Genomic DNA, 144,179 nt, shown 5'->3' on the forward strand with positions numbered 1-144,179 from the left:
TTATAATTTAAAGTTCTTGCTCTATGTATCTGACAGGAAGCACGGTTTTCTAACATACAGTAGAATTTAACAGGTGAACAGACAGTTGCTCTTTTGTATTGAATTGTGTAGGCTACCACTAAGTAGGCCTACTTGTAGTTTTCTTATTTTTATTAGTAGACAATGTTTCAGATTTCAGCATATTTAGGTTTGGGGAAAAGTGAATGCAAGACTATTGCATTCAAAAGATCCACAACAATTGGCAATTGTTTTTCTATTTCAGAAATGGACAGATATAGCAAATGTCACTGCAAAAGAAAACATTCTGAGAACACCTCCAAAGACATTTGATCAAGTTCGCAATGCATTGTTATTTCCTTTAGATGCTGTCTTGTCTAATTCCAGTACTTCCAAAGTATACAGCAAATAAGGGCATTATAGTCACCATAAAAGGTGAATGATGGGCGTTTTTCAGGTGGAGTTATATAATGTTCGAACACACACGCATAGTTTTACGGAAGATCTGGTATATAATTTATAAGGGGAAACATGCGTATGTATGCCATGTGCCAAGTTTATAAATCTCAACATATTGGTGGGTGCGCAGTCTTTTCAGAAATGGTGTAGACATCTATTTAGTGTTACATTTACCCAACGGTTATAAATGAGGCCCCAGGCACCCCATTTTAAGCGGTTTTGCCACAGTAAAAGGCCAGCAACACTCCATATTATTCAGAGCCCCATGAAATGACACCATATAGGCTATATATTCTACAGACCCTACTGAGTACTCCCCACCCCACCTTTACATCGCCCTTAAACTATATTTTTCCTTATAAGCCAATGTATTGCGTGATTTGCATTAGGAATTTATCTGACATTGTAACATGTTTTAAAAACCGAATGAAATAGAAATGTTACTTAAATATGTACAAATATGAATCACTGTTAAAGTTTAGACAATTATTTGTTATTCATCATGATAAATACTGGTTATTTTCACGTGTCTTCCATTATGGGGACTTTTATTTAGAACGTTTCCGAAATTCCGTGACCCGGAAGTACTTATTTTTTTAGTGTTGCTGGCGAGACGTTGATAGCCTTGCTCTGTTATCAAAACATTTACATTTGTTGGATAATATAGCCGACTACATTCTTCTTTGACCTTGCCTGCTTTAACGTGTTTAAAGAGGAGTACTGTAATTCAAGAGAAGCGAGATTTAACAGCACGAAGTTCTGATACTTGCACGGTTTTGGATGTGAGCTTGCTAGCTAGCTATCTTCAGATGATGCATTAGCTAGCAAGCTCGGTGCCACCGAAATTGGGGACAACAAAGTTGATAATCGAATCCAGAAGTTAGCCCAAACAAACAATACGAATTAGTTTGGATGCAGCTTGTTTTGTGCTTTGAAATAATGGGTTTCAGTCAAACGAATTACTGTATCAACCAAGCTCAATTGAGTTTTTCATGTGAGCACTGAATAACCTTGTTTCGGTATTTTAATGGGAGGCGGGCTGCGTTGGAGTAGTACATCTAGTGGGCGACACTTGCGAAGAAGGCGAAGGTGCCGGCGACGTGCTGGGCTTGGATGGACTCGCTTGTCGGGTACGTATACAAAGCGGCTGCTGAGGGCCGAGTCCTGACGTTGGCCGCCCTGCTGCTCAACCACTCCGAGGCCGAGACACGATATTTACTGAGTTACGTGACCCACCTCGCTGGCCAACGGTCAACTCCTCTCATCATTGCATCTCGAAACGGACACGACAAAGTTGTGAGGCTGCTGCTGGATCACTACAGGGTGGATACCGAACAGACAGGCACAGTCAGATTTGACGGGTTAGTATTCATTAATGTAATCATTGGTCATTCAATTGTGTGTGATTGCATTTTATTTCTGCTGGCAATGGTGGGAAAATTAACCACCGTAATTGACTTTTATGTCAAATGCATTATTTACTGGAATTATTTGCTGGTTAATTCATTTTACCCACCTCTTCTCCCTGCTTCTTCAGGTATGTCATTGATGGGGCCACCGCCTTGTGGTGTTCGGCTGGCGCAGGACACTTTGAGGTGGTCCGCCAGTTGGTGTGCCACCAGGCGAATGTCAACCACACCACTGTCACCAACTCCACCCCCCTGAGAGCGGCCTGCTTTGACGGGCGCCTGGACATTGTGAAATACCTGGTGGAACACCAGGCCAACATCGGCATCGCCAACAAGTATGACAACACCTGTCTGATGATCGCCGCCTACAAGGGCCACACGGACGTGGTGGGCTTTCTGCTGGAGCATGGCGCTGACCCCAATGCCAAGGCCCACTGCGGGGCCACCGCCCTGCACTTTGCTGCTGAGGCAGGCCACCTGGACATTGTGAAGGAGCTGGTGCGTTGCCAGGCAGCCATGGTGGTGAACGGCCATGGCATGACGCCGCTCAAAGTGGCGGCGGAGAGCTGCAAGGCGGACGTGGTGGAGCTGCTGCTGTTGCACGCCGAGTGTGACCCACACAGCCGCATCGAGGCTCTGGAGCTGCTGGGTGCCTCGTTCGCCAACGACCGGGAGAACTATGACATCCTCAAGACTTACCACTACCTCTACCTGGCCATGCTGGAGCGCCACCGCGATCTCGGCGCGCTCATCGCCAAGGAGCTGCTGCCACCCATCGAGGCCTATGGAGGTAGGGGCGAGTGCCGCACTCCGCAGGAGCTGGAGGCCATCCGGGCGGATCGCAATGCGCTGCACATGGAGGGCCTGATGGTGCGCGAGCGCATCCTAGGCTCGGACAACATCGACGTGTCACACCCCATCATCTACCGGGGTGCCGTGTATGCCGACAACATGGAGTTCGATCAGTGCATCAAGCTGTGGCTGCACGCGCTGCTCCTGCGCCAGAAGGGCAACCGCAACACTCACAAGGACCTGCTGCGCTTTGCCCAGGTTTTCTCCCAGATGGTGCACCTGAAGGAGCCGGTGGGGGCGGAGCCAGTGAAGCAGGTGCTGCACTGCAGCGTGCTGGAGATCCAGAGGAGCATGGCCAGGGTGGAAGCAGCGCCTGAGGCCGAGCTTCACACGGCCATGGACAACTACGAGTCTAACGTGTTCACCTTCCTTTACCTGGTGTGCATCAGCACCAAGACAGTGTGTGGTGAGGAGGAGCGTGCCCGCATCAACAAGCAGATCTACAACCTGATCCAGCTGGACCCGCGCTCGCGGGAGGGCTCGTCCCTATTGCACCTGGCCATCAGCTCCAGCACTCCAGTGGATGACTTCCACACCAACGATGTGTGCACCTTTCCCAACGCGCAGGTAACCAAGCTGCTGCTGGACTGCGGCGCGCAAGTGAACGCGGTGGACCACGAGGGCAACAGTCCGTTGCACATCATTGTGCAGTACAACCGGCCCATCAGCGACTTCCTGACGCTGCACGCCATCATCATCAGCCTGGTGGAAGCGGGCGCCCACACTGACATGACCAACAAGCAAAAGAAGACGCCACTGGACAAGAGCACCACGGGAGTGTCGGAGATCCTGCTCAAGACCCAGATGAAGATGAGCCTCAAGTGCCTGGCGTCGCGGGCCGTGCGCCAGCACCAAATCACATACCGCAACCAGATCCCTAAGACTCTGGAGGAGTTTGTGGAGTTCCACTGATCCACCTGGCCATGGAGACCTTTTAAACAATTAGAATCTCTTGTTCTTTTTTTGTTTTGTTATAATCTTCTAACAAATCAGAACGGTGCTGTCTGGGGATGATTATGAACAGTTTGACACATTGTGGTTTTTAAACAATGGTTCCTTTTTTTTCTATTATAAGTATGAATTGCGAGTACCAGCAGCGGCGCCCATGTTCTCATTCTCCAGATCTCTTACTGAAGTGTGTTACTGTCTGTGGCTGTCATTCTGACTACTGGGTGTCACTAGCAGAATGAGGAAATTGACAGCCTGCTTTTGTGCTTTCACTTTCCCAGAGTGTTCCAAAGAGAATACTTGGCACAGCCAAGCATCCACACAATGGTGACAACAGCAGGACCATTTGACAGCTTGTACTGCATGGATCCAATTGTCCCAGACTTCCAGCTGGGTTCGCAACCATGAAAAGTAACATTACACTCTTGATACTTTTTGCCTTATCGTGTTGCCTGTTGCAGGGATGTTGTGTGCTATGTTGCATTGATTATGGAGGTCAGTGGTTTGTTAGTGTGTGTTTGAGGGAGCGAATGCGTGTCAGTCAGAGAAAGGCTGGGAGGTGAGACGGTAGTAGTTAGTCTTGGCAATAGAGAATAAGCAGGAAAAGCATGGATTTGCCAAGCATTCAGTCAAACTTGTGTGTTAGACAGTGACGCGAAGTCTTGTGGGACTTTCTTTTATTTCAGTCACCCATTGCTCTTTAAAGTTGTCACAGTTCCACTGATGTCTATAGTTTGACGTTGTTTTGCCTTCTGATTCTCATTTCTAGTTGGATTGTCTGCCTATTTTTGGTTCCAAACTCATGACTGGTGATTGAGGTTTGCATTATAATAACAGATCGTTTCATATTTCTCTGTAGAACAGCGAGCCAACCCACACAGTAGAGAGAGAGAGAGAGAGAACTGCTGGACAGCACTTTATACTTATAATAGGAGTATTTTATTTTTCTTTCATAACTGATATTAAAAAAAAAAAAGTTTTATTTAAGAGGGTATGTTTGAAGATATATTTTTATGGAAAAAACATCTGTGGAAGTAGATGTAAAATGAGCTTTCTTTTACACAAACACTGACTGGTAAAGATGTGCCTGTGATTCTATTTAGATTTTCTCTATCGGAGTAAGTAGGCCTAGATGTCCCCTTTTAACCAAGTCACCAACGCATGTGCGTTGTTGGCCATCCTGATGAGCTTTGCTACAGTGTGAGGGAACGAGCTTGGCGGCTGTCTGTGGAGACTCCATGGCTTTATTACCACACACTGGCCTTTAAATGGATGCTGCTGGTGTTGATGTTTGAGCATGTCTTCCATTCTACGTCTCTTGGATTTGTGTGTGGGTGCGCATGCTGAGATCGAGGGAAGGACTGTGGAATGTTCCTGGCGGGGTTGAATGTAGGCCTATAGTCTTTTCCCCTCATGCTTGCAACATGTCGTTTGTCCATATAATAACCAACGATTGTACAGTCCGTCCCTGTTCTGTTTCCTAATCGGATGGTCAGAGATTAAAGCTGAGAATGAAAGGTTATTTCTGCCGATTTGTCTTTGATTGTCATCTAAGCGATACTGTGACCATAGCGTGCCGTTAATTGTGCTTTTTACTTTAAAAGGGTGTGTGTGTTAAGACTTTAAATGCTCTCGCTATTGATTTGATCTGATTTGGCTTTTACTGTATGACACTGTTTAAAAGAAATTCTGGATTGGAAAATGTATGTACATTATCAGTCAAAAGTTTGGACACACCTACTCATTCAAGGGTTTTTCTTTATTTTTACATTTTTCTACATCGTAGAATAATAGTGAAAACAAACTATGAAATAACACATGGAATTATGTAGTAACCCAAGAAAGTGTATTGCTATTTTATTTTACCTTTAACTAGGCAAGTCAGTTAAGAACAAATTCTTATTTACAATGACGGCCTACCCCGGGCAAACCCTAACCTGGACGACACTGGGCCAATTGTGTGCCGCCCTATGGGACTCCCAATCACGGCCGGTTGTGATACAGCCTGGAATTGAACCAGGGTCTGTAGTGATGCCTCTCGCACTGAGATACACTGCTGCGCCACTCTGGAGCCCTAAACAAATCCAAATATATTTGAGATTCTTCAAAGTAGCCACCCTTTGACTTGATAACAGCTTTGCACATTCTTGGCATTCTCTCAACCAGCTTCACCTGGAATGCTTTTCCAACAGTCTTGAAGGAGTTCCCACATATGCTGAGCACTTGTTGGCTGCTTTCTCCCTTCACTGAGTTGCGGTCCAACTCATCCCAAACCATCTCAGTTTGGTTGAGTTCGGGTGATTGTGGAGGCCAGGTCATCTGATGCAGCACTCTATCACTCTCCTTGGAGAAATTTTCCGTACACAGCCAAGGAGGTGTGTTGGGTCATTGTCCTGTTAAAAAATAACTGATTGTTCCACTAAGCGCAAATCAAATGGGATGGTGTATCGCTGCAGAATGCTGTGGTAGCCATGCTGGTTAAGTGTGCCGTGAATTCTAAATATATCACTGACCGTGTCATTAGCAAAGCACCCCCACACCATCACACCTCCTCCATGCTTTACGGTGGGAACCACACATGCGGAGATCATCTGTTCGCCTACTCTGCATCTCACAAAGACACGGCGGTTGGAACCAAAAATCTCAAATTTGGACTAGTTAGACCAAATGACAGATTTCCACCTGTCTAATGTCCATTGCTCATCGTTCTTGCCCCAAGCAAGTCTCTTCTTATTGGTGTCCTTTATTAGTGGTTTCTTTGCAGCAATTTGACCATGAAGGCCTGATTTCACGTAGTCTCCTCTGAACAGTTGATGTTGAGATGTGAATGTGAACTTATACCCTGCTGCAGAGGTAACTCTGGGTTTTCCTTTCCTGTAGTGGTCCTCATGAGAGCCAGTTTAATCATAACGCTTGATGGTTTTTGTGACTACACTTGAAAATTTCAGAGTTCTTGACATTTTCCAGATTGACTCACCTTCATGTCTTAAAGTAATGATGGGCTGTCATTTCTCTGCTTATTCGAGCTGTTCTTGCCATAATATGTACTTGGTCTTTTACCAGATAGGGCTATCTTCTGTATACACCCCCCCCCACCCCCACCCCCCCAACCCCACCTTGTCACAACACAACTGATTGGCTCAAATGCATTAAGAAGGAAATAAATTAACTTTGAACAAGGCACACCTGTTAATTGAAATGCATTCCAGGTGTCTACCTCATGAAGCATGGTTGAGAGAATGCCAAGTGTGCAAAGCTGTCATCAAGACAAAGGATGGCTACTTTATAAAATATATTTTGATTTCTATAGCATGATTCAATATGTTATTTCATAGTTTTGTTGTCTTCACTATTATTCTACAGTGTAGAAAATAGTAAAAATAAAGAAAACCCATGAATGAGTAGGGGTGTGTCCAAACTTTTGACTGGTACTGTATATCAGGTATTTCTATTTTAATATTTTGTATTTGGGGTGAGTATTGGACTAATGGATGCAAATTAACCCAAATACAGTTTAACCCAGTGGGTTTTTTTTTTTTCTCAGCAGTTGACGTTTTTTGGAAAGACTAATGCGTTGGAAGACATGAAAGATATTGCATATGTACAAAGCTGGTGTCATATTAAAGCTCAGTGTTTCCCATTACCTCATTGGTTTTATCATTCCCCTTTCAAGCTAATGCAATTTATTTAATCAAAGAAAGCTATCAAAGTTGAAGTGAAACTATTTCTGTCAGAAGTTGTGGGACTATGAACGATTTCTACATCACAATGTGTAAAGTGATACGTTTTTTGCCTTGATATTAATATTTCTTATACTTTCCTACTTGCAATGAATATTTATTCAGGTATAATTATCAAAGGTGTAGTATCTCCCTTTTAATATGACACCAAAACTGTTTAGAAGTGAGTACACAACCAAATGTATTGACATTGGTCCTCCAGTCTCCATAGGGGAAATTTAATGTGGCAATTTTGTCTGAAATCCAAGAGGATAGTGCCAAAATTTGTCCAATGTCACATGCAATGACCCGCATACCAGATGGCCTCTGGATTGAGTCAGAGCAACTGTGGGCTTAAATCTTCTCTTAAAACAGATGATTCCACCGATATACCACACACGTTTCATTGCATGTGGAAGTTGACCAATTCACTCTGTGGTTACAGATATGCTCTATCGTTAGGGTTTTAAAATTTCACGTGAAAAGGATTTTGTGATATCACTGGTAAAAATATTTTCTAATGGATGTCAAGGTGCCCTTTTCTGTGTCTTTTTAGTTGCTCTGGTATTGACCAGGGAGGGTAGATGACAGAAATATAATGACATTTAATTACACATAGAAAACTCATGAACTCTTTATAAACCACTTGGCATGCTTTAATGATTTCAACATGGCCATCATTGCATCTTCCTTGAGATCCTGTCTAGCACCCCAGGTCATCTGTGTTCATATAGAAATCCACAGGTTGTACGCCACGGTGCAAAGCAGCCTCCTATTGGTGTACATACATCTGACAACGTTGTTGCACAATAGCCTTAAGTTAATATTATGTAGTTATATAGTAATGCCAATTTAACAGTCATGAAGGCACAGTTGGATATGTACACAATTCAAGTTTATCGTTATACGACAAAAGTGCATCAGCTATAGAATATGGCATTTGCAAATACAATATACAATATAATATTTAAGTTGCGTCATGTTCTCTTCCAAAATAAATGAGTAGGTCGTTGCTGTTGCATATTTGAGAAACGCCATAACAAAAGCCAAAAAATCATCAGACATTATAGGTAATCTTGTGTTCTGAACAGGCTGCCTGGTTTTCTTTGGCCTTGTGCTGTGTATTAATGATGGGCTTATTCCATTCACTCTATTATATTCAGACACTTTCTTAGAAAAATATTCTGTGGTCATTGGTCTGGTGAAAGATTGTCATTTGGCTTTGTGGTGATGATGATGATGATAGGTCATAAAGGCTGACTGATAACCAGGACCTCTGTCAGTCTTGTCCAGATGGTGTCAGTCTGCTGAAGTTTCTCAGTCATAAGAGAGACACAGGTGGGCTGGGAGCTTCTGTCGGGTTCTAAGACAGCGAGTAAGAAGGCTCGGCAGTGCAAGACGGGTGCTGTTCAGCCAAGGGGAATACGGACACCGAGATCACGCCCACAGTCTTGTCTGGGGTGTGCTGGGGGTCCCTGAGTGATGGGGCTGATGCGGGTCTGCACTGTTGCCGTGGTTACCGCTCCTCCGGCATCTTCCCGTTGGCTACTTGCTCCTCCTCTTCCTCCCTCTGTTTCTGCCTGTTGAAGAAGCCCAGCTGGGAAGGCAGATACAGAGAGGGGAAAGAGTGAAACCAAAACCCTTCACCAGGTGTCTACAGGGACCAACATACAGGTAGAAAGGCTGAGTTATCATTGATTATACACCAGGTCATTGATTATAAACCATGTAGTTTGGCACCTGGATGCTGATTGGCTGAAAGCCATGGTATGTCAGATCGTATACCACGGGTATGACCCCACAAATATTTTTACTGTTCTACGTTGGTTACCAGTTTATAATAGCAATAAGGCACCCCAGGGGTTTGTGGTATATGGCCACTATACCACTGTTAAGGGCTGTATCCAGGCACTCTGTGTTATGTTGTGCATAAGAACAGCCCTTAGCCGGTTTATTGGTCATATACCACACCCCCTCGTGACTTATTGCTTTATTATAATGAAGATTTATGCAGGATGACATTGATTCATTCCTACCTTCCATAGAGCCAGGATGAGCAAGGCTAGCAGCAGCAGACCGCCCAGCGTGCTCCCTACTATAATCCAGATGGGAATTTTGTAATCTTCCTCCTTTCTCATCTCCAGGATTATCTAGAGGGGAAATTACACTGGACTCAGGCATGTATGGGGGATCTGGTTTTGCTGGACTTTGCGGTGAGTAAACGGTCAACAAACTTACATTTAATACTGTCTAAAATGTTTTTCCATTCTCAATGACTGGTGGTCTAAAATGTGGATTTACATGTACATATAATGTGTTTAGGTCATACCAGCACACTCCATCACCAATCTCCCTGACCAGCTCCCTCGGGTCAATTCCTAAACGTTTTGAACATCTCATGACCGTCGCGCCATCATTTGGAGGATGCACTCAAAGAATTGGCCTAGCTAGAATACTCAGTACTCATGATATATTGCTTGTTCGTTTCTTGTTTTTTAAGCACTTTTAGGTTAAGGCCACGATTCAACCAGTCACATTGTGCTGTCGGCCATTACCTTTAAATGGTGCATAGCCGACAAAGCGCAATCGGATCGAATCTGGGCCTTATTTCTGTTATTCAAAGCGCTGTAGATGTTTAATAAATGTATTATTATTTGGTGTGTTTAGCATCTAATAAAAATAACAAATTGACCAGAAACCGAGTGATTGAAATAAACCTTGGAAATGACTGTGCCTGTGAACTACCTGTTCAAGTTATCAAGTTGAACCTGTGGTTTGAAGTGTAGTGAAACTGTAACATAACAAATGAAAGGCATCTACAACAGCAAAGTAATCAGTATTACTTTCTGCCAGAAGGTGGAACCACAACCATATATATCTGAGCAACTATCACCACATTCTCCTGGTCCTCCTAGGCCTCACTGCACTGGCAAGCCAACAGCGGGACTAAGTACACTTCATTAAGCACACTCAAACCAGCCCATTCCTTCAGGCTGTTATGAAGTGTTACGAAGTGTTATGAAGCATATGAAGTGTGAGTTGGACGCTGCTGGGGTCTTACGTGTCGTGTTGGCCTCTCCTCATGCAGAAACACGGGACTGGACGGACTCAGTTCTATGGAGGCTGCTGTCACCAACTCCAGAGTTTTAAACTTCACCTATCAGGAAAGGGTTTAACAAGAAAATAACTATAATTGCAATGAACAAATAACTTAGTCATCAACAAGGGATATTAAAGAACAATAAGGAATTGGAAGTTCTTTACATTAAAGGGGCTATTCAAAACTTTTTCCTCGGGACCAGATCAGGACTTAAAATGGTCCACACACACACGCACAGTTGTGAAGAAGGCGAAACACCCGAACGTTAAGCGGTACTGGAACAACAAGTCTGACACCTAAATTTGTCCTGAACAGCTTATATCCCCAAGCCATTAGACTGCTAAATAGCTAACAAAATGGCTACACGGACTATCTGAGTTGACCCTTGTATTTATAAAAAAAAATGTACTGTCTATGCACACTCACAGGACTCTACACACTCACGCACACTGACACTCCTACACACACATAACATGCATGCCCCTTTTTACTGACTATACACAAGCACACACACAATCTTAATTTACACTGTTGCTACTCTGTTTATCATACATCCTGGTGCCTAGTCACCTTACCCCTATACATACAGTTGAAGTCGGAAGTTTACATACATCTTAGCCAAATACATTTAAACTACATTTTTCACAATTCCTGACATTTAATCCAAGTAAAAATTCCCTGTCTTAGGTCAGTTAGGATCACCACTTTATTTGTAGAATGAGAAATGTCAGAATAATAGTAGAGAGAATGATTTATTTCAGTTTTATTTTCTTTCATCACATTCCAAGTTGGTCAGAAGTTTACATACACTCAACTAGTATTTGGTAGCATTGCCTTTAAATTGTTTAACTTCAGTCAAACGTTTCGGATAGCCTTCCACAAGCTTCCCACAATAAATTGGGAGAATTTTGGCCCATTCCTCCTGACAGAGCTGACACCAACCTGAGTCAGGTTTGTAGGCCTCCTTGCTCGCACATGCTTTTTCAGTTCTGCCAACAAACTTTCTATAGGATTGAAGTCAGGGCTTTGTGATGGCCACTCCAATACCTTGACTTTGTTGTCCTTAAGCCATTTTGCCACGACTTTGGAAGCATGCTTGGGGTCAGTGTACATTTGGAAGACCCATTTGCGACCAAGCTTTAACTTCCTGACTGATGTCTTGAGATATTGCTTCAATATATCCACATACCTTTCCTGCCTCATGATGCCATCTATTTTGTGAAGTGCACCAGTCCCTCCTGCAGCAAAGCACCCCCACAACATGATGCTGCCACCCCCGTGCTTCACGGTTGGGATGGTATTCTTCGACTTGCAAGCCACCCCCTTTTTCCTCCAAACATAACAATGGTCATTTTTGTTTCATCAGACCAGAGGACATTTCTCCAAAAAGTACAATCTTTGTCCCCATGTGCAGTTGCAAACCGTAGTCTGGCTTTTTTTATGGCGGTTATGGAGCAGTGGCTTCTTCCTTGCTGAGCGGCCTTTCAGGTTATGTCTATATAGGACTCGTAGAAAAACGAGTTTTAATGACTCCAACCTAAGTGCATGTAAACATCCAACTTCAACTGTATCTGCCTCTGTCACGTCTTGACCATATAGAGCATTTATTTTCTATGGTAGAGTAGGTCAGGGCGTGACTAGGCGTTGTTCTAGTTTATATTTTCTATGTGGGGTTCTAGGTTTATTTTCTATGTTGGTGATTTGTATGATTCCCAATTAGAGGCAGCTGGTAATCGTTGTCTCTAATTGAGGATCATATTGAAGTAGCATTTTTTCCACCTGTGGGTTATGGGATATTGTTCATGTTACTGTGTTTGGAGTTAGTGCACGTAGCATATTGTTAGTCACGGTTCGTTGTTTCTTTATTTGTCTTGTTCTGTATTGTTTTTGGTGAATTTCATTTATTAAACACGTGGAACTCGCACGCACGCTGCTCCTTGGTCCGACCATTATTACAACGAACGTGACAGCCTCTATCACTCCAGTATCTCTGCACAATGTAAATATGCTAATGGAATGGACCCTGTAAATAGATTCTTACTTCTCGTGTTCTTCTTCTTAGTTGTGTGTTTCTTGTGTTATTTTTATTTCTGGTTTTTGTTCTGCCTCATGTTATTTTTATTACTATATTGATGATTCCATTGTACATTAGAATGTGCAAAAAAGGCCTTTCACTGTACTTGTGCACGTGACATTAAAACTTGGAGCTTGGATGCTATTGAGCCAACAAACATCCTGTAAATGGTCAAAGTTTGAAAGAGTTATCGAGAATGAGTGGAATAGGGGTACTGAATGTCAGCTGAGTGCAGAAGTAATGTCAAACTCACAGCAAAGAGAGCTTGGAGGTGCAGCCGCCCCCTGACTGTCACTCTGACCTCCCTGTACGCAGGCAGGTTGAGTCTGCACTGCATTGGCAACGTCATGCTGTTGGAGTGATTCTGCACAACACATAACAAGGATTCTCATCAACATGATACTGTCCTAATAGCCCATATGTTGCATAGTCCATAATCAGTTGCAAAACTGGTTGAAATGACATCATAGTAATGTTATTCCAACCAGTTTCTGGTTGAAATGACATCATAGTAATGTTATTCCAACCAGTTTTTGGTTGAAATGACATCATAGTAATGTTATTCCAACCAGTTACTGGTTGAAATGACATCATAGTAATGTTATTCCAACCAGTTTCTGGTTGAAATGACGGCACCAGTTTTGCCATCTGGGTAGTACTTCAGTACATACACAACCACACTAGACACATAGGCAGATAACGAATACTTACCAGCTGTGGGACGTGTGAGAGATCTTCAGGGAAAACATGGCTTGGAGTCATGTGATGTGGGAGGACACAGTTAGAGCTAATCGTCTGGTGAGGAGAGAGCGAGAGAGAGTTTTAATCTGTCATCCTGTAGCTACACACAGACACAGGGAGTAATACATCCGGTATAGTCAGAAGAGGACTGGCCACCCCTCAGAGCCTGATTCCTCTAGGGTTCTTCCTAGGTTCCTGCTTTCTATGGAGTTTTGGCAACACTATATTTGGATAGTCCCAAGTAGATGGTTTGTGGATGTTCAATAACGGTCAACAACATTTAAACTAACTATCCCCTAACCTTAGCCCTAACATTAACTCTTATCCTAACCCTAAACTTAAACCAAGCCCTAACCTTAACCCTTACCCTAATTCTAAACCTAACCCTAACCTTAGCAAGCGGTTGCTTATCAACATATATACAAAAGTATGTGGACACCCCTTCAAATTAGTGGATTCGGCTATTTCAGCCACACCCGTTGCTGACAGGTGTAGAAAGTCGAGGCCACATCCATGCAATCTCCATAGACAAACATTAGCAGTAGAATGGCCTTACTGAAAAGCGCAGTGACTTTCAATGTGGCACTGTCATAAAATGCCACCTTTTCAACAAGTCAGTTCATAAAATTTCTACCCTGCTACAGCTGCTCCGGTCAATTGTAAGTGCTGTTATTGTGAAGTGGAAACATCTAGGAGCAACAACGGCTCAGCTGCGAAGTGGTAGGCCACACAAGCTCACAGAACGGGATAGCCGAGTGCTAAAGCGCGTAAAAGTTGTCTGTCCTCTGTTGCAACACTCACTCCCGAGTTCTAAACTGCCTTTGGAAGCCGCACACCAGCCTAATATCACTATGCGCAATGCCAAGCGTCAGCTGGAGTGGTGTAAAGCTCGCCGCCATTGAACTCTGGAGCAGTGGAAACGTGTTCTCTGGAGTGGTGACTCAAGCTTCACCATCTGCCAGTCTGACGGACGGATCTGGGTTTGGTGGATGCCAGGAGGACGCTACCTGCTCCAATGCATAGTGACAACTGTAAAGTTTGGTGGAGGAGGAATAATGGTCTGGGGCTGTTTTTTATGGTGAAATACAGCCCCAGTGGAGGGTAATCTTAACACTACAGCATACAATGACATTCTAGATAATTCTGTGCTTCCGACTTTGTGGCAACAGTTTGGGGAAGGCCCTTTCCTGTTCAGCATGACAATGGCCCTGTGCACAAAGCGAGGTCCATACAGAAATGGTTTGTCGAGATCGGTGTGGAAGAACTTTGGGATGAATTGGAATTGCCAAACATTGCGCTGCTAAAACACTCGACCACTGCTACTCCAACTTCCGGGATGCGTACAAGGCCCTCCGCCGCCCTCCGTTCTAAAAAATCTGACCACGACTCCATTTTGGAGTCCGCCCTCTTTTCTAAAAAATCTGACCACGACTCCATTTTGCTCCTCTCTTCGTACAGGTACAAACTAAATATACATATTTTTAATTTAACTAGGCAAGTCACTTCAATTTCCTATTTACAATGACGGCCTATCAGGGAACAGTGAGTTAACTGTCTTGTTCAGGGGCAGAACGACAGATTGCAGTGTATGGGAATTCGATCCAGCAACCTTTCGGTTACTAGCCCAACGCACTGACCAATAGGCTACCTGCCACCCCAAAAGGAAGTACCCATGCTAGGGACTATTCAACACTGGTCTGACCAATTGGAATCCCCGCTTCAAGATTGTTTTGATCACGTGGACTGGGATTTGTTCTGGGTAGCTTCAGAGAATAACATTGACGTATATACTGATACGGTGAGTGAGTTTATCAGGAAGTGTATAGGAGATGTTGTACCTACTGTGACTATTAAAACCTACCCTAACCAGAAACCGTTGATAGATGGCAGCATTCATGCAAACTGAAAGCGCGAACCACCACATTTAACCTTGGCAAGGTGACTGGGAATATGGCAGAATGCAAAAAGTGTAGTTTTTTCCTCTGCAAGGCGAACAAACAGGCAAAACGTCAGTATAGAGACAAAATGGAGTCACAATTCAAAGTGGAGTCACAATTCAATGGCTCAGACACGAGACGGATGTGGCACGGTCTACAGACAATCACGGACTACAAAAGGAAAACCAGCCACGTCGCAGTCACCCACGTCTTGCTTCTGGACAAGCTAAACAACTTCTTTGCCCGCTTTGAGGATAACAGTGCCACTGACGCGGCCCACTACCATTGACTGTGGGCTCTCTTTCTCCATGGCCGATGTGAATAAGACATTTAAGCGTGTTAACCCTCGCAAAGCTGCCTGCCCAAACGGAATCCCTAGCCGCGTCCTCAGAGTATGCACAGACCAGCTGGCTGGTGTGTTTACGGACATATTCAATCTCTCCCTATCCCAGTCTGCTGCCCACACATGCTTCAAGATGGCCACCATTGTTCCTGTACCCAAGAATCCAAAGGTAACTGAACTAAATGACTATCGCCCCGTAGCACTCACTTCTGTCATCATGAAGTGCTTTAAGAGAATAGTCAAGGATCATATCACCTCTACCTTACCTGTCACCCTAGACCCACTTCAATTTGCTTACCGCCCCAACAGATCCACAGACGATGCAATCGCCATCACACTGCACACTTCCCTATCACATCTGGACATTAGGAATACCTATGTAAGAATGCTGTTCATTGACTATAGCTCAGCATTCAACAGCTCATCATGAAGCTTGAGGCCCTGCAACTGGGTCCTGGACTTCTTGACGGGCCACCCCAAGGTGGTGAAGGTAGAAAACAACACCTCCACTCCGCTGATTCTCAACACTGGGGCCCCACAAGGGTGCGTGCTCAGCCCCCTCCTGTACTCCCTGTTAACCCATGACTGCGTGGCAAAGCATGCCTCCAACTCAATCATCAAGTTTGCAGACGACATAACAGTAGTGGGCTTGATTACCAACATTGACGAGACAGCCTACAGGGAGTAGGTGAGTGCTCTGGGAGTGTGGTGCCAGAAAATAACCTCTCACTCAACATCAACAAAACAAAGGAGATGATCGTGGACTTCAGGAAACAACAGAGGGAGCACCCCCCTATACACATCGATGGGACCGCAGTGGAGAAGGTAGAAAGCTTAAAGTTCCTCGGCGTAAACATCGCTGACAAACTGAAATTATCCACCCACACAGATAGTGTGGTGATGGATGCGCAATCATGCCTATTCAACCTCAGGAGGCTGAAGAAATTTGGCTTTGCACAAACCCTCACAAACTTTAAACAGATGCACAGAGCACCCTGTCGGGCTGTATCACTGCCTGGTATGGCAACTGCACGCCCGCAACCATAGGGCTCTCCAGAGGGTGGTGCGGTCTGCCCAATGCATCAGCAGGGGCAAACTACCTGGCCTCCAGGACACCTACTGCCCCCGATGTCACCGGAAGGATAGATCATCAAGGACAACAACAGTTGTAGTGGATGCTGTTATAGCACTAAAGGAGGGACCAACTCCATATTAATGCCCATGATTTTGGAATGTGATGTTCGACGAGCAGGTGTCCACATACCTTTGGTCATGTCGTTTAGTTTGTTGATAGTATGACCATCTGTAGATAATCTATTTTGGATTATCCAAATAGTGTGACTAGAGTTTTTCCTAGCCACTGTGATTCTGCCTCTGCATTCCTTCGGGTTTTAGGCTGGGTAAAGCACTATGTGACCACTGCTGATTTAAAACGTTTTTTTTAAATTTTATTTATTGATTTAAATTTGAGTAGTCAAACAGTCCAGCGTTTTTTCTAGAACCATTCCAGGGTGCTTTTTTTTATGTGTGTTTGTGGTCATTTTCTTGAATGCTTAATTTGGTCATTGGTAAACATAGGAAGACCCCACTATTTTAGGAAACACAAGAAGCCCTGAATAAACTTCTCATGAACCCACTTAAATAAGCCTACATCCTGAAAGGTGCAAGGGTGCCAATATATTTGGCTGCAACTGTATACAGTAGATTAATGTATATTGACAATGCAACATTATAACGTTGAATAATAACTGATCCTCTCACCTGGTCAATGTCGATATTGGCAATCTGGAAGAGATGGTTACCACTCTTTGTAACAGCAAACATGTCAACAGCGAACTGCAAGTCTGTCACTGGGAAGAAGCCCAGATTCTGGATCTGTACATGGAGAAGAGAATAAATATAAAGATACTGAAGAGAATTATAGTCAGTATTTAGTATTTATACTATAATGTGGATCGGCCATATGTATAACTTGGACAAAAGGTTACAGGTCGGGTCTTGTTAAGGTAGGATTGAGAGAAACTCACGTGATAAGTAAGGTTAAACATTGGACCACTGCTGCCGGGTTTGTTCCGGTAGTGGTCTGAGTTGATCTCAAAACGAGGTGGCTTGGAGTCCCTGAGGTGGAGAGAAAAGGGATGGGTGATACAAAATAACCCCCCCTCCACACACTTTAAATTACTCCTTATGTGTGGAATCATCTGAATTCAGCAGCTCATAGAAACCCACCTTGTGAACAGGAGGTCTGCCTCGTACTTCAGAGGATGAAATATGTTGTTGATGTTGTCCTCTGGGCTTATCTCCTCCCCATCGCTGTAGAGCACAAATCAACATGAAATAATTGACCTGCACCCTGTTTGTGTTTGACACCAGGGTTAGGCTCAAGTTAATTTATTTCAGTTTACTTCCTGAATTGACTGGATTGAAATGGAATTGACCTCAACCCTGTTGGGTACTGTACATACATGAATTGTTTAGGAGGAGGTGATTGTGGAAACATAGCAGATCCGGTTCCATTAGTCCGTAACGGATGGTTACCTGGTGGTAATAGCTACCCAATGGGCAAAAAATGGCTGAATCAACGTTGTTTCCACGACATTCAAAAAATGTCTACGTGATGACATTGAATCAACATGGAACGTTGATGATTTTTTCAAATCCAATCAATTTAAGGGAATTTCATAATTTATTCATCCAACTTTTAAGCTAAATCAAATAACATGGTGACAATTTTTGTTGATTTCACAACTCAACCAAATGTACATCAAAACTAGATGTTGAAATGATGTCTCTGCCTAGTGGGTAGGGGCTGAAATGGAATGTGGTGATTGGCAGGACAAGTTGAAAAGTGTGGTATCTGAGCATACAAGGCCCTCACCAATGGTTAATATGAACATTTACAGGTGACTGCCAACATGAAGGAAACACTTGCGTAAATGAGAGATACAAAGTATATTGAAAGCAGGTGCTTCCACACAGGTGTGGTTCCTGAGTTAATTAAGCAATTAACATCCCATCATGCTTAGTGTCATATAAAAATGCAGTTGCCATTATTTTGGCTACCATGGCTTGAAGAAGACTTTGAAAGAGGGGTCTCAAAGCAAAGGAGCATAGGGGAGTTTAAAGTGTGTGTGTGTCACCAGATCTCAACCCAATTGAACACTTATGGGAGATTCTGGAGTGGCGTCTGAGACAGCGTTTTCCACTTGTAGACACTTGTAGAATCTATGCCAAGGTGCATTGATGCTGTTCTGGCAGCTTGTGGTGGCCCAACGCCCTACTAAGACTCTTCATGTTGGTGTTTCCTTTATTTTGGCAGTTACCTGTATGTCTATGAATATATTCATATATGCACTGTATGTCTATCACCTGGCAGCCTGCAGGACAACCCTCACATGGTCCAGGAAGACAGAGTGACTCAACTCAAACTCCAGCCGGAAAGACACCTGGGACATGGGCAGAAAAGACATATACTGTGAGTCACATACCATCCAAATGCAAAAGATTTTATGTTGGAAACTTAGGAACTGAGAGACTTACAGAGGCTCATATAGGCTAAGAAATGTTAAGGTATCTGGCAACAAGCTGTGTTTTACATTTCGTTTTTACTTCCAGTCAAATTATACCTGATATGGTACAGAGGTTTTCCAAAGGAGAGCCAGTAGAAATCTGCACCATTGTATTTCAGACATCCGTCTCTGAAGTGGTGCCTCAAGGTCAGGGCCTATACTGGGGCCACCACAGTCTCTACTGCTTTACTGTGGGGTTTAATATATAATCTTATTTAGAGTTTAGAAAAAAAAAAATTCCTAGTCCAATGTAATCTAATCTAAATAAATTAACTGAAAATGAACAAAAACGAGATTTCTTTAAGACACTGCAGGACCTGCCCACCTATTAGTATAATAAGGTTTTGGGTATGTTACTATCAAAAATATTCTTTTGCAAAAGAGCTATAACGATCAATATTACACCATAAACACTAAGTCTGTTATCACCTGAAGCATCTGCCCTGTGATAGACAACATCTGTCAATTCATTGTCCTTCTACAAAAACATTTCTTCCTTCATTGCTCATAACTTCTGCACGCTATTTTTTTCCCCGTCCTGATTCATCTGACCACCTCAGTTACGACTGACAACATATTCCGTTTAGCCCTGGTGCAGTAGGACATTCTGAGGTCTTGAGCCAAGGAGATGAGCGGAGCATTAAGGGTTTCTATTAAGGGAAGGAAAACCCTGCAGTACATAGGGAGTGTGGTTTCTGCTCACAGCCAGAACACATAATGGACCTGTAACTCACTGACTGACCATGGTATATCAGGACAATACAACCAGGGACAGACAGAGAAATCTCCAAAATGGCGCTCGGTGGTCTTTAAGGCACCGGGTGACTGCATTTCTCTGACTACAAAACTATATGACCACGTGTTGAGTGGAGAATGCAAGCTTTCGTACAGCTTCTTTTTGCAGGTTTAGGTTTCGGTTTATTACCCTCACCTGGTAAGCTGTACATACGGAATTTATGTCTTTGGTAATGTTAAAGGGACAGTTCACGCAAATTACAAAATTGCATATTGGTTTCCATACACTGCAAGCAGTTTTTGGACAAGATATGACAGCAATCCATGCTTTGATTTAGTTTCCCTGGCACTGATTCCAAATGCTAACGTTTTAGCATTTGTGGCACAAATCCCATATTCTGACGACTCACACTAAATTCTTCCGCTGCTGTTGTTCGCTGCATACTTTAGTCTGAGACTGCCATCATTGAAATCGTTTGTGGTGACGAGGGGCACGAGTGGCCTTGTACAAAACAAACTAATCAGCGTTTGGATCGTCTTTAACCAATCAGAGCATCAAAGCCAATTACAGATTTTTAAACAGCCGATTTACCCACGTATGTTCTGGATCTGGCCCAACCCATCGGTTTCTGGACCAATCAGACAGATGAATGTGTTCACATTCGATGAAGGGTCGGGGAGGTACTCAGATCCAGACTCATTGCGGAGAAGAAACTGATGTCTGTGGGCGTGACATAGCGTTTGGCCAGAGCATGGAGTCTGGGTTGCCAGGCAACAAATCCCATTCAAGTCAAGGGACCGATATTAGCCTTTTTCACACATAATGCTCAAATCTTTCAAAAGTATCTAAAACGGATTGTGAAGTTCAACAAAAGCACTTATAACTGATTTGAACATGATGTGCGAAAAATGCTAATATCGGTCCCATGACTTGAATGGGCTTCGTGCCACAAATGCTCAAAACGTTAGCATTTGGAAACAGTGCCAGTCACTGCCAGGGAAACTAAACCAAAGCATGGATTGCTGTTACACCTTGTACATAGACTGCTTACAGAGTAAGCAAACTAATGTGTAATTTTGTAATTATGGTGAACTATCCCTTTAAGGGCCAGGAGTTCTTCCAAACCTTGTGGCCTGACAAGGCAAAAATCTAGTAAGTCCCTCAGTTTTTCCTGGTCAGATGCTTTGGTAAGCAAAAATGCTGGCCCTAGTAATGTTAACTAAATGTGTCCAATTGAAAACCTCTAGTATTGGCAAGGAGATGTAGTGAGGGTGATGATCTGACGAGGCAGGAGCCAGCAACAGAGCTGATCAGATACAGTACCTGGGTCAGTGACCTCATAAAGGGTGAGCTGACATTGCAGGTCCTATCGTTCCTCTCCCTGTCCTCAGCACGACATTCAATCTGGATGTCTGAGTGGTCCTGCAGGGTGACAGAGATACGCTGAGTCAAGTGCTGAATAAGACCTAATGTATTAATTTGATCACAAACAGTCATATGTTATTTATGCTGTAATCTTAACATAGTAAGAGATGTCATGACGTGGTCTATCTAACTCATGTCTGAGAAACATTTAAGGGTTAGTGTATGACCTCTCCCCTCACTGATATGATGTGAACTTACTATGCAGCGACAGTTTGCACAACCATACCATGGTTATCCTCCGTTTTGCTCCTACCTTGACTATGAGACTGGAGAAGAGCAGGTTGTGGGAGTGGGAGATGTTGAGCGTGGTGCCATAGGCGTTCTCTCCTTGGTTCTCCAGACGAGCTTCTACCACCAGCCTCCTGCGTGACGCCTCCACCACTCGCTCCGAGCCCACCGAGGCCCCCTGGTGGTGACACAGCGCCCATGCGGCCCGCTCCCTTGGCCTACAGAACTGCCTTTGTCCATAGACAGACATGAACATTAGCGCCACGTTTTTACCCCCTTTTCTCCCCAATTGCGTGGTATCCAATTGGTAGTTACAGTCTCTGGAGAGGCATACGGACTCAGGAGAGGCGAAGGTTGAGAGCCGCGCGTCCTCCAAAACACAAACCAGTCAAGCCGTACTGCTTCTTGACACAACGCCCGCTAACCTGTTTGGGCTGCACGCTGAATATTGAAAAAACTGGAAAATGTGTGCACATTTTCAAACGGCCTCCTAAGAAACTTTTTATTTTCCAATATGCATATATTTACTACTGTTGGATAGATAACAGTCTGTAGTTTCTAAAAAGGTTTGAATTGTTTCTCTAAGTCGAACAGAAATATTTTTACAGCCATTTTCCCAGCCGAATTGAGTTTCCCAAAATGCGATGTGTCTCTTTAAGACCTTCTCTATAAAAGGCCATTTGACTTGGGACCATAGGGACACGTCAGAGGCGTACGTCAGACTGTAATGCGGAAGTGAGAATTGAAAGGAGTCGAATATCTCGTCCCTGGACTGAATAACAGAACTTCTTGTGAGAGCTGCGCAGTTAAAATAAAAATCCGGGCGCGAAGGATAATTTGATCTCGGCTTCTGGAACAAGGTAGGTAACGTTGAATATGATGCCTGACTACGATATTATTTGCTACATGTCACAAAATCATCCTAAAGTAGGTTTTTTCAATATACTTTAATTATATTATTGCAATTTATTCTGGACTTTAGATGTGAAACGACGGAAGAATTTTTTGAAGAAACGCTTTCTGGCGCAGCAATGCTACCGTGCTAGCTAACCAAAGAGGGAAATAATTCGTTCTGGAACCCAACTAAAGACTCTACTGGACATTGGACCCCGTTACAACATTCTGATGGAGTACCAAGAAAGATAAGACCCAATTTGGGATGCTTTTTCATATATATGTCGAACTGTTGAATGCTAACGCTGCTAACTATGCTAGGCTAGCGCTTGACTAGAATCAATGCTGCCTTATGCTAGCTTATGATGTTAGCTAATATAACGATATATTGTGTTTTCGCTGTAAAACACTTCAAAAATCGGAAATGTTGTCTGTATTCACAAGATATCTGTCTTTCATTAGTTATCCACCATATGTTTTTCTGAAATGTTTTATGAGGTGTAATTAGTAGCCGACGTTGGTGTATGTATTTTCTCTGGCTACTCCCGGCTGGATTCAGACTGTAGCTATGTATTAGCATTTTTGGGTAGCATCAATGTAAAACAGATTTATAGCTAAAATATGCACTTTTTATGAACAAAACATAGATTTATTGTGTAACATGTTATATGACTGTCATCTGAGGTCGTTTTTTCTGGGCTCTTTAGGTTGGTTTTAGTTTATTTCGGTTGGTTGTGCATGCTACTTCAATCATAATTCATACTTCATAATCATAATTCATACGTGTCTGTCCACTTTTGTATTTGGTGGTGAGCTAACATAAATATATGTGGTGTTTTCTCTGTAAAACATTTAAAAAATCGGACATGTTGGCTGGATTGACAAGATGTTTATCTTTCAAATGCTGTATTGGACTTGTTAATGTGTAAAAGTTAAATATTTTTAAAAAATAGATTTTGAATTTCGCGCTCTGCAGCTGTTGTCATTTTCGGTCCGAGGTCGGGCTTGCACCCCAAACAGGTTAACCCGGAAGCCAGCCACACCAATGTGTCGGAGGAAACACCGTACACCTGGTGTCATTGTGCATTGCGCCCGGCCCACCACAGGAGTCGCTAATGCGCGATGGGACAAGAACATCCCTGCCGGCCAAACCCTCCCCTAACCCAGACGACGCTAGGCCAATTGTGTGCCGCCCCATTGGTCTCCCGGTCGCGGCCGGCTGCAATAGAGCCTGGACTTTAACCAGGATCTCTGGTGGCATGGCTAGTACTGCAATGCAGTGCCTTAGACCACTATGCCAACCTTTTTTAAGGTGAATTCAATGATTCAATGATTGGTGGGTTCCCAGAGGAATTTTTTCTATTTCCAGATGGGTGGAAACAGTATAGGGGAAACTCCACCTTGTCTATTAGAGTGAATTGTAAAGGGGAGTGGCTAAAGGGATGACTTGGGATTGGACATACAGACACCATCTCAGAAAAGTGTGCGTGTATTGTGTGTGTTTCTGAGGGCTAAAAAGTCACCTGCGGTCTAGAAGGTCTGTGCGACTGTGCAGGATGAGGTCAGAGACACAGCTGTCATCCCCCTCGCAGCCATTCCAGAAGGGGATCTACAGAGAGATATCAAATCAAAAAATCAAATACATTTTTTTGGGGGCACATGCTTCATCAACAACTGGTGTGGACTAACAGTGAAATGCTTACTTATGGTCCCTTCCTAACAATGCAGAGAGAAACAAAATAGAGAAATAATAGAAAAGTAAAACACGTAATAATAAAAGTAATAATTGATACACAATGAGTAACAATAACTTGGCTATATACAAGGGTACCAGTACTGAGTCGATGTGCAGGGGTACGGGGTAATTTCAGGACCCTGTCTTTCAAAGATAATTCATAAAAATCCAAATAATTTTACAGATCTTCATTGTAAAGGGTTTAAAAACTTCTTAGGGATAGAGTCTAGTTTCCTGAATTTCTGCCTGACTGACGTGCCCAATATTTTGATACGGCAGGCGAAAATCCGAAGAAAAACCAACCAACCTTTCCCAGGATCTTTTAATGGAAACCTATCGTTCCTATGTAATTCCGGCTCCCAGATTGCAATTCCTATGGCTTCCACTAGAAGTCTTCATTCAAGGTTTCAGGCTTGTTTTTTGAAAAACAAGCAAGAATTTTGAGTTTTTGTAAGGAGAGCACCGGAACAATATCCGTCTTTCGGCAAGCGAGGGAGAGGGCGCGGGCATACTAATTTCGCTTTCCTATTGAACATACTACTTTCCGTATGAAATATTTTAGTTTATTTACATTTTAGGGTACCTGAGGATTATATAGAAACGTCGTTTGACTTGTTTGGACGAAGTTTAACGGTAACTTTTTAGACGTCCTCAGATCGGATGGTATGCTTTCGCCGTAAAGCCTATTGTAAATTGGACAACGCAGTTAGATCAACAAGAATTTAAGCTTTTAAATGATATAAGATACTTGTATGTTTATGAATGTTTAATATTACAATTATTTATTTGAATTGCGCGCCCTCCAATTTCAACGGATGTTGTCGGCTGGTGTCCCGCTAGCAGGAAGCTTATCCCTAAGAAGTTTCCCATGCTTGTTCAATGAACCATAAACAATTAATGAACATGCACATATGGAACGGTTGTTAAGACACTAACAGCTTACAGACGGTAGGCAATTAAGGTCACAGTTATGAAAACCTAGGACACTAAAGAGGCCTTTCTACTGACTCTGAAAAACACCAAAGAAAGATGCCCAGGGTCCCTGCTCATCTGCGTGAACGTGCCTTAGGCATGCTGCAAGGAGGCATGAGGACTGCAGATGTGACCAGGGCAATAAATTGCAATGTCCGTACTTTGAGATGCATAAGACAGCACTACAGGGAGACAGGACGGACAGCTGAGCGTCCTCGCAGTGGCAGACCACGTGTAACAACACCTGCACAGGATCTGTACATCCGAACATCACACCTGCGGGACAGGTACAGGATGGCAACAACAACTGCACGAGTTACACCAGGAACGAACAATCCCTCCAACAGTGCTCAGACTGCCCACAATAGGCTGAGAGAGGCTGAACTGAAGGCTTGTAAGCCTGTTGTAAGGCAGGTCCTCATGAGACATCACCTGCAACATTGTCGCCTATGGGCACAAACCCAACGTCGCTGGACCAGACGGGGCTGGAAAAAAGTGCTCTTCACTGACGAGTTGCGGTTTTGTCTCACCAGGGGTGAAGGTCAGATTTGCGTTTATCGTCGAAGGAATGAGCGTTACACTGAGGCCTGTACTCTGGAGCGGGATCGATTTGGAGGTGGAAGGTCCGTCATGGTCTGGGGCAGTGTGTCACAGCATCATCGGACTCGGCTTGTTGTCATTGCAGGCAATCTCAACGCTGTGCGTTACAGGGAAGACATCCTCCTCCCTTATGTGTTACCCTTCCTGCAGGCTGATCCTGACATGACCCTCCAGCATGACAATGGCACCAGCCATACTGCTCATTCTGTGAGTGATTTCCTGCAATACAGGAATGTCAGTGTTCTGCCATGGCCAGCGAAGAGCCCAGATCTCAATCCCATTGAGCACGTCTGGGACCTGTTGGATCGGAGGGCTAGGGCCATTCCCCCCAGAAATGTCTGGGAACTTGCAGGTGCCTTGGTGGAAGGTGCAGTCCATCTGGTGCAGTCCATGAGGAGTAAATGCACTGCAGTACTTAATGCAGCTGGTGGCCACACCAGATACTGACTTTTCTTTTAATTTTGATCCCCCCTTTGTTCAGGGACACATTATTCCATTTCTATTAGTCACATGTCTGTGGAACTTGTTCAGTTTATGTCTCAGTTGTTGAATCTTGTTATGTTCATACTAATATTTACACATCTTAAGTTTGCTGTAAATAAACGCATTTGACAGTGAGAGGATGTTTCTTTTTTTGCTGAGTTTACTAATAAAGTGACAGATGGTTAACAGTAGCAGCAGCATAAGTGATGAGTCAAAAGGTTTGTGCAATAAGGGTCAAGCTGTCACGCCCTGACCTTAGAGATCCTTTTTATGTCTCTATTTGGTTTGATCAGGGTGTGACTTGGGGTGGGTATTCTATGTTCTTTAGTTCTATTATTTGTATTTCTATGTTTTGGCCGGGTAGGGTTCTCAATCAGGGACAGCTGTCTATCGTTGTCTCTGATTGAGAACCATACTTAGCTACCCCTTTTTCCCACCTGTCTTTGTGGGAGGTTAACTTTGTTTGTGGCACATAGCCCTTTAGCTTCACGGTTGTTTTGGATTGTTTATTGTTTTTGTCGGCGTCATATAAATAAAGGAATAGGTATGCTCACAACACTGCGCTTTGGTCTACTTCTGTTAACGGCCGTGACACAAGCGCCAATAGCCCGAGTAGCTATTTGGTTAATTATTTAACTAACTATTTAGCAGTCTTATGGCTTGGGTGTAGAAGCTGTTCAGGGTCCTGCATAGATAGTAGGAAATATAGTATAATAAATTGGTGTAAAGCCAAATAACAGGTCCCCTCTAAAGCAAAAGTATGTATCAGAACCAGGACACAGGTACAAAAGTTACAACGGCGCCGGCAGAGCGGGCTGCCTCGCTTCTAGTCCTTAGGAACCTTTGCAGCATTTTCCTTTCACAATCAAATGTCGACCGTATTTTCTCCCAAAAGACATCTCTTCGGTTATTGTCACAGCCATGTATATCCCCCCTCAAGCCGATACCACGACGGCCCTCAAGGAACTTCACTGAACTTTATGCAAACTGGAAACCATGTATCCTGAGGATTTATTTATTGTAGCTGGGGATTTTAGCAAAGCACATCTGAGAAAAAGGTTACCTAAATTCTATCATCATATCGACTGTAGCACTTGCGCTGGAAAAACACTGGATCATTGTTACTCTAACTTCCATACATGCATACTCTCCCGCCCTCCTTTCGGCAAATCTGACCACGACTCCATTTTGCTATAGGCAGAAACTCAATCAGGAAGTACCCGTGCTAAGGATTATTCAACGCTGGTCTGACCAATCGGAATCCACGCTTCAAGATTGTCTTGATCACATGGACTGGGATATGTTCCGGGTAGCCTCAGAGAATAATATTGACGTATACACCGATTCGGGGAGTGAGTTTATAAGGAAGTGTATAGGAGATGTTGTACCCACTGTGACTATTAAAACCTACGTATGTGGCAGGGTCTACAGACTGGGTCTACCACAGAGGGTCTACCACAGACTACAAAAGGAAAACCAGCCACGTCGCGGACACCAACGTCTTGCTTCCAGACAAACTAAACACCTTCTTTGCCCACTTCGAGGATAATACAGTGCCACCGATGCGGCCCGCTACCAAGGACTGTGGGCTCTCCTTCTCCGTGGCCGACGTGAGTAAGAATTATTTTTTTATTTTACCCCCTTTTCTCCCCAATTTTCGTGGTATCCAATCGCTAGTAATTACTATTTTGTCTCATCGCTACAACTCCCGTACGGGCTCGGGAGAGACGAAGGTCGAAAGCCATGCGTCCTCCGAAGCACAACCCAACCAAGCCGCACTGCTTCTTTAACACAGCGCGCCTCCAACCCGGAAGCCAGCCGCACCAATGTGTTTGAGGAAACACCGTGCACCCGGCCCCCTTGGTTAGTGCGCACTGCGCCCAGCCCGCCACAGGAGTCGCTGGAGCGCGATGAGACAAGGATATCCCTACCGGCCAAACCCTCCCTAACCCGGACAATTGTGCGTCGCCCCACGGACCTCCCGGCTGCGACAGAGCCTGGGCGCGAACCCAAAGACTCTGGTGGCACAGCTAGCGCTGCGATGCAGTGTCCTAGACCACTGCGCCACCCGGGAGGCCCTTGTGAGTAAGACATTTAAACATGTTAACCCTTGCAAGGCTGCCGGCCCAGACGGCATTCCTAGCCGCGTCTTCAGAGCATGCGCAGACCAGCTGGCTGGTGTGTTTACGGACATATTCAATCTTTCCCTATCCCAGTCTGCTGTCCCAGCATGCTTCAAGATGGCCATGATTGTTCCTGTACCCAAGAATGCAAAGGTAACTGAACTAAATTACTCACCTCAGTCCTATAGGTAGTGGGCCAGCCGTGGTCCAGCACCGGGCCTTGGTCTGGACTCTGCAGACCTGTCTTCACCACAAACACTATGGGATGGCCGTAGTCTGCAGTTTCCTGTTGGAGCAAGGTGGAAAGTCAACTATAGAAATGTAATTCCCCATTGCCTTAGTTTGAGGGTTCTTTTCCATTTTAGAATTTCTAGGGTAGCCTAGTGGTTAGAGCGTTGGGCTAGTAACCGAAAGGTTGCAAGTTCAAATCCCCGAGCTGACAAGGTACAAATCTGTCGTTCTGCCCCTGAACAAGGCAGTTAACCCACTGTTCCTAGGCCGTCATTGAAAATAAGAGTTTGTTCTTAACTGACTTGCCTAGTTAAAATAAAGGTTAAATGTAAGTCGCTCTGGATAAGAGCGTCTGCTAAATGACTTAAATGTAAATGTAAATGTATTTCTAGAATGGAAAAAGTCTACTCCCTGCCACAACTAGTTTCAATACAGAACATGTATGTACAATAAAATGTGTACAGTAATAATGAAGATTATGCAGAATTAAAACATGAACTGCTTTTACTTGCAGGTGCTTAGCCTGAGACTGTGCTCACTGACCTGAACATAGAAGTGGACATGTTCACAGGACTCCTCCCCGTTTTGTAGTGTCAGATTCCTTGACAGCTGCTGTCTGTCATTGTCATCCAGCGATGCTCTGGGAGAGTGCCTCCTCTCGTCTATCAGCACCCTGTACCACACACCTAACCACACGCAGAGAGAGAGAGAGAGAGAGAGAGATAAAGAGTGTGTGTGAGTGTAACAGTGGTGTAACAGTGGTGGTTCTGTCACTTCGATGACCACACTCACGTGTAGAGAAACCTTGTCTGAGACCTCAACAGTTTTATTGGCTCCTCAGCCTGAGCCAATGCTTTGGCTTAGCAGGCTAATATGATGTTCTGCACACAGAAGACCCAGGTTCAAATGCCATCAGTCACACGAGAAGACAACTGTCTGATGTTCATGTCCACTAAACTGTCTTGACAGGCAGTAAATGTTGGCACCTGCTGCTTTTAGATGACTTTAGGCTTGAATTATATGTCAGTGAGGGCTAGCTGTATGTAGCAGGCAATAAATATTTCCTCTCATTCTGTCCAACTGTGGGCATGAACGAGATGAGGACACAGACTAGACTTTTTTTCATATTTTTCATTCCGGCTTCTCCTCTCGCCATGGGCGGTCGTGGTAACAGGAGAATGCTGAGTGGAAAAAGTGGAAGCACAGTATGTTGTGTCTGTCAGGTTCTGCTTTCATCTTAAAGTGGGTTTGAAAGTAGGCAACTCTATAACCCTGAGGTAAATCAGGAGATACGCTGCTCCACTTCTATGCGTGTAGAGATAGTGTGTGTTTGTGTGTGTGTGTGTGTGTGTGTGTGTGTATGCCTGCGTGCATACACACTTCTGTCTAATATAAACCAGACTAGGGGAAGGAGGGGAAAGGGAGGGAGGACTGAAAGGGAAGACAGAGACCGACACACTTTAAGCCCCTCTCCGTGGCTCTGAGTGACGCACTTTAAAGAGTTCCCCCGAGCCCCTGGGCTTAGGACATTAGGAAAAAAGTTTTCATGATAAAACGGACTGACCCCAGCCACACATCTGACAGGAATTACACACAGACACAACAACGACCACTAACCCTGGGGAGGTAAAAAAAAAAAATGTCACATGACCCTCCCTTTGTACTGTAAAAAAATGCGCACACCCTCCCCCTCATAAAATTAACTCGAAAATAATGATTACCACCACAAATAAAAAATAACTGTAGTGACCCTGTGTTTCTAAACATGGATATCGACTTGACCACTTCAGCATTGTTTTATGGCACAGTCGATCCCACGCAGGTCTACGGGCCAGAAGGTTGATGGTCCGACCTCCACTGACAAGCGCACTCTCCCTGCCTGTCATCATCATCTCATTACACTAAGATCAGAGCTGGCTGCAGACAATGATCGGCTGGGGGAAATCAGATTTAAAATAAATAAATAAATAAATATTTTAAAAAATATATATATTTATGCTATATTTATAACTATAAACTAGGTGGTTCGAGCCCTGGATGCTGATTGGCTGACAGCCGAGGTATACCACGGGTATGACAAAACATGTATTTTTAGAGTTCTAGTTACATTTGTAACCAGTTTATAATAGCAATAAGGCACATCAGGGGTTTGTGGTATATGGCCAATATACCACGGCTGAGGGCTGTATCCAGGCACTCCGCATTGTGTCGTGCAAAGAACAGCCTTTAGCCGTGGTATATTGGCCATATACCACACCCGTTCGAGCATTATTGCTTAATTATATGCAATATTGGCAACAAAGTTTCCAGCAAAAGGATTCTGTGCCAATGCACCAAAAAACAACAAATAAGCAATGCAAAACTGCATACCGATTACTGACTTTGAGTGCTTCACCATGGTTTGTGTTTTCAACATCACAATCAAGTGGAATATGTCAATCTCGACAAACAGAAAATACACCCCTCCCTACTCAGTATCGAAGGCTTGGCTTGACAATCTCCGAACGTCATTAAACTTTTTGGTGTTTTGTAATGGATGTCTCGTTCCATTCCTCAAATGAACGGTGCGCAGTTCGGATGCTGGAATTATATTAGAGTGGAGTGGATGAATGTGTGCAGGTATCCTACGGGAGACTTTTGAAGTAGCCTAATCAGATTGAAACATTGTGACTGGTTGTGTTTATGCCACACATAAAAGGTAATACATTAAAAAAGTTAAATGACAAACATTTTGGCTATATTGAAGCTTTAGGTTTGATGTCAAGGTTTGCGTCACTGAAGTGTACAGCCTAGAGTAGAATTGTACTCAATTGTACTCACTTGAAAACAATAATGCAAATATTCATTGCATTGTGGTGTTGTAGGCTAGTCTAGATAGCATAACTGTATTGTCCCCAAGGCCATACTGTAAGGGCTGTCGTTCTCCTCTTCCTCGGATGAGGAGAGGAGAGAAGGATCATCAGACCAAAATGCAGCATTAGGGAAATAAGCCATCTCTTTATTTGACACGATGATGGCAACACGAAAAACAAAACACTTTCAAAAATACAAAACAAGAAAACGATGTAGACGAAAAAACCTGAACATGAACTTACTTAACTAAAACGTAAAACTCACGGACAGGAACAGACTACATCGAAACGAAACGAACAACCGAACAGTCCCGTATGGTGCAAGACATAACACAGATACGGAAGACAATCACCCACAAACAAACAGTGAGAACACCCTACCTAAATATGACTCTTAATTAGAGGAAAACGCAAAACACCTGCCTCTAATTAAGAGCCATACCAGGCAACCAAAACCAACATAGAAACAGATAACATAGACTGCCCACCCAAAACACACGCCCTGACCATAAACACAATACAAAAACAACATAAAACAGGTCAGGACCGTTACAGAACCCCCCCCTCAAGGTGCGAACGCCGGGCGCACCAGCACAAAGTCCAGGGGAGGGTCTGGGTGGGCAGTTGACCACGGTGGTGGCTCAGGCTCTGGACGCTGTCCCCACACCACCATAGTCACTCCCCGCTTCTGTCTTCCCCTCCCAATGACCACACTAAAACTAACATCCCCTAAATGAACAGCCAGCACCGGGACAAGGGGCAGCACCGGGACAAGGGGCAGCACCGGGACAAGGGGTAGCACCGGGACAAGGGGTAGCACCGGGACAAGGGGCAGCACCGGGACAAGGGGCAGCACCGGGACAAGGGGCAGGTCCCGGCTGATATACTCAGGCAGATCCTGACTGAACGGCTCTCGACGCTCATGGCTGGCTGACGGCTCTCGACGCTCATGGCAGGCTGACGGCTCTCGACGCTCATGGCAGGCTGACGGCTCTCGACGCTCATGGCAGGCTGACGGCTCTCGACGCTCATGGCAGGCTGACGGCTCTCGACGCTCATGGCAGGCTGACGGCTCTCGACGCTCATGGCAGGCTGACGGCTCTCGACGCTCATGGCTCGCTGGCGGCTCTGGCTGCTCATGGCTCGCTGGCGGCTCTGGCAGATCCTGTCTGGTTGGCGGCTCTGGCAGATCCTGTCTGGTTGGCGGCTCTGGCAGATCCTGTCTGGTTGGCGGCTCTGGCAGATCCTGTCTGGTTGGCGGCTCTGGCAGATCCTGTCTGGTTGGCGGCTCTGGCAGATCCTGTCTGGTTGGCGGCTCTGGCAGATCCTGCCTGGTTGGCGGCTCTGGCAGATCCTGTCTGGTTGGCGGCTCTGGCAGATCCTGTCTGGTTGGCGGCTCTGGCAGATCCTGTCTGGTTGGCGGCTCTGGCAGATCCTGTCTGGCGTGCGGCTCTAGCGGCTCCTGTCTGGCAGACGGCTCTGTAGGCTCATGGCAGACGGGCGGCTTAGCAGGCTCATGGCAGACGGGCGGCTTTGCAGGCTCATTGCAGACGGATGGCTCAGACGGCGCTGGGGAGACGGATGGCTCAGACGGCGCTGGGGAGACGGATGGCTCAGATGGCGCTGGGGAGACGGATGGCTCAGATGGCGCTGGGGAGACGGATGGCTCAGATGGCGCTGGTGAGACGGATGGCTCTGGCCGGATACGGCGCACTGTAGACCTGGTGCGTGGTGCCGGAACTGGAGGCACCGGGCTAAGGATAAGCACCTTCCTACTAGTGCGGGGAGCAGGGACAGGGCACACTGTACTCTCAAAGCCCACTCTATACCTGATGCGAGGTACCGGCACTGGTGACACCGGGCTGAGGACAAGCACATCAGGATTAGTAGGGGGAGAAGATACAGTGTGTACAGGGCTCTGGAGACGCACAGGAGGCTTAGTGCGTGATGCCGGAACTGGAGGCACCGGGCTAGATACACGCACTACAGGGAGAGTGCGTGGAGGAGGAACAGGGCTCGGGAGACGCACTGGTAGCCTAGTACGTAGTGTAGACACTGTAGGTACTAGGCTGGGGCGGGGAGGTGGCGCCGGAAATACCGGACCGTGGAGGCGTACTGGCACTCTTGAGCATTGAGCCTGCCCAACCTTACCTGGTTGAATGTTCCCGGTCTCCCGACCAGTGCGGGGAGGTGGAATAACCCGCACCGGCCTATGTAGGCGAACCGGGGAAACCATGCGTAAAGCAGGTGCCATGTATGCCGGCCCGAGGAGACGCACTGGAGACCAGACGCGTTGAGCCGGCCTCATGACACCTGGCTCAATACCCAATCTAGCCCTGCCAGTGCGGGGAGGTGGAATAACCCGCACTGACCTATGCACTCGTACAGGAGACACCGTGCGCTCTACTGCGTAACACGGCGCCTGCCCGTACTCCCGCTCTCCACGGTAAGCCTGGGAAGTGGGCGCAGGTCTCCTACCTGCCCTTGGCCCACTACCTCTTAGCCCCCCCCCCCCAAGAAATTTTTGGGTGTTACTTACGGGCTTTTTGGGCTTCCGTGCCAGACGCGTTCCCTCATAATCTCCGGTAGCCTCTGCTCTCCTCAGTGCCTCCAGCTGTTCCCATGGGAGGCGATCCCTACCAGCCAGGATCTCCTCCCATGTGTAGACACCTTTTCCGTCCAATATATCGTCCCAAGTCCATTGCTCCTTCTTTTCCTGTCCCTTACTCCGTTGAGTTTTCCCTTGCCGCTTGGTCCTAGCGTGGTGGGTGATTCTGTAAGGGCTGTCGTTCTCCTCTTCCTCGGATGAGGAGAGGAGAGAAGGATCATCAGACCAAAATGCAGCATTAGGGAAATAAGCCATCTCTTTATTTGACACGATGATGGCAACACGAAAAACAAAACACTTTCAAAAATACAAAACAAGAAAACGATGTAGACGAAAAAACCTGAACATGAACTTACTTAACTAAAACGTAAAACTCACGGACAGGAACAGACTACATCGAAACGAAACGAACAACCGAACAGTCCCGTATGGTGCAAGACATAACACAGATACGGAAGACAATCACCCACAAACAAACAGTGAGAACACCCTACCTAAATATGACTCTTAATTAGAGGAAAACGCAAAACACCTGCCTCTAATTAAGAGCCATACCAGGCAACCAAAACCAACATAGAAACAGATAACATAGACTGCCCACCCAAAACACACGCCCTGACCATAAACACAATACAAAAACAACATAAAACAGGTCAGGACCGTTACACATACAAATTTTATGAACTGTATATTGAAGGATATTTTTTTTTTTAAGTGAGGCGAGCCAGCGATAAAACATATCATAAGAAAAAAAGAAAAAAAAGTTGTACCCCTTGAAAATAACACTAAACAACTTTTGTACAACACCTAACAACCTCACCAAGAGATTTTAGCCTTTTGGTATTCCCACTTCTGACACCAGTGTAACAAACAGCAGGACTAGGAAGTGAAAACGGGTCACTGGCGTGAAAGGCAAACAGCCTATGCGTCGTGCCAATAGGGTTAACCCATTAGATAGGAATTGTATCATGGCTCATATTGCGAGGATTGTGACAGTTTAAAGGTTTTGGAATGACAGTCACAGGGACCAGGGTTTGAATCCAAGTCAGGGTACCCCACTTCACTATATTGATGTCAGGTGTTGGAGAGCACCATTGAAAGCACGTCCCAGCTAAGTTTTAGTCACAGTACATTTGTGATGGCAGAGTACAGAGGCGTCATGCCCATAGGGGGCACAGATTTGTCCATTTCTTTATTTTATTATTTATTTATTTATTTACATTTTGTTGTTGTTGTTCCTCTGTAATTCTACTAGTCACCTAGGAATTTTATGAAGTTGGCCTTAGCCAATTTGAGGTTCCCAATCTCATAACTCATAACTAGCTACCAAGAAGCAATTGCAGGCTATTGTCACGTTCCTGACCTGTTTCGGTTAGTTTTGTATGTGTTAGTTGGTCAGGACGTGAGTTTGGGTGGGCAGTCTATGTTTTCTGTTTCTATGTTTGTTTAAGGGTTGCCTGGTATGGCTCTCAATTAGAGGCAGGTGTTTGGCGTTTCCTCTAATTGAGAGTCATATTAAGGTAGGTTGTTTCACATTGTTTGTTGTGGGTGGTTGTCTCCTGTGTCTGTGTATGTCGTTGCGCCACACAGGACTGTTTTCGGTTTGTTTGTATGTTCGTTCTTTTATGTAGTCAGTTTTCCCTGTTCATGCGTTCTTCGTGTTTCATGTAAGTTCGTCGTCCAGGTCTGTCTACATCGTTTATTTGTTTTGTAATTATCCAAGTGTATTTCGTTTCGTCTTCGTCTTGTAAAATAAATCATCATGTCATATCAAAACGCTGCGTTTTGGTCAAATCCCTGCTCCTCCTCTTCGGATGAAGAGCCGTTACAGAACCACCCACAAAACCCGGACCAAGCAGCGTGGCAACGGGCAGCAGCAACAGCAGCAGCGGTACCAGGACTCGTGGACATGGGAGGAGATATTGGATGGTAAGGGACCCTGGGCTCAACCAGGAGAATATCGCCGCCCCAAAGCTGAGCTGGAGGCAGCGAAAGCAGAGAGGCGGCGATATGAGGAGCTAGCTCGGAGGCAGGAAAAGGATCTGGGGTACACTACGTGGGAGGAGATCGACAGGTGGGCGATCAACCCAGGTCGAGTGCCGGAGCCCGCCTGGGATTCTCTGGCGCAGTGCGAGGAGGGATACCGGCGTATGGAGGCAGCACGACGAAGCGGTAGGAAGCCTGTGAGAAAACCCCAAAAATGTATTGGGGGGGGCTTAAAGGGAGAGTGGCGAAGTCAGGTAGGAAACCTGCGCCTACTCCCTGTACTTACCGTGGAGAGCGAGAGTACGGGCAGACACCGTGTTACGCAGTAGAGCGCACGGTGTCTCCTGTACGTGTGCATAGCCCGGTGCGGGTTATTCCACCTCCCCGCACTGGCAGGGCTAGATTGAGTATTGAGCCGGATGTCATGAAGCCGGCCCTATATATCTGGCCACCAGTGCGTCTCCTCGGGCCGGCTTACATGGCACCAGCCTTACGCATGGTGTCCCCGGTTCGCCTACATAGCCCGGTGCGGGTTATTCCACCTCGCCTCAACCAGGTAAGGTTGGGCAGGCTCAATGCTCAAGGGAGCCAGTACGCCTCCACGGTCCGGTATTTCCGGCGCCACCTTCCTGTTCCAGCCCAGTACCACCAATGCCTACACCACGCACCAGGCTTCCAGTGCGTTTCCAGAGCCCTGTTCCTCCTCCACGCACTCTCCCTATGGTGCGTGTCTCCAGCCCAGTGCCTCCAGTTCCGGCACCACGCACTAAGCCACCTGTGCGTCTCCAGAGCCCTGTACGCACTGTTCCTTCTCCCCGCACTCGCCCTGATGTGCGTGCCCTCAGCCCGGTACCTCCAGTTCCGGTACCACGCACCAGGCCTATAGTGCGCATTGAGAGTCCAGTGTGCCCTGTTGTTGTTCCCCGCACTAGCCTGAAGGTGCGTGTCCTTAGCCTGGTGCCTCCAGTTCCGGCACCATGCACCAGGGCTACAGTGCGCCTCATCCGGCCAGAGCCATCCGTCTCCCCAGCGCCATCTGAGCCATCCGTCTCCCCAGCGCCGTCTGAGCCATCCGTCTCCCCAGTGCCGTCTGAGCCATCCGTCTGCCCAGTGCCGTCTGAGCCATCCGTCTGCCCAGTGCCGTCTGAGCCATCAGTCTGTCCCGAGCCATTAGAGCCGCCCGTCTGTCCCGAGCCGTTAGAGCCGTTAGTCAGTCAGGAGCCGCTAGAGCCATTTGTCAGTCAGGATCTGCCGGAGCCGCCAACCAGACAGGATCTGCCAGAGCCGTCAGCCAGCCATGAGCGTCCAGAGCCGTCAGCCAGCATTGAGCGTCCAGAGCCGTCAGCCAGCCATGAGCGTCCAGAGCCGTCAGCCAGCCATGAGCGTCCAGAGCCGTCAGCCAGCCATGAGCGTCCAGAGCCGTCAGCCAGCCATGAGCGTCCAGAGCCGTCAGCCAGCCATGAGCGTCCAGAGCCGTCAGCCAGCCATGAGCATCCAGAGCCGTCAGCCAGTCATGAGCTGTCCCTCAGCCCAGAGCGGCTATTTATCCAGAACTGCCCCTCAGTCCAGAGCTGTCTCTCTGTCCGGAGCTGCCCTTCAGTCCGGAGTTGCCCCTCTATCCTGAGCTACCTCTCTATCCTGAGCTACCTCTCTATCCTGAGCTATCCCTCTGTCCTGAGCTATCCCTCTGTCCTGAGCTACCTCTCTGTCCTGGTGCTTCCCCTTGTATAGATGTTACCCAAAGAATTAAGTGGGTGGAATAGGAGGGTGGTCAGTCGTAGGGGGAAACGTAAGCTGGGATTGACTATGGTGGGGTGGGGACCTCGCCCAGAGCCTGAGCCACCACCGTGGTCAGATGCCCACCCAGACCCTCCCCTAAACTTTGTGCTGGTGCGCCCGGAGTTCGCACCTTAAGTGCGCCCGGAGTTCGCACCTTAAGGGGGGGGGGGGTTATGTCACATTCCAGACAGCTCAATAGATATGCTTGGATATGCAAAAAAATATACTTATTTTTTTACATAGAATCAACTATCATTATGACTCTAAATTGCAGGAAAAAACTGTTTCAGGGGTTTGAAAAATGCAAAGATTCCCTCTAGACCACCCCGCAAACATTCTCCATACTTTATGTCCCTTCAGATTTTTGTGGTGAATGACGGAGTATGCAAAACAAAGGTGCACCCGATTGATAACAATCCTCATGATATCATTCTGCCAGGTAGGCCTATTTTGCAGTCAACGTTTAGTTGGGGAAGGTTTTTGGGAAAAAACATTGAAAATGACTGTTTCAATATGCATCGCAGATTTTGTAGCGCTAGGGGAGCTTTTTGAGCTGCGTGTCTCATGTCTTGACTGTTATTTCATGTGCAATGAGACACCTGGCCTCTCCGCTGCCTATCAGCTATTTCTCTATGTTCTTGTGGATTTATATAGAGAATTGGTGCAGCTTTGAATAATTTGTATGTGTGCTATGATTGCTAGTTAACCTATTGCAGATCTGGACAAACGATCCACCTACCATTATTGTCACAATGGGTAGAGGGCAGGATAGATTTGACTATATAGTAAGTGCGCAGAAAGCGTAGTGCAAAAGGGAACTACCAAAACACCTTGATAGGGAAGTCGCATGCAAGCAGAAATGTAGGTCCTATTTTCTAGGGGACATTGGGGTGAGTTTTGCACGTCCAACGTAAACGTGAAAAGTGCTGCACTGTATACATGCAAATCGCCTTGTTGTTTTTGTGGTTACTCAGCTGAGTGATCAAAGTTTCACTAGTACCCATTCTTTCACAAATTCACATGTTTAAGGACTCTTGGAAGATTAGTCCAAATGAGGACTAAAAGAGATCCAAATCAAATCAAATCACATAAAAAATCCCCTAGTGTAAAGGAGAGAGAACAAGGGGATCTTTATGTAAACAGCTCTGCTCTGTGGTACTTGAGGTTTTGTTGGTCTCATTGTGCACCCAAATCGTTACTGCAATACGCAGTCAGAATCTAGTCAGAGAGCTCAATGAACCAAGAGTTAGGAGTCCCAACCAAGATCTACATGAAACCACATGCACGCACTAACACGCCACGCACACGCTCATTCCAACACTTTGAATTGAGTAATAATGCCCAAATAGACCAAACACACCCACTCCATGGCTCTGCATCTGAGTCCTGGCATCCAGACTGATACACACGATGGCAGACATGCAGGTGACGTCCTTGCCTCCCCTGCGGCAGTCCTTGTTGAATGTGTTGATCTTTTCCGGTTCAAAAGTGACTTTGACTTGGATGCGCACCACACTGCGAGACCTGAGGGAAGAGAAGGGGCATAAGGGCCATCATTAGTGTGTCTGTGTGTGAACGGTGGGACTGCAATGGAATGGGAGTGTGTTGGGGTGAGTGTGTGTCACTAACCAGATCAGTACTACTGCACCCAACGCGCCCACTGCCAAGTCCACCAACCCGTCTTCATTGACATCCATCGTCCCATGAACACTGCGGCCAAAATACTGCAGACCAGCAGAGAAGCCTGCTGCTCCAATTCTCTGAGAGAGAGAGGGGAGGGAGGGAGGGAGGGAGGGAGGGAGGGAGGGAGGGAGGGAGGGAGGGAGAAAAAGCCAGTTAGTGAGACAGCAAAAAAATACTTTTAGTATTGGTTCTGAATAATCCAATGCATGACTAGGGGTTGTGTGCCACTGAGCTCACCTGTCTGTACTTGTGTTGTATGCCATTGAGCTGGCCGTAGAACAGGTAGATGGCCCCCTGGTGGTCGTCCTCTAGAGGAGCTCCCACCACTACCTCACTGTACGAGTCACCATTCATATCAGGGATAGGGGCCATCGCTCCACCAAAACGAGAGTTCTGGGACTGGTCGGAGACCTCAAGTGTCCCTTCCAAAAGGAAATGGCTCTGTTGATAGAGAAAGAGAGAAATCTCGACAATCCATTTCTGTATTCACCTTGCTTTGTGCTCGGGGGCATTGTCATGCTGAAACAGGAATGGGCCTTCCCCAAACTGTTGACACAAAGTTGGAAGCACAGAATCGTCTAGAATGTCATTGTAAGCTGTAGCGTTAAGATTTCCCTTCACTGGAACTAAGAGGCCTAGCCCGAACCGTGAAAAACATTCTCAGATCATTATTCCTCCTCCACCAAACTTTACAGGTGGCATTATGCATTGGGCAGGTAGCGTTCTCCTGGCATCGCCAAAACCAGATTCGTCCGTCGGACTGCCAGATGGTGAATTGTGATTCATCACTCCAGAGAACACATTTCCACTGCTCCAAAGTCCAATGGCAGCGAGCTTTACATCACTACAGCCGACGCTTGGCATTGCGCATGGTGATCTTAGGCTTGTGTTCGGCTGCTCGGCCATGGAAACCCCTTTCATGAAGCTCCCAATGAACAATTACTGTGCTGATGTTGCTTCCAGAGGCAGTTTGGAACTCGGTAGTGAGTGTCGCAACCGAGTACAGGAAAATTTTACGCACCACGCTCTTCAGCACTCAGTGGTCCCATTCTGTGAGCTTGTGTGGTCTACCACTTCGCGACTGAGTCGTTGTTGCTCCTAGACATTCCACTTCGCAATAAAAGCACTTACAGTTGACCAGGGCAGCTCTAGCAGGGCAGAAATTTGACGAACTGACTTGTTGGAAAGGCGGCATCCTATGATGGTGCCATGCTGAAAGTCACTGAGCTCTTCAGTAAGGCCATTCTACTGACAATATTTGTCTATAGAGATTGAATGGCTGTGTGCTCGATTTTGTACACCTGTATGCAACAGGTGTGGCTGAAATAGCTAAATCCACTAATTTGAAGGGGTGTCCACATACCTTTGCATATATAGTGTTCACGTACACTCCGATTCACTTCTCCTCGTTCTCACCTGCTGAGTCACCCTGTAGATGTAGACCTTGCCCCTCTCCCAGCCCTTACTGAAGAACATGGGCGCTGCCACCAGGAGGAAGTCTGTCACACCGTCCCCATCTATGTCCAGAGGAGCTAGCTCACTCCCGTAGTATGACCCAATCTACAGACACACCATATCACAATTTGAAAAGTGTTAAATTAACACAGTACAATTACCGCCCATAGCATCCAGTGAGGGGAAAACCCCATTCATATCAAGTCCATTTAATTGTCCTAATTGTATTTTTAGTCCACATACCCCACAAGCAAGGAAGGAGTGTAAGAGGGAAAGGGAGGCATCTGAGACAGGATGCACCACCTAACACATCCCAGCCGCACTAGCTTACTGTAAATCTTGCCCCAGTGGCCTCAGGCTACCTCAGAAAACACCACAGCAGCCGTAATTAATCCTAGAGGCGTACTGCTTTTCTAATGTCCCCTCAGGAATGCGCAGCACTGACTCTAGGACTCTACTCCTCTCTCCCTCTCCCTCCCTCAAACAACAGTCTGATCTGACACAGTGGTTAGCCCTTATTTACAGGGAGCCTGTTGCCCGGGGCGATGCATCTGTGCTCAGTAGAAAACCCTGTTTTGATTGGATGCATACAAATGAGAAGCACATGGGTCGATGAGACAAAGGCCATCTGGACGGGGCAGCCGAGTCTAGACCATAATGTAACGAAGACTCCAATGTGTCACACGTGTGCACACACAAGCTTGACACGTAGAGCCAGTGTGTGTGTGTGTGTGTGTGTGTGTGTGTGTGTGTGTGTGTGTGTGTGTGTGTGTGTGTCAATGTGTGTGTGGTTGTCACTGTCAGTGTCGGTGTGTCGTGTTGGTGTGTGTTTGTTTGTTTAAGCAAATCAACTCAAGCACCTGCCTGTAATGGTGTCCCCCAAGGTTCAGTCCTTGGCCCCCTTGTATTAATGATTTATATCTCTTGGTGTGTCTCACCTGCTGGCCCTTGAGTGAGTGTAGGATGGTGAGGTTGCCATTGTTTCTCAGGGTAAAGATGATGACTTTGCCTGTGTGGTTGAAGCGAGGGGCTCCAGCAACATAGAGCTGCCTGCCTTTGGCCGACACCACTGAATTTACTGTGTAACCTGAGAGATTGGACACAAGGACACACTCTCTGAATGCACTGTCCAAAAGTTATGGGAGAGGGTGCAGTTATGGGTGTGCAGTGAGATAACCAATCGGTTGAACTGTATTTTCCTTGTCAATCATTTTGAGAAAACATTTTCTTAAAAACTGGAAATCAAGATGACCCGCCATCGGGTGAATCAAATGCATTATTATCTAAATATAGAAAAAATTTGGGCTCCAGAGTGAAACAAAATAGTACAATTTGAAGCCATATGGCATAAAGTATTACAAGCACTGGAGACATTCAAAGGATGAGAAATGAGAGAAAATGAGACGGACAGAATAGGTAAAGAACTTGTGGGTCTGAGCGTATGTGATGTCATTAATGTCTGTGGAAATGTATGTGTGTAAATGTTAAGTTGTCTATTGTTTTTATATTGTCAAAAAAGGAAAATAAAACACACTTTAGTATAGTACTGCATGCAATGTTAGACAGACTATTCATCCATCCATCTATTTATTCATCTATCCACACACCCATTCATCTATCCATCCATCTCTTTATTTATTAGTCTATGCATCCATCCATCTATCCATTCATCCATCTATCCATTCATCTATCCATCTGTCCTTCCATCCATTCATCCATCCATCCATCCATCTACACAATTCTACCTGCCCATCCAGTTCACTCACCCAAGTAGGCCCCATGGTTCTTCAGTTCTTCTGGGAACTCTTCCAGATAGGAGGACTTGGGTGGGACTACCTTCCCATGACGTGTCTCTTTTAGAACAGCCCCGTTCCAATCATAGGCCCCCACGGCCCCCACCAATATGCCATCCTACAGGAACAAGCATTTTCACATCACTCGCCAAATACACATCTCTCATTCGGTCAATGTACCTCTTTCGCCACTGTACAAAGAGGTACCAAAGCAGCGAGTGATGATGGTGGACAGATATGTCTTTTATGCGAAATAATGGGTTGAACATTTTGTCTTTTCAGTAAGTCCAATCCTTTCAGTGAGTTGATTTATTCTTTGGTAATTTTCCACTCCCTATCCTGTTTTTCTCTAATGGATTTTACAACCCTAGTACAAGAGCACCGGGCAATAAGGAAACAAACGGCTTGGTTACATTTTCCAACATGAATGCATCACCATCATTGCTAAACTTTCACAATGAAAACATGTGAGTACATTTCACAAACACACATACACACACAGGTGGTGTTGAATGAACTATACACACACCGTCACACACAGATGTGAACGCACTGTACAGTATGTCATGTCCAGAGGTGAAAGTCATTAAACCGTGAGTTACACATCTCTACACATCTCAACGACCAAATCCCCAGCAGTGTGTGCAATGCTCCATTAGGCTGCATGATGCATGGGAATGTTCATTGAGCCCTGTCAAACTCTCATACTGTTTTGTATTATTGTTTTAGATACCGGTGAAGCTATCACCACTGTCACCATACTTCAAGTTCGCCTGATCCCAGATCTGTTTGTGGCGTCTTGCTGTCTCCAATGGTCACGTGGCTTGAAAATGACCATAGGTGTTGGCAAGAAAGCACAAACAGATCTGGGACCAGGTTAGCATTGACCACCAAACTATACTCAGCAGACTGCATGTACGGTACTATAGCAACGTGTTCTGATTCAGTAGCTAAGCAACCAGAAGAACCAACACAAACTGAATACACACAACTGATTCAGAGCTGACCTCAGATGTCTTCTATCTTCTAGTCAACGCCGCTTTCTTAATAACCCCAATCAGTTAAAACAATTTGTACTATTGGGACAAATCGACAGCTAATCCTTCAACTTTGGAAGAGAGAAAGAAGGTGTTCAAGAGAAACCGTGTTCTACAGGGTTGTATAGTGCTACATATACAGCCCATGTGAATTTACTAATAAAAGTTCAAATACTGACACCATGCCAGCAGACAGATTTCAGCCAACGCTATAGTCATGGCTAAATCAAGACAGCAGTGGGGCTGTTGTGAAGATACGCCATGGCCAAGTATTCCCTCACTCACAGTTATAGGCTGTCGACGTGGACAGTTTGACTGGCTGCCATGGCAACTGTTGCGGAGTAAAGTACGTCTCCCATTGGGATGGATACAGTATTATCCATGACTTATGATTTTAAGGATTTGGGTATTAGCTAATAGTTTATTCACTAATTTGCATGTACAGACAGATAGAGAGTAAGTTGAATGGCCCTTCTGTGATATCCTTTAAAGGTGTTTTCACACACAGTCCTCTTTAAAAGAACCGATCTCAGTCCTCTTTAAAAGTGAACTCTGGGGTAAAAGAAAAGCTAAATAACTCAGGTCTCTTTGTATTCACACTGCCCTTGCCTTTGAATGAGGACTCAACTCTTTTGTCAGGTCTGAGTCCTCCTTGCGTTCACATTGTTAGGTTTAAAAAGGAACCAAGATCTTGTTCCAACATTCACTCAATGCACTCTGGGTTGTGCAGGACAAGCCATTCCATCAGAATTTGTTATTGGACAGCTATACAGTGCCTTCGGAAAGTATTCAGTCCCCTTAACTTTTTCCACATTTTGTTAAGTTACAGCCTTATTCTAAAATTGAAAGCCCCATAATGACAAAGTAAAAACAGGATTTTAGCAATTTTTGCTAATTTATAAAAAAAAATAAAAAAAATATCACATTTACATAAGTATTCAGAACATTTACTCAGTACTTTGTTGAAGCACCTTTGGCAGCGATTACAGCATCGAGTCTTCTTGAGTATGATGCTACAAGCTCGGCACACCTGTATTTGAGGAGTTTCTCCCATTATTCAATGCAGATCCTCTCAAGCTATGTCAGGTTGGATGGGGAGTATTGCTGCATATCTATTTTAAGGTCTCTCCAGAGATGTTCGATTGGGTCCGGGCTCTGGCTGGGCCATGCAAGGACATTCAGAGACTTGTCCGAAGCCACTCCGTTGTCTTGGCTGTGTGCTTAGGGTTGTTGTCCTGTTGGAAGGTAAACCTTTGCCCCAGTCTGAGGTCCTTAGCGCTTTGGAGACGGTTTTCATCAAGGATCTCTCTGTACTTTGCTCCATTCATCTTTGCCTCGATCCTGACTAGTCTCCCAGTCCCTCCACTGAAAGAAATCCCCACCACCATGCTTCAACGTATGGATGGTGCCAGGTTTCCTCCAGACGTGATGCTTGGCATTCAGGCCAAAGAGTTCAATCTTGGTTTCATCAGACCAGAGAATCTTGTTTCTCATGGTCTGAGAGTCTTTTGGTGCCTTTTGGCAAACTCCAAGCGGGCTGTCATGTGCCCTTTACTGAGGAGTGGCTTCTGTCTGGCCACTCTACCATGAAGGCCTGATTGGTGAGGTGTTGTAGAGATTGTTGTTCTTCTGGAAAGTTCTCCCATCTCCACAGAGGAACTCTAGAGCTCTGTCAGGGTGATCATCGGATTCTTGGTCACCATCCTGACCGAGGCCCTTCTCCCCCGATTGCTCAGTTTGGCCGGGTGGCAAGAACCCAATGATCTTGGTGGTTCCAAACTTGTTCCATTTAAGAATGATGGATACCACTGTTTTCTTGGGGATCTTCAATGCTGCAGACCTTTTTTAAAACCTTTCTCCAGATCTGTCCAATCAATTGAATTTACCACAGGTGAACTCCAATCAATTTGTAGAAACATCTCAAGGATGATCAATGGAAACAAGATGACCCTGATCTCAATTTTGAGTCTCATAGGAAAGGGTTTGAATACTTAAGGTATTTCTGTCTTTAATAAATTTGCCAAAATTTAAAAAAGAAACTGAACAAATAAATTCCATCACAATAGGACAATCTCAAAATATTTGGTGTGTCTGTGTTGTGTGAGCTTGTTGATCAGTGTGTATCTGTGTGTGTGTGTTAATGTGTGTGTTAATGTCTGTGTGTGTGTGTGTGTGTGTGTGTGTGTGTGTGTGTGTGTGTGTGTGTGTGTGTGTGTGTGTGTGTGTGTGTGTGTGTGTGTGTGTGTGTGTGTTTAGCTGGCAAGCTCTGCATTCAACTAAACCATCTGTACTCTCTTGCCTGTTTTCCTCTCAAAGTCCCCCCCACCCTTCCCTCCGCCAACAAAAAATACTTTCCACAACGTTCTCATCATCTCATTCTCAAATTGCCCCTGTGCCTAGAATCCAACAATGCGTTGTATGAATATATAATTTTTCCCAGAGACGGTTAATGCTTTCTCCAGTATCCACAGTGCTGTGGTCCATGCTAATATGAACAATAATGTGAGCTCCTTGGAGGTAGCTCACATTCATCATCTACCACCCGTCATCCATCACCAACGTATAGCTCCCACCTGGGTAATGTAGTCTTCCCAAGAGATCTTTAAAGCTGTGTATAAATACAACAGATTCGATTCCGTTCAGCCCCGGACACAACTTCATTGGAATGCAACCTCCCCATGGCCCTACTTGCAATTCATACCTGGGCCATGTTTAGTCCATAAACGTTCTTGAACGTTGCAGATAGAAATACCAAAAATAGAGCTGACGTGGTTCCTTATTCTACATGTCAGAGACACATGTTTGTTCTACATAGCATATTTCTATCTGAACGTTCCAAAATGTTGCTTCCTGCTAAAGGCACCCCAGTCCAATGGTGGTCCCCACAGTGGGCAAAAAAAGGGACATTCCAACCTCATTTTCATTATCTCCAGCACAATACCAGTGTCAACTAGGGATGGGCATTTGAAATAATTTCACTATTAGAATAATATCATGACATTTTTGGGATATCCGGATAGTCCATATACATGTAAAAAATGTAAAAACTTGGAACTGGATTTCTGCACAGACTGCGTGATTTTGGTGCCGCTAGCTTGCAACAGTAGTATGGGCAGGGGCCGGTGAGTGAGTGAGGGAGAGAGAGAGACCAGCCACATAGACTCACACTAGTTAGACAAAGTTGTAGATTCCACATCTGGAAGTACACATGACTGACTGCAACATATCGATGTAAAGAAGCTAGCTAAGATAGCCAGCTATGCTAGCCAGCGAGCTAGCTAGCTAGTTACCTAGACTAGGGCTATTTTGCTCAGCTTCCCATTCTTGTCTACAACAATTCCATGCAGATTAAAGAATAGCCTAATTGATGGTTTCTCGTCATTGTAACCAACTCCTTCTCATTTAATTAACTTAATTCCATCATTTTCATTACATTTTGCACTGATTAGAGATCTCCCACATTGCTTGCTACACATGGAGGCACTGACTGTAGACAGTGCCACTTTCATTGGCCGACAATAACAACTAAAATGTGTGAAACCCGTGTGGGCTAATAAAGAATGTATTTTTATGTTGTGCAAGTCATAAAACTACATTTAAAAGTTTGTTGTTTTTTTTAGTTAAGAATTTCAAATGTCATGGTATATATATACTTATGTGTAGCAATGTCACTTAGATCATTTAATATAATTTAGACAAAGCCTTTCATTGTTAAAATAGGCCTATGATAAAGGTTTTCCAAAAATTAATACTCTTGCAAATATTCGAATACTAACGTCTGTTCGGATATTTGAGCATCCATGCCCATCCCTAGTGTTAACATATATGAAAGCGGCGCATTCCTACATTTTAGTAGAAAATATAAAGTTATACCCAATGACATCATCAAAAGTTACAACATTGTAAAAACAGTGATTTTCAAACACTTGATATTCGCGGTGACGTTGGGAGCAAGAAAATAACCTCCCTTTAGCTAGAAACTCTTTGGAGGTTTTGAAAATCTCTGTTTTGTACTTTTAATCCCACCCTGTGATGTCACAGAGAAGCATTATACAGGGCCTTTCTTATCTTTTTAACCACAGATCATAGAAAAGTGCTGTTTTTATATATGTAGACCACAGGTGTCAAACTCATTCCACGGGGGGCCGAGTGTCTGCGGGTTTTCACTCCTCCCTTATACTTGATTGATGAATTAACATCACTAATTAGTTAGGAACTCCCCACACCTGGTTGTCTAGGGCTTTATTGAAAGGAAAAAACAAAAAACCTGCAGACACTAGGCCCTCCGTGGAATGAGTTTGACACCCCTGATGTAGACACTGGTTTGGTGCTGAGATGAGGAATTTGAGGTTGAAAAGTGGCGGAATTGCCCTTTAAGGTTTGATTCTGTCAACATACATGTTCTGCTCAAATGGACACAACAGCGAAGAGAAAGGCCAGTGCCTGTTGTGTACAGCACATCGCCACTTTGCGATCTGTCAGCATTTTGAAACCATAAATTGCTTGAAATCATGACGTTTTACTTCGTAATGATGCATTTCTTATACTGCTTCAAAGTAGCCTAGCCAAAATCCAACCATAGAAACGTCGATGGAATTATTTTATGAACACTTCCTTCAGCAGCCAAAGGCACAATCCTTGTCATATTAGCAACCTATATATTTTTGGATCTTTAGATCTCCCCTCTTTCAACATTTTTTATGGATATTTACTTCCATCTCTGCCATTGGCATGTCTGATGAGCAACAGTGTTTTTCCCGCTACTTGCATTTTAGAAAATGTGAGCTTATTGTTGTGTGCACATTGCTGCTTATAATGTGAAGAAAAAAATAATAGTTTACCAACATTTTAAGCTAAACTTTCTAATCTGTTCTATCAGTTTCGTTGTGTTTCAAAATTTGGGGATTTACAGTGAATGTAGGAACTTTGGATCTAGCATACCAGAACTGTCCCAGAGTCTGTTTTGAACCGTCACAGACTTATAAAAAAAAAGAAAAGAAAAAAGATAAGCCCTTCATTTCGAGCCCTGGCTACTTGTCATTAATGCAACTGCAATGTTGCATATGTCAGAACAGCAGAACACTTATACAAGGTGAAAAGAGAATGGATGTTGTTGGCGTATTCAAATAATTTTAAATACTGTAGCTTAAATGATGCAGTGCAACATGGATATGGCATGAATATCTGTCAGGTAGGCTACAACAGTCAGCTCCCAACCAGAGGTGTCATGCCAATAGGGGGCACAGGGGCACAGATTCATTTTATTGTTGTTGTCGTTTCTCTGTATACTACTAGCCAACTAGCAATTTTATGAAGTTGGCTTTAGCTAGCCAGATAGGTTTCCAAACTCCCAACTTCATAACTAGCTGTCAATAAGCCATTTCAGGCTATTGAGCAAGTTCGAGGAGCTAGCTTGTCTTAACTATCTTAGCTGGCATGACTGCCTGCAAGGTTGGTAGACTAGAAAAGCAAGCAATAACTAAATGTACTGAATAAGAGTCACATTCATTTCAATATATTACCCATATATTCATTAAAAAAGGAGGTATGCTTACATATGCAGAACAATTTACATATTTTTTACATAGAGTGCCTTCAGAAAGTATTCATACCGCTTGAATTATTCCACATATTGTTGTTACACTCTGAATTCAAAATGGATACAAAACACATTCTCACCCATCCACACACAATACCCCATAAGGACAAAGTGAAAACATGTTTTTAGACATTTTTGCTAATTTATTAAAAATTAAATAAAGAAATATTTAATTTACATAAGTATTTAAGTCATAAGTCATTACTTTGTAGAAGCACCTTTGGCAGCGATTACAGCTGTGAGTCTTTCTGGATTAGTCTCTAAGAGCTTTCTACATCTGGATTGTGCAATATTTGCCCATTATTCTTTAAAAAATTCTTCAAGCTTTGTCAAATTGGTTGTTGATCATTGCTAGACAACCATTTTAAGGTCTTTCTATACATTTCCAAGTAGATTTAAGGCAAAACTGTAACCCCGTAACTCAGGAACATTCACTGTCTTCTTGGTAAGCAACTCAATTGTAGATTTGGCCTTGTGTTTTAGGTATTTAGGTAATTGTTCTGCTGCAAGGTGAATTCATTTCCCAGTGTCTGGTGGAACGCAGACAACCAGGTTTTCATCTGTGCTTTCCATTTCTTTTTTATCCTGAAAAACTCCCCAGTCCCAAACAATTACAAGCATACCCATTACATCAGGGGTGTCAAAGTCAAATGGACGGAGGGCCAAATAAAAAATTTAGCTACAAGCCGAGGGCCGGACTGTTCGAATGTTCATTGAAAAAAATTTAAATGACGCATATAGTCTAGTGAACCTAATTGAACCTACTGAAAACCTAACAAATATATTCCAATATGATCAGATAAATAAAGCAATATTTGCTTATGGCTCTGTCAGTAATCTTTAATTTTCAACAGACACAAAAGACAAATTTCCTTTATATAAAAATCCCCATAACATGAACATTAAATGAAAGAAACCGGTATTCAAGGCACCATCAGTAGCCTATATTTTCTATTTTAGCAAAAGTGGGCTAAATTTACTTTAAAGAAAAAAACAATAATAGCAATTTTCTATCATCCACTCAACTGAAATATTTTTAAAATATAATTGGATTGAAATACAATAAAATAAAGTGCAAAAATCTATTAATCAAAAACAACACTTTGTTTAAGGAGAAGTAACATGCAGTGAAAACAAATATTAAACTTTAACTTTTAAACTTGAACTGAGTAAAAACTCTAAATATGTGATTGCACAGTAATGTTCACTTGTTTGAGGTTGAGGGTGATACTTGGTGGTGTCCCATCTTTTCCACAAGTTCATCAATGTTCGGGGTAAGGCTCTGAGCTGAGGAAATCCTCAGAATTGAGTGGAGGTGTTCAGCAGTAAGTCGACTTCTGTGTGATGTTTTGTTCAGGTTCATCAAAGAAAACAGTTGTTCACACAGGTATGTGCTGCCAAACATAGACAACGTTTGAGCAGCCTGGATGCGCAGCTGGGGCATTGTGTCGGGGAGGAAACGGGCGAACTCCGCAGCACCCACTGCCGCATATTTTTCCCTCAGTGCATCATTGCATTGGAGGTCAATCAACTCCATTTGGAGGTTTGGTGGTGAGCTTTCCACGTCAACAGCAAATGGGTTACCGAGCAGTTCCAACCTGCTTTTTTGTGCTTCAAAGTCAGCAAATCGGCGTCGAAAGTCAGCGGCAAGCATACCTATTTTATCAGCCAACTGTGCGCTCGGGAACGCACTGGTAGAGAGCTTCTCTTTCATGGTCTGGCAGCTGGGAAAGTGGCTCAAATTTTCTTTCCGCATCTGCGTCTCCCACAGAGTCAGTTTGGTTTTAAATGCCTTCACTGTACTGTACATATCAGAGATGACATGATCCCGACCCTGCAGCTGCAAGTTCATTGCATTCAGATGACTCGTAATGTCACACAGAAAAGCCATTTCACACAGAAACATTTCGTCTCGGAGTTGTGTTGTGTCTTTCCCTTTGCTGTCCAAGAACAGACAAATCTCCTCACGAAGCTCGAAACATCTTTGAAGCACCTTTCCCTGGCTTAGCCATCGCACCTCTGTGTGATAAGGCAAATCACCATGCTCCGTTTCTAACTCCGTCAGAAATGCCTTGAACTGGCGGTGATTCAAACCTTTGGCTCTGATAAAGTTAACTGTGCGCGTGATGATGCTCATTACATGCTCCATTTTCAAGGCTTTACCGCACAACGCTTCCTGGTGTATGATACAATGATAAGCTGTCAGCTCACCTGTCGCGTTTTCCTCTTGCATCTTTTCCCGTATCTTCGCCACCAGTCCGCTCCTGTGTCCACACATCGCAGGTGCTCCGTCGGTTGTCAAACCCACGAGTTTTTCCCAAGGCAGCTCCATCTCATTTACACATCTTGACACCTCTTCATACAAATCATGCCCCGTAGTTGTGCCATGCATAGGACGTAAAGCCAAAAACTCCTCTGTCACGCTTAGGCTGGAGTCCACTCCGCGGATGAAAATTGACAACTGGGCAATGTCAGAAATGTCGGTGCTCTCATCCACAGCCAAGGAATATGCAATGAAATCTTTTCCCTTTTTCACAAGCTGCTCTTTTAGATTGATGGACAACTGGTCTACTCTCTCGGCAATGGTGTTTCTGCTCAGACTCACATTTAAAAAGAGTTGCCTTTTTTCTGGGCAAACTTCGTCACAAACTTTAATCATGCAGTTTTTGATGAAATCCCCCTCCGTAAATGGCCGGGCTGATTTAGCGATCTCTTCTGCCAAAATAAAACTGGCCTTGACAGCAGCCTGGCCTTGTGATTTGGCTTTTTTGAACAGAGCCTGTCGAGATTTGAGGCCTCGTTTTAATTCCTCTGCCTTTTGTAGCCTTTGTTCCATGTCCATATTCTTGTTTTTGTCCGCGTGTTTCGTTTCATAATGTCGTCTCAGATTATACTCTTTCAGTACCGCCACACTTTCTCCACACAGAAGACACACAGGTTTTCCAGCTACCTCCGTGAACATATACTCCGACTCCCACCTTGTTTGAAACCCCCGGTTCTCAGTGTCCACCTTCCGTTTTGCCATTTTTGATGGGTATCTGAAAGTTAATTTTACTGTGATGCTGACGACTGCTGTGCCAATAAATATTGAAATGAAGCAGCCTACTGCTCGGTGCGTCACCGTTGCATTGTGGGAAATGTAGTATTGGTGCGTGTAAAAGATCTGCGGGCTGCCGGCTTGCTGCGGTCTGCGGGCCGGTTCTAATAATAAATCAAGATCATCCCAGGGGCCGTAAAAAACCTTCTCGCGGGCCGGATGTGGCCCGCGGGCCTTGACTCTGACATATGTGCATTACATGATGCAGCCACGACTATGCTTCAAAATATGGAGAGTGGTACTCAGTAATATGTGACTGACCGGCTTGATTCGGTCTTATGTAGCAAATTTTGAAATTGTGCTTTTTACATTGGATAAAAGTATAGACTCAGAGCTAGACATGTACTAAACAACCAAAGATTTCAAGACAAAAGGCTGGTTTATACTAGGGGTGTGTTTGTAAATTCAATCTGAAGTGCCAGTGTGCCCAGAATGCGCGCTGGGCGTTTGTAAACTCAGAACGTTTTCAGATTGTCAGTTTGTAAATTCAGAGCGTTTCGCTCTCGGAGCGTTCAGAGAGCATACTGGACTCTCTGGCCGAGGACCTAACAACAGCAGTCAAACACCCAACCTAACTGGCTAACGTTGGCAAGCTTACGAGCTACTTCCGGACACAAATGAAAGAACAGCTCACTCTGACCATATTACTAGCCCTAGCAGAGCTGGTTATGCTGTTTTTATATTATCGAGAGCATTGGTGACCATAACTTTGCTGTTGGCAATAATTGAATTACTCTTTTTTGCCAACGTTCACTGACACCGGCAACATTCAACAGGTGTTGAGCATTTAGAAATGTGTAACTTATTCTGCGCTCTGACACACTCAGACAAGAGTGCTCTGAAATCGGAGTACGTAGATAGAGCGAATTTACCAGCTACGTCTATCGACAGTTGTCGCAGTGACATCATAAACATTCTATTGAAATGGTTACTTGCATAGTGGAGTCTTTTGTTAAGACATGTAGCTAAATAGCTAGCTAAACAATGAACCATAATCCCAACTCATAACGTTACTACCCTGCATGAATCTGTAGGTAGCTAAACAACCAAGTTCAATGTTAGCTAGCTATCTAACATTAGGCTATAACTAGCAATGCAAATGGCTCTGAGATAGGAATAATATTACTACACAGATCATACATGTAATGTTAGTAATGTTAGTGCTTAATGCTAGCTTTAACTTGAAATGAAAACAACTTTCTGACAAAATTAGAAACGTGTAATATCTGAAGATGTAGCTAGCTAGACTATCTACCCGTATACATGAATGGACGCTTCTCCCTCTCTGATAAGGATGCCATGGTTGCCCTTAGTTTGAATATGTAATCCGGAGACAGGTGTTTTATACAAAAGCCTTGTGTGTGTTCTATTTTCGACTCCCTCTGCATGCTTGTAATCAAATGGCAGAATTTTTGAAAATCTCCTTAACTATCATACTGTAATACCACCAGGCATTCCACTGATTTCAAAACTCGGTCTTCCAGAAGCTGGAGAGCAACACTTTTGCACTTTTACATGATATATATATTTTTTAAAGCTGCGTTAGGAAGGATTACCTACACAATCTGACCAGCTCAAGTTATAGACAGAAGTGTTTTACTTGGCAGACCAATCCGAACTCATCTCTCGGCATGTCCAGCCCATCCATTATCTCAGCTAATCATGGCTAGCGGGAAGGTTCCTGACTTTTTCAGTGGCAGCACAACGCTCTGGATAACTGGGGGAGTAAAATGGTCAGAGTGGGGTGTTCTCTCATTATGTGTCTGTAAGTAGCTAGCCAATGTTAGCCAGTTAGCTTGGGTGCTTGACTGTCATTGTGAGGTCAGAGCTTTCGGAACAACCCTACTTATTGGCCAGAGCGTCCAGTGTGCGCTCTGAATGCGAAACGCTCTGAATTTACTAACGGACAATCTGAAAGCACAGTTGCAGTCACCAACGCTCTGGATAACATACTGTAACAGTCTAATAAGCTCTGCTAGGGCGAGTAATGTTTAGTGAGCTGTTCTCTCTCTTTAGATGTCTGGAAGTAGCTGGCAAGTTAGTACAGAACACATGGATCAACACTTAAAGAGATGGGTGGGGCAATGGCTTAAGAGGGTGTGAACAATGTTGAATCGGTGTAGACAAAGAAGGGCTCTCCGATAGTAGTACCAAAACATTTAAAAGACGGTTTTCTCAAAAGTGAGTTTACAAGTTGATCAACTTTCAAAGCAGAATTACTTTCCCATTATTTCGTCAAACGCAGTGTATGATATACCATTTTGTAGCTCCGAGTCTACTATTATCCAATGTAAAAAACAAAAATTGTAATGTTGCTAAATTAGACCGAATCCAGGTGGTGAGTCACAATTGAGATGGTTTGGGATGAGTTGGACCGGAGAGCGAAGGAAAAGCAACCAACAAGTGCTCAGCATATGTGGGATATCCTTCAAGAAAAGCATTCCTCATGAAGCTGGTTGAGAGAATGCCAAGAGTGTGCAAAGCTGTCATCAAGCCAAAGGGTGGCTACTTTGAAGAATCTCAAATATAAAATACATTTTGATTTGCTTAACACTTTTTTTGGTTACTGCATGATTCCATATGTGTTATTTTATGGTTAATATTCTACAATTTAGAAAATAGTCAAAATAAAGAAAATCCCTTGAATGAGTAGGTGTGTCCAAACTGGCTGGTATTGTATGTACAGTATGCACGGTTTATGAATTAGGCTCCTGGACAACAAGCTCACAGAGGTAAGGCGCCGGGGTTCCCCATGGGACTCAGAGAAAGTAATTGAAATGTGGAATCACATTATTGCGGTATTGTGTTGGGAAGAAAAGTGCAATCATCAACTTGAAAATCAAACACGCATTGCAGTATTTACAGTAGTTCCAATGGTCAAATTAACTCACCGATTGGTCTAGGGTACTGTATACAAACCTACAACTACCACCAGGGTGACACACTCTGACAGGTATAATTTCACTTTTCAGAATTAGAAGTGTGTTGGCACGGGATGAATATTGTAAATAAAGGATTTTAAAAATGAAAATGATCCATGTGGGATTAGAAATCATAACCATTGAACTATGAGCCAAATGTCTTAAATGACTGCACCAACCAATCGGTCATAGTGGTCTTGGAAAAAACACAACCACGATTGTCATTTATTTCGTGTTTCGATAGCTGTAACTACGAATATGAATGTACAGTATAATACTCATAGCCTACATGATTTTATTCATCGTGAAAGTACATACAGTGGGGCAAAAAAGTATTTAGTCAGCCACCAATTGTGCAAGTTCTCCCACTTAAAAAGATGAGAGAGGCCTGTAATTCTCATCATAGGTACACTTCAACTATGACAGACGAAATGAGAAGAAAAAAAATCCAGAAAATCACATGGTAGGATTTTAAATGAATTTATTTACAAATGCCTGACCTCCAGCAGGCCAAAAATTTGCATGTGTCTGCTCAAACGGTCAGAAACAGACTCCATGAGGGTGGTATGAGGGCCCGACGTCCACAGGTGGGGGTTGTGCTTAGAGCCCAACGGTACGTTTGGCATTTGCCAGAGAAAACCAAGATTGGCAAATTCGCCACTGGCGCCCTGTGCTCTTCACAGATGAAAGCAGGTTCACACTGAGCACATGAGCACATGTGACAGACGTGACAGAGTCTGGAGACGCCGTGGAGAACGTTCTGCTGCCTGCAACATCCTCCAGCATGACCGGTTCGGCGGTGGGTCAGTCATGGTGTGGGGTGGCATTTCTTTGTGGGGCCGCACAGCCCTCCTTGTGCTCGCCAGTGGTAGCCTGACTGCCATTAGGTACCGAGATGAGATCCTCAGACCCCTTGTGAGACCATATGCTGACACATGCACATTTGTGGCCTGCTGGAGGTCATTTTGCAGGGCTCTGTTAGTGCTCCTCCTTGCACAAAGGCGGAGGTAGCGATCCTGCTGCTAGGTTGTTGCCCTCCTACGGCCTCCTCCACGTCTCCTGATGTACTGGCCTGTCTCCTGGTAGCGCCTCCATGCTCTGGACACTACGCTGACAGACACAGCAAACCTTCTTGCCACAGCTCGCATTGATGTGCCATCCTGGATGAGCTGCACTACCTGAGCCACTTGTGTGGGTTGTAGACTCCGTCTCATGCTACCACTAGAGTGAGAGCACCGCCAGCATTCAAAAGTGACCAAAACATAAGCCAGGAAGCATAGGAAGTGAGAAATGGTCTGTGGTCACCACCTGCAGAATCACTCCTTTATTGGGGGTGTCTTGCTAATTGCCTATCATTTCCACCTTTTGTCTATTCCATTTGCACAACAACATGTGAAATTTATTGTCAATCAGTGTTGCTTCCTAAGTGGACAGTTTGATTTCACAGAAGTGTGATTGCCTTGGAGTTACATTGTGTTGTTTAAGTGTTCCCTTTATTTTTTTGAGCAGTGTATATCACTTTTGCAACAAACTGTCAAAATGAAGACCAGAATTGACGTGTTTCACTATAACTAAGTCTAAAACACCTGGTTTTCCACAAACATTTTTCTTCTCATGAAAGTTACTCTTTAAATGTGCTGAGAATGTTACAAAGCCAAGCAACTATGCTGCTCCATTCCCAGAAAGTTGTGGTTAGGCTGTATGCAAAATAACCACAGGACAACCACGCTCTCACCAAGCTCTAAGAAACATATGGTCAGTGGTGTGAAGTACTTAAGTAAAAAATATTTTCAAGTACTACTTAAGTCGTTTGTTTTGGTATCTGTACTTTACTTTACTATTTTTATTTTGGACAACTTTTACTTTACTACATTCCTAAAGAAAATAATGTACTTTTAACTCCATACATTTTCCCTGACACCCAAAAGTACATTTTGAATGACTAGCAGGACATGAGAATGGTCCAATTCACACACTTAACAAGAGAACATCCCTGGTCATCCTACTGCATCTTATCTGGCAGACTCAGGAAACACAATTGCTTCATGTCCACATTCTTTTGTATATACAGTGCATTTGGAAAGTATTCAGACCTCTTCACTTTTTCCACATTTTGTTACGTTACAGTCTTATTCTAAAATGGATTAATAAAAATAAATCCTCATCAATCTACACATAATACCCCATAAAGACAAATCAAAAACAAAGTTTTCTTTTGCAAATGTATAAAAAAAAAATATATATATATAATTACATAAGTATTCAGACCTTTTACTCAGTACTTTGTTGAAGCACATTTGTCAATGATTACAGCCTTGAGTCTTATTGGATATGACGCTACAAGCTTCCACACCTGTGTTTTGGGAGTTTGTCCCATTCTTCTCTGAACCTTCGCCCCAGTATGAGCGCTTTGGAGCAGGTTTTCATCAAGGATCAATCTTGGTTTCATCAGACCAGAGAATCTTGTTTCTCATGGTCTGAGAGTCTTTAGGTGGCTTTTGGCAAATGCCAAGCTGGCTGTCACTGAGGATTGGTGTCTGTCTTGACACTCTACCATAAAGGTCTGATTGGTGGAGTGCTGCAGAGATGTTTGTTCTTAAGTTTCTCCCATCTGCACAGAGGAACTCTGGAGCTCTGTCAGAGTGACCCGAGTTCTCCCCCGATTGCTCAGTTTGGCCGGGCAGCCAGCTCTAGGTCTTCATGGTTGCAAACTTCTTCATATTTAAGAACGATGAGATGTTTCTACAACTTGATTGGAGTCTACTTGTTGTAAATTCAATGAATTTGACATTATTTGGAAAGGCACACACCTTTCTATATAAGGTACCACAGTTCACAGTGCGTGTCAGAGCAAAAACCAAGCCATGACATCGAAGGAATTGTCCATAGAGCTCCAAGACAGGATTGTATCGAGGCACAGATCTGGGTACCAAAAAATGTCCGCATTATTGAAGGTCCCTAAGAACAAAGTGGCCTCCATTATTCTTAAATGGAACAAGTTTGGAACCAGCAAGACTTTCCTAGAGGTGGCCGCCCGGCCAAACTGAGCAATCGGGGGAGAAGCGCCTTGGTCAGGGTAGTCATGACAGAGCTCCAGAGTTCCTCTGTGGAGATAGGAGAACCTTCCAGAAGGACAACCATCTCTGCAGCACTCCACCAATCAGGCTTTTATGGTAGAGTGTCAAGACGGAAGCCACTCCTCAGTAAAAGGCACATGACAGCCCGTTTGGAGTTTGCCAAAAGGCACCTAAAGGACTCTCAGACCATGAGAAACAAGATTCTCTGGTCTGATGAAACCAAGGTTGAACTCTTTGGCCTGAATGACAAGCGTCACATCTAGAGGAAACCTTGCACTATACCTATGGTGAATTGTGGTGGTGGCAGCATCATGCTGTGAGAATGTTTTTGAATGGCAGGGACTGGGAGACTAGTCGGGATCGAGGAAAATATTAAAGGAGCAAAGTACAGAGAGATCCTTGATGAAAACCTGATCCAGAGCGCTCAGGTCTTCAGACTTGGGCAAAGGTTTACCTTCCAACAGGACAATGACCCTGGCCTAGCAAGAGCCCAGACTTGAACCCGATCTAACATCTCTGGTTAGACCTGAAAATAGCGACGCTCCCCATCCAACCTGACAAAGCTTGATAGGATCTAAAGAGAAGAATGGGAGAGAGTCCCCCAATACAGGTGTGCCAAGCTTGCCAAGCTTGTAGCGTCATACCCATACTTGTTTTTTTGTTGTTGTGTATTTTACCCCCCTTTCTCCCAAATTTCAATCTTGTCTCATCGCTGTAACTCCCCAACGGGCTCGAGAGGCAAAGGTCGAGTCATGCTCGGAGTTGGGGCGGCAGGTAGCCTAGTGGTTACTGTTGGACAGGTAACCGAAAGATTGCAAGATCGAATCCCTGTTCCTAGACTGTCATTGAAAATAAAAATGTGTTCTTTACTGACTTACCTAGTTTAATAAAGTTAAAATTAAATGCAAAAAAATGCGTCCTCCGAAACATGACCCGCCTAACTGCACTTCTTAACACCCGCCGACTTAACCTGGAAGCCAGCCGCACCATTGTGTCAGAGGAAACACTGTTCAACTGATGACAAAGGTCAGCCTGCAGGCGCCTGTCCCGCCACAAGGAGTCACTAGAGCGTGATGAGCCAAGTAAAGAGCCCCTGGCCAAACCCTCCCCTGACCCAGACCCCGCTGGGCCAATTTTGCGCCGCCCTATTAGACTCCCAATCACGACCGGTTGTAATACAGCCCCGGGATCACACCCGGTTCTGTAGTGATGTTTCTAGCACTGCAATGCAGTGCCTTAGACCGCTGCGCCACTCGGGAACCCCCTGCCAAATGTTCTTCAACAAAGTACTGACTGAAGGGTCTGAATACTTATGTAAATGTGATATTTCTGTTTTGCAAAACTTTCTAAAAACAGTTTTTGCTTTGTCATTATTGTGTGTAGTTTCATGAGGGGAAAAAAACTATTTCATCACTTTTAGAATAAGGCTGTAACGTAACGAAATTTGGAAAAAGTCAAGAGGTCTGAATACTTTCCAAATGCACTGTAAAGTGTATATCAGGTCCGGGTGGGAAGCCCTGGGTCCATTTCTTAACGGGATCTCTAACTCCCATCACAATTTATCCTCATCATTCAGATCAGGTTTCTACATTTTCAAATCGCAGATCCTCCAAAAATCTGTGTTTTAATAGATTTCAGCTGCGTTCTAACTAAACAAATTGACATTTAAATCCTGAGTTCACTCAGTACTAAAGAAAGCAGGTAAATATGCATCAGTTCAAGGGGGTGCTATGGTAGATGTAGTTTTTTTTACCCTATGTCATTATACATCACATTAAATAATGATCATATTAATCTGAACGATATTATAGACTTAATATGCATGTACTGGACAGTGTTGATGAAATACGAATGCTATAAATGTGTTGGGAAAATGACCTGCTCCCAACATGCATCATTAATTCATTATGAATAAGATTTATTTCATTTTATTCTTCATTAATGGAACCACAATGTTCAGTTGAAATGACATATGCACTCGTATTTGCACGCACCAACAGAAGGGACATCTTATTGGTAAAATATATAAAATATGTATTTTGGGCTAACTCACCATCTCAGTAAGTGGAAACTCAAATATGCATTACTTAGATCGCTAAATATACAGTATGCTGCTAGTTTGCTGTGTAATTGATAGCCTAGTTACCGTGACTCAACAGTCACGTGGAATTTGACTGCGGTCATGAGTAGTGACCGAAGGTGTGGTGTTCAAACCGTCACTGTAACAGCCCTTTACCCACCTTGAAAAAAAAACACTCCACCTTTTTGGAATGAAGAACCTGTAAAAACCCCTTGCCTATTCCAATAAAGTGTGAGAGGGAGAGTCAGTTAGTGAGTATAAAACCAGATCCCAGGTTAGACTCATGTGGTGACTTATTTCAGAGACTCACCTCCACTATGTGTGAGGAGAAGCCTGCCTGAGACATCTGCAGACCGAACCCCGTCCCGTTAGGGTTCACTCCTGTGGAGAACAGTGAAGTGACAGCTAGTCTACGCACTTCATTATAATAATCATCGCAGTCTGCTACAGAATTGTTCTATAGTGCCACCATTATAAACTTCACAATTCCATTCATCTCTAGAGACAGATTTTCATTTAAAAAAATGAACATCTGTTGCAGAATGTGAAACGTTGTTCAAATTCAGACCTCCAGAAGTAAATGTAGCTAGCTAGATGTATTTCTGGGTGTTTCTGAGATTCCAATCCCTTGAACACTTGATCAGTGAAACCAAAGGGTCATTAAAGGAAAATACCCTCTAGACTGAAGATCCTCTCTCCCAGGGCGTCCACTATGTCCTTTAGCGCCGACTCATCAGTCACGTTGAAGAAGTGTTTGTCGTCAGGATCGCTGGCGATATACTTGATCTCTTTCAAGAAGGCTTCTGGGTTTATCCCACGCCGATTGTAGTAGCCCAATACCTGGTGGTACATAATATTAGATGTCAATACCAAACAGAGGATCTGGAAATACCATAGAACGTCAAAAGAATACTAGGCTCATGATCTGGAATTGCTATAGAACATTGATAGAATAGTAGGCAGATGCTCTAAAAATAGAGATTTTCAATTCAAGCACAGGATATGGAAACGGTATAACATTTAAGTGATAGACCAAGACGTGGCAGAAGGAACAGAGAATGGGACTACAGTGTTCCAGGGGAATATAAAAAGGGACAGACTGACTCACAGCGATGGCATACATGGTGATGTTGTCCGCCTCACTGTCCTCCATGACCTTCTGCAGGTCAGGGCTGTCGTGGGATTCACCATCCGTGATCACGAGCATCACTTTCTTAGCCCCTTTCCGACCTCCCCGTTTAAATCCCTCCGTCCTTTGAGCGAATACAGGTTTTTTTTTCTCAGTCAACTCATTAACCGTTATGAGTAACTATCAGTTAGTTCGCCATTCAATCATTATGGATAAACAGTATTTGCAACTTTACCTCAACACACTGCGCAACCAATTCAGCAACAATTCAGCAACAAAGTGCATTATTTTGCTCCCTGTTTCGAAAGGCACTACTATGGAAAATGATACTGAGATATTTGGGATTAGGATGAGAGTTATGACCAGTGTTGAGCAGCTCTCCATACCGTGCCACGTTGATGCCCAGGGCCGTGCGTGTCTCCTCCCCTCCCCGTTGGTTGATGGTCTTGGCTGCTTCTACCACCTCCTCCACAGAGCGAAAGTCATTCAGGGTGAACTCATGGACCACCCTCGACCCATACTGCACCACTCCAACCTGTAGAGATAGGATTGTGATTCCCTTGCCCCTGTTCGGAGACTAAGATGGACATTGCAAATATTTTGATTTTGTGGTCAATTAACCATTTCTTTATGGATTTTGATGTGTGCTTGCGGTTATTGTCTTGCTGGAAGGTACAGCATAATTTTGGACCTGACTGTATACACTCACTGGCCACCGCATGTACCACAGAATAATTCACATTCAGGTACACATACTGTCTATCAGAATCAGATCAGAATCGCAGATAACACACCTGGATCTGACCTGGCCCAATGTAGAACTTCTGCAGAATGTTGATGAGGAAGTCCTGCACCTCGTACCAGGGGTAAATGGAGTTGGACCCGTCCAGAACAATCATTATGTCCATGTAGGTCTCGCACCCTGGAAGAAGCAATTAAAAACAATTGTAACAGTGAGTAACTCTGGGAAGCCGTGGTCTTATGAGGTGTATGTGAGTGAATGTTTGTCAGAGTAGATTTTTTTTACTCTGAAAGGCCGGCGCGATGGTTTTGGAGAACTTGAAGCTTTCGTTAACCCTGGAGCAGATGCCTGTGCTGTAATAGGAGCTCCCACATTCGTACGACCACAGAGGACCACAGGTCTGGAACACAAAGCCATTGATGAACCACCTTCAATTGGGTTTAACACAGACCACAGTACATTTCAATGTAACATTTTCAACAGTCAACATCAATTGACACCCACCACAAAGCTGTTGTCCTTAGGGTTGGAGGTCAGTGTCATGCCCAGCCTCATTTTGTCCTTGCGCTCTGACACATTGTTCAGGGATACCTTTCCTTGAAGGAATTAATGAAAGCAGACAAAGAAACAACATTTTAAAAAATTGCATTGAATGAACCACAACATTAGACAAAATTAACAACATCAATGAAATCACAGTCAAGCTGATGCTATGATACTATGTTTAATGCATCATCGAGAGGCCTATATGGGTAATTCATACTGTAACTGTCCATCATGCATAACTCCCACTGGGCATAACAGGGTGTAGAGTTTCCTCTGCATGAGTTGGACTTGAGTCAACAATGTGAGATCTCAATCTACACCACAGTGCTGCCAGGTGTTTCTAATCCAACTGAACACCTGGTCGGAGAGCCAGCTTCTGGAGGGAATCGTATTCGCTAAAGTATGCGAAGGTGTGCTGTGATTTGGAGGGAGAACAGTTCAGTATGGAATCTATCTATCTCATTCAGTCATACCTAGGTTGAGTCTGGTGCAGTTGGTGTTGGGACTGGTGTCCATCGGGCATTTGTATATATCGCCTGTCTGGTGTTGGCCACTGGTTTCAAAGGGAGCTCCAACTAGTAGCCTGGAATGACAAAAACATCAACGGATGAGGACTGATCTTAATTTCTATGTCAAAAAGAGGGAATACCCTGCAGAAAAAAACAGCATAGACCATCATATATTTCAAGATGCTCCATGCTGGTATTTGCTGGTCATTACTGGTCTATGCTGGTCAGTTCAGGATGGATGCTGATAAAGCTGGTCTGATCAGTATTGTCAAGCTATTCGAGCTGCTCTGACCAGCATGGTCTAGCTGGTTATGCTGGTTTTTCTGGTGACCAGCCCTCGCTGTGTTTTGGGCACTGGTGACCCGCCTTCGCAGTGTTTTGAACACTAGTGACCAGCCTTCGCAGTGTTTTGAACACTAGTGACCAGCCTTTGCTGTGTTTAGGACACTGGTGACCACCCTTCACTGTGTTTTGGATACATACCAGCTTATGCTGGTGATGCTGGTATACTGGTGACCAAGCTGGTCCATCATGGTCTAGCTGTTCATGCTTTGGTCTAGCTGATCATGCTTTATCATCAATTCTAAGATGGCTCATTAGAATTTAATGTGACACCATGTACTGGAATGTGCTGGTACAAAAACAGACCATACAGTTTGAAGAGCTGATTGGCGTAGGAGCTAGCCTAGCTGCTAACTAGCTACCAAGCTTTCAAGGTTTCCTTAACAGGTTGAACACAGCCTGGAAAGCGGTTAGCCCTTGTGGCTAAGACTGTGAATTGTCCTAGGCTTGTGGCTGTCTAAATCCCTGTTGTTTGTGGCTGTTTAAATCTGCCCTGCGACCTGCCCTGTCTGGAACTGCGTGGAGTACCAAATGTTAGCCAACTTTGCTACCATGGCATCTAAAGCCAAAAGACAGTTTTTCTCTTTCACAGGTGAAGGATCTTTTAAACGAACAAAAAGAGTTCTACAAGCAGTTGTTACAACAACAGGAACATTGCTTCAAGAGCTTTGTCCAAATACTGATGGACTCAACTAGTTCTCCCAGGAAGAAGTGGATGTCCTTAAAGAGACTTGCAGCAAGATGACAAGTCCTCTTGAGATGACAACAGTACTGTCTGTGAATAATTATTAAAAATGTCTGAGAAAAAAGACTAGAGGGACAATCCAGGAGGAATAACATTGTGGATGGGATACTAGAGTCTTCACATGAGAACTGTGTCGAGTCTGAGGCGCAAGTAAGAAAAATGATTACTGAAAAGCTGCAGATGGATCATGCGAAGATTGAGGTGGAAAATGTAACCAGCCTAGGTGACAGACCCAGGTCGATAGTGGTCAAGTTCCTGAGGTTTAAGGACACAATTTCTTTGATGATACAGCAGTAGCAAGACAGGGATTTAACATGTACAGAAAAGACAGGAATGCCTATGGGGGAGGTGTTGCTGTATACAGTAGGTTCAGAGACATATTCCTGTAAAGCTTAGAGAGGATCTCATGTCGCATGTGGTTGACGTGTTGTGGTTGCAAGTTCAGCTGCCTCATCTAAATCTTCTTCTCTTGGGGTGCTGCTACAGGCCACCAAGTGCTAACAGTCAGTATTTGGATAATAGGTGTGTAATGCTTTATAATGTATGTGATGTTAACAGAGAGCTCTATTTTCTGAGTGATCTAAATATTGACTGTTTAGCAGCTATCTGTCCTCTCATGAAGAAGCTTCTAACTGTGACTAATGCCTGTTATATTTCCAAGGTTATAACTCAACCAACTAGAGTGTAAACCAATAGTGTTGGGTCTGTGACATCCACTTGTATTGATCATATCTTCACTAATGCTGCAGAGCTTTGCTGCGAAGCAATATCAGTTTCCATTGGCTGTAGTGATCATAATATTGTGCCAATATCAAGAAAAGCAGAAGTGCCAAAGGTTGGGCCTAAAGTAATTTATAAGAGATCATGCAAAATGTTTTTTTCTCAGCATTATTTTGTTGATGATGTAAAAAAATGTATGTAGGTCTGATGTGTATGAGGACGTGAATCCAGATACAGCACTGGAAGTATTTGTAAAATTATTCATGCCGATTGTTGAAAAGCATGCACTTGTTAAGAAACGAACTGTGAGAACTGCTGGAACCCCTGGATTGATAAGGAATTGAAAAATTGTATAGTTCACAGAAATTATGCGAAAGAGGTGGCAAACAAGTCAGGCTGCGCAGCTGAGTTGAGAAAAGTTGTAAGTTGAGAAATGTTGTGACTTAACTTATCGAAAGAAGAAGAAATTATACTACCAAACAAAGAGAAATGACATAAAACACAATAGAAAAATACTTTGGAGTACCTTAAATGATATCGTGAGCACAGAAAACTCAATTCATCTCCATCGTTCATTGAAGTTGGTGGGTCATTTATAACAAAACCTTTTGATATTGCCAATCATTTCAATGACTATTTCAATAGTAAAATGGAATAACTCAGAATCTAAATGACAACACTGAACGGTGAATCATCATATTTTTGCATAAAATGTATAATAATGAAAGAGAAGGATTGCTGTTTTGAAATTGGACAAGTTAGTGTGAATTTGGTCAAGTTAGTTAATGATAAGTCACCGTGTACTGTATATCTTGATGGGAAACACCATTATCCCAGAAACCCAAGACCCACTCCAATTTGCATACCTCCCCTACAGATCCACAGATGATGCAATCTCTATTCCCCTCCACACTGTCCTTTCCCACCTGGACAAAAGGAACAGCTATGTGAGAATGCTATTCATTGACTACAGCTCAGCGTTCAACACCATAGTGCCCTCAAAGCTCATCAATAAGCTAAGGACCCTGGGACTAAACACCTCCCTCTGCAACTGGATCCTGGACTTCCTGACGGGCCGCCCCAAGGTGGTAAGGGTAGGTAACAACATCCGCCCAGCTGATCCTCAACCCTTAGGGATGCGTGCTCAGTCCCCTCCTGTACTCCCTGTTCACTCATGACTGCACGGCCAGGCACGACTCCAACACCATCATTAAGTTTGCCGATGACACAACAGTGGTAGGCCTGATCACCGACAACGACGAGACAGCCTACAGGGAGGAGGTCAGAGACCTGGCTGGGTGGTGCCAGAATAACAACCTCTCCCTCAACGTGAGCAAGACTTAAGGAGATGATTGTGGACTACAGGAAAAGGAGGACCGAGCACCCATTCTCATCAACGGGGCTGTAGTGGAGCAGGTTGAGAGCTTCAAGTTCCTTGGTGTCCACATCAACAACAAACTAAAATGGTCCAAACATACCAAGACAGTCTGAAGAGGGCACAACAAAGCCTATTTCCCCTCAGGAAACGAAAAAGATTTGTCATGGGTCCTGAGATCCTCAAAAGGTTCTACAGCTGCAACATCGAGAGCATCCTGACTGGTTGCATCACTGCCTGGTACGGCAATTGCTCGGCCTCTGACCGCAAGGCACTACAGAGGGCAGTGCGTACGGCCCAGTACCTCACTGGGGCTAAGCTGCTTGCCATCCAGGACCTCTACACCAGGCGGTGTCAGAGGAAGGCCCTAAGAATTGTCAAAGACCCCAGCCACCCCAGTCATAGACTGTTCTCTCTACTACCGCATGGCAAGCGTTACCGGAGTGCCAAGTCTAGGACAAAAAGGCTTCTCAACAGTTTTTACCCCCAAGACATAAGACTCCTGAACATGTAATCAAATGGCTACCTGGTCTATTTGAATTGTGTGCCCCCCCCAACCCCTCTTTTTACGCTGCTGCTACTCTGTTTATCATATATGCATAGTCACTTTAACTATACATTCATGTACATACTACCTCAATTGGGCCGACCAACCAGTGCTCCCACACATTGGCTAACCACGCTATCTGCATTGTGTCCCGCCACCCACCACCCGCCAACCCCTCTTTTATGCTACTACTACTCTCTGTTCTTCATATATGCATAGTCACTTTAACCATATCTACATGTACATACTACCTCAATCAGCCTGACTAAACGGTGTCTGTATGTAGCCTCGCTACGTTTATAGCCTCGCTACTGTATATAGCCTGTCTTTTTACTGTTGTTTTATTTCTTTACTTACCTATTGTTCACCTAATAGCTTTTTTGCACTATTGGGTAGAGCCTGTAAGTAAGCATTTCACTGTAAAGTCTACACCTGTTGTATTCGGCGCACGTGACAAATAAACTTTGATTTGGTTTTAATCACCACGAAAACACAGCGAAGGCTGGTCAAGCAACAAAACCAGCACCTATGCTGCTCTATGCTGTTTTTCTTCAGCAGATTAGACAGAGTGTGGGGGTGTCCGAGACTCTTTCTCAATCTTTCCTTAATTCCTCACATCCTCTCTCCTCACCTTCTTCTTAAAGGGCTCCTGAGTGGCGCAGCGGTGTAAGGCATTGCATCTCAGTGTAAGAGGCGTCACTACAGTCCCAGGTAAAAAACCAGGCTGAATCACATCAGGCTGTGATTGGGAGCCCCATAGGGTGGCACATGATTGGCCCAGCATCATCTGGGGTAGGCCGTCATTGTAAATAAGAATTTGTTCTTAACTGGCTTTCCTAGTTACATTTTTTTATTAGACTTTGAACTGACGCAAGGAGATAGGATCCAAGGAATCAAGGAAAGACAAATTGAAATAGAGCCTGGAATGACTAAAACAGCAAAGGATGAAGGCAAATATTTTCTATGTCAACAAGAGAGAATAGACAGAGGACAGTGTGGTGAAGTACTAATTCAGTGAGAGGCGTGGAGGCCATTTGCCCTGTCAACCTCAGGCCTTTACTATAAATATTACCGTTATTACAAACATAAGATGGAGTCTCCTGGAGTCCACACTTCAGTGGTATTTAAACCTACAGTATGACAGCCAGAGACAAGAAGGCCTTATCTACTGGTATTCCAGCCAATTTCCAGAGGAGCTGCTAAAACGATCAGCGGTGAGCCTGTTATTAAAGTTAGAACCGAGCTATTAGTGTCAAAAGGAGAGGGTAATAGTGCTAAATGGGGCCTTGGGCAAAATGGTGCTGGGGAAATGCCTGAATCACGTTGGAGTTTGATGCCATAGCAAAGAAGACCTAACCAGCAATCTGCTCTTATTTAACATTCAGATCAAATGGGCCGGGGAGTGATGGGAAACTACACCCAAATCCTCAGCCTACATATATCTGCATGCATGCATAGATCTGTGTGTTTGTATACAGTAATGAATCCGCATTCCCCCCATACGTTCCACTCATATAGTGTGAGTAGTTCACAGCTCTGTGGTATTAATATGTTTTTTGAACACTATAATTTATTTACAAGCATGATAGCTGTACTTTTAGTTGCTGTTTTACTCAGGTTGTTGGCCATTAGCTAATCGGCGTTTCTCGATGAGTTCAAAGCACGTGAATGCATCCAACTGGTATTTAAGACTTCACAACTAGTAAATTCCCAGCTCCTGCTTTTCCCTAGTCTCTCCCTAGTCTCTCTTTTTCTCACCCTCCTGGTTTTGGCCCTTGCCTGTCCTGACTCTGTGCCCGCCTGCCTGACCCTGAGCCTGCCTGCCGTCCTGTACCTTTGCCCCTACTCTTGGTTACCGACCTCTGCCTGACGTGACCCTGAGCCTGACTGCAGTCCTGTACCTTTGCCTCACTACTCTGGATTATCGAGTTTGCTTGGTCGCAAATGGGTCTTCCAAATGGACAATGACCCCAAGCATACTTCCAAAGTTGTGGCAAAATGGCTTAAGGACAACAAAGTCAAGGTATTGGAGTGGCCATCACAAAGACCTGACCACAATCCTATGGAAAATGTGTGGGCAGAACTGAAAAAGCATTTTCGAGCAAGGAGGCCTACAAACCTGACTCAGTTATACCAGCTCTGTCAGGAGGAATGGGCCAAAATGTACCCAACTTATTGTGGGAAGCTTGTGGAAGGCTACCCGAAACGTTTGACCCAAGTTAAACGATTTAAAGGCAATACCCACTGGGAATGTGATGAAAGAAAATAAAGCTGAAATAAATTATTCTCTCTACTATTATTCTGACATTTCATATTCTTAAAATAAAGTGGTGATCCTAACTGACCTAAGACAGGGAATTTTTACTAGGATTAAATGTCAGGAATTGTGAAAAGCTGAGTTTAAATGTATTAGGTTAAAACTTCTTCAGGCTGCAGGGTGAATATTGAAAAAACTGGAAAATATGTGCACATTTTCAAACGGCCTCTTAAGAAATTTTTTATTTTACAATATGCATATATTTACTACTGTTGGATAGATAACAGTCTATAGTTTCTAAAAAGGTTTGAATTATTTCTCTAAGTCGAACAGAAATATTTTTACAGCCATTTTCCCAGCCGAATTGAGATTTCCAAAATGCGATGTGTCTCTTTAAGACCTTGTCTATAAAAGGTCATTACACTTAGGACCGTAGAAACACGTCATACGCCTTCATCAGGGTGTAATGCGGAAGTGAGAATTGAAAGGAGTCGAATATCTCGTCCATGGACTGAATACCACACCTTCTTGTGAGACCTGCGCAGTTAAAAAAAAATTCCGGGCGCGAGGCAGAATTTGGTCTCGGCTACTGGAAGAAGGTCGATAAAGGTGAATATGATCTCTGACTTCGATATTATTTGATACATGTCACAAAATCATCCTAAAGTATGTTTTTTCAATATACTTTAATTATATTATTGCAATTTATTCTGGACTTTAGATGTGATGCGACGGAATAATTTTTTGAAGAAAGACAGATTAGCGCCGCACGGCCATTGTGCTTGCTAACCAAAGAGGGAAATAGTTCGTTCTGGAACCCAACTAAAGACTGTACTGGACATTGGACCCCGTTACAACATTCTGATGGAATATCAACAAAGATAAGGACCCAATTTGGGATGCTTTTTCATATAACTGTCGAACTGTTCAATGCTAACTGTGCTAACTGTGCTAGGCTAGCGCTTGACTAGAATCAATGCTGCCTTATGCTAGCTTATGTTGTTAGCTAATATAACGATATATTGTGTTTTCGCTGTAAAACACTTCAAAAATCGTAAATATTGGCTCTATTCACACGATATCTGTCTTTCATTAGCTATCCACCATATGTTTTTCTGAAATGTTTTATGAGGTGTAATTAGTAGTCGACGTTGGTGTCTGTATTTTCTCTGGCTACTCCCGTCTGGATTCAGACTGTAGCTATGTGGTAGCAATTATGGTAGCATCAATGTAAAACTGATTTATAGCTAAAATATGCACTTTTTATGAACAAAACATAGATTTATTGTGTAACATGTTATATGACTGTCATCTGAGGTAGTTTTTTATGGGTTCTTTAGGTTGGTTTTAGTTTATTTCGGTTGGCTTGTGCATGCTACTTGAATCATAATTCATACATCATAATCATATTCATACGTGTCTGTCCACTTTTGTATTTGGTGGTGAGCTAACATAAATATATGTGGTGTTTTCTCTGTAAAACATTAAAAAAATCGGACATGTTGGCTGGATTGACAAGATGTTTATCTTTCAAATGCTGTATTGGACTTGTTAATGTGTGAAAGTTAAATATTTAAAAAAAATAGATTTTGAATTTCGCGCCCTGCAGCTGTTGTCATTTTCGTTCCGACGTCGGGCTTGCAGCCCAAACAGGTTTGGTGTATGTAAACTTCCGACTTCAACTGTACATACGAGATGAGTAATGCAAGATACGTAAACATTATTAAAGTGACAAAAAGTATTTCAGATTGATTAGCAGTCTTTTTTTTATGTTCCTGATAAGTCGATATTTCATTTGAGGCGGGAGTAGAGAACGTACACGCAGCTGTCTGGTGTCAGACTCATTTGACACAATAACAACATGAGCTCAACTGATGGGTATGCTACAAAGTAGGATCAATGAGTTAGCAAGCTAACTTTTACAAACAACCAGAAATAACAGTTGATTTTCTGGTTTGGTTCATTAAGAAAGCTAAATATAGATACAGTGCATTCGGAAAGTATGAGGACCCCTTGACTTTTTCCACATTTTGTAACGGTACAGCCTTATTCTCATCAATCTACACACATCACCCCATAATGACAAAGCAAAAAAAAAATGAAATGTAACAATTACATAAGTTTTCAGACCCTTTACTCAGTACTTTTTTGAAGCACATTTGGGGGTGATTACAGCCTTGAGTCTTCTTGGGTATGACGATACAAGCCTGGCACACCTGTATTCAAGGTGTTTCTCACATTCTTCTCTGCAGATCCACACAAGCTCTGTCAGGTTGGATGGGGAGCGTCTCTGCACAGCTATGTTCAGGTCTATCCAGAGATTTTCAATCAAGTGTAAGTGTCAATTGGGTTCATGTCTGGACTCTGGCTGGGCCTTTCAAGGACATTCAGAGACTTGTCCCGAAGCCACTCCTGCATTGTCTTGGCCCTGTGCTTAGAGTCGTTGTCCTGCTTCACAGTAGGGATGGTTTCATCCAGGTTTCTGCCAGGTTTCCTCCAGACGTGACGCTTGGCAATCAGGCCAAAGAGTTCAATCTTGGTTTCATCAGACTAGAGAATCTTGTTTCTAATGGTCTGAGACTCCTTAGGTACCTTTTGGCAAACTCCAAGCAGGCTGCCATCTGCCCTTTATTGAGGAGTGGCTTCCATCTGGTCACTCTACCATAAAGGCCTGATTGGTGGCGTGCTGCAGAGATGGTTGTCCTTCTGGAAGGTTCTCCCATCTCCACAGAGGAACTCTGGAGCTCTGTCAGACTGACCATCGGGTTCTTGGTCACCTCCCTGATGAAGGCCCTTCTCCCCCGACTGCTCAGTTCGGCCAGGCAGCCAGCTCTAGGAAGAGTCTTGGTGGTTCCAAACTTCTTCCATTTAAGAATGATGTTGGCCACTGTGTTCTTGGGAACCTTCAATGCTGCAGACATTTTTTGGCACCCTTCCCCAGATCTGTGACTCGAACACAATCCTGTATCAGAGCTCTACGGACAATTCCTTTGACCTCATGGCTTGGTTTTTGCTCTGTCATGCACTGTCAACTCTGGGACCTTATATATACAGGTGTGTGCCTTTCCAGATCAAGTCATATCAATTGAAATACCACAGGTGGACTCCAATCAAGTTGTAGAAACATCAAGGATGATCAATGGAAACAAGATAAACATGAGGTCAATTTCGAGTCTCATAGCAAAGGGTCTGAATAATTATGTAAATAAGTTCTGCTTCGTCATTAGGGGGTATTGTGTGTAGAATAATGAGGGAAAACATTTATTTTGTCCAGTTTAGAATAAGGCTCTAATGCAACAAAATGTGGAAAAGTTAATCTTTCTAAAAGCTTATCTTTTTTTAAATGTTAAAGTTATTTCAGAATATTCATGCAAGTTAGTTGGCTAACTCCTTGATCTTGCTTTGAAGTTTACCCCTCTTGCTGGTTTATTCTTGTGAGGTTTTAGTTGCAAGCAAGTTTGTCTTAACACGCAGGTGCAGGCAATCTCCCATTGGCACAGTTTTAAGAAATCCTTCGCTTACGCGTAGCTACGCGTTAAGTTCTGCCCGTAGTTTGCAGTCCACCCGCTAAGTCACGGACCAAAATCAAACACAGAGATCAAAGGAACAAACAGACTAAACAAACAGATTCACGCAGCGCTGCAAACATCTGCCACCTCTCAGCATGATCTTCCCTTTGACTCAAAGGTCAAAGGCGTCTGACCCCATTACGCAACGCTCTGATGCTTTTGGCTTCTCGTCTGCGGTAGCAGAGAATGTGGGAGATGACAGCCCAAATGTCAGTCAGCTGGATAGCAGATGACTAGGAGAGCGTAAATGGCCAATGGTATTTGGCTGTGATATTCAACACTCACATTTGAATGGCAACTATTCATATATAAAAGACAGAGGCCATTAAGGTTTTAATGGGATCCTTGGTGTAAATATCGAGGAAACAAGTTTGCATATGTTACTCTGGGCTGTTTATTAAGTGCAAACTACATTTCAAAGTATTAAACATAGTTTAATTTACCTTTACTTAACTAGGCAAGTCAGTTATGATCAAATTCTTATATTCAATGAGAGCCTAGGAACAGTGGGTTAACTGCCTTGTTCAGGGGCAGAACAACAGATTTTTACCTTGTCAGCTCAGGGATTCGATCTTGCAACCTTTCAGTTACTAGTCCAACGCTTTATCCATTAGGCTACCTGCCGCCCCGTAATGTAATGTCTGCCTAAAAGAATATGCGCCAGTTGACTCCACATACTTTTTGCATGTCACGCCTATACGAAGGTCCCCTGGCTCAAATTGAAAACTATGGATGTATTCATTAGTCAGATTCAGTTGCAAAACATTTAGTTTGTTGCAAACCGTTTACTGTTTACTGCTCAGTGATACGGAAAGGAAGGGGTTGTTACTTCACAAGCAGAGCCTGGAGTGTATTCATTAGTTTTTCTTTTGGAGTAAATGGTTTCCGTTGCAAAACGTTTTGCAACAGACGAAACATTTTGCAACGGAATCCGACTAATAAATACACCCCAGGCTCTGCTTGTGAAGTAACAACCCCTTCCTGTATCACTGAGTAGTTTGTTTTTCTCCCCCTTCTAATCGGCCAGTGATGGGATGCACAGAAGGGGGCTTGGGAATAAACGACCACAACACATACTTTCCAGAGTCATCAAAAGCCTCTGGGATGCTTGCGAACAGGTTGCTAGACAAAGACAAATAGTTTCCACTTATTTACCTGTGACTTCATAGGGCAAAATATTTTGCAATCCTGGAAGAACCGCAAGATATTCCTCATGGCTGAAAGACTTCCAGTCTGAAAACAGTAACAATACCTGGAATGTTACTCAATCTCGGCCGTCTTGAGGATGAAACCTTCTCATCCAAGACCCCTGACTAAAAGTTAAGCTAGCAGCTTTTAAACTGTGATGTTTACAAATTATAATTGATCACAATAATAGTTGAACAAAAACAACCAGCTGGAGACAGATTTAAATCATGCTCCTTTCCACAAGCTCACTTCGGTAAAGGACATAAAGTCCATTCCTGTGGAGAGTAGCAGCAGTTGAGAGCCATAAAGATGAGGGATGTGATATTCTTTCAGGCTAGACTCATACCTCACTGACAGCAGACATTAAGAGGAAAGGAAAGTCAGCCTGGCATCGAAGAGTTAACATATACTGAACAAAAATAGAAACACAACATGTAAAGTGTTGGTCCCATATTTCATGCGCTGTAATAAAAAATCCCAGAAATGTCCCACACACACAAAAAGCTTATTTATCTCATTTTGAGGACAAAATTGTTTACATCCCTGTTAGTGAGCATTTTTCATTTGCTAAGATCATCCATCCACCTGACAGGTGTGGCATATCGAGAAGCTGATTAAACAGCATGCTCATTATACAGGTGCACCTTGTGCTGGGGACAAAAAAAGGCCACACTAAAATGTGCAGTTTTGTCACACAACACAATGCCACAGATGACTCAAGTTTTGAGGGAGCGTGCAATTGCCATGCTGACTGCAGAAATGTCCATCAGAGCTGTTGTCAGAGAATTGAATGTTAATTTCTCTATCATAAGCCGCCTCCAACGTCAAAATGTGCATGTGTCTGCTCAAACGGTCAGAAACAGACTCCATGAGGGTGGTATGAGGGCCCGACGTCCACAGGTGGGGGTTGTGCTTACAGTCCAACACCGTGCAGGACGTTTGGCATTTGCCAGAGAACACCAAGATTGGCAAATTCGCCACTGGCGCCCTGTGCTCTTCACAGATGAAAGCAGGTTCACACTGAGCACATGAGCACATGTGACAGACGTGACAGAGTCTGGAGACGCCGTGGAGAACGTTCTGCTGCCTGCAACATCCTCCAGCATGACCGGTTTGGCGGTGGGTCACTCATGGTGTGGGGTGGCATTTTTTTGTGGGGCTGCACAGCCCTCCATGTGCTCGCCAGAGGTAGCCTGACTGCCATTAGGTACCGAGATGAGATCTTCAGACCCCTTGTGAGACCATATGCTGACACATGCACATTTGTGGCCTGCTGGAGGTCATTTTGCAGGGCTCTGGCAGTGCTCCTCCTTGCACAAAGGCGGAGGTAGCGGTCCTGCTGCTGGGTTGTTGCCTTTGGCCTCCTCCACGTCTCCTGATGTACTGGCCTGTCTCCTGGTAGCGCCTCCATGCTCTGGACACTACGCTGACAGACACAGCAAACCTTCTTGCCACAGCTCGCATTGATGTGCCATCCTGGATGAGCTGCACTACCTGAGCCACTTGTGTGGGTTGTAGACTCCGTCTCATGCTACCACTAGAGTGAAAGCACCGCCAGCATTCAAAAGTGACCAAAACATCAGCCAGGAAGCATAGGAACTGAGAAGTGGTCTGTGGTCACCACCTGCAGAACCACTCCTTTATTGGGGGTGTCTTGCTAATTGCCTATAATTTCCACCTTTTGTCTATTCCATTTGCACAACAGCATGTGAAATTTATTGTCAATCAGTGTTGCTTCCTAAGTGGACAGTTTGATTTCACAGAAGTGTGATTGACTTGGAGTTACATTGTGTTGTTTAAGTGTTCCCTTTATATTTTTGAGCAGTGTATTTAAATTGACTGATTTCCTTATATGAACTGTATCTCAGTAAAATTGTTGAAATTATTGTGTGTGTTACGTTTATAATTTTGTTCAGTTTAACATAAATCTGTGAGACACAAAGTAGTATGATATGTTACATTTGGCCTGGTTACATAGGAAAGACGGTTACTTAAAACCTCATAAACGTAATCTCCATAATCCCAAAAAATAACCATTTATCAGGAGGGCCATTAACAATAACTAGTGACACTGCATACTCCAAGAAAGTAAAAAATCTCACCTTTCTGGTACAACAGTTAAAAATTGCTGAGGTATAGTCACTTGAGGACACAAACTCAAGTACACAGTACAAATATGATGAAAATATGATGGAAAGTATAGTATAATCAATTTATAATTTATACGTTTTCACCTTCCTTACAACTGTAAAATGCATATTTGTATATTTAGTGTCACAGAAAATGTGCATCATTTCTAACTGTCTCTCTTGATCAAAATGTCTGCCCCAATTGCTGTGAACATCTCAAAGAGCTCTAGCTTGGCTTCCTGAACTCGTTAGGAACTCGCCTTTCCCTCATCAATCTACACACAATACCCCATAATGATAAAGGAAAAAACGTTTTTTAGAAATGGAAGTATGACATTTACATAAGTATTTAAGACCCTTTACTCAGTACTTTCTTGAAGCACCTTTGGCAGCGATTACAGGCTTGAGTCTTTTTGGATATGACGCTACACGCTTATTTGAGGTGCTTTTCCCATTCTTCTCTGCAGATCCTCTCAATCTCTGTCAGGTTGGATGGGGAGCGTTGCTGCACAGCTATTTTCAGGTTTCTCCAGAGATGTTCGATGGGGTTCAAGCCCGGGCTCTGGCTGGGCCACTCAAGGACATTCAGAGACTTGTTCCGAAGCAACTCCTGAATTCTCTTGGCTTTGTGCTTAGTCGTTGTCCAGTTTGAAGGTGAACCTTCACCCCAGTCTGAGGTCCTGAGCGCCTTGGATCATGTTTTCATCAAGGATCTATCTCTACGTTGCACAGTTCATCTTTCCCTCAATCCTGACTAGTCTCCCAGTCCCTGCCACTGCACAACATCCCCACAGCATGATGCTGCCACCACTATGCTTCACCGTAGCGATGGTGCCAGGTTTCCTCCAGACGTGACGCTTGGCATTCAGGCCAAAGAGTTCAATCTTGGTTTCATCAGACCAGAGAATCTTGTTTCTCATGGTCTGAGAGTCCTTTAGGTACCTTTTGTCAAACTCCAAGCGGGCTGTCATGTGCCTTTACCGAGAAGTGGCATTTGTCCGGTCACTCTACCGTAAAGACCTGATTGGTGGAGTGCTGCAGAGATGGTTGTCCTACTGGAAAGCTCTCCCATCTCCACAGAGGAACTCTGGGGCTCTGTCAGAGTGACCCTCGGATTCTTGGTCACCTCCCTGAACAAGGCCCTTCTCCCCTGATTGCTCAGTTTGGCCATGTGGCCAGCTCTGGGAAGAGTCTTGGTGGTTCCAAACTTCTTCAATTTAAGAATGATGTTGGCCACTGTTCTTGGGGACCTTCAATGCTGCCGACATTTTTTGGTACCCTTCCCCAGATCTGTGCCTCGACACAATCCTGTCTCGGAACTCTACGGACAATTCCTTCGACCTCATGGCTTGATTTTTGCACTGACATGCACTGTCAACTCTAGGACCTTATATAGACAAGTGTGGGCCTTTCCAAAATCATGTCAAATCAATTAAATTTACCACAGGTGGACTCCAATCAAGTTGTAGAAACTTCTCATGGATCAAATCAAATCAAATTGTATTAGTCACATACACGTGTTTAGCAGATGTTATTATAGGTGTTGTGAAACGCTTGTGCTTCTAGCACAAGTGCAGTAATATCTGACAAGTAATATCTAACAATGTCACAACATATACACAATACACACAAATCGAATTAAGGAATGGAATTAAGAATATATACATATATGAACGAGCAATGTCAGAGCGGCATGACCTAAGATACAGTAGAATAATATAGATTACAGTATATACATATGAGATGAGTAACACAAGATGTGTAAACATTATTAAAGTGAATAAGATACAGTAGAATATTATAGAATACAGTATATAAATATGATATGAGTAATGCAAGATATGTAAACATTATCAAAGTGACTAGTGTTCCATTACTTAAAGTGGCCAGTGATTTCTAGTCTATGTCTATAGGCAGTAGCATGTAATGTGCTAGTGGTGGCTGTTTAACAGTCTGATTGCCTTGAGATAGAAGCTGTTTTTCAATCTCTCATTGCCGGTGGTTGATGTCCTTGATGATCTTTAAGGCCTTCCTGTGACATCGGGTTCTGTAGGTGTCCTGGAGGGCAAGTAGTTTTCCCCCAGTAATGCGTTGGGCAGACCACATCACCCTCTGGAGAGTATTGCAGTTGCGGGCGGTGCAGTTGCCGTATCAGGCGGTGATACAGCCCGACAGGATGCTCTCAATTGTGCATGTGTAAAAGTTTGTGAAGGTTTTAGGTGCCAAGACAAATTTCTTCAGCCTCCTGAGGTTATAGAGGCTCTATTGCACCTTCTTCACCATGCTGTCTATGTAGATCGTCCATTTCAGTTTGTCAGTGATGTGTACACCAAAGAACATGAAGCTTTTCCCTTCTCCACTGTGGTCCCGTCGATATGGATAGGGTGGTGCACCCTCTGCTGTTTCCTGAAGTTCACATTCATCTCCTTTGTTTTATTGACGTTGAGTGATAGGTTATTTTCCTGGCACAACACTCCCAGAGCACCCACCTCCTCCCTGTTGGCAGAAGTGAGTTCTACAGGGCGATAGTCATTTAGTTCAGTTACCTTTTCTTTCTTGGGTACAGGAACAATGGTGGCCATCTTGAAGCATGTGGGGATAGCAGACTGGGACAGGGAGAGATTGAATATGCTCGTAAACTCACCAGCCAGCTGGTCCGGTAATGCTCTGAGGATGGGGAAGGAGGGCGGGGGAGAGCCTTGTAAGCATCCTGGAAGTTTGAATAGCAGTGGTCGAGTGTTTTACCCGCTCGAGTACAACAGTCAATATGTTGATAGAACTTCGGCAGCCTTGTCCTCAAATTTGCTTTGTTACAATCCCCAGCTACAATAAATGCAGCCTCAGGATATGTGGATTCCAGTTTTCATAAAGTGGGGTGGAGTTCTTTGAGGGCCGTCGTGGTATCGGCTTGAGGGGGGATATACACGGCCATGGCTATGACCGAGGAGAATTCTCTTGGGAGATAATACGGTCGACATTTGATTGTGAGGTATTCTAGGTTGGGTGAACAAAAGGACTTGAGATCCTCTATGTTACTACAATTAGTAGGTAATTATGAAACACGCACCTCCGCACTTCTGCTTCCCGGAGAGATATTTATTCCTGTCTGCACGATGAACTGATAATCCCTCTGGCTGGACCAATTTCGACAGAATATCCCCAGAGAGCCTTGTTTCCGTGAAACAAAGTGTGTTACAGGCCCTGATGTCTCTCTGGAAAGAAATCCTTGCCCTGAGCTCGTCAACTTTGTCATCCAAAGACTGAACATTAGCGAGTAATATACTCGGAAGCGGTGGGTGGTGTGCGAGCCTCCTAAATCGAACCAGCAGGCCGCTCCGAGTGCCTCTCTTCTGCCAGCGATGTTTTGGGTAGGCCTCTGGAATCAGTTCAATTGCCCTGGGGAGAGCGAACAAAGGATCTGCTTTCGGGGAAGTCATATTTCTGGTCGTAATGCTGGTTGTTCTGGTAAGTTACCGCCGCTCTAATATCTAATAGTTCTTCCCTGCTGTATGTAATGACCCAAAACATTTCCTGAGCTAATAATGTAAAAAATAATACATTCAAAAATAAAATACCGCAAAGTTTCCTCAGAGCTAGTCGCGAGGATGATCGATGGAAACAGGATGTACCTGAGCTCTCATAGCAAAGGGTCTGAATACTTATGTACATATCTGTTTCTGTTTCTTACTTTCTATACATTTGAAAAAATGTATAAAAACCTGTTTGTTTTCGCTTTGTCATTATGAGGTATTGTGTGTCGATTGATGAGGAAAATGTTTTATTTAATCCTTTTTAGAATAAGCCTGTCACGTAACGAAATGTAGAAAAAGTCAAGGGGTCTGAATACTTTCCGAACGTACTGTATTCCTGTGTCCGTAAGAATCAGGGCTACCGCTCAATGCAAGTCATTTCGATCTATGGTTTCCACATATCGATTTCTAAGTGAAAGTACCAGAACCACACAGGTCCACAAAACAGGGGACTTTACATATAATTAAGCCAAAAATGAAAGGAGAGAGATTGGTCATGACTCGAATGTCTAAGCAACTACTTAGCATGTTAGCTAACCACTAACCCCAACTCCTAACTCTAACCCCTAACCTTAACCTCTAACCCCTAGCCTAGCTAACGTTAGCCACAACAATGTGGAGTTCATAACATATTGTACGAATTTGCAATTTATAACATATCATACTAAATGGATGATGGACATCCACACTTGAATATATACCATACAAAATGTAACGTATCATACTAAATAGAGGGAGACAGATTTACGTTAACTATGTGACACCTATCCCTGTGTCCAGGTTGGCAAAACACCCAGTGCCATAGAGACCCATTGGTGGTGTGTGTGGGTGGATGTGTGTGTGCTAGTGTGTGCGCCTGCATGTATGCATGTACACGTGCACATTGTGTATGATGAAGCAGGGAAAAGCTAGCTAGAGGCATATGGATTTCACATTTCCACTTGTACAATATGAAAACATAATTTCAACGAAAGATGACCATAAATAATCTCCAATGTACGAGAGAGATGTTACACTTATTTTTTAAATATTTTTATTTATTCACTTTATTTATTCAGGGTAGCTTAATTGAGACCAGGGTTTCATACACAAGGGTTTCATTCAACAAATTAATCACTACAATCAATTGAAACAACTGCCATCCTCAAAAAATGTATTCAACACCGGAGTCCTAAACTGCCCTAGCGACACAAGGGAATCAAGATGCAAGGGATTTTGTAGGTTATTCCAACAATGGGGGGCACTAAAACTAAAGGAGCATTTCCCTAAATTGGTCGCTAGCTCATTCTTTTATACGTTAGCAACGAAGTTAGGTCAGTTGGAAGTTTGTGTAGTAGAGCTTTGTAAACAAAAAGGTTATAATGAAGTAATCTACGGGACTTTAACAAGGACCAGCCAACCTTTTGATACAAGATGCAGTATTAAACTCACCTGTGATAAAGCGAAGGGAGCTATGGTAGAAGGCATTCAAAGGTTTAAGAGTAGAGGCTGCTACAATATGGTGTCACCATAGTCAAGAACTGGCAGGAAATTTGACTGTACAATCTGCTTCCTGATATTTAGGTGAGAGGAAATATCTATTTTAAAAAAATGATCCCACTTTAAAATCGTAGCTTTTTAACTAGCTCATGCATATGTTTTTTAAACATGAAGTCTTTGTCAATCCAAATGCCAAGATATTTATAGACGTGAACCCGATCGATGGGGGAAACATCCAATTAATAAATATGTAGTTCATCTGAAAATGTTTTGAGAGAATTAGAGAACGACATATATTTAGTCTTGCCCTCATTAAGTACAGGTTATTAATTTAAAAAACAAACAGGGCTTTCTCTAAGGCAACAAAGTCACATTGCAACTCTAACATAGCCTTTAACAGATAGATCAATATTATTTATATAAGTAGTAAAGAGAACCGGTCCCAGTACTGACCCCTGCGGTACACCTTTGGTAATATCCAGGAAACTAGACTTGACGCCATCAGAAATCATTATTTGAGTCTTATCTGACAGATAATTCTCAAACCACAGGCAAGACGCCTGGTAGTGGGAAACATCTCAGCTCCAGGCAACATCTCAGCTCCTGTTCTGATGTGTGTGACTGTATGGAGTCTGTTGGGAGGAACAAAATCCTACTGATATCCAGGGGTACTGTCACGTTCCTGACCTGTTTTCCTTTGTTTTGTATTCATTTTAGTTGGTCAGGGCGTGAGTTGGGTGGGTTTGTCTATGTTTGTATTTCTATGTGGGGTTTTGTGTTCGGCCTGGTATGATTCTCAATTAGAGACAGGTGTGTATTGTTTGTCTCTAATTGAGAGTCATACAAAGGCAGCCAGGGTTTCACTGGTGTTTTGTGGGTGTTTGTTCCTGTGTCAGTGTTTGGGCCACACAGGACGGTTGAAGGTTTGTTAGTTTGTTGTTTTGTAGTTTTGTAGTGTCGTGTTTGCTGTTTTCATTAAAAGTATGATTAATCACCAATCCGCATCTTGGTCCTATCCATGCTCCTCCTCGTTTGAGGAGGAGAACAACATTGACTGCCTTAACAGAAACACCCACCACAAGAGGACCAAGCGGAGTGGAGAAGGGCAGCGACAGCAGCAGAGACAGACAGAGGAATGGACATGGGAAGACGTCTTGAACGGCAAGGGTTGCTACACATGGGAGGAGATCCTGGCTGGAAAGGATCGCCTCCCATGGGAACAGCTGGAGGCAGCGAGGAGAGCAGAGGCAACCGGAGAGAGGAGCCGAAGGTATGAGGGTACGCGGCTAGCACGGAAGCCCGAGAGGCTCACCCAAAAATTTCTTGGGGGGGGGCTAAAGGGGAGTGTGGCGAAGCCGGGTTGGATACCTGAGCCAACTCCCCGGGCTTGCCGTGGAGTGAGAGGGCGTCGTACTGGTCAGACACCGTGTTATGCGGTAAAGCGCACGGTGTCCCCAGTACGCGTGCTTAACCCAGTGCGGGCTATTCCACCTTGCCGCACTGGGAGGGCTAGGTTGGGCATCGAGCCGGATGCCATGAAGCCGGCCCAACGTATCTGGCCTCCAGTACGTCTCCTCGGGCCGGCGTACATGGCACCAGCCTTACAGGTGGTGTCCCCGGTTCGCTTGCATAGCCCAGTGCGGGCTATTCCACCTCGCCGCACTGGCAGGGCTACGGGGTCCATTCAACCTGGTAAGGTTGGGGAGGCTCGGTGCTCAAGAGCACGTGTCCTCCATCACGGTCCGGTATATCCGGCGCCACCTTCCCACCCCAGCTCAGTACCACCAGTGCCTACACCACGCACCAGGCTTCCAGTGCATCTCCAGAGCCCTGTTCCTCTTCCACGTACTCTCCCTATGGTGCGTGTCTCCAGCCCGGTGCCTCCAGTTCCGGCACCACGCACCAAGCCTCCTGTGCGTCTCCAGAGCCCTGGACGCACTGTTCCTTCTCCCCGCACTCGCCCTGAGGTGCGTGCCCTCAGCCCGGTACCTCCAGTTCCGGTACCACGCACCAGGCCTAGAGTGCGCCACGAGAGTCCAGTGTGCCCTGTTCCTGTTCCCCGCACTCGCCCTGAGGTGCGTGCCCTCAGCCCGGTACCTCCAGTTCCGGTACCACGCACCAGGCCTATAGTGCGTCTCAGCCGGCCAGAGTCTGCCGTCTGCCCAGCGGTGCCTGAACGGCCCGTCTGCCCAGCTCCGTCTGAGCCATCTGTCTGCCCAGCGCCGTCTGAGCCATCTGTCTGCCCAGCGCCGTCTGAGCCATCTGTCTGCCCAGCGCCGTCTGAGCCATCTGTCTGCCCAGCGCCGTCTGAGCCATCTGTCTGCCCAGCGCCGTCTGAGCCATCTGTCTGCCCAGCGCCGTCTGAGCCATCTGTCTGCCCAGCACCATCTGAGTCAGCCGTCTGCCACGAGCCATTAGAGCCGCCCGTCTGTCCCGAGCCAGTAGAGCCGTCCGTCAGTCAGGAGCCGCTAGAGCCGTCCGTCAGTCAGGAGCTGCCAGAGACGCCCGCCAGTCAGGAGCTGCCAGAGACGCCCGCCAGTCAGGAGCTGCCAGAGACGCCCGCCAGTCAGGAGCTGCCAGAGACGCCCGCCAGTCAGGAGCTGCCAGAGACGCCCGCCAGTCAGGAGCTGCCAGAGACGCCCGCCAGTCAGGAGCTGCCAGAGACGCCCGCCAGTCAGGAGCTGCCAGAGACGCCCGCCAGTCAGGAGCTGCCCGCCAGTCAGGAGCTGCCCGCCAGTCAGGAGCTGCCCGCCAGTCAGGAGCTGCCCTACAGTCAGGAGCTGCCCTACAGTCCGGAGCTGCCCTACAGTCCGGAGCTGCCCTACAGTCCGGAGCTGCCCTACAGTCCGGAGCTGCCACTCAGCCCGGACCTGCCGGAGTCCCTCAGCCAGGACCTGCCGGAGTCCCTCAGCCAGGACCTGCCGCCCCTTATCCCGGTGCTGCCCCTTGTCCCGGTGCTGCCCCTTGTCCCGGTGCTGCCCCTTGTCCCGGTGCTGCCCCTTGTCCCGGTGCTGCCCCTTGTCCCGGTGCTGCCCCTTGTCCCGGTGCTGCCCCTTGTCCCGGTGCTGCCCCTTATCCCGGTGCTGCCCCTTCATTTAGGTGGGGTTAGTGGGAGGGTGGTCATTGGGAGGGGGATAAAGAAGCGGGGATTGATTATGGTGGGGTGGGGACCTCGTCCACCGCCAGAGCCGCCACCGTGGACAGACGCCCACCCAGACCCTCCCCTAGACTTTGTGCTGGTGCGCCCGGAGTTCGCACCTTAAGGGGGGGGTTCTGTCACGTTCCTGACCTGTTTTCCTTTGTTTTGTATTCATTTTAGTTGGTCAGGGCGTGAGTTGGGTGGGTTTGTCTATGTTTGTATTTCTATGTGGGGTTTTGTGTTCGGCCTGGTATGATTCTCAATTAGAGACAGGTGTGTATTGTTTGTCTCTAATTGAGAGTCATACAAAGGCAGCCAGGGTTTCACTGGTGTTTTGTGGGTGTTTGTTCCTGTGTCAGTGTTTGGGCCACACAGGACGGTTGAAGGTTTGTTAGTTTGTTGTTTTGTAGTTTTGTAGTGTCGTGTTTGCTGTTTTCATTAAAAGTATGATTAATCACCAATCCGCATCTTGGTCCTATCCATGCTCCTCCTCGTTTGAGGAGGAGAACAACATTGACTGCCTTAACAGGTACTCTTCTTTCATCCAAATACAGTGCTTTCAGAAAGTATTCACATCCCTTGACTTTTTCCACATTTTGTATTAGAGCCTGAATTTTAAATGGATTAAATTGAGATTGTGTTTCACTGGCCTACACAAAATACCACATTATGTCAAAGTGGAATTATGTTTTAGACATTTCTTTTTATAAAAAAAGAAAAGAAAAGTATTCTACCCTTTTTGTTATGGCAAATTTGCCTAACAAGTTGCATAATACGTATCATGGACTCACTCTGTGTACAATAATAGAGTTTAACATGATTTTTGAATGAATAACTCATTGTCACGGCCGTCGTTGTAGGAAGTGGACCAAAGTGCAGTGTGGTGAGCGTACATATTCCTTTTATTATAGAAAATGACGCCAACAAAACAACAAACTAAGAAAAACAACCGTGAAGCTTACAGGGCTAAGTGCCACTAACAAAGTCAACTACCCACAACGAAAGGAGGGAAAAAGGGCTACCTAAGTATGGTTCCCAATCAGAGACAACGATAGACAGCTGTCCCTGATTGAGAACCATACCCGGCCAAAACATAGAAACACAAAATCATAGAAAACAAAACATAGAATGCCCACCCCAAATCACACCCTGACCAAACCAAATAGAGACATAAAAAGGCTCTCTAAGGTCAGGGCGTGACACTCATCTCGTTACCATCTATGTTACCCCACACATACAATTATCTGTAAGGTCCCTCAGTCGAGCAGTGAATTTCAAACACAGATTCAACCACAAACACCAGGGAGGCTTGCCAATGCCTCGCAAAGGAGGGCACCTATTGGTAGATGAGTAAAAAAAAAAAACAGACATAGAATATCCATTTCATCATGGTGAAGTTATTAATTACACTTTGTATCAATACACCCAGTCACTACAAAGAAACAGGCGTCCTTCCTATCTCAGTTGCCGGAGAGGAAGAAAACCTCTCAGGGATTTCACCATGAGGCCAATGGTGACTTTAAAACAGTTAGAGTTTAATGGATGTGGAGAAAACTGAGGATTGTGCAACATTGTAGTTACTCCACAATACTAACCTATATGACAGAGTATATGACAGGAAGCCTGTACAATAAGAAACTAAAGTAAAACTGCAAAAAATGTGGCAAAGAAAGGAATGTTATGTTCTGAATACAAAGTGTTGTGTTTGGGGCAAATCCAACACATCACATCACTGAGTAATACCCTTCATATTTTCAAGCATAGTGGTGGCTACATCATGTTAGGGTATACTTGTCATCGGCAAGGACTAAGGAGTTTTTTAGGATAAAAAGAAACGTAATAGAGCTAAGCACAGGCAAAATCCTAGAGTAAAACCTGGTTCAGTCTGCTTTCCAACAGACAATGAGGGACAAATTCACCTTTCAGCAGGACAATTACCTAAAACACTAGCCCAAATATTGACTGGAGTTGCTTACCAAGACAACATTGAATGTTTCTGAGTGGCCTAGTTACAGTTTTGTGCAAATATTGTACAATCCAGGTGTGCAAAGCTCTTAGAAACTTACCCTTAAAGACTCACAGCAGAAATCACTGCCAAAGGTGATTCTAACATGTATTGACTCAGGGATGTGAATACTTATCTAAATAAGATTATCTGTATTTCCTATCAAAAAATAAATACATAAAAAAATAAAAGCATGTTTTTACATTGTCATTATGGGGGTACTGTAAATTGGTGAGAGAAAAACATACTTCATCCATTTTTATTTCAGGCTGTAACACAACAAAATGTGGAATAAGTCAAGGGGTATGAATACTTTCTGATTCGTTGACACGCAATGAGAGGACAGCACTATGTTTTCTGGAAGAGGTACAAACCCACTAAGCAAGGACAGACTTTTTTTATGCAGTCTGGACCGGTCTTGATTTCAACATCTATGTTTGGTTCAGATTTGGTCCTGTCCTGCCTTGTTTTGGCGCAAACATAGATGTCTATGATAGGTTCCGATTTGGTCCGGTCCTGAACAAATCTGAACCAAGCATAGACATCTATGTTTCACAAGTTTGAACAGCACAGTACAGTACTGTGGAGGTCAGCAGAGTACAGGACATTACAATAAAGAAAAGCAAAGTATAGTTTACTCTAATGTAGTGTACTCTACTGAATTAAGCTGTACTGGACTGAATAAAACTATTGTACTGTACTTTTCTCTTCTGAATTAAACTTTACTGTATTGTACCGCACTCCACTGTACTCAAATGTACTCTACTGAATAAAACTCTGTCCTGTACCATACTATACTGTACTCCACTGTGCTGAACTGTGCTATGCCGTACTGTGCTGAAGATTTGGTCTGGTCCGGACCGACCACATTTTTTCTTGTTTTGGGCGGACCTCAAAATACGTATTTTAAACATCAGGAAAACACGTATTTTCACCTTTCATTCAGAACCTAAAATGAACTTAACTTCAACGCCTGGAAAATACATCTTGTAGACATCCTTTCAACTTCATTTTGCTTGCTGGGAAGAGTAATAACCTTGTCCAAAGCTTTGGGTGAGATGAAATCCACGTTTTCTTTTCATTTTACAGTGATTGGAAGACTGAGTGGGGAGGAAGTGATAGTGATTTAGAGTGGAAATGTGAGAGAGAGAGAGACTAGAAAGAGTGTGTCTTACCACTTCCGTCCTCCTGCCTCATGCTGCTGCACTGTGTACCCGAACTGGGCCTCTTTGGAACCTTCAATGATCTTGTACTTCTTTGTGTCAAAATTGAAGCAGTGCCGAAGGCCTAGGAACACACACAAAACATTGTATAAGCATTTAAAAGATGAAGTACACCGAATGAATGTAATTGCACCACTATTGCGTTGAATCTCACACTCAACGGGCTTACCAACCACTTGCACAGTGAGAGGAGCAAACTTACCAGTAACATTTTACAATAAGTTGCTCCTATTAATATGTAACTACCCAGTAATAACTGTAGTAATAATAGTAGTTTCATAGATGTTATTAAGTAATTACATGGTAATAAGGTTGTGTAGCTATCAAGTATTACACATTTGGAACACGAAATGTGTCATTATCAATCAATCAATCAATTTTATTTTATATAGCCCTTCGTACATCAGATAATATCTCGAAGTGCTGTACAGAAACCCAGCCTAAAACCCCAAACAGCTAGAATGCAGGTGTAGAAGCACGGTGGCTAGGAAAAACTCCCTAGAAAGGCCAAAACCATTACACATTCACTTGCTGAAGGTTAGTCCACATGTGTAACTACTGATGTTATGAAACATTTTCTTGTTCCACTATGTAACTAATGTTTTGTAATTACACGCATGAAATCAAAAAGAAGTAACAGAGACAAATGGAAACAAATTTATGTTGATTTGGTACTCAAGCGTCAATACTTCTCCCAACACTGTCAACCAAGAGTCAAGACTAAACCAATTCACCTTGGTGGTGTGCAGACTGGTTTAATATTATTCTTAATTATTTCGCACAAACCAGAAAAAAATGCCACAATATGTCTGTGAAACTATATATTCACAGTATTATGAAAGAATTATGGTTTATTTGGTAGCATTTCGCTGATTTTACTAATTGCATTAGTACTGTACACAGTTAGAGGTGCTCTATTTGATAGATTCCCCCGCTCCCCCTACCTCAGGCTTCCAGTGGGGAGATCTGAGGTCAACCTACCCCCGCTCCCCTCCCCATCTCGTACTTCTGAGTGGGAGACCTTCCCAGGCAGTAGCCTGCCTAGCTTACAAACTAGAATCAGGGTGCCTACTCCGACATAGTTAATTGACCCACAGTCCTACACGGTGACATGATATCATTGATGTGACGTGCAAATTAGCGATAGAAAACCTGATCGTGACAATGTCACCATTCCAAAAAATGTTGGTGCGTTGCCCCGTGCCGCGCCCGGCAAGATGCCGCCCCGGGCGGCTGCCCATATCGCCTATACTTAAATTCGCCACTGACTCCAACCAAAATCTGACCTTGTTACACATAACTACATGGTCCCACTACTATCGAATCCACATATAATACCAGGATTGATAAATAGGCTAGGAGCTTATTTTCAATTAGTTTATTTCTATATTATGACCTGGCTCAAAAGCTATGGAGTTTTTAAAAATATTACCTTTATGTGACTAGAAACAGTGGTCGCTCAGGGGGAGAACGACAGATTTTTACCATGTCAGCTTGGGGATTTGATCTTGCAACCTTTCAGTTCCTAGTCCAACACTCTAACCACTAGCCTACTTGCCAGATAAACTTACATAGGATATACTTGTAATTATCGTGTACCTACCCAGTAGTAGGAAACTTAATGTAGAGTGAAACCCAGTTGGGTGTAACCTTTATAATTACTATGTAGTTTAAATGTAACAACCTTTGCAGACAATAGGCTAACATTAGGTATAACCCATTTAGTTACTTTGTGCTTACAATGTAGCAAATCTTTAACAACCAACTTACTTGTAATTACAATGTTGGTACAAGGGATATTTTTTATTTTTTATTTTTTTATTTCACCTTTATTTAACCAGGTAGGCTAGTTGAGAACAAGTTCTCATTTGCAACTGCGACCTGGCCAAGATAAAGCATAGCAGTGTGAACAGACAACAACACAGAGTTACACATGGAGTAAACAATAGACAAGTCAATAACATGGTAGAAAAAAGAGAATCTACATACAATGTGTGCAAAAGGCATGAGGTAGGCAATAAATCGAATAATTACAATTTAGCAGATTAACACTGGAGTGATAAATCATCAGATGATCATGTGCAAGAAGAGATACTGGTGTGCAAAAGAGCAGAAAAGTAAATAAATAAAAGCAGTATGGGGGTGAGGTAGGTAAATTGGGTGGGTAGTTTACAGATGGACTATGTACAGCTGCAGCGATCGGTTAGCTGCTCGGATAGCAGATTTTTAAAGTTGTTGAGGGAGATAAAAGTCTCCAACTTCAGAGATTTTTGCAATTCGTTCCAGTCGCAGGCAGCAGAGAACTGGAAGGAAAGGCGTCCAAATGAGGTTTTGGCTTTAGGGATGATCAGTGAGATACACCTGCTGGAGCGCGTGCTACGGGTGGGTGTAGCCATCGTGACCAGTGAACTGAGATAATGCGGCACTTTGCCTAGCATAGCCTTGTAGATGACCTGGAGCCAGTGGGTCTGACGACGAACATGTAGCGAGGGCCAGCCGACTAGGGCATACAGGTCGCAGTGGTGGGTCGTATAAGGTGCTTTAGTAACAAAACGGATGGCATTGTGATAAACTGCATCCAGTTTGCTGAGTAGAGTATTGGAAGCTATTTTGTAGATGACATCGCCGAAGTCGAGGATCGGTAGGATAGTCAGTTTTACTAGGGTAAGTTTGGCGGCGTGAGTGAAGGAGGCTTTGTTCCGGAATAGAAAGCCGACTCTAGATTTGATTTTGGATTGGAGATGTTTGATATGAGTCTGGAAGGAGAGTTTGCAGTCTAGCCAGACACCTAGGTACTTATAGATGTCCACATATTCTAGGTCGGAACCGTCCAGGGTGGTGATGCTAGTCGGGCGTGCGGGTGCAGGCAGCGAACGGTTGAAAAGCATGCATTTGGTTTTACTAGCGTTTAAGAGCAGTTGGAGGCCACGGAAGGAGTGTTGTATGGCATTGAAGCTCGTTTGGAGGTTAGATAGCACAGTGTCCAGGGAAGGGCCGGAAGTATACAGAATGGTGTCGTCTGCGTAGAGGTGGATCAGGGAATCGCCCGCAGCAAGAGCAACATCATTGATGTATACAGAGAAAAGAGTCGGCCCGAGAATTGAACCCTGTGGTACCCCCATAGAGACTGCCAGAGGACCGGACAACATGCCCTCCGATTTGACACACTGAACTCTGTCTGCAAAGTAGTTGGTGAACCAGGCAAGGCAGTCATTAGAAAAACCGAGGCTATTGAGTCTGCCGATAAGAATATGGTGATTGACAGAGTCGAAAGCCTTGGCCAGGTCGATGAAGACGGCTGCACAGTAATGTCTTTTATCGATCTTTTATACATATATTTACAATGTACTTGCCCAGGAGAAGCAACTTAATGTAAAGCGAAGTGACATTTTGAATGACTTTGTAGTTACAATGTAACAACCTTTGCAGACAGTAGGCTAACCAGGAGAAATAAGGAGACAAAAGAAAATCCTTCAGTTTGACTTTTCTTTAATGGATTTGACAAAGATTCATATTCAAACTAGGGCTGTCAAACGATTAAAATAATTAATAGAGTTAATGGCTTTAGTTAATCACGATTTAAGAATTTGTTCAAATTTGGCCCTAGATTTTTTTTTTATCCGTTTAAAAAGCAGTGTACTGAGTTATAGCAATATTAGGGGGGGAAAAAGGGGGGGGAAACACAAAATAATCTGTATCGGAATGTTTTTAATGGCATTTTCACCATAAACAACACAAAAGTCACGAACATACAGCTATTATGTTCTTCAAGTTGAACACGCGCGTGCATAAATACACAGACATACACAAGTACTGTTAAATCTTCAGGCATTCTAAATTAGTGTTCTCCCATTTTATGATTGGAGGGTTGATTATAAAAATAAGTGGCTTTATGGATACAAAGAACAAAGAACTTTAAACTTGTTGTCACGTACCTGACCTATTTCTGTTAGTTTGTTATGTGTGTTAGTTGGTCAGGACGTGAGGTTGGGTGGGCATACTATGTTTTCTGTTTCTGTGTTGGTTTTGGGTTGCCTGGTATGGCTCTTAATTAGAGGCAGGTGTTTGGCGTTCCTCTAATTAAGAGTCATATTTAGGTAGGCGTTGTCACAGTGTTCGTTGTGGGTGATTGTCTTCTGTGTCTGTGTCTGTACACCACGTGGGACTGTTTACGGTTTGTTCGGTTTGTGTAGCCTATGTTCCTATTCGTGCGTTTTTCTTGTTTTATGTAAGTACGTCGTCTAGGTCTGTCTACACCGTTTGTTGTTTTTGTTAGTTTAATCAAGTTCGTGTTTCGTTAATAAAATCATGTAATTTCACTACGCTGCGCCTTGGTTCCCTCAATACTCCTCCTCTTCCGAAGATGAAGAGGAGGAGGAATGCCGTTACACTTGTCCAACAATGTTCTTAATTCCACAGAAGACAATAACAGATCAGCCAGGTCTGAGTTTATGTAAAATATAATATCGATGTTAGATCTAGCCTAGGCTACTTATCCATGTACTTCAACATTAACTAGTCACAAGCTGCTACTACTACAATTGGGATAATTTGCTTAAATGCAAGAAGTACAACAAAAACAGTAGTTGGCTAAATGCAATGATTTTAATCATGTTCTGATTAAAATTGTTGTGGGAAGTTAGTTGAATCAAGAGGCATTCAGCCATGGTACTGTAAACATTCTTCTGGTTAGCTAGCTAACGTTAGCATAACCAGCTACTTCTGTACAAATTATGTTTTTGAGGTCAACAGTTTAAGACAATGCGTCACTGTTTGAAAATAAACAAATTCATGCAGAGCCGCAGGAAAACGTGTGGCGAGACAGCATTTGCGCCCGTACTTTTCGATCTTTCAAAGCAGCCGCACTGAACGGGTTTACCAGACATATTCATAAGTTAATGTCATAGAAAAACTCATGTTTTGCAACGTTAAAAAAGCAGGCCTCTGTTATTGGAAAAGTTGACACAGTATTTCACCCAATTTCAGCCCGTTTGCCTTTGTTTTGTCTAGTGGAATTTCACGGTGGATTCCCTTGTCAGTCACAGTGGTCTCGCAGCTACTGTCAAGGTTGTCAATGTCATTCTCCTCCTCAGACGAGGAGGAGCATGGATCGGACCAAGATGCGGATTGGTAATTGTACATGTTTAATGTAAATCACAAGAAAACACTACAAAATACAAAACAACAAACGTGACTAACCTCAAACAGTCCTGTGTGGCCCAAACACTGACACAGGAAACAAACACCCACAAAACACCAGTGAAACCCTGGCTGCCTTAGTATGACTCTCAATCAGAGACAAACGATACACACCTGTCTCTAATTGAGAATCATACCAGGCCGAACACAAAACCCCACATAGAAATAGAAAACCTAGACTAACCCACCCAACTCACGCCCTGACCAACTAAAACAAATACATAACAAAGGAAAACAGGTCAGGAACGTGACAGAACCCCCCCCTTTAAGGTGCGAACTCCGGGCGCACCAGCACAAAGTCTAGGGGAGGGTCTGGGTGGGCGTCTGTCCACGATGGCGGCTCTGGCGCTGGGCGAGGTCCCCACCCCACCATAGTCACTCCCCGCTTCCGTATCCCCCGCCCAATGACCACCCTCCAACTAAACCCACCTAAATGAAGGGGCAGCATCGGGATAAGGGGCAGCACCGGGATAAGGGGCAGCAGCTCCGGGATAAGGGGCAGCAGCTCCGGGATAAGGGGCAGCAGCTCCGGGATAAGGGGCAGCAGCTCCGGGATAAGGGGCAGCAGCTCCGGGAGAAGGGGCAGCAGCTCCGGACTGAGTGGCAGCTCATGACTGAGTGGCAGCTCATGACTGAGTGGCAGCTCATGACTGGAGGGCAGCTCATGACTGGAGGGCAGCTCATGACTGGAGGGCAGCTCATGACTGGAGGGCAGCTCATGACTGGAGGGCAGCTCATGACTGGAGGGCAGCTCATGACTGGAGGGCAGCTCATGACTGGAGGGCAGCTCATGACTGGAGGGCAGCTCATGACCGTAGGGCAGCTCCTGACTGGCTGGCGTCTCTGGCAGCTCCTGACTGGCTGGCGTCTCTGGCAGCTCCTGACTGGCTGGCGTCTCTGGCAGCTCCTGACTGGCTGGCGTCTCTGGCAGCTCCTGACTGGCTGGCGTCTCTGGCAGCTCCTGACTGGCTGGCGTCTCTGGCAGCTCCTGACTGGCTGGCGTCTCTGGCAGCTCCTGACTGGCTGGCGTCTCTGGCAGCTCCTGACTGACGGACGGCTCTAGCGGCTCCTGACTGACGGACGGCTCGGGACAGACGGGCGGCTCTAACGGCTCGTGGCAGACGGATGGCTCAGATGGCGCTTGGCAGACGGATGGCTCAGACGGCGCTGGGCAGACAGATGGCTCAGACGGCGTTGGGCAGACAGATGGCTCAGACGGCGTTGGGCAGACAGATGGCTCAGACGGCGTTGGGCAGACGGATGGCTCAGACGGCGTTGGGCAGACGGATGGCTCAGACGGCGTTGGGCAGACGGATGGCTCAGACGGCGTTGGGCAGACGGATGGCTCAGACGGCGTTGGGCAGACGGATGGCTCAGACGGCGTTGGGCAGACGGATGGCTCAGACGGCGTTGGGCAGACGGATGGCTCAGACGGCGTTGGGCAGACGGATGGCTCAGACGGCGTTGGGCAGACGGATGGCTCAGACGGCGTTGGGCAGACGGATGGCTCAGACGGCGTTGGGCAGACGGACGACTCTGGCCGGCTGAGACGCACAATCGGCCTGATGCGTGGTGCCGGAACTGGAGGTACCGGGCTGAGGGCACGCACCTCAGGGCGAGTGCGGGGAGGAGGAACAGGGCTCTGGAGATGCACTGGAAGCCTGGTGCGTGGTGTAGGCACTGGTGGTACTGGGCTGGGGCGGGAAGGTGGCGCCGGATATACCGGACCGTGAAGGAGGACACGTGCTCTTGAGCACCGAGCCTCCCCAACCCTACCAGGTTGAATGGTCCCCGTAGCCCTGCCAGTGCGGCGAGGTGGAATAGCCCGCACTGGGCTATGCAGGCGAACTGGGGACACCACCTGTAAGGCTGGTGCCATGTACACTGGCCCGAGAAGACGTACTGGAGGCCAGATACGTTGAGCCGGCTTCATGGCATCCGGCTCGATGCCCAACCTAGCCCTCCCAGTGCGGCAAGGTGGAATAGCCCGCACTGGGCTAAGCACGCGTACTGGGGACACCGTGCGCTTTACCGCATAACACGGTGTCTGACCAGTACGACGCCCTCTCACTCCACGGCAAGCCCGGGGAGTTGGCTCAGGTATCCAACCCGGCTTCGCCACACATTAGCCTCCCCCCAAGAAATTTTTGGGTGAGCCTCTCGGGCTTCCAGCCACTCTGCCTTGCCTTTGCCTCATAAAACCGCCTCTCCGCTTTCGCTGCCTCCAGCTCCGCTTTGGGACGGCGATATTCCCCTGGCTGAGTCCAGGGTCCTTTGCCGTCCAGGATCTGCTCCCAAGTCCATTCCTCTTCTCTCCATTGCTTTAGTTCCTTCCTTCCTTCCTCAATCCGCTTGGTCCTGTTGTAGTGGGTGTTTCTGTCAAGGTTGTCAATGTCGTTCTCCTCCTCAGACGAGGAGGAGCATGGATCGGACCAAGATGCGGATTGGTAATTGTACATGTTTAATGTAAATAACAAGAAAACACTACAAAATACAAAACAACAAACGTGACTAACCTCAAACAGTCCTGTGTGGCCCAAACACTGACACAGGAAACAAACACCCACAAAACACCAGTGAAACCCTGGCTGCCTTAGTATGACTCTCAATCAGAGACAAACGATACACACCTGTCTCTAATTGAGAATCATACCAGGCCGAACACAAAACCCCACATAGAAATAGAAAACCTAGACTAACCCACCCAACTCACGCCCTGACCAACTAAAACAAATACATAACAAAGGAAAACAGGTCAGGAACGTGACAGCTACAGTCTACAGACCCTCATCAACCACGCCTCTCAACAACTACGTGTGGTTCCACCAGCACATCTTTGTTTGATTCTGCACGTGGTTTCTTTATTCGCTCATCCTCCTCTCCTGCCTACCTGGTTGCTTGCCTCACAAGAGAGCGAACACAAATTTTAATGGAAACAAAGTATCTGTCAGTAAAGCAATTGAACAAAAGCAGTTTAGTCGTCCTCTAAAACTAGGTAGATTAATAAAGAGGTCAATGGAACACTGACTGGGGGGATAGACGAAGGATGCCTGATCAAATCACATTTTATTTGTCACATGCTCCGAATACAACAGATCTTACAGTGAAATGCTTACTTACAAGCCCTTAACCAACAATGCAGTAAAGAAAATACCAACAAAAAAGAGAACAAAAAAGTAAGAGAGAAGAAAAACAAATAGTTAAAGAGCAGCAGTAAATAACAATAGAGGTCTACATACCGGTGTCCCAGTTCAGAGTCAAAGTGTCAATGTGCGGGGGCATCGGTGTCGAGGTAGTTGAGGTAATTATGTACATGCAGGGGGGTTATTAAAGGGTTGAGAGTAGAAGCCTCTTGGACCTAGATTTAGCGCTCCAGTACCGCTTGCTGTGCGGTAGCAGAGAGAACAGTCTATGACTAGGGTGGCTGGAGTCTTTGACAATTTTTAGGGCCTTCCTCTGACACCGCCTGGTATAGAAGTCTTGGATGGTAGGAAGCTTGGCCCCGGTGATGTACTGTGCCGTACGCACTACCCTCTGTAGTATCGGAGGCAGAGCAGTTGCCAGACCAGGCAGTGATGCAACCCGTCAGGATGCTCTCGATGGTGCAGCTATAAAACCTTTTGAGGATCTTAGGACTCATGCCAAATCTTTTCAGTCTCCTGAGGGGGAATAGGTTTTGTCGTGCCCTCTTTACGACTGTCTTGGTGACACGTCGATGAGAATGGGGTTGTGCTCAGTCCTCCTTTTCCTGTAATCCACAATCATCTCCTTTGTTTTGATCACGTTGAGGGAGAGGTTGTTGTCCTTGCACCACACGGTCAGGTCTCTGACCTCCTCCCTATAGACTGTCTCGTCGTTGTCGGTGATCAGGCCTACCACTGTTTTCTCATCAGCAAACTTAATGATGGTTTTAGAGTCGTACAGTCATGAGTGAACAGGGAGTACAGGAGGGGACTGAGCACGCATCCCTGAGGGGCCCCCGTGTTGAGGATCAGCGTGGCGGATGTATTGTTACCCACCCTTACCACCTGGGGGTAGCCCGTCAGGAAGTCTAGGATCCAGTTGCAGAGGGAGGTGTTTAATCCCAGGGTCCTTAGCTTAGTGATGAGCATTGAGGGCACTATGGTGTTGAACGCTGAGCTGTAGTCAATGAATAGCATTCTCACATAGCTGTTCCTATTGTCCAGGTGGGAAAGGGCAGTGTGGAGTGCAATAGAGATTGCGTCATATGTGGATCTGTTGGTGCAGTATGCAAATTGGGGTGGGTCTAGGGTTTCTGGGATAATGTGTTGATGTGAGCCATGACCAGCCTTTCAAAGCATTTCATGGTTACAGACGTGAGTGCTACGGGTCGGTAGTCATTTATGCAGGTTACCTTAGTGTTCTTGGGCACAGGGACTTTGATGGTCTGCTTGAAACATGTAGGTATTACAGACAGGGAGAGGTTGAAAATGTCAGTGAAGACACTTGCCAGTTGGTCAGTGCATGCTCGGAGTGCACGTCCTGGTAATCTATCTGGCCCATCGGCCTTCTGAATGTTTACCTGTTTAAAGGTCTTACTCACATAGGCTGCTGAGAGCGTGATCACACAGTCGTCCGGAACAGCTGATGCTCTCATGCATGTTTCAGTGTTACTTGCCTCGAATGCAGCATAGAAGTTATTTAGTTTTAACTGGTAGGCTTGTGTCACTGGGCAGCTATTGGCTGTGCTTCCTTTTGTAGTCTGTAACAGTTTGCAAGCCCTGACACATCCGACGAGCATCGGAGCAGGTGTAATAGGATTTGATCTTAGTCTTGCATTGATGCTTTGCCTGTTTGATGGTTCGTTGGAGGGCATAGCGGGATTTCTTATAAGCAGTATTTCTTTCCCGCTCATTGAAAGCGGCAGCTCTACCCTTTAGCTCAGTGCGAATGTTGCCTGTAATCCATGGCTTCTGGTTGGGGTATGTACGTACGGTCAATTATTGATAAACCCAGTGACTGAGGTGGTATACTCCTCAATGCCATCGGAAGAATCCCGGAACATATTCCAGCCTGTGCTAGTAAAACAGTCCTGTAGTTTAGCATCTGCTTCATCTGACCACTGTTTTATAGACCGTCACTGGTGCTTCCTGCTTCAATTGTTGCTTGTAAGCAGGAATCAGGAGGATAGAGTTATGGTCAGATTTGCCAAATGGAGGGCGAGGGAGCACTGTGTACGCGATCTGTCCGTGGAGTAAAGGTGGTCTCGAGTTTTTTTCCCCTCTGGTTGCACATTTAACATGCGGATAGAAATTCGGTAATACGGATTTAAATTTCCCTGCATTAAAGTCATCCTGCCACTAGGAGCGCCGTCTCTGGATGAGCGTTTTCCTGTTTGCTTATGGCGGAATACAGCTCATTGAGTGCAGTTTTAGTGCCAACCTCGCTCTGTGGTGGTGTGTAGGGAGCTACGGAAAATACAGATGAAAACGCTCTAGGGAGATAGTGTGGTCTACAGCTTATCATGAGATACTCTACCTCAGGCGAGCAAAACTTGGAGACTTCCTTAGATATCGTGCACCAGCTGTTGTTTAAATAAATGCATAGACCTCCGCCTGTGTCTTACCAGAGGCTGCTGTTCTGTCTTGCTGTTACGTTCTGACCATAGTTCTTGTGTGTTGTGCTTGTTTTAGTGTTGGTCAGGACGTGAGCTGGGTGGGCATTCTATGTTGTGTGTCTAGTTTGTCTGATTCTATGTTTGGCCTAATATGGTTCCCAATCAGAAGCAGGTGTTTTGTGTTGTCTCTGATTGGGAATCATATATAGGTGGCTTGTTTTGTGTTGGGATTTTGTGGGTGGTTGTTTCCTGTCTCTGTGTTTTCTCTGCACCAGATAGGGCTGTATCGGTTTGCCACATTTGTTATTTTGTATCGTTGTAAGTGTTCACAGTTTTCGTCTTGTTGATTAAATCATGTTGAACACGGAATACGCTGCGTTTTGGTCCGATCCCTGCTACACCTTCTCTTCTCTTGAAGAGGAGGAAGGCTGCCGTGACACTTGCCGATAGAGTTGCCGATAGAGTGTATAACCTGCCAGCTGTATGTTAACGTCGTCGTTCAGCCACGACTCGGTGAAACATAAGATATTACAGTTTTTAATGTCCCGTTGGTTGGATATACGTGCTTTCAGTTCATCCCATTTATTTTCCAGCGATTGAACGTTAGCAGGACGGAGGGCAAGGGCAGATTAGCCACTCGTCACGTGATCCTCTGAAGGCACCCTGATCTTTTGCCTCGAAATCTCAGTTTCCTTCTCCAGCGAATCACAGGGATCAGGGCCTGGTCGGGTGTCTGCAGTATATCCCTCGCGTCCGACTCATTGAAGAAGAACCCCTCGTCCAATTTGAGGTGAATAATCCCAGTTGTGATGTCCAGAAGCTCCTTTCGGTTATAAGAGACGGTAGCAGCAACATTATGTACAAAACAAGTTACGAACAATGCGAAAAAACAAACAAAATAGCATGACTGGTTGAGAGCCTATAAGACGGCAGCAATACCCTCCAGCGCCATCATTTAAAGGATCGATGCACATTCAACAAATATGATCTGACAAAATGGATATTCGTCAAAACCATCATGGTTGATGTATTGTAACAGTCCCAAAATGTAGTTACTAAAGTCTGATTTGGATATATTTGTCTGTTTTCGCATATTGTGAAATACACATATAAAAAATGGCCTACATGTAGGCAAATTTTGCGGGGGGAGGTAATGAGACAATTCGGGATCTTAACCCCACGGCACCTTTCCCCCACGTGTTTCGAAAGCATTTCCATTGTTTTTGATGAGTTCCATTGACTTCTTTACAGCATCTATGATCCAATCTTAGCTAGTTAACGATACTGCTAACATTCGCTTTAGTAGCCTAGCTATAAAACTAGCTAATTAACCTTAGCTAGCTAGGCTGATGTAATCATGCAGCTAACATTAATAATTTAGACTCACTAAATAAACGATCTGCTGCTACCCAAGGCCAAGGGATACTGAAGTTTCTGAAAAGGTTAGTCACCCAGTTTGTTACTACAGTAATGTTGGCATATTATTTTATTTCCACTGCTGTTGATTATTCACAAATAAAACTTCTGTCTTTAAAGTAAAAATAATAAAAATATCCGCCACAGAGCAGTCTACACGGACAATATGAACACATTTGTCCAACCATAACAGATAGATGGCTAACGCATAAAGAAAGAATTGATGGATTCTAGCACCATCATAACTTTCACAAATACAGAGACAGGCAGTCATCATGGCATCAGTCTTTTTAGACTAGCTAGTGCATAGTGACACCTACTGATATGAACTGGTAATGCAGATTTGTTAGAATAGAGCAGGGTTCCCCAACTGGCCCGCAGGCCAGCGATTTTATTTGGCCCCTCAAGTTTTCTGAGCCAACATTTTTGGACATAAAAGACTGTAAAAAACAATAGCAAATCAGCTCCATGTGATTTTAACTTTGGAAATCTGTTCCAAAGTATTCCCACACATAATAAAGAGATATATGTGATCGTATACAAAATGTAAGAAAGGTTTAACATTATTATGTTTTAGTAAAATGTTATATCTGTTTGGGCTTCTTGTTGTCAGTTTTAAGTCTATCAATTTTGATGGGGCGGCAGATAGCCTAGCGGTTAAGAGCGTTGCGCCAGTAACTGAAAAGTTTTGAATCCCTGAGTCAACTAGGTGAAAATTCTGTCGAGGCACTTAATGCTAGTTGCTCTGGATAAGAGCATCTGCTAAATGACCAAAATGTAATTTTCAATGAAAATGTTGAAAGTAGTTGTTCTAATGATTGAATTAATGGATTTTACATGCAAAGTTCCTCTGCTCGGACATTGTTAATGCCTGCCAGATCTTACAACCCCTGGATAGGTTTTTTATGTACCAGCTGACCACATCATATGTTATAGCAATCTGTCATTTGATGACACAGTCGATGATGTGGTAGGCAACCATTGGTTGATGCATGCAACATCTGAGCAGGGGAACACAACTTAAGACAACAGGATTTTAATATCCCATCACTCTTTGCAAATATCCCATGAGGTGGCACCACAGGTTCAGAAGTGGTGTGGCAAAATTCATGTGGCTTTTCTGTGGCCTGGAGTTTTTCCTGACCTCATGACCTGGTCAGGTAAAACTCTGGGCCCTATTCATAGGCTGTGATAAAATATGACTATAGTGCTATAACTATAGGGCTGAGGTTTTTCTTGTCGGGTCATATGGATTGGAAACACTCCTGGCCTAAGGTGGATCCAACCCTTCAAACTACCACAAATATTCATTCTGAATCTGATATCAAAAGAGCCAGAAGCAACAACTTCAATGGAAAACATACTCTGTAGTTTAGTGAATTACTATAGCAGGGCTGAGTGTTACGCAAAGAATGGTTAACGTCTTTAAATATTAATTTCACTTTATACACACACAACGTTTAGCAGAGGAATTTGAAAAATAAAAAAGACACGTTTCAATGTAGAAATGTATTTTCATTTTATGTCATAAAACCTATTATTTGTTCATCTGATTACAGTGATCTGCAATTATTTGTTCTGTAACTTTTATGTAATGCAGGGTTACATTTAACACTATACACAGTAGAATTTGTAACAAGGCAGGATTTACATTTAACTCTAAAGTATACACAGTAGACTTTGCAACAAAGTTGTTTTTATGTGTAATTCATAAAACCACTAACCTTGTGTTGTCCTGGTCTCCATCTGGCTCATCAGAGGTTGGTTCCCTGGTGCTCACTGTAGGAACTGATTGCCATATATATTCAATCATTAAAACAACTACTTTCAAGATTTTCATTAATAATAATATCCCTCTTTTCATGAAGTCGATTTGATTGAGTGTCACTCATTCTATTGCACTCTATTCTAACCAAACCTACAATACCCGTTCATATCAGTAGGTGTCACTATACACTAGCTAGTCCAAAAATACTGGTGCCATGATGACTGCCTGTCTCTGTATTTGTGATAGTTATGGTGATGCTAGAATCCATCATTTCGCTTTTTATGCATTAGCCATCCAATTGCTACAGTTGGACAAACGTGTTCATATTGTCTGTGTAAACTGCTCTGTGGTGGAATCTGTAGGTTTTTTTACTTTAAAGACAGTGAAATTTGTGCCACAACAGTGGAAATAAAGTAATATGCCAACATTACTGGACTACCTGGCTGACTAACCTTTTGAGGAACTTTAGTATCCCTTGGCTTTGGGTAGCAGAAGCAGATCGTTTCATCTGCTTTATCCTGTGCCAAACACATTTATTTGGTGAGTCTAAATTATTAACATTATTTGTTGGCTGCATGACTGCATAAACCTAGCTAGCTAATGTTAGATAGCTATCTAGCTAGGCCAGGATTTCAAAAAACTCGGTCCTGGGTCCTGGCGGCGCCACACCAGATTGAAAAGTACTGGGGCAAATGCTGTCTCGCCACCTTTTTTTCCGGCGGCTCTGCAACCACCGACTGTTTCCTCATTACTGTTTGTCTGAGATGGCAAATACAATGCAACAAAAAAGGGTTCAACCTAAACGTCTCCTGTCTTTTCATTTCTCCTGGTTAGCCTATTGCCTGCAAAGGTTGCTACATTGTGACTACATAGTAATTATAAAGGTTACACACAACTACATTTCACTTTACATTAAGTTGCTTGCTCCTGGGTAGTTACATGATTATTACATGTATATCCTATGTAACAATATTGTTCTTACATTACACTTCATTCGGTATAGCCTTGGAGCCAGGTCATAACATAGAAATAAACGAATTGAAAATGACTGGTAGTTAATGACAAGGGTGTGCCTTGTTACAATTGTTGTTACAAGGTCTCAGCCTATTTATCATCCCTGGTATTACATGTGGATTCGATGGTAGTGGCATCTTGTAGTACATGTAACATCTTGTATGTGATACTTTAGATTTGTGTATTTGTGACAGGATTAGACCTGACCTCTGGTAATCAGTGGACTCCCGATTAACATGTGGTAATGATCAGCCAAGAGGCACGCATACCCATAGTCATTAAAGAGAGTGGGAGAGAATACACTGGAGGACAAAAACTCCTGTGAAAGTTGATCAAAGAACAGACCCTTCAGTGGAGAGATTGCCTCTCCTCTCCTCTCTTTACTATGTTCTCTCTCAGCTCTTGACAAGCACACGCCACACATTGGGACAGGAGCAGCTCCCTCTGGTTTCAATTTAAATGTTTATCAGGAAAGGTTACTTGAAAGACAGGAACGGGAGGGAAACTCTGTTTCTTGATGTAGCAAAAACACTCCTAAAAAGGAGTATTAAAATGATGTCACATGGTCTTTTAAGTTTATTTTCTTCTGCAGGAAATGGTGAACAGTAGAAATAGATGTAGCAGATGAGAAGAACGTCCTCTTGGATAAAACAGAAAGGGGGTTAGGTTGATCTGACTTCCTTTGAATCCCCCTCTTCACTCCTTATTGCACTTAACTTTTCAAGTCCTCTAGCATTCTCGAACGAGAATACTATGTTGAGGACTGGTCCAGTGAGACTACTTGGACCAGAGTAATGGAGTGTTGTCCTGGCGATACTTGGAAATGTATATAAAACAGAATAGGTTCTTAACGAGAGCACAAAATAAAATCTACAAACGACAGTAATTGCTGAAAAGGCACGTGGCACTGAGCTGGGCAATGTTGTCAGCTTTTTGTCTGAATTTATAGAAGGAAAAAAACGATCACTCAGGGGAGTGACAGAAATTGAGGGCTGTTGGGAACTCTTAAAGGAGGGAGAGAAAGGGAGGGAGGGAGGGAGGGAGGGAGGGAGAAATAGCTTTAAATGTCATCATACTTAAATCAGACACAGAGCTCCTTTTCCTCCTCTGTCAAGAACAACACAATAATATTAGCCTGTTACATAAGAAAAATATATTTGACACATTCAGAACTCAGGGTTTTGTCCTGAATTCATCAAGCTTAGAGGAACATATCACATCATGATAACTGGCCCACCTTTTGGCCCTCTTTGCTTCACAGTGTGACAGCTGAGTATTTCAACAACTAAAATGGGAACGTGAAGATTTCTCGGAAGTGAGCCTTTAGCACAGAAATCAAAGTTTATTAGTTGCGTACACCAGTTCCAACAATTGTAAACGATGCAATGAAATGCTTACTTAAACTAAAGCTCCTTTAATAATGCTGTCCAAATACCAAGATCAATAATAATCAAAAATCAATCAAGAATAACAAGTCATTTAATGAAGTAGTATGCAATAACAAGCAGAATAAATTAGTATGCAGAGGGACAGATCGGAAGTTTTCCTGCCCCTGGTAAGAATGGTTGGCAGCAGAGCTGCTGTAGCCGGAACTATCTAGCTAGGAACTATGTGAGCTATGAGTCCCTTAAAAGGAGAAGAGATACAGACATCTGCCCCCGATATACTATAGAGTGAGATTCCTTACTCTACCTACCCAGCTGTACAAATGACCAGTGTGTTTAAAAGCATAGTGAGCTGTGAGATTGTCTTGCACGGGTGCCAACAAAGCAAGTTCTGATCAGTTTGGCTACCTGGGAAAATAAACATTGGGGAAAACAAGATGATTTGTAGTTAGTCCGTGCCCTGAGGTTGTATTGCTTTGTTAATGGCTGAGTGGTGTTTGCTTCTGTTTGTGGAGGAACTGCATTTATCTGAGCTGTCTCAGGGACTTGGCACAGTGGGGAAACCTCAGTAAGATCCAGACCAGACCAGACGTTGGACCTGAGAAAGTCTCAAAGTCATGGCTCGACTCCCACATAGCAAACGTTTCAATACAAGGCAGTTTTTCTACTTATTTTAACAGTCAGACACTTGGATGATCCTCTCTGGCTCTTAGAAGTGTTTATACTTTTTAAAGAATTTTTCAGAGGCCATCTTTGAGATTGTCTGTCATTTTTCATTCTTATAATTCCATACTTTTCTAGATGCTGCTTGGGTGCCACAATGTGACGCAATGATTTGAAGACATTTGAATGGTAGGTTTGCTTTGTAACAATACTTTTGTAATATAGAATATTATACAGCCCCAGGTGGAAGTAAATCATTGACTTTCAGTTGTATTTTCACAAGACACTTCCCACTTGGCAAAAACTGGTTGAATCAAAGTTGTGTCTACGTCATTTCAACCATAAAAAAATCTATGAGATGACGATCAATCAACTTAGAAATTAATAAATAATTTAGCCTAAATCCAATGACAAGGTTTACATTTTTGGTGGATTACCTGTTGAACTCACGTTAGTTGACACCTCAACCATATGTGAATCAAAACTAGACGTTGAACTGACATCTGTGCCTAGTGGGTTGGGTTTAATGTCAAATAGTATATAAATGGTTGGCAGAGAGAGAGAGAAAGAGTGATGAGGCATATTCTTAATATTCCTCTCAGTAATATTGGAAGACAGACAGTGATCCCACAATCCTGTCCACATAAATAAACCCAGTCTCATTCACATCCTGGCACACAGTGGAGCTAGGACACAGACAGACAACTACTGGCACAGCATCACTCACTGCAGCTTAACATTGACAACACAGACTTATGATACCCTCACCCCTTCTCACGTGTAATGGATGTGGTTCGGTCAACCACACTTGGGCGACGAGTAACCTTGCCTGACACCGGAAGAATTGTGTCGGTTCCCTGAGTTAATGCCTAGGCTTTAGCTCGGCGGACTAACACAGTCTTGTTTAAACCCAGGGTTTGAATCCGGCTTGTCACAAGCAGGAGGAAAAGACAAGCACACACAAACTAATATGACCATACACTCATGTACCTCTCTAACCTGTCCTGCCACACCCTGATCAGTAGATCCCGGACTGGTTATTATTACCTGCCAAGAGCATACAGAGGAGAGTAAGATATGGGCTGCCAATAAGTGTTGTCTGATCCATTTAGAAAGGCTGATCAATCCCCCTCTGATCTCACTCCTGCTAGAATGCACCTAAATGACTGAAGAATACACATGTTTTAGAAACCGTTTAGTTCAGTAATAAGCTATATACAGCTATGTATAATATATATGCAACTGAAGTGTAAACCCAGCTACTGTACTCCCTCTACTGGTAGGAATTTGATTTTCCTTGGTCTTTAGCACAACAGTGCCCATGATTCCAAACCATGCTTTTACTGTGCTAAGGATGCCAGATATGGGTTGTCTATCTCAAATAAATATGAAGAATAAGTAACTTCACAGAAGGGGCACAGCATGATTCAGATGAAACAAACCCCCAGACTGAGTCTCTGTCAATAGAGCTCTGAAACCCATGTGCATTCTCAGGGTCAGTGACCACCAGCCTCCTTCCCCCCCAGTAGTGAACCCCACTCAGGTGATCAGGTCCCAGTTTTTCAAAACTTTTTATCTGCATTAGAATGATCCGGATTCTGTTATCCTCTTTTTTACGATCCAGGATCGTCGAAATGGCTGTTTGTCGGATGTCGGTATAGGTACAGAGTTTAGTCACAATTCAACGGATCAGACATGATCAGACAATGTGGCAGGGTCTAAAGGCAATTACGGACTACAAAAAGAACACCAGCCACGTCACGAACACCGACTTCTTGCTTCCAGACAAACTAAACACCTTCTTTGCACACTTTGAGGATAATGCAGTGCCACTGATGTGGAACGCTACCAAGGTCTGTGGGCCCCCCCTCTCCTTCTCCGTGGCTGACGTCAATAAAACATTTAAAAGCGTTAACCCCCGCAAGGCTGCTGGCCCAGACGGTATCCTTACACGCGTCTTCAGAGCATGCACAGACCAGCTGGCTGTTTACAGACATATTCAATCGCTCCCTATTCCAGTCTGCTGTCTCCACATGCTTCAAGATGGCCACCATTGTTCCTGTACCCTAGAAGGCAAAGATAACTGAACTAAATGACTATCGCCCCGTAGCACTCACTTCTGTCATCATTTGAGAGACTAGTCTAGGATCATATCACCTCCACCTTACCTGCCACCCTAGACTCACTTCAGTTTGCATACCGCCCCAACAGGTCCACAGACGATGCAATCGCCATCACACTGCACACTGTCTTATCCCATCTGGAGATGGAGGAATACCTATGTAAGAATACTGTTCATTGACTACAGCTCAGCATTCAACACCATAGTACCCTCCAAGCTCATCATTAAGCTTGAGGCCATGGGTCTGAACCCCGCCCTGTGCAAATGGGTCCTGCACTTTCTGATGGGCCGCCTCCAGGTGGTGAAGGTCGGAAACAACATCTCCTCTACGCTGATCCTCAACACTGGGGCCCCACAAGGGTTTGTGCTCAGCCCCCTCCTGTACTCCCTGTTCACCCATGACTGCGTGGCCAACTCAATCATCAAGTTTGCAGACGACACAACAGTAGTGGGCTTGATTACCAACAACGGTGAGATAGCAAACAGGGAGGAGATGAGAGCACTTGGAGTGTGGTGTCAGGAAAACAACCTATAACTCAACGTCAACAAACAAAGGAGATGATCGGGACTTCACGAAACAGCAGAGGGAGCACCCCCCTATCCACATGATGTCAACGGGACAGCAGTGGAGAAGGAGGAAATGTTTAAGTTCCTCGGTATACACATCACGGACAAACTGAAATGGTCCACCCACACAGACAGTGTGGTGAAGAAGCTGCAACAACGCCTCTTCAACCTCAGGAGGCAGAAGAAATTTGTCTTGTCACCTGAAACCCTCACAAACCTTTACAGATGCACAATTGAGAACATCCTGTCGGTGTGTACGGCAATTGTACCGCCCTCAACCGCAAGGCTCTCCAGATGGTGGTGCAGACTGCACAATGAATCACCGGGGGCAAACTACCTGCCCTCCAGGACACCTACAGCACCCGATGTCACAGGAAGGCCAAAAAGATCATCAAGGACAACAACCATCCGAGCCACTGCCTGTTCACCCCGCTACCATCCAGAAGGCGAGGTCAGTACATGTGCATCAAAGCTGGGACCGAAAGACAGCTTCTATCTCAAGGCCATCAGACTGTTAAACAGCCATCACTAACATTGAGTGGCTGCTGCCTACATACAGACTTGAATCATTGGCCACTTTAATAAATGGATCACTAGTCACTTTAAATAATGCCACTTTAATAATCTTTACATAACTTACATTACTCATCTCATATGTATATACTGTATTTTAAACCATCTATTGCATCTTGCCTATGCCGCTCGGTCATCGCTCCTCCATATATTTATATGTACGTGTTCTTATTCCATCCGTTTAGATTTGTGTGTATTAGGTCATTGTTGGGGAATTGTTACTTTACTTGTTAGATATTACTGCACTGTCATAACCAGAAACACAAGCATTTCACTACACTCGCATTAACATCTGCTAACCATGTGTATGTGACCAATAAAATGTGATTTGATTTGGAGAGAAAAAAATATTGGCTGCATGATGCAAAAAAAGGCAAGCTCTCTGATCCTTGCACTTCCTCAGAGAAAAGAGACAATTGCATTGCAGCTCTGCTTGTGTGGCAAAAAAAGTTAAGAGAACTCTAGTCAATGGAAGATGGAATTAAAATTACAAAGTGAAAGTTAAATGAGAAGGAAAGGCTACAACGACCAAAAGCCAACCGGAAGGCTGCTATTTATAATCTGAAGGGAGTTGTTATTTGTAGGCTAACTGTAGGACGGTGAGAAGCGCAGTAGCATTATGGCTAGCCTTAATTAGCCAAGTTAGCTACACTATATATACAAAACTATGTGGACACCCCGTCAAATTAGTGGATTCGTCAATTTCAGCCACACCCGTATAAAATCCAGCACACAGCCAAGCAATCTCCATAGGAAAACATTGGCAGTAGAATGGCCTTACTGAAGAGCTCAGTGACTTTCAACGTGGCACAGTCATAGGATGCCACCTTTCCAACAAGTCAGTCTGTCAAATTTCTGCCCTGCTAGAGCTGCTCTTGTCAACTGTAAGTGCTGTTATTGTGAAAACGCCTAGTAGTAACAACGTCTCAGCCGTGAAGTGGTAGGCCACACAAGGTCACAGAAAGGGACCGACGAGTGCTGAAGTGCATAGTAGAAATTGTCTGTCCTCGGTTGCAACACTCACTACCGAGTTCCAAACTGCCTCTGGAAGCAACGTCAACACAAGAACTGTTCGTTGGAAGCTTCATGAAATGGGTTTCCATGGCTGAGCAGCCTAATATTACCATGCGCAATGCCATGCGTCGGTTGGAGTAGTATAAAGCTGCACTGCTTGGACTCAGTGGAAACATGTTCTCTGGAGTGATGAATCACGCTTCACCAGTCCTACGGACGAATCTTGGTTTGGAGGATGCTAGAAGAATGCTACCTGCCCCAATGCATAGTGCCAACTGTAAAGTTTGGTGGAGGAGGAATAATGGTCTGGGGCTTTTTTTCATGGTTCGGGCAGGCCTCTTAGTTCCAGTGAAGGAAAATCTTAACGCTACAGCATACAATTACAATCTCGACAATTCTGTGCTTCCAACTTTGTGGCAACAGTTGGGGAAGGCCCTTCCTGTTTCAGCATGAAAATGCCCCCGTGCACAAAGCGAGGTCCATACAGAAATTGTTTATCGAGATTGGTGTGGAAGAACATGACTGCCCTGCTCAGAGCCCTGACCTCAACCACATTGAACACCTTTGGGATGAATTGGAATGCCAACTGCGAGCCAGGCCTAATCGGCCAACATTAGTGCCCGACTTCACTAATGCTCTTGTGGCTGAATTGAAGCAAGTCCCCGCAGCAATGTAAAGTGGAGGAATCAAAATGTTCAGTTTTGAAAAACCCAATGCTAACACAATCCTATACGATTGCCAAAATATGTTCAGATAACTTTTGCAAAAGGAGACCAGCATCTAAAGAATTCCTTTGTGCAGTCTGTCCATCTTCTGTCCGGATGATGAGGACCATATCTCATCGCCTAACTGAAGTTGGTTTACCAGTTGTTGGAATGAGTGGTTTTAGGGCACCCCTGTCTCCGAGAACACATGCACGAAAATCTATCCTGAATGGGAGGAAAGGGACATTATTCTGGACGAAGCAGTGCTGACACCTTTTGGAGTGTCTTTCAAATAAAATCTAATTTTATTTGACACATGCGCCGAATACAACAACTGTAGACCTTACGGTGAAATGCTTACTTGCAAGCCACTAACTCACAATGCAGTTCAAGAAACAGAGTTCAGAAAATATTTACTAAATTAACTAAAGTAAACCATATTATAAAAAGTAACAACAATAAAATTACATAAAAATAACGAGGCTATATACATGGGGTACTGGGACCCGAGTCAATGTGCGGGGGTACAGGTTAGTCGAGGTAATTTGTACATGTAGGTATGGCTAAAGTGACTATGCATAGATAACAAACAGCGACGAGCAGCAGTGTAAAAACAAAGGGGGGGAGGGTCAATGTAAATAGTCTGCGTGGCTATTTGATTAGCTGTTCAGCAGTCTTATAGCTTGGGGGTAGAAGCTGTTAAGGAGCCTTTTGGACCTAGAATTGGTGCTACGGTACTGCTTGCTGTCCGGTAGCAGAGAGAACAGTCTATGACTTGGGTGACTGGAGGTTATTTTTTTACCCCTTTTTCTCCCCAATTTCGTGGTATCCAATTGGTAGTTACAGTCTTGTCTCATCGCTGCAACTCCGGACTCGGGAGAGGTGAATGTCGAGAGCGGTGCGTCCTACGAAACACAACCCAGCCAAACCGCACTGCTTCTTGTCACAATGTCCACTTAACCCACTTAACCCGCACCAACGTGTCGGAGGAAACACTGTACACCTGGCGACCGTGTCAGAGTGCACTGCGCGCGGCCCGCCACAGGAGTCGCTAGTGCGCGATGGGACAAGGACATCCCTGCCGGCCAAACCTTCCACTAACCCGGACGACGCTGGGCCAATTGTGCACCGCCCAATGGGTCTCCCGGTCGAGGCCGGCTGTGACAGAGCCTGGACTCGATTCCAGAATCTGTAGTGGCGCAGCTAGCACTGTGATGCAGTGCCTTAGACCACTGCGCCACGTGGGAAGCCTGGTGAGTCTTTGACATTTTTTGGGGCCTTCCTCTGACCGTCTAGTATACAGGTCCTGGATGGCAGGAAGCTTGGCCCCAGTGATGTATTGGGCGGTGCCTGACATCTGATTTACACCAAAATGGTTGAAATGACTAAATTAGTGCAAGGGTAGGCAACAACACGTCTACACTCTGTAGCGCCTTACGTTCGTATCCTGAGCAGTCATACCAGGCGGTGATGCAACCGGCCAGGATGCTCTTGATAGTGCTGCTGTAGAACTTTTTGAGAATCTGGGGACCCATGCAAAATCTTTTCAGTCTCCTGAGGGGGAAAAGCTGTTGTCGTGCCCGCTTCACGACTGTCTTGGTGTGTTTGGACCATGATAGTTTGTTGGTGATGTGCACACCAAGGAACTTGAAGCTCTGAACCCGCTCCACTACAGCCCTGTTGATGTTAATGGGGGCCTGTTTGGCCCTCCTTTTCCTGTAATCTACAATCCTCTCTTTTGTCTTGCTCACATTGAGGGAGAGGTTGTTGTCCTGGCACCACGCTGCCAGATCTCTGACCTCCTCCTTATAAGCTGTCACATCGTTGTCGGTGATCAAACCTACCACTGTTGTGTCATCAGCAAACATAATGATGGTGTTGGAGTCGTGCTTGGCGAAGCAGTCATGTGTGAACATGGAGTACAGGAGGGGATTAAGCACGTACCCCTGAGGGACCCCGGTGTTAAGGAACAGCGTGGCAGATGTGTTGTTGCCTACCCTTGCACTAATTTAGTAATTTCAACCATTTTGGTGCAAGTCAGATGTCAGGCATCAACCTTAGCCTCCTTCAACACAGTAGAACCTGCATGTGACTAAATAAAAATCGACTTAATATATTACTGACAAATATAAACTGGGTGGTTCGAGCCCTGAATGCTGATTGGCTGATACCTGTGGTCGGATATACCAAGGCTATGACAAAATATTAATTTTTACTCCTCTAATTACCCTTGACTTTTTTCACATTTTGTTGCGTTACAGCCTTATTCTAAAATGTTTTTTTTTTTTTTTATATCCTCAGAAATCTACACACCATACCCCACAATGACAAAGTGAAAACAGGTTTAGACAGTTTTGCAAATGTATTAAAAATAGAAACAGAAATACCTTATTTAGATAAGTATTCAGACCCTTTGCTATGAGACTTGAAATTGAGCTCAGGTGTATTCAGTTTCCATTGATCATCCTTGAGATGCTTCTACAATTTAATTAGAGTCCACCTGTGGTAAATTCAACTGATATGACATGATTTGGAAAGGCACACACCTGTCTATATAAGGTCCCGAAATGAGCAATCGGGGGAGAAGGGCCTTTGGTCAGGGAGGTGACCAAGAACCTGATTGTCACTCTGACAGAGCTCTAGGGTTTCTTTTTGGAGATGGGAGAACCTTCCAGAAGGACAGCCATCTCTGCAGCACTCCACCAATCAGGCCTTTATGGTGGAGTAGCGAGAAGAAAGCCACACCTGAGTAAAAGCCAAATGACAGCCCACTTGGAGTTTGCCAAAAAGAACCTAAAGACTCGTAGACCATGAGAAACAAGGAACTCCGGTCTGATGAAAACAAGATTGAACCCTGGAGGCCTGAATGCCAAGCATCACATCTGGAGGCATCCCTACGGTGAAGCATGGTGGTGGCAGCATCATGCTGTGGGGATGTTTTTCAGAGGCAGGGACTGGGAGACTTGTCAGGATTGAGGGAAAGATGAACGGAGCAAAGTACAGAGAGATCCTTGATGATAACATGCTCCAGGGCACTCAGGACTTCAGACTGATGGCTTAGATACACCTTCCAACAGGACAATGACGCTAAGCACACACCCAAGACAGGGGTGGCTTCGGGACAAAACTCTGAATGTCCTTGAGTGGCCCAGCCAGAGCCCGGACTTGAACCCGATCAAACATCTCTGGAAAGACCTGAAAATAGATGTGCAGCAACGCTCCCCATCCAACCTGACAGAGCTTGAGAGGATCTGTAGAAAAGAATGGGAGAAACTCCTCAAATAAAGGTGTGCTAAGCCTCATACCCAAGAAGACTCAATGCTATAATCGCTGCCAAATTTGCTTCAACACATTACTGAGTAAAGGGTCTGAATACTTATGTAAATGTGATATTTCAGTTATTTGTAATAAATTATCAAAAATGTTATTAAAAAAACTGTTTTTGCTTTGTTATTATGGGTTATTGTGTGTATATTGATGAGAGAAAAAAAGAATGTAATCAATTTTAGAACAAAAATGTGGAAAAAGTCAAAGGGTCTGAATACTTTTCGAAGGCACTGTATGTTGATAAATTAGCTTAAAGCTTGTTTAAAGAAATTGTGAAAGAGATTGGTATGTTTTTTCACTATATAATCACGGCATGGGGTTGTTCAATTACATTATGTATTTCTTTCAAATCTATCACTTGATGTTGTACTTTTTTTACTAAATGCTATATAGCTGCCTCACTCTTAGAGAAATAAGTTGTATTGCTACAGTCAAATGTAACAATTACCTGCATTTTTTATAAAGAAATCTACAAATAATACATTTGTTACATCAATATTTATATTTTTAACATAATTCTATACAGTAATATGAGATGTATGTAAAAATGTATATTTGACATTTTAGTCATTTAGCAGATGCTTTTATCCAGAGACATGAGTCAGTGCATTAATCTTAACCCCTGTAGGTCTAAGCCATTAGATTGCTAAATCTACTAAACTAAGATATGGAATTGTTTTGAAGATGCACTCTCAAATTCTTTCCAAATTTCAGCCTGTAGTTTAGAAAGTTGTGGTCACGAGCCAAAAGTGATCCCGTTTTTTGGATTACTATGTCATCCAATTGTGTACTACATCATCCGTTTCATAATATATGTTAGGTTCTACAAAAAAATGTAATAAATAGCAATTTGAATATGTAACGAATGCAATTCGTACCATACGTTACAAATTTGTTGTGCTTAAGATCCTGGAGTGCATCTTTAAGATGGATAATTTAGCCTATGATTTAGAATTTTAGGACCCCTGTAGGCATAAAAAATATAATTAAAAAACTGATTTGATGAAATATGGATTTTGGCCTTTACTGCTATAGCCCATAGAAACCTGTTAAATAACACATTTGTAGATAAGGAATAACGTTTTGAAGAGTGTCCTATGTCTGAAAGATATAAGAAAATGTAAAAGCACTTTTTACCGCTATGCACATTATGATATTTTTACAGCCTAGTACTGGGTTACCTTCAGATGACCCCCCCCCCCCTGACAGTTGTGTGCGTGGTTGAGCAAAACAGCCAGCACAGTGTTGCTGAGAGTCTCCCCTTTCGATATTGGTGATCCGCTTTCAAAATTATACCTTTGTAGCTCCAAGGGTTCGGTCTGGACAGTCGGTTTTGTGAGAAGACCTCTTCGTAAGTAGAGCATCCGTGACAGAGCGTTCCGATGACTGACGTACAACTGGTGGATGTCATAGAGCAAAATGAAACGACACTGTCATGTTCGTGAGAGTCTCATCTTTCTTCTACTTCTAGGTTTATTGGCAGACTACATTCGATAATTGCCGCCATCTACTATACTGGATTGTTTGATATATCACGATTTTATGTTGGTATATCAACCTGCATATACTACAATACCCATCCCTATCCCACTACCCATAAGATCCATATTAGTCACTCTTCGGCCCACGGGCCTGAGAGGGCAACACTTCTTCCAACATTTTCTGTAGATCCTCTGCAGATATTTCCCAGAAAACGTTCAGCCGTTACACAACAATGCACATTTTCTGTGATCTGTGTTCTACTTGGCTAGCACAATTCACCACCATCGTGATGAAGGCCAAGAATCAGGATTTTTCAACACGCGGTTTCTGGGGTCCACATGCTGAAATGGGAACATTCACTGTTGCCGTTGGCCCTTCTCTAACCTCAACCCTTCTCACTGCCTCTGCATACGTAACACCCTGTCCTACTCTGACTTTAGCCATCTCTATCTGTTTCACTTTTACCAAACGAGTCTCATATTGACGATTGTCTTGTCCAGATCCTCTCGTGTAGAAAACCACTGCTTTCACAAGCCCCATGTTAGGGAATAAACACAAGCTTTATATCAGTGGAAAGAGGGTATTGAGGAAGAAGCGATAAGTCTTTAACATTTGTACATTTTATGTGGACACCAAGAAAGGTAAATGCTACAACCTAATGGGGATCCTAATAAACTTAACTAATCATGGGGACATATTCAATATTCAAAATGACGTCACTGTGTGACATGCGTGTGCGTCCAAGGTGAGACAATCACATATCATAGTCAAATATACAGGATCCGAAAATCTGAGAACAGTCATATTTTACGCACACATGAAGGTACCCATAAGCAATCATAAGCAATCAAAAAACATAAATGTTTTGGAAGTGTAAAGGCTCATTAATGGCTCAAATGTAGCCTGGGTTGAGCTGCAGTTGAGCTACAGCACTGACTGATCCTGAATCAGGCTAATGGCCAGATCTTTACAATGAGTGGAAACTCTGAGAGCTGCACTGAGAGCAGATAGCATCATTCCTCCTTGCATCATCCCAGAGGGAGGCTTAAAGAGGAGGCCGACAGACAGAGGGTCTCAGAAGAGCAATAGATCTGACAAGGTATGAGGCCATGCCAGATTCGTGCATCATGCTGTTGGCTCATCTCACACACTCTGTGCCTCTAGAGACGAGGAACAGGTGGACACACCTCCTCACACACTCTTCTTTATTGCCTCTATCTGTACTAGTCGTTAACTTTCCAAATGGATACCTGGCCTAAAAGCAATAGCACAAAATAATGAGAAACTCATGCCAACTCAGCTCGTCTGTCTAACAAAAGGAATGACCTGACTTAAACTGGTCCAGAGACATTCATCTCACCTTCGCTCACTGAGATACAAAAACACATTGCACACACACACACACACCTCTTCCACATGGTCCTCTCTCTTATCCTGACTCCAGAGGTCACACACACTCTTACAAACATGCTCAAACTCTTACAGTCCCAATTAAATTGCATACGAACTCTCTCACTTTTGTTGTCATTCTGTAACACTCTGTAACACATACAAACTTTCCATCAATCCCCTATTTGTACCTTTCACTCACTCACTCACACACTCACCCACACACAGTCACTCACATTCACACTCACTCACACACTCACACACTCACCTGGCAGGAGGGCACAGGTCCACAGCAGCAGGCTGCAGTAGTATTCCATTTGTGTGAAAGAGTGTGTATGTTTGGGGGGCTGATCCCGTGCTCTCGTTTCAAGGCTTCTGCTCTTATTGACTCCACTGCTATTCCACAGCCTCACTATATCTGAGGGAAGTAGGAGGGGCTGGCTCTGTTTGACTGAGGCACAGCTGAGAGGTGTACATACAGTGCATATACAGTCAGGACTTGATGCTTCCTCACCAATCAATGTGGACTTTTTTACATGCATGCACGAATGCACACACCCACACACACACATTCACTCTCAGATACATACAGACTCATTCACACTCTTACTTTATACAAACATCAAATCCTATTTTATTAGTCACATGTGCCGAATACAACAGATGTAGACCTTGCAGTGAAATGCTTACTTACAAGCTCCTAACCAACAATGCAGTTTAAAAAATACAAACAAGAATCAAAAATAAAAGGAACAAGTAACTAAAGAGCAACAGTAAAATAACAATAGCGAGGCTATATACAGGGGGTACCGGTACAGGGTCAATGTGCGGGGCACCGGTTGGTCGAGGTAATTGAGTTAATATGTACATGTAGGTCAGGTTATTAAAGTGACTATGCATAGATAATAACAGAGAGTAGCAGCGGCGTAAAAGAGAGAGAGGGGGGCAATGCAAATAGTCTGGGTAGCCATTTGATTAGATGTTCAGGAGTCTTATGGCTTGTGGGTAGAACCTCTTGGACCTAGACTTGGTGCTCCGGTACCGCTTGCCGTGCGGTAGCAGAGAGAAGAGTCTATGACTAGCGTGGCTGGAGTCTCTGACAATTTTTAGGGCATACGTTACACTGATTGGGACACAGGTCACTTAAACCAAAAAAATATGCACTGAGACACACACACACACTACATGTGTACACGTTGCACGACACCATCCTTTAAAAATAAAATAGCTCAGACAATAGTTGTCAAAACCTTTGTTCTTTTACAACCTTTAATGCGGCTGCACCGTCATATGGGTTGGTCCTGGTGTGAATTCCTCCCTCTGTTTCCGTGACCTCACACTGGACTGAATTAAATGGCGGTAAATACAGTCCAGATGTGGGGGGAAGTAGCACTCTACTGTCCAATGCTCTGAAGTTCAGGTATTTACGATACAGCACCATCCAGGAAAGAAGTATGGAAGCTACCGCTGTTGTCTGCCAGAGGGACAACAGCACTGATAAAAGCAAGATTTTTCAAAAATGTTGGTCTGTCTTACCAGCATAAATAACGAGACCTTCAAGGGCTATTGGGAAAAAAATCACATTCAATACAAAAGCTCTCCAAAATCCACAGTGGAAATTGAGACCAACAGAAACTGTGAGACTTTGTGGACTAGAATTCATTTAAATTTAGGCTAGTAAAGGGGACCAGTTACATAAATGATGGCAAAATCTAGATGTTTATGGTTCATTGGTGTAAACAACTAGACTGGCAATTTGTTGTGAGAAAGCTGTAAATACGAGCCACACTGACTGAAAGACATTCTGCTAAGTAATCTTCTCTGATTTGTTGGATTCATAGATGTCTAGTCTCAAAATATGACTTCAAAACACCAACCCACATTACCAAAACATGAACTGACATCGCTCATCACAAACAGACCTATTACCGCCAATGCAGAGTGTATCTGGCTTCAAACTGCTTGGAAAACAAAAGAGCACAATTTCTCCGAGAGGCAGGAGGAGGTTTGATGACTGTTATCGCACTACACACTGGAGCTATGTAGAGCTAGTTTGAGACAAGAAAACATGGAGACACAAACAGTAAATCAAAGAAAGTTTAATGATTAACCCAGGGCTTGGATCCTCTGTGTGATGGCAGAGGGCCGGGGCCATGTGGGAGAGGGGGGAACCTTAGAAATAGAATGACTCAATTATATTTCTATGGCCCAGGCCCACCAATCACAGAATGTTGACTTGGATGGAAATGTCTGTTCTAGTAATTGTATTTCTATGAGAGAGAGAACGTCACACTTATACAGTCTTTAGAGATGCTTTTTTAGATAGGCCTACTGACCTGCTTGTCAGACATGACACCTCTAGTTGTCACTGGGCATATTTTGGGGGGGAAGCCGTATAGTGTAAATCGATTGGTCTCGAACACAGCACAACTCAAATGATTGTCACTTTTCATTCTGACTGACTTTCAGAACAAAGATTCTTGGGAACACATAATCTGCTCCTTCTTGAAAAACAGATCTAAATAGGAAATGTACACTATTAGCTAATAGACAAGTCATATATTCTACTTCATGGACAAATGGGGAATTAGTATATTAGTAATATTCAATATGCTCTGAGTGTTGTCCTAGCTAACCTGAATGTTGAAAGCAGGCCAGCAAAACTGAACTGGTTTTACAGATAGAAACCAGAGCTAGCTCATGTCTGATTCGTAATGATTTCATTTGAGTGCTATCATCAGCATCTACAAATGATGACAACATGATCTGGCTTTAAATCATCTTATTGCTCAGACAAAAGGTCAATTTCAATTCGTCTGATTTAGAAAATGAATGGAAAACACTGGAAACGGTGTCTTTCTTTTGGAAATACCAGTGGAAATGCAACTCCACATGCCAAATGGGAGTGGAGCATAGCACAAAATAATATTAAACTGAAACCTTTGGACTATGACAGACAATAACAGTCTTTAAATCGACCGAAAGGTAAAACTCATCACGGTACACTCATCTTGAAACGATATTAACGTAACTTAACTCTGTCTCTCTAGAATTACCTTAGTAGTTGGGACATATCTAGCTGAAAACTATCTATCTAGCTATCTACAGAGCATTTGGAAAGTATTCAGACCCGTTGACTTTTTCCACATAATTATTCACACCCATTACTCAGTACTTTGTTGAAGCACCTTTAACAGCAATTACAGCCTTGAGTCTTCTTGGGCATGACACTACAAGCTTGGCACACCTTTATTTGGGGAGTTTCTCCCATTCTTCTCTGCAGATCCTCTCAAGCTCTGTCAGGTTGGATGGGGAGCGTCGCTGCACAGCTATTTTCAGGTCTCTCCAGAGGTGTTCGATCGTGTTCAAGTCCGGGCTATGGTTGGGCCACTCAAGGACAGTCAGAGACCTGTCCCGAAGCTACTCTTGCGTTGTCTTGGCTGTGTGCTTAGGGTCGTTGCAATGTTGGAAGGTGATCCATCGCCCCAGTCTGAGGTCCTGAGTGCTCTGGAGCAGGATTTCTATCAATGATCTCTCTGTACTTTGCTTCGTTCATCTTTCCTTCGATCGTGACTATTCTCCCAGTCCCTGCAGCTGAAAAACATCCCCACAGCATGATTCTCCCACCAGCATCCTTCACCGTAGGGATCGTGCCAGGTATCCTCTAGATGTGACGCTTGGCATTCAGGCCAAAGAGTTCAATCCTGGTTTCATCAGACCAGAGAATCTTGTTTCTCTTTGTCTGAGAGTCCTTTAGGTGCCTTTTGGCAAACTCCAAGCGGGCTGTCATGTTCCTTTTTACTGAGGAGGGGCTTCCGTCTGGCCACTCTACCATAAAGGCCTGATTGGTGGAGTGCTGAAGAGATGGTTGTCCTTCTGGAAGGTTCTCCTATCTCCACAGAGGAACTCTGAAGCTCTGTCAGAGTGACCATAAGTGTAATGGCTTTTGTCGGTAGAAGGAGAGGAGGACCAAAGCATGGTATGTATCCATATTTATTAGAATACTTCTTCAATACGAACAAAATAATAAACAAACGAAAACCAACGAAGCTACAGTCCTGAACGAGAGAACATAAAACACATGAACGCACGAACAGGAACAATCACCCACAAACAAACAGTGAAAACAGGGTACCTTAATATGGTTCCCAATCAGAGACAATGACAAACACCTGCCTCTGATTGAGAACCATATTAGGCCAAACAACAAACCCAACAAATGCCCACCCAGCTCACGTCCTGACCAACTAACCAAAGACCAAACAAAGGAAATAAGGTCAGGAACGTAACAATAAGGTTCTTGATCACCTTCCTGAACAAGGCCCTTCTCCCCCGATTGCTCAGTTTGGCCAGGCGGCCAGCTCTAGGAAGAGTCTTGGTGGTTCCAAACTTCTTCCATTTAAGAATAATGGAGGCCACTGTGTTTTTGGGGACAATTGATGCTGCAAAAAAATGTTGTACCCCCAGATCTGTGCTTCGACACAATCCTATCTTAGAGCTCTACAGACAATTCCTTCGACCTCATGGCTTGCTTTTTGCTCTGGCATGCACTGTCAAATGTGGGACCTTATATAGACAGATACAGTTGAAGTCGGAAGTTTACATACACTTAGGTTGAAGTCATTAAAACTCGTTTTTCAACCACTCCACAAATTTCTTGTTTTGGCAAACTATAGTTTTGGCAAGACGGTTAGGACATCTACTTGTGCATGACACAAGTCATTTTTCCAACAATTGTTTACAAACATTATTTCACTTATAACTCACCGTATCACAATTCCAGTGGGTCAGAAGTTTACATACACTAAGTTGACTGTGCCTTTACACAGCTTGGAAAATTACAGAAAATGATGTCATGGCTTTAGAAGCTTCTGATAGGCTAATTGACAACATTTGAGTCAATGGAGGTGTACCTGTGGATGTATTTCAAGGCCTACATTCAAACTTTACATCTTTGCTTGACATCATGGGGAAAATCTAAATAAATCAGCCAAGACCTTATAAAAAAAATTGTAGACCTCCACAAGTCTGGTTCATCCTTGGGAGCAATTTCCAAACACCTGAAGGTACCACGTACAAACAATAGTATGCTAGTGTAAACACCATGGGACCACACGGCCGTCATACCGATCAGGAAGGAGACGCATTCTGTCTCCTAGAGATGAAAGTACTTTGGTGTGAAAAGTGCAAATCAATCCCAGAACAACATCAAAGGACCTTGTGAAGATGCTGGAGGAAACAGGTACAAAAGTATCTATATCCACAGTAAAACAAGTCCCATATCGACCAAACCTGAAAGGCCGCTCAGCAAGAAAGAAGCCACTGCGCCTAAACCGCCATTAAAAAAGCCAGACTCCAGTTTGCAGCCACACATGGGGACAATGATTGTACTTTTTGGAGGAATGTCCTCTGGTCTGATGAAACAAAAATAGAACTGTTTAGCCATAATGACCATCGTTATGTTTGGAGGAAAAAGGGGGAGGCTTGCAAGCCGAAAAACACCATCCCAATGGTGAAGCACGTGGGTGGCATCAACATGTTGTGACGGTGCTTTGCTGCAGGAGGGACTGGTACACTTCGCAAAATAGATGGCATCATGAGGCAGGACAATTATGTGGATACATTGAAGCAACATCTCAAGAAAATAGTCAGGAAGTTAAAGCTTGGTCGCAAATGGGTCTTCCAAATGAACAATGACCACAAGCATACTTTCAAAGTTGTGGCAAAATGGCTTTGTAACGGTCCTGACCTGTTTTATGTTGTTTTTGTATGTGTTTTTGGTCAGGGCGTGTGTTTTGGGTGGGCAGTCTATGTTTTGTATTTCTAGGTTGGTTTTTGTGTTCGGCCTGGTATGATTCTCAATTAGAGACAGGTGTGTGTCGTTTGTCTCTAATTGAGAGTCATACTAAGGCAGCCAGGGTTTCACTGGGGGTTTTGTGGGTGTTTGTTCCTGTGTCCACACATGGACGGTTGAAGGTTAGTCACGTTTGTTGTTTTGTAGTTTTGTAGTGTCTTGTTTGCTGTTTTTCATTAAAAGATGGCTTATTTCCCTCAATCCGCATCTTGGTCCTATCCATGCTCCTTCTCGTCTAAGGGGGAGAACAACAATGACTACCTTTACAGAAACACCCACCACAACAGGACCAAGCGGATTGAGGAGAGAGAAAAGGAACTAAGGCACTGGACACAGGAGGAATGGTCTTGGGAGATCATGGACGGAAAAGGACCCTGGGGAAGGGTTGGAGAGAATCGCCGCTCTCGGGAGGTGAAGAAGGCAGCCACAGCCCAGGAGCGGTGGATTGAGGAGGCAGCACGTATGAGAGGCTGGAAGCCCGAGAGGCTCACCCAAAAATTTCTTGGGGGGGGCTAAAGGGGAGTGTGGCGAAGCCGGGTTGGATACCTGAGCCAACTCCCCGGGCTTGCCGTGGAGTAAGAGGGCGTCGTGCTGGTCAGACACCGTGTTATGCGGTAAAGCGCACGGTGTCCCCAGTACGCGTGCTTAGCCCAGTGCGGGCTATTCCACCTTGCCGCACTGGGAGGGCTAGGTTGGGCATCGAGCCGAGTGCCATGAAGCCGGCCCAACGTATCTGGTCTCCAGTACGTCTCCTCGGGCCGGCGTACATGGCACCAGCCTTACAGGTGGTGTCCCCGGTTCGCCTGCATAGGCCAGTGCGGGCTATTCCACCTCGCTGCACTGGCAGGGCTACGGGGACCATTCAACCTGGTAGGGTTGGGGAGGCTCGGTGCTCAAGAGCACGTGTCCTCCTTCACGGTCCGGTATATCCGGCGCCACCTTCCCACCCCAGCTCAGTACCACCAGTGCCTACACCACGCACCAGGCTTCCAGTGCATCTCCAGAGCCCTGTTCCTCTTCCACGCACTCTCCCTATGGTGCGTGTCTCCAGCCCGGTACCTCCAGTTCCGGTACCACGCACCAGGCCTAGAGTGCGCCACGAGAGTCCAGTGTGCCCAGTTCCTGTTCCCCGCACTCGCCCTGAGGTGCGTGCCCTCAGCCCGGTACCTCCAGTTCCGGTACCACGCACCAGGCCTATAGTGCGTCTCAGCCGGCCAGAGTCTGCCGTCTGCCTAGCGCCAGAGCCGTCCTGCCATGACCAGCCAGAGCCGTCCTGCCATGACCAGCCAGAGCCGTCCTGCCATGACCAGCCAGAGCCGTCCTGCCATGACCAGCCAGAGCCGTCCTGCCATGACCTGCCGGAGCCGTCCTGCCATGACCTGCCGGAGCCGTCCTGCCAGGACCTGCCGGAGCCGTCCTGCCAGGACCTGCCGGAGCCGTCCAGCCAGGTCCTGCCGGAGCCGTCCAGCCAGGTCCTGCCGGAGCCGTCCAGCCAGGATCTGCCGGAGCCGTCCAGCCAGGATCTGCCGGAGCCGTCCAGCCAGGACCTGCCGGAGTCCCTCAGCCAGGACCTGCCGGAGTCCCTCAGCCCGGACCTGCCGGAGTCCCTCAGCCCGGACCTGCCGGAGTCCCTCAGCCCGGACCTGCCGGAGTCCCTCAGCCAGGACCTGCCGGAGTCCCTCAGCCCGGACCTGCCGGAGTCCCTCAGCCCGGACCTGCCGGAGTCCCTCAGCCCGGACCTGCCGGAGTCCCTCAGCCCGGACCTGCCGGAGTCCCTCAGCCCGGACCTGCCGGAGTCCCTCAGCCCGGACCTGCCGGAGTCCCTCAGCCCGGACCTGCCGGAGTCCCTCAGCCCGGACCTGCCGGAGTCCCTCAGCCAGGACCTGCCGGAGTCCCTCAGCCAGGACCTGCCGGAGTCCCTCAGCCAGGACCTGCCGGAGTCCCTCAGCCAGGACCTGCCGGAGTCCCTCAGCCAGGACCTGCCGGAGTCCCTCAGCCAGGACCTGCCGGAGTCCCTCAGCCAGGACCTGCCGGAGTCCCTCAGCCAGGACCTGCCGGAGTCCCTCAGCCAGGACCTGCCGGAGTCCCTCAGCCAGGACCTGCCGCCCCTTATCCCGGTGCTGCCCCTTATCCCGGTGCTGCCCCTTATCCCGGTGCTGCCCCTTCATTTAGGTGGTGTTAGTGGGAGGGTGGTCATTGGGAGGGGGATAAAGAAGCGGGGATTGATTATGGTGGGGTGGGGACCTCGCCCTCAGCCTGAGCCACCACCGTGGTCAACTGCCCACCCAGACCCTCCCCTGGACTTTGTGCTGGTGCGCCCGGCGTTCGCACCTTGAGGGGGGGGGGTTCTGTAACGGTCCTGACCTGTTTTATGTTGTTTTTGTATGTGTTTTTGGTCAGGGCGTGTGTTTTGGGTGGGCAGTCTATGTTTTGTATTTCTAGGTTGGTTTTTGTGTTCGGCCTGGTATGATTCTCAATTAGAGACAGGTGTGTGTCGTTTGTCTCTAATTGAGAGTCATACTAAGGCAGCCAGGGTTTCACTGGGGGTTTTGTGGGTGTTTGTTCCTGTGTCCACACATGGACGGTTGAAGGTTAGTCACGTTTGTTGTTTTGTAGTGTCTTGTTTGCTGTTTTTCATTAAAAGATGGCTTATTTCCCTCAATCCGCATCTTGGTCCTATCCATGCTCCTTCTCGTCTAAGGGGGAGAACAACAATGACTACCTTTACAGGCTTAAGGACAACAAAATCAAGGTATTGAATTGGCCATCACAAAGCCCTGATCTCAATCCTATAGAACAGTTGTGGGAAAAACTGAAAAAGTATGTGCGAGCAAGGAAGCCTACAAACCTGACTCAGTTACACCAGCTCTGTCAGGAGGAATGGGCCAAAATTCACCCAACTTATTGTGGGAAGCTTGTGGAAGGCTACTTGAAACGTTTGACCCAAGTTAAACAATTTAAAGGCAATGCTACCAAATACTAATTGAGTGTATGTAAACTTCTGACCCACTGGGAATGTGATGAAAGAAATCAAGCTGAAATAAATCATTCTCTCTAATATAATTCTGACATTTCACTTTCTTAAAATAAAGTGGTGATCCTTACTGACCTAAGACAGGACATTTTTACTAGGATTAAAAGTCAGGAATTGTGAAAAACTGAGTTTAAATGTATTTGGCTAAGGTGTATGTAAACTTCTGACTTCAACTGTATGTGCCTTTCCAAATCATGTCCAATCACCACAGGTGGACTCCAGTCAAGTTGTAGAAACACCTCAGTGCTCAATACCCCATAGTGCTTTGTCCCTATGGGGTATTGTGTATAGATTGATGAGGTAAGTCTGCATCGTACCAAAAAGTGTAAAAGGTCAAGGGGTCGGAATACCTCCCAAATGCACTGTATCTATCTATCTATCCATCCATTCGTCCACATTGTCTGTTTACCCCCCCCCCCCCCCCCATAGAATTCTATGGTATTCTGCAGCAAACTATAGTATACTGTAGAATACTATACTACACACTGTAGTGTTCCTCGATCGTGTAGTGTGAACTACAGAAGGTTGCAGTGTACTGTAGAATACTATACACCACACTAGGGGTGTCCCGAGTGCTCAGACAAAATGAGTATCGTAACAATATAGAGAATAAAAATTAAAAAAAGAATTAAAAAAATACCAGGTAAGTTGACTGAGAACACATTCTCATTTACAGCAACGACCCGGGGAATAGTTACAGCGGAGATGAATGAGCCAATTGTAAGCTGGGGATGATTAGGTGACGGTGATGGTATGAGGGCCAGATTGGGAATTTAGCCAGGACACCGGGGTTAACACCCCTACTCTTACAATAAGTGACGTGGGATCTTAAATGACCACAGAGAGTCAGGACACCCGTTTAACGTCCCATCCGAAAGACGGCACCCTACACAGGGCAAAGTCCCCAATCAATGCCCTGGGGCATTGGGATATATTTTTTTTTAGACCAGAGGAAAGGGTGCCTTCTACTGGCCCTCCAACGCCACTTCCAGCAGCATCTGGTCTCCCATCCAGGACCCACTCTGCTTAGCTTCAGAAGCAAGCCAGCTGTGGGATGCAGGATGGTATCCTGCTGGCTAATATGATTATACCACAAGTATTTTTTGTAATTATCCATGATCGAAGAAAAAAAACAGTTGCCAGCACGCATCTCTTTTAATCAAACAGTATGAAGCGCTGTGTGCTCTAAACAACTATTGGCTAGTTCTTCTGTCTGTAAAGAAACGGTTGAGCCTGCTGCAACAATTATGGATTAGAACAAGCCACTCTCCCTCTACTCTCATTTCCCCAGACAGACACATGCGTGGCTCTGTTTCACTCACTGGAAATAACTACATTGAACAACAATGACTGGCTAGTCTCCCCTTCTCCAAACATTGTGTTTGAATCAGAATCCGTACAGATGTAGGATCTTAATTTGATCACTATTGTGTTGCTGAGAATGTTCCTGCACGGCAGGAAATGCAAACTTATAATGTATTGAGGGTTTAGAAAAGCTTCTAAAGTTTGTAATTTTTACTTTAAAATATCTACGTGGCGTTGTTTAGTAGGCCACTTTGTCTGTCCATATAATTATTCCTTTGCAGACTGTCGTTAGATCGTGATCCAATCCCATGCTTGCTAGCTATTCTTCTTTATTCTTGCCCAGGGATGGTTACCGAGCAACAGATAATTCGAAAATAAAATTACAAATATAGATCATTTATTTTGATTGTACAAATGTTGTGGCATAAGTGTCGGGAGAGAATTTTTGCTCCTCTCCAAAGTGAAACAAAATATGGGGCACGCAAATTTACCAACCTTCATCTAAATCTATGTCTAGAATAAATGCAGGCAGTAGTAACCAACCATGCATTAGACTACTTAGCCTATTTCGTTGATAATTGTATAGGACTAAGTAAGTTAATCATGTGCATTTTCATCTGTCAGAGGTCATTTACATTTGAACAATGTGTGTGAATGAGTGAGGGAATATGACAATGCACTCTGAGATGCGCTCTGAGTGATAGAGGCTTTACCAGCATTTAATGCACACTTCTGGGTTTTTCCGATCACAAGTATATTCGATTACAAGTATCATGTTTGATAGAACGGATACTAATAGGACGAGATTGACACACCTATACTAGACACTAGTATTCTATGCTTGTGTAGTGTTTACTCTAGAATGTTGTAGTATACTGTAGAATACTGTACTCCACACTGTAGTGTCCCTCGATCGTGTAATGATTACTATAGAAATTTGTAGTATACTGTAGAATATTATACTATACACAGTAGTATCCCTCGATCATGTGGTTCTGACTATAGAATTTCATAGAATACTGTTTACTATAATACTAATTTCAACAGTACCTTTCAGCACTACCAGCAGCACGACCAGGAATACAACTTTCCCGAAGCGGATCCTTGGTTCGCACCCCCCAGGGCAATTGAACTGATTCCAGAGGCCGACCCAAAACAGTGCCGGCGGAGGAGAGGTACTCTGAGTGGTCTTCAAATTCGACTTAGGAGGCACGCATACCACCCACCCCTTCTGAGTATATTACTTGCTAATGTTTAGTCTCTGGAAAATAAAGTTGACGAGCTCAGGGCGAGGGTTTCTTTCCAGAGAGACATCAGGGATTTTAACATACTCTGTCACGACTTCCGCCGAAGTCGATCCCTCTCCTTGTTCGAGTGGCGTTCAGCGGTCGACGTCACCAACCTTCTAGCCATCGCCGATCCACTTTTCATTTTACATTTGTTTTGTCCTTGTCTTACACACCTGGTTTCATTCCCCCAATTACTTGGTCATTATTTAACCCTCTGTTCCCCCATGTTTGTTTGTGAGTGATTGTTTGTATGTAATACAGTTCGTTATTGTGGGCTAGATTATTGCGTTGTATTATTGATTCTTTGAGTAAATTACGTTTATTACTCATATCTGCTGTCCTGCACCTGACTCCTCTACACCAGCTACACACAGGCTTATTACACTGTTTCACAGAAACATGGCTGTCTCTGGATATACTGTCTGAGTCGGTACAGCCAGTTTGGTTCTCAGTTCATCGCGCAGACAGGAATAAATATCTCTCCGGGGAGAAAAAGAAGGGCGGGGATGTATGTTTCATGATTAACGACTCATGGTGTAATTGTGATAACATACAGGAACTCAAGTTATTTTGTTCATCCGACCTAGAATACCTCACAATCAAATGTCTACCGTATTATCTCCCAAGAGATGTTTATTCGGTTGTAGTCTTGGCCGTGTATATCCCCCTCAAGCCGATACCATGACGGCCCTCAAAGAACTTCACTGGAGTTAATGCAAACTGAAAATCACATATCCTGAGGCTGCATTTATTGTGGCTGGGGATTTTAACAAAACAAAATTGAGGACTAGGCTGCCGAAGTTCTATCAACATATTGACTGTTGTACTCGAGCGGGTAAAACACTTGACCACTGCTATTCAAACTTCCAGGATGCTTACAAGGCTCTCCCCCGCCCTCCTTTCGGGAAATCTGACCAAGACTCCATTTTGCTCCTCCATTTTGCTAAGGACTATTCAACGATGGTCTGACCAATCGGAATCCACGCTTCAGCATTGTTTTGATCACGTGGACTGGGATATGTTCCAGGTAGCTTGCGAAAATCATTTAGATGAACACACTAAAATGGTGACTGAGTCTATCAGGAAGTGTATAGGAGATGTCTATTAAAATCTATCCTAACCAGAAACCGTGGATAGATGGCAGCAATCACGCAAAACTGAAAGTGCGAACCACCGAATTTATCCATGGCAATATTACTGGGAAAATGGCGGAATACAAACAGTGTAGTTATTCCTTCCGCAAACATGCAAAACGTCAGTATTGAGACAAAGTGGAGTCGCAATTCAACGGCTCAGACACGAGACGTATGTGGCAGGGTCTACAGACTACAAAAGGAAAACCAGCCATGTCGTGGACACCAACGTCTTGCTTCCGGACAAGCTAAACACGTCTTTGCCCGTCTTTGAGGATAATACAGTGCCACCGATGTGGCCCGCTACAAAGGACTGTGGGCTCTCTTTCTCCGTGGCCGTTGTGAGTAAGACATTTAAGCGTGTTAACCCTCGCAAGGCTGCCGGTCCAGCCTAGCCGCGTCCTCAGAGCATGCGCAGACCATGGCCACATTTATGGCCATATTCAATCTCTCCCTATCCCAGTCTGCTATCCCCACATGCTTCAAGATGGCCACCATTGTTCCTGTAACCAAGAAAGCAAAGATAACTGAACAAAACCACTCACTTCTGTCATCATGAAGTGCTTTGAGAGACTAGTCAAGGATCATATCACCTATACCTTAACTGTCATCCTAGAGCAGACCTGGGCAATTCCAGTCCTCGGAGGTATGATTGGTGTCACACTTTTCCCCCATCCCTAGCAAATACACCTGATTTAAGCTAATTGCATTTTTAACTGAAGTCAGGTGTGTTAGCTGGGGCTGGGGCAAAAGTGACACCAATCAGATCCACAGACAATGTAATCGCCATCACACTGCACACTGCCCTATCCCATCTGCACAAGAGGAATACCTATGTAAGATTGCTGTTCATTGACTACAGCTCAGCATTCAAAACCATAGTACCCTCCAAGCTCATCATTAAGCTCGAGTCCCTGGGTCTGAACCCCACCCTGTGCAACTCGGTCCTGGACTTCCTGGCGGGTTGCCCCCAGGTGGTGAAGGCAGGAAACAACACCTCCACTTCACTGATCCTCAACACTGGGGCCCCACAAGGGTGTGTGCTGAGTCCCCTCCTGTACTCCCTGTTCACCCATGACTGCGTGGCATTGCACGCCTCCAACTCAATCATCACGTTTGCAGACAACACAACATTAGTAGGCTTGATTACCAACAATGATGAAACAGCCTACAGGAAGGAGGTGAGGGCTCTGGGAATGTGGTGCCAGGAAAATATACTCTCACTTAACGTCAACAAAACAAAAGGGATGATCGTGGACAGCAGAGGGAGAACCCCTCTATCCACATCGACGGGATCGCAGTGGAGAAGGTGGAAAGCTCCTTGGCGTACACATCACTGACAAACTGAAATGGATGACCCACACAGACGGTGTGTTAAAGAAGGGGCAACAGCCTCTCCTTGAGAGCATCCTGTCTGGCTGTATCACCGCTTGTTACGGCAACTGCACTGCCCACAACCGCAGGGCTCTCCAGAAGGTGGTGTGGTCTGCCTAACGCATCACCAGGGACAAACTACCCGCCCTCCAGGACACCTACAACACCCGATGTCACAGGAAGGCCAAAAAGATCATCAAGGACAACAACCACACGAGCCACTGCCTACTCACTACGCTATCATCCAGAAGGCGAGGTCATTACAGGTACATCAAAGCTGGGACTGAGATAATTAATTACAGCTTCTATCTCAAGGCCATCAGACTGTTAAATAGCCATCACTAGCACACAGAGGCTGCTGCCTACATACATAAACTTGAAATCACTGGCCACTTAAATAATGGAACACTAGTCACTTTAATAATGTTTACATATCTTGCATTACTCATCTCGTATGTACAGTTGAAGTCGGAAGTTTACATACACCTTAGCCAAATACATTTAAACTCGTTTTTTCCCAATTCCTGACTTTTAATCCTAGTACAAATTCCCTGTCGTAGGTCAGTTAGAATCACCACTATTTTAATAGTAGAGAGAATGATTTATTTCAGCTTTGATTTCTTTCATCACATTCCCAGTGGGTCAGAAGTTTTCATACACTCAATTAGTATTTGGTAGCATTGCCTTTCAATTGTTTAACTTTGGTCACATGTTTCGGGTAGCCTTCCACAAGCTTCCCACAATAAGTTGGGTGAATTTTGGCCCATTCCTCCTGACAGAGCTGGTGTAACTGAGTCAGGTTTGTAGGCTTCCTTGCTCGCACACACTTTTTCAGTTTTGCCCACAAGTGTTCTATAGGATTGAGATCAGGGCTTTGTGATGGCCACTCCAATACCTTGACTTTGTTGTTCTTAAGCCACTTTGCCACAGCTTTGGAAGTTTGCTTGGGGTCATTGTTCATTTGGAAGACCCATTTGGGACCAAGCTTTAACTTCCTGACTGATGTCTTGAGATGTTGCTTCAATATATCCACATAATTGTCCTGCCTCATGATGCCATCTATTTTGTGAAGTGCACCAGTCCCTCCTGCAGCAAAGCACCGCCACAACACGATGCTGCCACCACCGTGCTTCATGGTTGGGATGGTGTTCTTTGGCTTGCAAGCCTCCCCCTTTTCCCTCCAAACATAACGATGGTCATTATGACCAAACAGTTCTATTTTTGTTTCACCAGACCAGAGGACATTTCTCCAAAAAGTACAATCAAGTCTGTTTTTTTTATGGCGGTTAAGGAGCAGTGGCTTCCTTGCTGAGCGGCCTTTCAGGTTATGTTTATATAGGACTCGTTTTACTGTGGATATACAGTCGTATGAAAAAGTTTGGGCACCCCTCTGAGGCTGCATAATAATTTACTCTGTCGTCACAGAAAATGATCACAGTGGCATGCCATTCATTTTCTAATAAAAGCTGACTACTGGGGTATTGTCCAGACAAAGATTTTTAGTGTAGCAATATTAAGTTGTATGAAATTAAATCAGATGTGAAAAATAGGCTATGCATAAATGTGGGCACCTTTGTCATTCTGTTGATTTGAATACCTGTAGCTACTTAGCACTGATTAATTGGAACACATGATTGGTTTGGTGAGCTCATTAAGCCTTGAACTTCATAGACAAGTGCATCCAATCATGAGAAAAGGTATTTAAGGTGGCCAATTGCAAGTTGTTGTTCTCTTTGACTCTCCCCTGAAGAGTGGCAACATGGGGGCCTCAAAACAACTCTCAAATGACCTGAAAACAAAGATTGTTTAACATTATGGTTTAGAGGAAGGCTACAAAAAGCTATCGCAGAGATGTAAGCTGTCAGTGTCCACTGTGAGGAACATAGTGAGGAAATGGAAGACCACAGGCACAGTTCTTGTTAAGGCCAGAAGTGGCAGGCCAAGTAAAATATCGGAGAGGCAAAGGCGAAGGATGGTGAGAACGGTCAAAAACAGCCCACAGACCACCTCCAAAGACCTACAACATCATCTTGCTGCAGATGGTGTCACTGTGCATCATTCAACAATTCAGCGCACTTTGCACAAGGAGAAGCTGTATGGGAGAGTGATGCGGAAGAAGCCTTTTCTGCACACACTCCACAAACAGAGTCGCTTGAGGTATGCAAACGCACATTTGGACAAGTCAGCTTCATTTTGGAATAAGGTGCTGTGGACTGATGAAACAAAGATTGAGTTATTTGGTCATAACAAGGGATGTTATGCATGGCGGCAAAAGAACACAGCGTTCCAAGAAAAACTCTTGCTACCCACAGTAAAATTTGGTGGGGGTTCCATCATGCTGTGGGGCTGTGTGGCCAGTGCCGGTACTGGGAATCTTGTTAAAGTTGAGGGTCGCATGGATTCCACTCAATATCAGAAGATTCTTGGGAATAATGTTGAAGAATCAGTCACAAAGTTGAAGTTACGCCGGCGCTGGATATTTCAACAAGACAACGACCCAAAACACTGCTCAAAATGTACCCGGGCATTTATGCAGAGGAACAAGTACAATGTTCTGGAATGGCCATCCCAGTCCCCAGACCTGAATATCATTGAGAATCTGTGGGATGATTTGAAGCGGGCTGTCCATGCTCGGCAACCATCAAACCTAACTGAACTGGAGATGTTTTGTAAGGAGGAATGGTCCAAAATACCTTCATCCAGAATCCAGACACTCATTAGAGGCTATGGGAAGCGTCTAACAGGCTGTTATTTTAGCAAAAGGAGGCTCTACTAAATATTGATGTGATTTTTCTACTGGGGTGCCCAGATTTATGCACTTGTCTAATTTTGTTTTGATGCATATTGCACATTTTCTGTTAATCCAATAAACCTCATTTCACTACTGAAATATTACTGTGTCCATCAGTTATTGATAGATCAAAATGAAATTACTGATCCAAACACCCAATTATTTATAAATGGAAATCATGGAAATTGTCAGGGGTGCCCAAACTTTTTCATACGACTGTAGATACTTTCGTGCCTGTTTCCTCCAGCATCTTCACAAGGTCCTTTGATGTTGTTCTGGGATTGATTTGCACTTTTCGCACCAAAGTGCGTTCATCTCTAGGAGACATAATGCGTCTCCTTCCTGAGCGGTACGATGTCTGCGTGGTCCCATGGTGTTTAAACTTGCGTACTATTGTTTGTACAGATGAACGTGGTACCTTCAGGCATTTGGAAATTGCTCCCAAGGATGAACCAGACTTAAGGAGGTCTACAATTTTTTTCTGAGGTCTTGGCTGATTTATTTAGATTTTGCCATGATGTCAAGCAAAGAGGCACTGAGTTTGAAGGTAGGCCTTGAAATACATCCACAGGTACACCTCCAATTGACTCATATGATGTCAATTAGCCTATCAGAAGCTTCTAAAGCCATGACATAATGTTCTGGAATTTTGCAAGCTGTTTAAAGGCACAGTCAACTTATGTATGTTAACTTTTGACCCACTGGAACTGTGATAAAGTGAGTTATAAGTGATATAATCTGTCTGTAAACAATTGTTCTTGTTAACAAGAAATTTGTAGAGTGGTGGAAAAATAAGTTTTAATGACTCCAACCTAAGTGTATGTAAACTTCCAACTTCAACTGTGTATATACTGTATTCCATGCTAATCTGCTGTGTCGTAGTCTATGCCGCTCTGACATTGCTCGTATTTATATATTCTTACTTCCATTCCTTTTTCTTAGATTTGTGTGTATTGGGTATACGTTGTGAAATTGTTAGATATTACTGCACTGTCGGAGCTAGAAACACAAGCATTTCGCTACTCCCGCAATAACATCTGCCTAACACGTGTATGTGACCAATACAATTGTATTTGATTTGCATACTATGGTTGGCCTACAAATAAATGTAACTTTGTAAATAATAGCATGTATTTATTCATATTACTTTACTGTGCAATGACAATCATGTACAATGTGTTGTATTGTAAATATGCAGCCATTTAAAAAAGCTGAGGTATCAAGGTGGAAAGGTGAAACTCATTCCCATGAATGCGATCATTTTATTTATGGAAATAAATCATATCCACATTAAATAATGCTAAAGTTTACTACAGTACTTACTATAGAATGATGTACTACACTGAAGTAAATTGTAGTATACTATACTACACACTGTCTTGATATGCTAATATTTAATCTGCATATACCCACCCATTCCCCACCCCATAACACAATTTGCTGCCACCCATCAGTGAGAAACTTACATGCCAAGTATAGACTATATATTGTCTTCCCTAGAAGTTATATAAAACCACATAAGAACTGAATTTATCTACTCAGTCCCCAGTCCTACCTACTTACAGGTTATGGAAAAATATTGCTTTCAGTATTCGTTCAGTAGTTTTCCTCAATACAATGTACAAATTACCTCTGTGCATTTCAAATCTGTACTTGAAAAGAGTATCTTTGAATATAAAATTGATACTTACAATGCGGATCCCTTCACCTCTAGTGTCCATTTTCAGACTCACAACTTGACAGTTACCCTATGGATAATGCTGAGACGGAGTCAGTATAAACATTCCACACAGCATGAAGATGTGACCCTTCGCTAAGCCCTGCCCTCCTTGGTTACTGTTGCAACCTTGGACAGTATTTTCAAGGGAAGCCCAAAGCCCACACTTCTCTGTTTTTGCACAAAAACACTACATTTTAGTCATTTAACTCTTATCCAAAGCAACTTACAGGAGCAAATAGGATAAAGTGCATAGCTCAAAGGCATCGACAGACTTTCCACCTAGTTGCCTCAGGGATTCGAACCAACAACCTTTCAGTTACTGGCCCAACACTTTTAACCAGTAGGCTATGTGCCACACAGTGAAGTCTGCAGAAACACTACAGTGAACTCATACAGAGAAATAGTATATTGCCATATATTGTAACATGTATGTACACAGATATCTAAATATACAGTATGTTTAAGCCTTATATGAACATATGGTGAGATTTGGATTTGAAATAACACTATGAGGTTAAAGAGCAGACTGTCAGCTTTAATTTTAGAGTATTTCCATCCATATCGAGTGACATATTTTGAAATTACAGCAGTTTTTGTACATAGTCCCCACATGTTAAGGGACCAAAGGTATTGGGACAAATTCTCTTATATGTGTATTAAAGTAGTAAAAAGTTAAGTATTTGGTCCCATATTCCTAGCACACAATGACCACATCAAACGTGTGGCTCCACAAATGTGTTGGATGCATTTGCTGTTTCTTTTGGTTCTTTTTCAGATGATTTTGTGCCAAATACAACTGAATGGTGAATAACGTATTGTCATTTTAGAGTCACTTTTACTGTAAATAAGAATAGAATGTTTCTGAACACTTCTACATTATTGTGGATGCTACCATGGTTACGTATAATCCTGAATTAATTGTGATAATGATAAGTGAGAAAGTTACAGAGACATAAATATCATACCCTCCAGAAAATGCTAACCTCCCCTGTTATTGTAATGGTGAGAGGTTAGCATGTCTTTGGGCTATGATATAAAATGCTAACCTCCCCTGTTATTGTAATGGTGAGAGGTTAGCATGTCTTTGGGCTATGATATAAAATGCTAACCTCCCCTGTTATTGTAATGGTGAGAGGTTAGCATTTTTCGGGGTATGATATTTGTGCGTCTGTAACTTTCTCACTACAGTATTTATACCGTAGTAAACTATAGTATTTTTCCATGTATAACAAATTATTATATGAAATATCCCTGACCCATGATGGAGTAGGTCAAGCCTAACTATGAATGGAATTTCATAAGGATCATCAAGTGATAAATGTTAAACTTCTTATTTTGGGGGGATGCCAATTGGTCATGCATAATGCCTTGCCAAAAGCCCGGGGAGGAAGTGAGAGTTAGTATTGGAAGAATGGAGGAATGAGCTCAGTCTGAACACACACAGAGTTATGTCTTCCTTCACAGACACCTGGCTCTGGTGCCAGAGAGAGTGAGATAAAGCAATATCCATGTGGATGAGGCTGAATCCTGACTAACTGCCACTAAATGACTAAACACCTGCCTTTCATATGGTAAATCAAACATGTGCATACAAACTTCTGAAAAGCAGTGCCCTTAAAAAGGGACAGTTGACAAGATGGTGAAATACTAGAAATAGGATGCCTTGTCATGGAAAAGTGGGGTCCTTTAATCCAACCATTGGATTTCGTAACACACATACCCACACTGATGCATTTGCCTGTCACTGTTTTTGGACCTTCTGTACATCAAGCTGTAACTTAAAAGTCAGAGAAGACACTTACTAGCTTTTGCACCTTGTAGTTTGAGGAAAACATAACAGCCAAGACAAAAAACAACCAAAGCATTGGACAGTAACATCTAACTAATTGGGCTGAGGTCATAATAATACCCACCACAACATTACAAATATTCCAAGTATAAACTATAAATACATTTAATGACCATCACAGTCGTCCAAATAAGGCATTATCCATTATCCCCTCTGAAAAACAAAGTCCCAGGACAGAGAAAAGCCAGGGTAACCTGAACCAAATGCTCTGAAGTAGGACACATTTAGTAATGCTGGCTAGCTGGGTTTCCTGCCCTGCCAAACAGCTGGCGTCCTGGCCTGGGTACGTTTAGCCAGGAAAGCCTGATCACTCCTGAAGCTCCATGATTTAAGAGTGGGGAGATATGCTGGCCTAGTGATGGGCTAGGTTGGTAGGCGAGTCCCTAGCCTTAGAGTGGATTGGAATCTGACTGCAAAAGTGCCACCTCAACCTGTAAAAGAACCCAAAGACTTGGGGAAAGATCAAAGTCCAGAAAAAAATCTGTGTATTGGTTTATAGGCTATTGATGGTCTGATTGTAGCAAGGCTGGATTTGATCACACCCCATTTAACTGCATCGCTAAGGAACCAGATTGCAGCTGTTCTTGGCTAAGGGTGGGTGGAGATTGAACAGAGCAGCAGAGTCAGCAGGTTTCCCCCTCATCTCAACCCATTACACGCCTGAAAGAGCTAATTTTCTCACAACAGACCTCATATACATAACACTTCCAGAGACTCACAACAAGAGCATTTGAGAGTTTAAGAAACTAACTCCCAGAGCATGGGACATTTCATTTCAACTCAGTCCATTCAGCAAGTACATTTTTTTCTTCCTCTCATAAATCGAAACATCCTCAGAAATGAATGGGAAGTGTTCTATTAATGAGTTGAATTTTAAGAATTTTCATAAAATTGCTGAATTAAAATTAAACTGACTCCAACCCTATGTCCTACTCATTTACATTGACACAACGCAGATGTAAAACGCTAAAAGTAATATAGGAATCCAGACACACCGGATAGTCATTCATCCTGGCATAAGGACTTGGAATCGGTCTGCAGTGTGAGTAACCTAAACACAAAAATCCTTCCATCACAGCTGCTTCTGATAAGAACTTCCTCTAGAAGTGTGACTACCTCGGATGCCAGACCTGATGTGTATAAGTAACATGCTCCATTCTGATGTGGACCAAAGTCTTCCTTTACATTACATAATATAAAGGACTTGGTCTGAACTGAACTGGGCTGGGCTAAGCTCAAGTAGAATGTTATAATGGAGGATGGTGTTCCTGGTTCACACATGCATACGGAAGATCACTATCAAATCAAACTGTATTTGTCACATGCTGTCACAACTTCTGCCGAAGTCGTTGCCTCTCCTTGTTCGGGCGGTGTTCAGCGGTCGACGTCACCGGTCTTCTAGCCATCATCGATCCATTTTTCATTTTCCATTGGTTTTGTCTTGTCTTCCCACACACCTGTTTTCAATCCCATCCATTACCTCTTGTGTATTTAACCCTCTGTTTCCCCTCATGTCTTTGTCAGAGATTGTTTTATGTCAAGTGTTGTTTCTTGGTGTATAGGTGCGCGACGGGTCCTCGTACCCATGTTTATTTTATGTATGTACATTTTCGTGTTTGGAGCATGTTAAGTGGACATTTATTAAAAGTCTCCATTTAAACTCCGCTTAACTCTCCTGCGCCTGACTTCCCTGCCACCTATACACACGACTCTGACACATGCGCCGAATACAACAAGTGTAGACCTTACTGTGAAATGCTTACTTACAAGCCCTTAACCAACAATGCAGTTCAAGAAGAGTTAAGAAAATATTTACCAAATAAACTCAAGTAAAAAAATATAGCTGTAGTCAATTAACAGCCTTCTCACACAGGTGTTCCTTTTGTCCAGGTGGGAAAGGGCAGCGTGGATTGAGATTGCGTCATCTGTGGAACTGTTGGGGCTGTATGTGAATTGGAGTGTGTCTAGGGTATCCAGGAGGATGCTGTTGATGTGAGCCGTGACCAGCCTTTCAAAGCACTTCATGGCTACCGACGTGAGTGCTACAGGTCGGTAATCATTTAGGCAGGTTACCTTCGCTTCCTTGGGCACAGGGACTATGGTGGTCTGCTTGAAACATGTAGGTATTACAGACTCAGTCAGGGAGAGGTTAAAAATGTCAGTGAAGACACTTGCCAATTGGTCTGCGCATGCTTTGAGTACATAATCCATCTGACCCCGCGGCTTTGTGAATGTTAACCTGTTTACCGAGAGCGTTATCACACAGTCATCCAGAACAGCTGGTGCTCTCGAGGCATTTAGCTCGTCTGGTAGGCTTTGCGTCACTGGGCAGCTCGCTTCTGGGTTTCCCTTTATAGTCCGTAATAGTTTTCAAGCCCTGCTACATCCGACGAGCGTCAGAGACGGTGTAGTAGGATTCAATCTAAATCCTGTATTGACGCTTTGCTTGTTTGATGGTTCGTAAGAGGGCATAGCGGGATTTCTTATAAGCGCCCGGATTAGTGTCCCGCTCCTTGAAAGTGGCAGGTCTAGCCTTTAGCTCGATGCGGATGTTACCTGTAATCCATGGCTTCTGGTTGGGATATATATGTACGGTCACTGTGAGGACGACGTCATCGATGCTCTTATTGATGAAGACGATGACTGAGGTGGTATACTCCTCAATGTCATTGGATGAATCCCAGAATATATTCCTGTCTGTGCTAGCAAAACAGTCCTTTGGCATAGCATCCACTTCATCTGACCACTTCCGTAATGAGCGAGTCACTGGTACTTCCTGCTTTAGTTTTTGCTTGTAAGCAGGAATCAGGAAGATATAATTATGGTCAGAATTGCCAAATGTAGGGCGGGCGAGAACTTTGTATGCATCACTGTGTGTGGAGTAAATGTGGTCTAGAGTTTATTTTCCTCTGGTTGCACATGTGACATGCTGGTAGAAATTTGGTAAAACCGATTTAAGTTTGCCTGCATTAATGTCCCCGGCCACTAGGAGAGCCGCTTCTGAATGAGCATTTTCTTGTTTGCTTATGGCCTTATAGAGTTGGTTGATTATGGTCTTAGTGCCAGCATCGGTCTGTGGTGGTAAATAGACAGCTACGAGTAATATAGATGAGAACTTTCTTGGTAGATAGTGTGGTCTACAGCTTATCATAAGGTACATTACCTCAGGCAAGCGATACCTTGAGACTTCATTAATATTAGACATTGTGCACCAGCTGTTATTGACAAATAGACACACACCCCCACCCCTCGTCTTACCAGACGTAGCTTCTCTGTTCTGCCGGTGTATGGAAAATCCTGCCAGCTCTATATTAACCGAGGTTTACATGTGTATGTGTGGGAGGGGAACAACTGATAGGAATATAAAATAATACACTAATCATGTTTAGTTCCTCACTTTTATAGATCTGAAAATTGCTACATTAAGAAAGATCATAATTCCGTTTTTATAACAAGAGCTTAAAATGTATGCCTATTTTTAGTTGTTGTATGGAAAGCCAGTTTGGACCACACCTATTGTGGCTCTATTTCCTGGATCAATTTTCAGTGGGCTCAGTGAATCTCCAGGGCTTCTTCACAATAAGCCTTTGCATGCCACCAAGGAGGCCTAGTGTCTGAGCCTGAGGATGTTGCGTGAGGTATGCAGATACATCAGGCCCAAGGCAGGAGAGACGTTGATATGTAGATGTTGGCTTAACTGATGTTGTGCTCAACAGTCAATCGGCAATGGCACATGCTGGAAATACTTTCATTTCAAGAGTCAATCCGCGAAAATCAATAGAATATGAGTATTTTGATCTGTATCAATAATATAGATGTGTTCTGAGTTTAATTAATACCTGCAGAACAATGTCTGGTAAAAAATGATCTATGGTTTTGGCTTTTTATAAATGCCGATATATTTATGCCTAGAGGAAAAGGAATAGCTCTTGAAAAAATATTACTGATATGTTTTTGTGGGAGAAGCCAGAACCAAAGGCAATATCCAGATACATTGGAGTTTTTTTCTTTGATTTCACATTAACAAGAGATGATTCCTAACTGCTAACACATGTGCAAGACTGTGCTGCACTTTATCCCAGAGACTGGGGCTTTTTCCAGGTTAGCAGAGTAAAAGTGACAGTGAGGAGGAAATAAAGAGTGAGAGAGAGAGAAAGAGAGAGAGAGACCCACATAAAAATGATTACAGTTTTCTATAGAATACTATACTAGTTCCTATAGAATTCTCGATCATGTGTAGTACTTACTATATAATTTTGTAGTATACGGTAAAATACTACAACACACTGTTGTATCCGTCAATTGTGTACTACTTACTATAGAATTGTGTAGTATACTGTAGAATACTATACACTATATTGATATGCAAATATTTAATTTGCATATGCCATTTCCCTCCCCATATCCCAATTTGTCTCACCCATCAGTTGAGTGAGAAACCTACCTGCCAAGTATCTATTTAGACCAAGGTTTCACAATCTCGGATCTGGGGCCCCTGCTGGATGTATGTTATATCTGAAAAAACAATACAGTAAATACTACAGTGTATTACAGTAATGCCAGCAAAACACTACAGTAAATACTACATAAATATAGTAATACTACTGTTGTATTTTTTCATGTGGGGCAAACAGAGAGAGAGAGCGAGGCACATCGCTCAAGTGACTTCGAAATTAGACATATAGATGTTGCATCTAGCTATACAATTCAGTACAGTAACATCACACAAACATGCATTTCTCTGGGAGACACTGGTGGAGATTCTGGCGCTGTACAAGTTGTGGTTGTGCATACCCCAGCACTGAAAAAGAGGTAAGAAATGCTGTATGCATTTTCTGTTATGCTTTGTGATTCAATAATGATTTTGTTGGTAATTGACCAAAATAGTTAGCTTAGCTATGTTTGCCTGTTCAGCACATTGCCTGCCTATATACAGCATTGATTCCTATCTATTGTGAACTACCCACCAGAACGACTGAATGAATACCCAGCATGGTCAGCAAAGTAAACAATGGGTCATCTGCATGACATATTGGCGGACTATGGGCCATCAAGTCACAGGATGGTACATTAGTATGACATGTTCCACTGGTTACAGCACTGCATCCTATGTATGTAAAAGACACGGTTGTGACTCTGACTTATTTGGTGGTAATGTTTTAGCCTCAATTTAGCTGTAGTCAACAGAGAATTGATGGTGATTCACAACCCTGAAGAGCATTGAAGAATTTGAGGTGGTTGAATTCAGATACGGTGCGTACGTTCTCACAATAATGTATTCGTTTCCCATCAATATGATGTTATCGAATGAAAATCAACATTTATTTGGCATATGCATAGGATACAGCCCGATGTATACGGGAATATGACAATGCATTGTACCATGTACAATTGAAGTAGCAATTTGTTTCATGTTTTCCCAATGTCAACCTTAAAATGTCCAGGATAGCTTGGCCCTGTTGGATGGAGGAAACAGTCAGCCATAGACGATGACGAACATCCTAACCCTTCAGCTGCACTATATGCGTCACCATCAGTCCATGTGACGTTGTACCTGCTACCCCAGAAACCAACCAAATCAACTCTATTTCTCATTAATTCAATTCACAAGATGAGAATGAAGTCACGCGTCAGCAATTGATCATTTAAGCTCTGTAGCAGGGCTGTAAGGATGCACATTGGTCATACCGGCTCTGATGACCTCCTAGTAGGGAGTGAAAGGTGGGAATCAGGAGCAGCACATAACAGTTTGTGACCTGGAGGTGTGGGACCTGGCAACATGGTTGTCATTCCAAGCTGCTGTGTGTGGCGAGTACTGGCCTCCCGTGATCCACTGCGGCACCATGTAGGCTTTTTTTTCCTGGGAGCTGTTGGTTAGCTATATATGTCCTGCCTTGTTTGTGTGTTTTATTTCAGCTACATGTGTTCAGTTGTCGTTGTAATTGACTCTTTTTTGTTGAAAACAGTCACTTATATCTTGTAAAGTTTTTATTAGTGAATTATGTGGATTTTTCACAACAGAGATTTGTGGTCAGTCTTTTCATGCAGCAAGAAGTCCAAGTCTTCCATTGTTCTGTTACTCCAGCAGTGTTGATGCTGATCTCACTGAAATGTATTAAAATCACTTATTAGCACAAGTGTCAATAGCCTTTACAAACCAAGTTTTTAATACTATTGATACTTACTCAATGTAATTGTATATTCATTTATCAAGTTTCATCAGGAAAAGGTATAATACTTGTAACAAGCGTAATGTCTGACATTCTGTATGAACAAAAGTTTCCTACCAAGCCCTTTGCACTGGTTTTCCTGGAAAAACTCTTGCTTGGTTGCTTGTGTCGGGAGGGACGATTCTGAGTCTTTGGGGATTGTTGGCACTGTGTGGGAAAACATAAAATGAATTGTTACTTCAATAATACAATGCAATTTCATATTCCTGTATATACCCCACTGTATCCTGTGCATATGACAAATAAACATGAATTTTGATCGCATAATATGGATGGAATATGTATTGTGTTGCTTTAACCAGTGTAACATGCTAAGGTGACCATCCAATTATTTTATGGTCCATACTCAACCAATACAGTGCATTCTGAAAATATTCGGACCCCTTCCCTTTCTCCACATTTTGTTACGTTGCAGCCTTATTCTAAAATGGATTTCGAAAAACGAATCCTCATCAATCTACACCCAATACCCCATAATGACAAAGCGAAAACAGGTTTTTAGAAATGTCTGCAAATGTATACAAAAAATACAAAAAATGAATCCCTTATTTACATCCCTTTGCTATGAGACTCGAAATTGAGCTCAGGTGCATCCTGTTTCCATTGATCCTCCTTGAGATGTTTATACAACTTGATTGGAGTCCACCTGTGGTAAATTCAATTGATTGGACATGATTCTGAAAAGCACTCACCCGTCTATGTAAGGTCCCACAGTGGACAGTGCATGTCAGAGCAAAAAACAAGCCATTAGGTCAAAGATATTGTCCGTAGAGCTCTGAGACAGGATTGTGTCGAAGCACAGATCTGGGGAAGGGTACCAAAAAATGTCTGCAGCATTGAAGGTCCCCAAGAACACAGTGGCCTCCATCATTCTTAAAGGGAAGAAGTTTGGAACCACCAAGACTCTTCCTAGGGCTGGCCACCTGGGCAAACTGAGCAATCGGAGGAAAAGGGCCTTGGTCAGGGAGGTGACCATGAACCAGATGGTCTCTCTGACAGATCTCCAGAGTTCCTGTGTGAAGATGGGAGAACCTTCCAGAGGGACAACCATCTCTTCAGCACTCCACCAATCAGGCCTTTATGGTAGTGGCCAGATGAATGCCACTCCTCAGTAAAAGGCACATGACAGCCCAATTGGAGTTTGCCAAAAGGCAACTAAAGGACTCTCAGACCATGAGAAACAAGATTCTCTGGTCTGATGAAACCAAGGTTGAACTCTTTGGCCTGAATGCGAAGCGTCATGTCTGGAGGAAACCTGGCACCATCCCTACGGTGAAGCATGGTGGTGGCAGCATCATGCTGTGGGGATGTTTTTCAGCTGCAAGGACTGAGAGACTTGTCAGGATTGAGAGAAAGATGAACGGAGCAAAGTACAGAGAGATCCTTGATGAAAACCTGCTACAGAGCGCTCAGAACCTCAGACTGGGGTGAAGATTCACCTTCCAACAGGACAACGATCCTAAGCAGACAGCCAATGCAACGCAGAAGTGGCTCCGGAACAAGTCTCCAAATGTCCTTTAGTGGCCCAGCCAGAGCCCGGACATGAACCAGATCAGACATTTCTGGAGACCTGAAAATAGCTGAGCAGCGACGCTCCCCATCCAACCTCCCCATCCACAGACAGAACTTGAGAGGATCTGCAGTGAAAAATGGGAGAAACTACCCAAATACAGGTGTGCCAAG

The 144,179-nt window shown here is 44.2% G+C and overlaps 2 protein-coding genes across 2 annotated transcripts; one reads left to right on the top strand and one right to left on the bottom strand.

Annotated features, from left to right (window-relative positions):
• Positions 1–1,039: 1,039 nt before the first annotated feature.
• fem1b (fem-1 homolog b) lies at positions 1,040–7,308 on the top strand. The gene is made up of 2 exons (XM_055934828.1): positions 1,040–1,817; positions 1,994–7,308. The coding sequence occupies exons 1-2, from the start codon at positions 1,570–1,572 to the stop codon at positions 3,627–3,629; spliced, it is 1,884 nt and encodes a 627-aa protein (XP_055790803.1). The 5' UTR covers positions 1,040–1,569; the 3' UTR covers positions 3,630–7,308.
• Positions 7,309–8,033: 725 nt separating this feature from the next.
• itga11b (integrin, alpha 11b) lies at positions 8,034–116,234 on the bottom strand. Its single transcript, XM_055932982.1, has 32 exons — positions 116,186–116,234; positions 96,110–96,146; positions 91,752–91,762; positions 87,669–87,780; positions 63,433–63,542; positions 62,918–63,009; positions 62,699–62,813; positions 62,466–62,593; positions 62,058–62,206; positions 61,651–61,795; positions 61,217–61,382; positions 60,853–60,923; positions 42,705–42,849; positions 41,877–42,025; positions 40,900–41,043; positions 39,721–39,924; positions 39,430–39,560; positions 39,161–39,324; positions 29,119–29,261; positions 28,520–28,630; positions 23,955–24,040; positions 21,563–21,767; positions 21,208–21,306; positions 18,949–19,025; positions 17,809–17,892; positions 17,607–17,697; positions 17,341–17,454; positions 13,270–13,353; positions 12,812–12,922; positions 10,446–10,541; positions 9,421–9,534; positions 8,034–8,981 (listed from the first exon to the last, which is right to left on the bottom strand). The coding sequence occupies exons 1-32, from the start codon at positions 116,232–116,234 to the stop codon at positions 8,901–8,903; spliced, it is 3,618 nt and encodes a 1,205-aa protein (XP_055788957.1). The 3' UTR covers positions 8,034–8,900.
• Positions 116,235–144,179: the final 27,945 nt, after the last annotated feature.

The sequence above is a fragment of the Salvelinus fontinalis genome, chromosome 9 (genome assembly GCF_029448725.1).
Source record: "Salvelinus fontinalis isolate EN_2023a chromosome 9, ASM2944872v1, whole genome shotgun sequence".
Taxonomy (NCBI): Eukaryota; Metazoa; Chordata; class Actinopteri; order Salmoniformes; family Salmonidae; genus Salvelinus; species Salvelinus fontinalis.

What these genes read in the sequence shown, in the direction of transcription:
- itga11b (XM_055932982.1), bottom strand. Translation starts at nt 116,234, where the DNA reads ATGGAATACTACTGCAGCCTGCTGCTGTGGACCTGTGCCCTCCTGCCA. An exon ending in CCAATATCGACATTGACCAG is followed by an intron (nt 13,354 to 17,340) that starts GTGAGAGGATCA and finishes TCTCCTCACCAG; the next exon opens with ACGATTAGCTCTAACTGTGT. An exon ending in AGGAGAGGCCAACACGACAC is followed by an intron (nt 9,535 to 10,445) that starts GTAAGACCCCAG and finishes TTTCCCCTCTAG; the next exon opens with ATAATCCTGGAGATGAGAAA.
- fem1b (XM_055934828.1), top strand. Translation starts at nt 1,570, where the DNA reads ATGGACTCGCTTGTCGGGTACGTATACAAAGCGGCTGCTGAGGGCCGA. An exon ending in GGCACAGTCAGATTTGACGG is followed by an intron (nt 1,818 to 1,993) that starts GTTAGTATTCAT and finishes CTGCTTCTTCAG; the next exon opens with GTATGTCATTGATGGGGCCA.